Consider the following 134186-nt stretch of genomic DNA (forward strand, 5'->3'; position numbering starts at 1 on the left):
GCCTTTCTGATTGACAGGAGATCTTGCCTCTGAGGTTTCAGATGATCTTGGAGGAGTCTGGAGGGGAACAGTTTTTGCTTTACATGTTTACATATACTTTTTTGCTTTGTAATTATATGAGTATTTGGTAGTCTTTTAGTAGTTTTGGTTTAGGTTAGGTAACACTCAAAACATCACGTGATTTTGGTATTCATTAAAACTGAAATCCAGGTTTGCTTAGTAGGTCAGTAGCAAGCAGTCTTGCTAGTTTGAAATTGTAGTTTGAAATTGCTGTGATTTGCTAAAGGTAACATAAATGAGAGATTTATCATTATTAGTGTTAACAAATGAAGTGTTTGTATGCTTTCACTCCAAGTTAGTACTTTGCAAACACACCTCCAATACCAAGGAGACAAAAACTTTCACGTTTCCTGTTGTTATGAACATTTTCTACCTGAACTGAGCAATACAAGACCAGGTCCATATGGAACAGGAGGAAAGAGGGAGATGCCCAAGAGTGTCTCTTAAACGCGTTAGGTGTGATTTTATGTATTGGGCTGAGGAACTGATGTGAAATGAAATGGCTGCATCCAATAGAGTTCTGTCTGTCTGAAGTTCCTGTCAGCTGCCATCCTGTGCACTGCATGAGGGTGTGCACCCACTAATGTGCCATTTGTACCCCCCCCCCCCCTCTTTGATGCCTCCTGCACTTGCTTGGGGTCACCTGATGATGAGTCCTGTGTCAGAGAGTTCCCCCCACGCCAGCAGGGCCACCTCACTAAGCGTTGGAGAACACTGAGAGACTGATTCTCTTAGGCTGGCATCCCCAGCTTGGGCATGTTGGCCTGGCTAGAGCTAAGCTTGTTCTCTGACTGGTGTGTCCCCATGTCCCCCACCTGGCCTGTCTTTTTTGGGTTTTTGGGAGACAAAAGGAGAAGCAGGTGGGGCTTATGGTGATGCAGAGCTGAGGCTGGACCCTGTGGGCTGTTCTCTGCTGCTGCCTCATGCTCATTCACCACACCTGGCAGTGATTGAGTCCTCCTCCAGCTGCTCCCCTGTTTCTAATTAACAACAGCAGGTTCCAGACCATAACTAACTGCTCCTGCAGGTTTCTGGACCCTTCCATCCTATTGTGGTGGGGTCAGGGCTGCCCTATGGGTCAATCACCAGGATGGAGTAGCTGGTGTTCAGGGACGCTGTGACCTGCTGGCTCGTCTCTGAGGGATGGAATCGCCCATCCCTGGTATGCAGCTGTGCTAGGAAACGTTGCCTTACAGCACCTTTTGTGGTTCATTACATTAGTGAAAAGTCACAGCAGCATGTATAACGGCTGGAAACTTGTGTCTGTGGTAGCAACAGGCAAAAATAGAGGGGATGGCAACAGAAGACAAACCCGTGTGCAGAGGTCACTGTGTGTGTTGTGCGAGACAGAGCTGCAGTCCTGCTCCATGGTCATGGAAACCAGCCCCTGGCCATCTCCTGCCCAAGTCAAATAGCAACTTTGGAGGCAATGTGTATTTTTGCCTTGGGATGACTTGCTGTCTCACAAGTTGCTATTTGACTTTGGTTGAAAAAAATGATCGGGTGCTTTCTGCAAGCACAAACCAAAGCTTGTGGCTTTGGGCAGTTACCAGGACTAAGGCTGCCTGTGTAATTACATTGCCTATATTTAATCTGTGGCAGATCCCTTAAATTTCAGATGTGCAATCAATAGCTTCTGCTGTGAGGCTTTGCCACTGTGTGCATCCCCTCCCCTGCTTGAGATGCACAAAGTCAAGTCAGTACGCTCGGAGGGTGAGTGCACGTTCCCATCCATCCATAACCCACAGAGAGCATAGAGGTCTGTGTGCGTGCATTACATGCAAGACAGCTGCTCTGCCTCTGTTTTGTGAAGGGTTTGCTCTGGTTTCATTGTGGCTCCCTTAAAACAATCCGATAATCACCCCCCCACCCCCCAGGTTCAGGAGCATAAATATGCACGGCTTGTAATTCTGTTGCAGCTCTCGCTCCCAGCTGATAGGGTGACGTGGAGTTCGGAGGCTCGCAGATTGGCTTTTTGATTTGGCTTCTTGCTGCAGTTGTGCAAACCCCGGCGTCTCGCGGCAATCGGGCTGAGCGCCGCTCTGCTGCGCGGTGCGGAGAGCCTGGACGCGCTGGGGAAGCCCGGCACGTTCATTGCCATCTGGGGTACAGCCCATTTTCTTCCCTCCCTCGTCGACCCCCGTCCATCTCCATCCTCCTCCCCCTTCCCTCGCCGTGCCTGAAGCTGAAGACCGAGGCTGGTGGATTTACCGACGTTTCCCGTCCCCCCACCCCTTTTCCAGATGCACCTCCCCGCTCACCCTGACAGCTGCACAAGAGAGCCCAGGTTCCGTAGCGAGCACGGCAACTTGGACTGACATGCGGAGGAGCAGCCCCGCACACACGCACGGCGGTGGTACCCACGAGATGCAGTGAGCTCCGTTAGGAACCGGAAGGATTTATCCCAGTGGAGCCCCCCCACCTCCCAAAAACTCAGGAAAGCCGCCAGCAGGGGTAAGTAAGCGATGCTCCCTGGGGAAGGGAGGCTGGCGGCCGAGCGCCCCGCTGCCGAGGGGTCCGTGCGGACGCCGGGGTGGGGGCTTGGGGACCCTCTGCGGGCTCCGGCCGAGGGGGGAGCGGCGGCGCCTTGTGTACGGGGTGCGGGAGCGCCGTGCCCGCGGCAGCCGCTGCAGCCTTCGTGCCGGGGGGGCCGGGGAGCGGCGGGGCACGGCGGGAGCCTCGGCCGGGATCCTTCCCGGGGGTGTCGCGGCACGGCCCGCAGGGATGCCGGCAGCCGGGTGGGGGGGCTCTGCCTGGAGCTGCGCCTCTCATGCAGTGCTATAAATTTATTTCCTTTGGATTTTTTTGTCCTCGTTTTCATTTCCCCCCCCTTCTTTATTGTTGTTGTTGTTATTATTATTTCTGCCGGGGTGGGGTACTGGGCCATCCTTGCCGCACACCGGGAGCACCAGGGCTGCCGTCCCGGGCAGCTGTCGCGCTCTGTCCGCCGGTGCCGCTTGTTTACCCCCGGTGTCAAATATAGCTGCTGCGCCAGGCGCTGCCCTAAATAGGGCACGGGGCCGCCTGCGGGGCTCCCGCAGCCCCCGGCTCGCACACACACATGCACGCAAACTGGCCTGGATGGTGGGTGATTTCTTGCTCTTTCTCCTGCCCAGCCTCTCTTTAAGCTTTATTGTTCTTACCTGTGTCTGAAGTATTGCCCTAAGTGGGAGATGAAACCATTGCAAGTGGTTTTGGTTTTAATTATATTACAATGTTAGGATATAGCCATTTTCCTCCTCTCTCAAGTGGAAATGTAGAGAAGTAGTTGGTTTTCTTGGCTTCTTCATGCATTCCTGAGCTCATCTGGGGGATTTCACCTGAGAAATATACTGCAAATCCAAGGGGAGACACTGGAAAAATGTGTGTGCCCTATATGCATCCTCCTCTCTACGTGCATGTATACATATTAATTTCTCATGTTACTTCATATAGCAAAAGGGTGATTTTTACTTGAGTTGTTGCCTATCTCTGGAGAAAACAGAGCTGGAGGATGGAAATCCCAGCTCGCAGCCCCATCCTGCCCACAGTGCTCACCCGCTCTCCCTGGTAGCGTGGCAGAAGCTGCTGGGACACATGAGCCTTGAAAGTACTCTGCTTTGGTGCAGCAGGAAGAGCCATTGCTCCCACATGGGCAGACATTCCTAGGGAGTCCCTGGTGCTGCTCCATCCACTGCTGTTGCAAGCAGCTGTGTGCCCTGATGATGGTTTAGCTAGCAAAGTGATTTGCATTTGGTGCTTCTGTGGTCAGCTGGAACGAGACTTGTTTCCTGAGCGGGAGTAGCGATACTGTAAAAGAGCATGTCCTGCTGTTGCCAAGGGCTGACTGGGGCAGAGCAGGAGTAATGTGGGGGTCCTTGGTTCTGCTGCTGGTGCTCAGTGTGATGGCGGCCACTTGAGCCACCCTCCTGCTGTGAACAGAGAGGTGCAATGCCAGCTGGGGTGGGGGCAGAAGGAATGGACACGCATAGCCCTGGGTAATAGGTGCAGTTGAGCTGCCTGTTTTTTTCCCCAAGCCAAGTACTACTTCTATTTTGATAAACCAGTGGTTCAAGAATGTGGAAGGTATGATATTGTGATATTCCTGCTGCGAAGTCCTGTGTGGGCATAGTGGAAGTCCAGGTGGGCTCCCAGCCTCTGTGACAAGACTCTGGCATGCTGCTGGGCATAGGGAGTCCTGTCCGGCCCCATTTCCCCCACCCCTTTCCCCAGAGCTTGTTTGTACAAAGTAGCTAATGGTATTTTCCAGCCTATATTGGTGAGGAAGAGTTTGCTACAGCTAGTGGATGACAGAATGTGAAAGGGGAGGCAGATGTGGAGCCATCCCACAGCACACGTCCCTTGCAGAGAAGTTGCTCCTTTCTCAGTAAACCACTGCCAGAGCGGCCAGCTGTGGGATTCCAGCAGGGATTCCAGGTGTGGTAGCCAGATGGGGACAGTCCTTCCCATCATCAGATCAGTGCAGGAGTAGCTCTGTACTCTGTATAGGGCTGCAGAGGGCATTGCTGAAGCCTGTGCTGACCTAATGCTGCATTACACCTGACCCAACACTTCCCTTGGTCTCAAAGGGTTCCTTCTGCCATAGTATCATCCATCCTTAGGAATGGGAAGAGCCATAACTGAGTGTGTCAGCATTTTCTGATAGAGACCAAGTTAAGATGTATTCTCTCCACAATATCTTGAAGTACTGTACAGATAAATGGCCTGTCTGTCAGGGTTTTGTTTGCTTGTTTTAAACAAACAGCATCCCTCTCCTCCCCTAAGCTTCCCCAATGACCAAACAGTGTTGACAAATAGTTCCTTGTTCTTTGTTGTTGCTGTCTGTTTCTGATGCCTTTCATGTGCTTCAACAGTTAAAAAGATGGCTTTGGTTGTCTGCCAGGTACCTTTTTTTTTTTTTTTTTTTTTTTAATCAGGCAGTAATATCTAATTCTGTATTAAAAAAAAAAAAATCAAACAAGGAAATTAGATTACACAGACAAAAAGTATCTTGATATGGAAAAGGAATCTCTGTCGCCAGGAAATTGATGGCTGTGATACCCTGTCTGCCATCACCCACCGTGCTTAGGTGTTGTGGCGCAGATTAGCACTATTGTTCGTTTAGTGTTTGATAACAGTAACTCCTAGAGGCATCAGCCCAGTTGGGAACCCACGTTTCTGTGTGCTATACAGATGTCTAATAAAAGCTAGGCTCTGTCCTGAGGAGCTCTGTGCACTAAGAGACATGCAAGATCCCAAGCTGCTCTTGGCGTATAACTAAAGTGCTCTGTGCAGCTGAGTTTGTGGTCTGACGTTTGTTGAGGTCGGTGACATGGGGTTTGCAGAAGTGGGTGAGCTTGTTGTCCCTAAGTACATCCAGGATGGAGTCTGGGAATCACCATGAGCCTGCAGCAGGGTGAAGGGGCTGCTGCGGAAGAGGCGAGGCATAGGTGGGAGCTGGCTTCCCTCCTTCCCCTCTGTTTTCTTTGCCTTAATGCTTGAAACTGGAAGCTCTGGGTGGTGATCAACGCATGCATGTACAAAGCTGAGCATGATGACCTCCCAAACTCAGGATTTTGCAGAAATAACAAGGCATCAAGCAGCAGTGATATGTCAGGCTAGGCTGAAAGTACCATCACCTCCACCCCCATCTTCCAGTGATGCAGTGAAGAGATCCAGGTAATGTTGCCCTGTGATACAGCATCATAGTGTAATTAGTTCATCCATAAGAAGCATTTATAAACAGGTGACCGTTGCAGCCCTGGGCTCCTTTGAATCTCAGTTTTCTGGCAATTCTGTCTCTAAATCCGCTTGCTGGAGCCTTTGATCACACAGCTGAGCTGTCACTGATGTCCCTGACAGTTGACATCATGGCAGAGAGGGGAGCTTAGGGCTCTTAACATCTCCTTTATGATAGCTTGTTTTCTAACTAAACACTCCAACGAGGATTTTCCATCATAATAAAACAGTGCTCTTTTCCAGAGCACTCAGATTTAGGAAGAAGCCTCTGTTTCCATTCAGCGTTTCCTTTCACTAGCAGATTATTTCAGAGCTGCAAAGCTGGACTTGCTCTATTTGCTTCTTTCTCATACTCTGCTGTCTTTTTACCTAAGTCTCCTAACTCAGGACAGCAGCAGAGACAGCCAGGTCAAGAGCAATCAGAAATACTAAATATCCTGTGCTGCTGGGCATGTTTTGCAACCAGGGACGTGTCAAAGAGCTTTAGAAACTATAGCATACAAGACCGCATTGCCGCTGCTTTCATCATCACCTCCTCCTAGCCTGGTACTTGGAAGCTGTCTCAAAGTAAACAGCAGCAGTATCCAGCAGCAAAGCAGAAGAGGGTTTTAATCGGAAGAGATGGTAGCGGTGCAGGATGCGTATGTGAGAGGGAACTTCTTAGATCTCACAGGTGTGGTTGTGTTGAAGGTGACACGTGCAGGAGTGAACGTGGGCATCTGGTGCTGATGATGCTGAGTGCCAGCGTGTTTGTATGCTGATGCCACTGGTGGAAGCCAGTTTACTTCCCAGGGCCACATCAGGGGCAACACCAAGGCTAGCATGTGTCCACATCTTGTTCTGCTGTCTGGATGTGCCCTCGCTCCCCTTTGCGGGAGAAGTGATAGAAGGGAATCTGTTGCCAGGTTCTAGGCAGGCTGTGAAACCTACCCCTGGGCTCTGGGTGCCTTCTGCCACAGCTTCCCATGCCCACAGGGATTGCCCAAGTGGTGATGTTCTATGTGGAGAAGCTATTGTCCTTCCCTCTCTGCAGTTTGCTATCAGGCCCCATTTGTTTGAGGGGCCCTAAGGCCTAGATGTCTTGGTTTTCCACCTTGATGTGTCTGCTCCTAGATGAGAAGTAATATTTTATACTGAGTTGAAAGTTTACCTCCATCATCTTTCATGATTTTGATTGAGTTTATGTGGTGACCCTTGGATGTGCATGTTGGCTGAAAAAGATATATGTGGAAGACCTTTATGTAGCAGGACAAGCCTGATAAGTGGTCCAGCAGATGCTGAAGGGGGAGACCTGTCCCTGCCTGTACAGCTGATGCCCCTGCCGTTAGTCATTTTAATCTTGATTTCTACAGCCTTCCCATCTGCTTGTTCCTGCTCCTGTTCCATCCCCTACAGGCAATGGGCACAGCAGTGTGTGAGCAGTTGTTGCGTTCAGCTTCCTTTAGTGCCCGATCAGTTCCTGGTCATTATTCATGGCGTAGCTGTGCAGACTGTTAGGCCAACAAAAAGGCAAGAAATAGTGCAGATAGGAGCAGGTGACTGGACATGGAAAATGTTCAGCTTGGCTTAAGAAGCCCTGCTTCCACCTGTAAAGCTGCTGTCTGTATTGCCTGAAGCAGTAAAGGCTTGGAGTGGGTTCAGCCTTGAAGTCTACTGTTGATGAGATGGATAGTCCTGAATGCAAATCAGTTGCACAGAACCTAAGAGTGATGGGATCTGCAAAGTACTTGATAAGCTATTAAGAGACACAGAGAAAAAAAAAAAAGAAGACAAAGGAATTTTTAATATAAAATCTTCCAAAGAACACGTACAGCGGTTGATCTAGATTGAAAAATAACATCAAATACAAGGAGTGCAGGCCAAGCTATTTCTCAGATGCAACATGCCAAATGGACCTCTTCAAGAAGAGAATAAAATAATAACTTCCCCTCTGCTCTCAATTCTTTCAAGTCCCTTGAAAGCTTTGCACTAGTGCTCAGCACTTCATCAGCAATGATCTCACCACGTTGAAGCTTCCATACTGTATTCCCTGGCAGCACAAATGTGAGCAGCACCGCTTGTTTTATTAGGTTTGCACCCACAAAATCCACTTGTGGGGGAGGACTTGCCCCTCCTCCTCATGAGGCATCAATGGGCTGATTGCCTGCTGCCCTGTGCTCATGGAACATGCCGCGATTGATTAGACAGCATGGCCTGAGAGCCACGGGGGAGCTGCCTGCCACACAGATAACTGAGGGCCCTGGTTTGTGGACCCAAAGACCGGAGTGAGAGGGAGGTCCCAGTGTTGCTGTCTTGAAGGTACAATGCAAGCTGGATCTCTCTGCGTAAACTTTTCATTTGTGTAGGATCCCGATGAGGCATAATGGCATGCTGCTGCATATCCCAGACAGGAATGGGCCTTTCAGAATGTACAGTATAAGAGGTAAGCATAGGGAATGCATCTGGTGTTAGATGTGATGGAGAATTCTCCTGCCTGAGCACCCTAGAAAAGGGTGCAGGAGAAGTTGCCTTCACTTAAATTACCACCTGCCCTGACTATTCAAGCATCATTTTTTTTGCTTCTGTTTTAACCTTGCAGAGTAGTTTCAGGTTCACTTCTTCTAGTAAATGTTTCCTCTTCCCTAACTTCAATAATCTATCTCCCCAAACCTGGCCTGACAGATGTTTCCCCTGCAGTGACCCTGCGCACACAGCGCACTTCATGAAACCCTGGCTTCCATGGGGAAATGCAGCACCAGCAGTGACCCTGCTGCTGTCCCAGCTAAAAATAAGCCTGTCCCTTCTGGCAGTGTTGGGGTTTGCTTTTTAGTAGGTAGGCAGTTTTACCCATTGGCTGCAATGTGCTCTTATACCAGGCAGAAGGCACAGCTTCACCTTCAGAGCATGACAGAGCTGCCTCCCTTTTGGGGAATCACTCCAGGAAACTGAAGGTGAGAAGATGCTCAGCTGCACTTGATGCACTTCTGTCAGCCAAATGGCTGCCAGTGCTTGTTGCTTGCCTAGATCTTCTCCTTGCTGCCTCAATACACCCCAGTGAGTCACAGCCACCTCTCTTTCCCTCAGCTCTGGCCCTTTCCCTCTGCTTTTCCTATTTAAGTATATGGAATTATTCATTATACTACAGTCGTTGTCCCAGCTCACAGAATCAAAAGTGGTTTGGGTTGGAAGGGACCTTAAAGGCCAACTTGCTATAGGCATGGACACTTTTGCACTAGATCAGAGTGCCTGGCCTTGAACTCCTCCAGGGATGGGGCATACACATCACACAACAACTCCATGCCTTCCCCAGGCTTCTAACAGTATCCCTCACACATCCAATCCTTCATTTATGCTATGTGTAGCCTTCTGTCTGTTTCATGGGCACATAGGGACTTGGCTTTCGGGTTGAAGAGAGCATCTGGGCCAGTTAGGACACAGACACTCAGTTAAGAAGGGCCTTCCCAGCTTGTGCTGCATGTGTACATTACTAAGTTTTATGAAAACTCATAAGCAAGCAGTTGGAATATGTTCTGGAGCAGGAGGGTTGCATCCCACCTGGTGAACCTATGGATATTTTGAGTATTTACATGCATATCTAGTTTTCCTTTGAGCCTTCCAGTACTTCTCTATTTATTTGTGAATTCCACAGATTGCACAAGTGCTCATCATAATAAGTATCCAGTGCTTGCTATGTAAAACACCACTGAGTCTGGGAGCTCTCTGGTGGTACCCTGTGGCTTCTTTTGGCCTGGTTCACTGTCCTTCTAGCCAAAGCTCATTTTCCAAGAGATACTGAGGAAGAGGCATGGGTACAATAACAGCTGAGAATGTGGTTGGTCATGCTGGACTCTGGGAACTTATTCTACTTATTGATGCTGAGATCCTGAAGAGGTGGCATGATTGTAATTTTCACATACCTACATGGGAGCCAATGCTTTCATGTTGATCTTTCATTTGAAGGGATAAAGGGGGGACAACTCCTGCAACTGGAAGCTGCAACTTGATGTTCTTAAATTGAGACTAGGATTATGCCTCGTAACGCTGGATATGATGAAGCAGTGGAACAGTTTAACAAGTGCTGCCAATCTTGTAGTGCTGAAGTTGAAATGGGCTGCTTCTTGCTTGGCTGGGTGCTGAGTATTTATAGGTTCAGAGGAAGGGGCATGAAATATCGCTGTGCACCTGCGTGGACAGTGGAGAATGAAGACAACAGGCAGAGGATGGATTACTGATGAGTGGGGATCCTGTTGGGATACAGGGCTCAAATTCATTGGAAAACTGTATTTATTCATTGTCTGCTCACTTTGCTCCCTCAGCGAAATAGATTCATTTCAAGTCTTTGGCTTTAAGAGTGACTGTCTTTTATTTTCTGGAGAGGCTGTCATCAGTGACTACAGGGACAGCTGGGTTCAGGATGCTGCTGGGGAAGTATGATGAGCAGGAGAGGCTTTCTGGCCCGAGGGGCCAGGGGATGGGCTGAGTGTGGAATAATGGGAAAATGCAAGCTGCTAATTTTTGCCTTAGCTGTTGCTCAAGCCAGTTCTCCACACATACTCCCAGTAAGTGAGGTACACTGCCATTTTCTTGCCTTAACCTTGTCTTAGGAGAGATTTGGACTTCAAAGCAAATAGAGCACATCTCTATTCTAATCTCTCTACAGAAATGGATGGAAGGGTAGTACCAATAGAAAAGGCTGTGCTCCTTGGTGGCAAGGCTGAGGCTGACCTCTCTGCCCCAGTGGCTTAAAGGGCCCATGCAGCGGGAGGCTGTGTGTGCTGAACATGCTGTTCAAGCACTAGCAAGTAACTAGCACTAGCGACTGTGTCATTGCACTTTCAGGATGAGGTGCTTCAGGAAGTTGATCCAAAGTGACTCTGAACACGTGTTGGAGAAAAGACCATTGCTGAGACTTGGGACTGTGGAAAGAGGTTTTTCTCCTTCCCTTCTCTCCTTTCAGTGCCTTTGGCTGATGTGGTCATTACTCATGACTCAGCTGCTCCTATTGGCAGGACTAACTGTAGCAAACGTGGGTCCAGTACAGGGGGAAGGCGGGAACCAGGGGGTTGGTGAGAAGAGTGTTTGGTATGGCGAAAGCAGGAAGGTCCCTCCAACTGCTGGGTGTGATGTGAGTGAGTTACAGAGAGGAAGTAGATTAAGCTTTCCTGTTGGGGGATTATGCTGTATGCAGTGATGCCAGAGCTCCTCTGGCAACTGTTCTTGGATTCATGGGAACTATGCTGAGTTGTACCAAAGAAGAGCTGGCCCAAGGACCTCTTTCTCGTCTGTCTTACCAGCCTTCATCTAATTGCTGGTAATCATCTAATCATCAGGTTGACAGGAATAGAAAGACAGTGCTCATCGCACAAAAGTGAGGTGACTTTACACAAAAAGGAGACCATTGGGAAGGAAGCTGGCCAAAGTAGTACTCTGAATACATGACAGTGGTACTTCTCCACTTTGGAGAAGAACAACACTACAACTGTCATGTACTATGCTAGGAAATTCTTCTGATAGACACTGTCATGCATCCAAGTTTCTACGTGTTCCTCGTTAATATCTCAGTTGAGACTTGAGTGCTGGGTATTAGGGTCTTGTCACTACCAGTATGTTTGACGTGGTGAGGGGGGGATCGTCCGTGTCAGACAAGGTGCTTTGTTTTATGCCCCCATCATGACATCTATATTGTATCACCTTTATGACAGCATACATGCAGGAAATCTTGAGATTTTTGGAATCTTCTGGAAGAATCAAGCTACATACATGGCTTAGCTATATACCTTTTAAATGTGAGACCTGCCCAATGCTCTTGTCAGGAACCAAATGAAAAAAAAATTCATGAATTTCTTTGGAGAAAAGAGCAGTGGCCTCTTGCAGTAATCTGTTTGGATTTCTGTGGAAATGTTAAATCACATCTAGGTGGCAAGTGGAAAATTCATTAATTCATGAGGTCAAGGTGTCCAAATAGGTTTAAAGAGATGCTCCATTAGACTTATAACTACCCTGTAAAATCTGGTCTCTTAGGATTCCCTCAGGAAATTTCTGAGGGGTGGCATGCTGCGCTCCTGTTTGGGGCAAAGGAGGAAGGTAGTTCTGTTGCAAAAGTAGAAGGGAAAAAGCAGATATTTAGGGTGACCAGCTCTAGGCTGCAATTCAGTTGCCTACCCTTGACAGAACAGAGTGGGGCAGACAGCCAGGCAGGGCAGACCAGCAGATAAAATGCAGACCAAAAGGTGAATAAACCTGTGCAGTAATGCCATAGCGAAGAACAAGTCTCTGTGCTATAGAGATCAGAATGGCATGTGGGTTTGTACAGCCCGTAAGGAAAAACATCAGAGGGTGAGGGGGAAAGACATGAAGGTGGGGCAGTAGATAGCTTGGAGACTGCTGCCACTTACTGTAATTGCTGTAACAGCTCAGCTTCCACTGTTTGTTGTCCATGTGATCTCTGCAATTACCATATGGTAAATATGACTTGAGTCTCTAGCAAATAACAGAGCTAATATTAAGAGAGAATCTGTAAACAGCTAGAGCATGAATGAACAAAGAGCAGTAAACAGGCTGGACTTGAAAAGAATGAATTAATCATGCTAGATGTGAGGTTATGGGTGGTGTTGTTTTTTTTTTTTTTTTTTTTTTAAGCAGATGCAGAATTAACAGCTAAAAAAAAACACCGAAGGATTAAGATGTCTAAATTGTCAATAAAATATACGTGTCAGTAAAAGCCGAGGGTGCTGTGTGAAATCTTACTTGAGAACTGCATTCAAATGGATGAATTTACAGGTTTTGGCACCTTCCGAGTGAAGTGGGAGGTATTTTGAGGATAACCCGTATCAGTGTATTTTTCACGTCCCCTGCTGCGATCAGATCTGCAGAGATCTGTGCACTGCAGAGGCAGTGAGTGTTACAGTGCATTTCACTCCTCCCAGCTGGAGACCTGACTTTTGGGTTGAAACTCTGGAAATGTCACTGCCCTCCTTTGTGTGCCAGTCAGCACAGCAGTCCTCATGCAAGCACCGGGTGTGCAGAAAGAGATGGTGAGACCCTCAAAGGGGTGGACAAGGAAGGCAGCTTGTATGTATCGCTCTAGATTTAAGCTTCATAACAGTCCAGCTTCTGGACTGACCTGTTGTTTCGGAAACCAGCAGATGATCTGCTGCTGGCTTTGGTGGGAGCAGATATTAGGCTGCTGCTGACCATCTCAAAGGAACCAGGAGCAGAGCAAGATATATATGAAAGGGCTGCCTGAGCTAATTTATAAAGATTAAAATAAATTTGTGTGCTGTGGCCAAAGAATAACTGTGGAGGAGAACAGCTATTTACAAGTATTTGAAGCATGTAAATCTCAGGCAGGGAGGAGAGTGGTTGAGAGTGCTCCAAGGACGTGATAATGAGAACTAGCGGCATAAATTTCCTTAATTTCATCCTAAATGTAAGGAAGACGTCTAAAACCTCTGAGATAAATTACATTGTGGCACAGTGTCTTTGGGGAGCTGTGGAAGTGCCATCACTTGGGTAATTTAAAACTGGGCTGGACAAAGTGCTGGGAAATAGCGTTCACAAGGGGAACAATGCAGCAGTGGCCCCAAAGGAGCAGGCCAGACAACTCTTCTGGTTCTAATTTGACTAATGCTGTGAAGTCTGTAGTAATTGGGCTATGCAGGAGCCTTTCCCATCTACATCATTTCTGTGCCTGTTGCACAGAGGATTGTAGAAGTCTTCAGTTTAAGGTGACAAGCACTGAGCTTCTCATTCTGCTCTGCTTTGGTGAAGATGGTTTCTGAAGCATGGCCTTCTCTCCCTCCCAGCTCCTCGTTAGCTTCTGCCCCTTCTCCCACCACCCTGCTTACACTGCTTCTGCCTCCATTCACTTTTTAACGAATGTTTTCTTCCTCTCTCAGCCAGGAGCTGAGTCCCTTCTGAAAAGAACTGTGGAAGACTCATAATTTCTTTTGTGGAAGACTTATAATTTCTTTTGTGTGTAATTGGAAATTTTGGTTAAAATGTACTTTTGTCTGTGTTCAGACCAAAGGCATTGAGGAAGGAGGGAGGCCATATTAGAAGGGTTGGAGTGGTGCATGGACGAGCACCAATCTGGCTGCCCAGTGCCAGCCCCCAGGTTTCTTCCCTGCTGCTCAGTGCTACAAACCCAGCATATCACCCAGCTTGCTCTGTTTGCCTCAAATGAGTGTTTTCTGCCAGAAAACTTGTTCAGATGTATTTTTCTTAACTAGTTCTGCATCTAAAGAGTGAAATATGACTGTAACAGTTTTTCCCCTTCTTCATTACAAGTTAGCACACCTCTGCTTACAAATAACTACTGGCTCCACAGCACAACTGTGCAGTTGACAACAAATCCTAAGGTCTTTAATTGTAGCTACTGCAGACCTGTCACCAGAATGCTAAACAAATGTCACAAGTTGCCACTGTCATCCTTCCTGTAGGCTGCTGTGAGCCACCAGGTGATAAGTTACACTCCAATGGTGGTGCCTGAACCAGCAGTATAATATGTCCACGGAGCAGGAGCACTAAATAACATGCCATGCTGCCACAGGCACTACATAAAATGTCTTTTACTGATGAGAAGTTTTCCTCACACCTCTAGAATCATTTTTTTTTTTCCCCTTCACCTTCCCCAAATGGTCTTTGCTGCTCTTTGTAACCCAGCAAGGCGGAGCAGTGAAAACTGCCTTCCAACCTGTGGCTCTGAAGAAAGCTGTGCTAGCCCTTGCCATGAATAAGGGCTGGGTCAGCAGTGTGACCCAGTGAAGGGCTTCCTTCAGTGCCTCCTCACGTGCTTTTGCACAGACTGTAACCCACAGCTGGGTGAGTGGCTGCCTGCCTGGCGGTGCTTGGGTGCCTGGCTTCAGGAGCTCAGGGCTTTGCAGTGCGTGTCTCAGCATAGCAAGGCAGCTGTAATTTTTCATCTGGGGTGAAAGTGAGGAAGTAAAATGCCCGGCCAGTCAAGTGCGGAGTGTGCAGTATGGGAAAGGGACAATTAAGTATGGGCATCTTTATGGGCTGGCTATTTATGGCACTGCTTCTCTAGGAGCATCACGGATACTAAAATACAGAAGAAACATCATAGAGCAGTTCCGTAGGGTGAGTTGAGCATTTGGAGATTGCTCTAGCTGTCCATGGACTTGTGATTCATTTAGGCCATCCTCTGGGACCAGCTAATGTAACTGGATCCTGTCACTGCCACATTTCTGTAGGGAAATATTAGGCGTCAGTTGTGTCAATTAACATCCCTTTGGAATGGAAGAAACCACTCAAATTAGTAGAGGCTCCAGCGTGTCCGTATTAAAGACTTGCTACAAAGTCCTGATTTTTTTAAAGTAGCTATGTGCATGATCTTGAGAGGAGAAAAAGGGCTTTGGACATGTATTGAGGGGTTATTCTGTGGGTGGCTAATTCCAGTTTCAGGCATGTTTCCTGTGGAACACAAAGCAACAAGCAGCTACAGCTCCCTGCCATGACTATTCTATAGAGCCAAACTCTGGAGATATGTCATGGCCTAAGCGTGATTTATCATGCTTTTTCCCTTATAAAATGCAGGTGGTGCAGTAGTAGGAAGCTGAGCTACCTGCAGCTGTACAGTATCTAATGTTTGCTGTGTTCCTGTCAGATAGATGCATGCCATCAGTGTGATTACTTAAGGCCTCACATGTGTTTGGAAATTTGCATTTGTCTGACACAGTGGATCTAATTACGCTGCTCTGGCTTTTGGATGGCGGATAAATCTTAATTTACACTTTGGGTCCTATTGTAGTGATGAGCAAAGGACTAGATAGTACTTGAATAATGATGACTGAAAAATATACTGTGTTTTGTATTAAATACTTTTAATGGTTTTATTTTGGTGAACGAAGGAATGTGAATCAGGAACAATACTTATGTGAAAAATTTGTGTTCTTTGGCAGAAAGGCTATAATTTCCTTTTTTGCTGATGCTTATTAAAATCTTATGCTCAGTCAAAAAGCTTTTACGTGCTTTGGACTGAGGAACGTGAGAAAAATTTTGATTTTTCTGCTCATCTGTGTTATTAACATGAACCTCGTTTCTGTCTCCTCCAACCTGGGAGCAGGACTGTAAGATTAGATGGATAGCAGTACCGCATCCGCTCTGCTCTGGGGCAGATGTTTGTCAAGCAGACAAAGCCCTTGATCCTGAGATGTCTGTGTCTGGACTTAGAGCATCGCCCACGCCTGAGTGGGGCTCAGCCAGCACTCCTATCTGATCTGTACCATTTCCTGTCTAGGCTGGAGCCAGGGGGAGAAAGGATGTGTGGCCCCAGATGTGCTCCGTGTGCCTCATATTTGGGGGTGGGAGGGAGGTGCCAGGCAACCTAATATTATTTGCAGGTCAATTTCAAAAGTTTTTATGATAGTTCAGGGAGAGTCTTACCTAAATTAGAAATGAGTAGGAACTTAAAGCTTTGCCTTTGATTTTGTATTTATTGAGCAGTAATCTTGGGACTGTGATGTATGGAGGGTTACTCCCTGTTATCTTGCCTCTTGATTTGATTTCTTGTCATGAATGTTTCCTTTTGAAAATATTTTTGTCTAAAGAGTCGTGTGAGAAGATGTATGCTTAATGGTGAAGTGCAGGGAATCAATCAATACAGCCTTCCCAGCTCCCTGCCTTGCCTTGCCATAGGTCTGCAGCAGAAAAACCACCAGTCTTCTGAAACCTAGCTCTTATAAAAGATGTAAGGAGCTTGATAGTTATCCAAAGTCATTTTCAATTGCAAGCTTAATAGTGACAAGCATGGTCCATGCTTCCTTCTGGACTGTCTCCAGAAGTATTTCAAGAACTGATCTTTTTATTTATGGGTTTTATTTATGGATTTACAGATCACACAGCCGTTGTTAACTCTTGTGGAGGGAGTTTCCCCCACTATAATAACTATTACACGTCTTCCCACAGCCTTCTTATTGAACACTAACTCCTTGTCCTTTCCACTTTTTGTCTCTCTTGGCATCAACAGGATGCTTTCAGAACTTATCCTATCAGATAGGGAACAATTCATTCAGAACCACTGCCCTTATTTGCATGTATTCAGTGCATTAATAATAGCAGGGCTGAGATCTGTGGAAGAAAATGATGTCTGATGGCAAAGAGATAGCAGAAATCAGCAGAATCATGATCTCAGTGGTATAAAGCCAAAGATCAGCTGATGCCAACTGACTTTTCACTGCTGCTGATGCAGCCTCCTGTTTGCAACCTCCAGGGGCTGGCCCATAGTGCAGCTGGAATTTCATCTCTGCGCCAGATGTGGATGGGCTTTGTTGGGCTGGAGCTGAAGGAGTGACACCGTGCCACCTCCTGGGTAGCAAGCTGTGTCTCTGGAGTGTGCTGCCAGCCCACCCCAAGGCTCCATCCTCAGAGGGAGTGGCTCTCATTGCAGCTAGCCCTGCTAAGATCAGTGCTGTTGCAGGGTCAGAGATAGGGAGAGCTGTGTCTTCCTTCTGGGAAGGCTACAGCTACACAGGTCCACGGCTGTGGTTTTGTAGGAGGTACACGTGGGGCAGACTTGCATCTTGTGTAAGCAGCCTTGCTGACCTGGAGCTACAAAGTGAGTTTTGAATCTTCCATCCTCTGACCGCTGAATGGTAAAATTGTTTCCTCAATATTTTATTAACAGCTGTTTTAAAATTTAATAGTTTTATTCTGCACTTTTGCACCAGTTCCCAAGTGTGGAGAGGAGGAGTAAGAATGCTTTCAAATGGGTTAGTTTAACCCTGTTTGTGTTAATGAATGCATATTAAGGTCTTATTAGGCAGTTTGTCCATGGGCAAAGTTTCTGTTGATCTCACTGGGGAGCTTCGTCTGCATCAAAGAATTGCAAGATCAGGTTGTAAGAGTTTCAGAAATTCAGGTTTCAGAAAATGATTGTGACCTCCACTTAATGTTAAAGTGTTTGTCAAGGCAAGTGAAAAACAATGGAAAGACATGCTCCCAAATCCTGAGATTTTAGTTTATAACCAATAGCCTGAGTTTGGATGTCCAAAAGGATGTCCACAGAGGCTGCCCTGACAGAAGTTGTTTTTGAAATAATAATAATTTGAGGAATAATAATAGAATTAGGCTATGCTTAAGATCAAATATAAAATTAAAGGACTAGGAAGCTCCTGAAATGACTAGTGTGACTGGTGACAGGAACCATCCCAGCATTATGTGGGGTTGGCAGACAGTATCAATGACACAAGGTGGCTGTACCACCTCATGGTGGTGGCAGCAATTAGTTTCAGTTTAGTCATTGTACTATTCCTAGACAGGGCTCTGAATTTATGCAATAATTAAACTGTTAAGTCATTTTTGAAACCAAATTTAGGTGCTTGAGTCACGTAGATGGTTCTGAAATGACCCCTGTCTTTCTGTCAGCCGTTCCTACATGGCTGATCCTGGAGGACACTGCGCCTACTGGCTGCTGTTCAGTTAATGAGACACTGGAAGAGTCAAGAGGCTGGTGGATATGTGCCAGCAATTGCAGCACAGAAAGGGATGAGCTGATGTGCCTGGGGTGTAACAGAGCCGTACCTTGAGCCAGAGACACCTGGGACTTGTCATCTTGATGGGGATGTGCATGCATCTTCCTTGCAGCTTAGGGATGGGCTTGTTGCTCATTGTTTCTCTGTCTGTTTCTAAGGGATTCCTCTCGGTCTGGTAAAATACCCTGTGGAGAGGGAGGAAAAACAAAATGGCAGATGGGAGTGTCAAACTGAACCCAAGTTGCACATGCTGACTGAGTAGCTCAGTCTACCCTGCAAGAAGGATGGTGATGAGATAGAGGGGCTGGGGCTGCACCTCCCACCCCAGGCTGTGGTTTCCCCAAACTGTAGGGTCTGGACTGGGATGAAAAGGAAGATAAGTAGGTATTTGAAAGAGAAGATAAGTAGACTAATGTGAGAGAATCTGTCTCTTCTGGATTAGTCCAGGTAACATGAAGAAGTGTATTATTTTTTCGTATCAAGGGTGTCAGATATGGATTTGTGATCCTGATACTGCATAATCAATTCTTTCCCCTCTGCTGTGCTCTGTCAGGGATGGTTTCGCTCATTTGCAGTTCTTGTTCACGCTTTCCTTCCTGTTTTGCTTGTCTTCATAGATTTTTATCTGAAAGTTGAAAAATTTTTGTTGATGCTTGGAAGATTTTGGGAAGATGTGAGTGATACAATGTGATGATAAAAGAGCCATTTGAGATGCATTTCTTAACGTTGATAACGTTAAAATGTTGCCTGGAATCCATACAGTGCAAAGGAGAGGCAGGACCTCAGCAAGGACTCAGGGGCCAGTTAATCCCTTTGAACTCTCTCCATCCCAAGGTCAGGCATTTGCTCTAAACTGACTGTTTGGACACCCTCTCTAGAGCATGGAGAGAGACGGTAAAGGACAAAATCCTTTCTAGAGATGTGCATCTTAAATAGTTCTTTTGGATTAGATCATCCCCTGGAAGTAGCTGTCTTTTTCCTCTAACAACAAAGAGAGCCTAGGCGACTTAATTTAATTTACTGTCCAAGATTTAGATAGTTACAGTAGGGGAAATGAATCCCCATCCTACTGATTTAGCAGTACAAACCTCAATGAATGTTAGTGGGAGTTAAGGCTCTTGAACCTTCCAAGTGCTTTAGATAATGCTGTTATTAAGTTTGATGTTTCCTGTGAGATACTTGGCTGTGGCTGGACTCACAAATGTGATTTTTCAGCTAAGCCTGAGACCAAATTCTTCCTGGCATAAAGGGAATACAGTAGTGTGTGAATGGCTGAAATTCTGCTTGCAACTGATGCGAGTCCTACAGTGATGCAGTCCATAAGACACACTACTGTGCAGTGATTCACCAAATCTACATTAGACACCATTTGGCTTCTTTGTTTCTACCTGGTGTTTCAGGTTAGATATTACTTTCATTTTAGAAGATATTTGAAAATACATTAATTTCTTAGGGACACAGAAGGAATCTTTGTAGGCGCAATTTACTGTATCTTAAGTCTCTTTCTAATAACAGTCTTTTAGTAGGTTTTCTTGCCCTTTCACAAGTGGGATTACTGATGTAAAATGTGACCCTCCAGATCACAGTGGCAAAGTTAGTGAAAAATGGCCTTCAGAGCCTTTGCCAAGCACAGTAGTCTTCTGCCCTATTTTCCTGCTGACATCTTTACCTCCTGATGTGGGGGCCCTGTGCTTCAGAAGCTTAGGGGAGCCCTGGAACCATTCTGAATATTCTGCAGCCTATCAGGAGGTACTGGCCAGGGGGATGTTTGGCCACTAAAGTACTCCATAACTTAATTATGTCCTGCGAATGGACTTAATTTGGAGATTGCTCATTGGCCTTAAATTATGTTCCTTTCGTTCCAGTGATTCCTTGACTTATTTTATCCCCTTGAAGGTGAGACAGGGTTACCTTCAGATTAGGTTTCTTGTGTTGAGCTTAAACACAGCATTCCGGGAAACATGGTGGCATCATTAGGAGAGTGACAGCTGAGCTAGCAGTATTCCTATGGCATATGCTGCAGGTCAATTGTGGGCTGTTGCATAGTTTTCCTCTCAGCTAGTTTTCTAGCAATTCATCCTCATCTGCTGGGCATGTAAATGCTGCAGTTTGTTATAGTCCCTGCTAAATGTCTTCTTCAAAGTGACAGAGAGAGACAACCTTTGCATCTCTACCAGTACTCTTCCATGGTGAGATACTGAAGTGCATTTGGATAAATGTTACATCTTCCTTTTCTCTCATGCTTCCCTCCCCCCTCTCTGTTTTGTTTGTTTCAGGTTCTCGGCCCTTTTGGATCTACACAGTGGAAGTTGCATCTTGTGTATGGCGTGGTTAAGCTTGCAGCCTCTCACCTCGGCCTTCCTCCATTTTGGGCTGGTTACTTTTGTGCTGTTTTTGCATGGTTTGCAGGTGGATGCTGGCCTGACGGGAGACTCAACCAGTTCAGTACAAAACAGCTCGTGTTCAGGATCTTTTGACTGCAAGGAAGGTGTTATCCTGCCAATATGGTACCCAGAAAACCCATCCCTTGGGGACAAAATTGCCCGTGTTATTGTATACTTTGTAGCACTGATCTACATGTTCCTTGGAGTCTCCATCATTGCAGATCGATTCATGGCATCTATAGAGGTCATTACATCACAAGAAAAAGAAATCACGATTAAGAAACCTAATGGAGAGACCACAACAACAACCATTCGGATTTGGAATGAAACTGTTTCCAACTTGACCCTCATGGCTCTGGGCTCCTCTGCTCCTGAGATCCTTCTGTCTCTGATAGAAGTGTGTGGGCATGGATTCATAGCTGGAGACCTGGGGCCATCTACAATTGTTGGCAGTGCTGCCTTCAATATGTTTATCATCATTGCTATCTGTGTCTACGTGATCCCTGATGGGGAAACCAGAAAGATAAAACACCTGAGAGTTTTCTTTGTCACAGCTGCATGGAGCATCTTTGCTTACATCTGGTTGTACATGATCCTTGCTGTCTTCTCTCCAGGTGTGGTTCAGGTCTGGGAAGGTCTGCTCACACTTTTCTTCTTTCCACTTTGTGTTCTTCTGGCTTGGATAGCAGATAGACGCCTGCTTTTCTATAAGTATATGCACAAAAAGTACCGTACTGACAAGCACAGGGGCATCATCATAGAATCAGAAGGTGATCACCCTAAGGGAATTGAGATGGATGGCAAAATGATGAACTCCCATTTTCTGGATGGAAACTTAGTGACTGTGGAGGGGAAAGAGGTAGATGAATCTCGCAAAGAGATGATCCGGATCCTTAAGGATCTGAAGCAAAAACACCCGGAAAAGGATCTGGATCAGCTGGTAGAAATGGCTAACTACTATGCCTTGTCACATCAGCAGAAGAGCAGAGCCTTTTATCGCATTCAGGCTACCAGAATGATGACAGGGGCTGGCAATATTCTGAAGAAGCATGCAGCTGAGCAAGCCAAGAAGAGCACTAGCTTGCATGAGGTGCGGCCGGATGAGCCTGAGGAATTCATCTCCAAAATTTATTTTGACCCGTGTTCCTATCAGTGTCTTGAGAACTGTGGTGCCGTTCTCCTGACTGTGGTTCGGAAAGGAGGGGATGTGTCCAAGACCATCTATGTAGACTACAAAACCGAGGATGGCTCTGCCAATGCTGGTGCTGACTATGAGTTCACAGAGGGGACTGTTGTCTTGAAATCAGGGGAGACCCAGAAGGACTTTGCAGTGGGAATTATTGATGATGACATCTTTGAGGAGGATGAACATTTCTTTGTGCGGCTCAGTAACCTCCGTGTGGTGGACAGTGAAGAACCTCCAGAGCTCGGTAACTCCCCATACCCAAAGGCCATACTGGCTTCTCCTTGTGTGGCCACAGTGACTATCTTGGATGATGACCATGCTGGCATCTTCACATTTGAGTGTGATGTTATACATGTCAGCGAGAGCATTGGTGTGATGGAAGTCAAAGTTCTAAGGACATCAGGTGCTCGGGGTACAGTCATAGTGCCATTTAGGACAGTAGAAGGGACAGCAAAAGGAGGTGGAGAAGACTTTGAAGACACTTACGGGGAGTTGGAGTTCAAGAATGATGAAACTGTGTAAGTACCCTATTCATTCTTGATCCTCAGTCTAGTTTTGGTGTTTAACCTCACACTTTGCCCCCATTACAGGTGAATGCTGACAAGGGACAGGCTCCTTTCTTCAGCTTTTCTTCAATTTCCCTACTTACCTCTTTCAGGCAAGAACCGACAGCAGGATGTAAGGTCTCAAAGTCTTTTGTCCCTTCCCTCTTGGGAATAACAAAGTGAGGCTTAGAAATACTGCAGGGGACAGGGGGAAAATATTTCATTTTATGAGGTCCTATACTCATGCTATGGGTTAATGGTGAGTTGAGGTAGAGGAAAGGGGGAAGCTTTTAACTGGCTGGGCAAATATGGGAAAGCCTCCTTTTGGAAAAAAAAAAAAAAAAAAAAAAAAAAAAAAGTAAAAAAAAGAGGGTAGAAAAAATTCTTGATATCCCCACATGAAAATTTTACAACAGTTATTCCCACGCAATCAAGAGCTACTCAGTAGATATGGGGCTTTATTCTCAAATGAACAACACATCATACCTGCGTCCTTAGGCTTCCTGTGCAACTTGCAGGTCTATGTGGCAGCTAATTCAAAGCATAGCCACAGCTGCAAGCTGTTCTGCTGGACTTGTGCAACTCTTACAGTATTTACGTCCCCTTGGTCTACCTGTATTCCCTATGTCACCTTCTCTATGATCTCCCTATATCTGTTTTTTTGCTACCTGTGGTTTTTCTCCTCGTAAAATACCATGGCAATTGGCAGTAATGGACTAAAGCACTGCACTCACAGCCTGTCCATGTGGTTCTATGACCCAGTGTTTTCATACAGAATTAAGAAAGGAAGCAAAATAGTCTGCACCAGTCCTGTTAATTCAGCTCTTTTATTGCGTACAAAGTAGCTGATACGAAGCTAGGAAGTAATAAAGACCAGAGAGGCGATAATGGCTAATTGCTTTAAGTACCTGCTGTTAACATTAGTGGGGAATGAGAAAAATACTTTAGCTGAGCTGGAAGAGGGAGGAGGTGTGAACCTGGTGCTAAAACTCCCTAGTGTTAAGTGCCTAGGTTGCTCTTGTTAACGCCTAATCACTTGAGCCATCAAAAGAATTGTACAGACTTGCAACTGGCATCAGAGAAAGGAAATCTTTGTACCCAGTCTCCCTGTACAGTATCCGAAAGGATGTTAATGTGTATTAAATGCCGTGGAATAGGGATGCCCTAATTCAAAAGCACCTTCTGCCTTAGCCTGCTAAACCACTTAATCCAGCTAATGTACATTAATGTCCTCATGCTTGATTGTAAGCACATGTTCTTCCCTATTAAAAGAACAGAAGTTCCTGGTTGGCTGAATTCAACCACAAGCAGATAAGGGGAAGGATCAGCTGTGAATCTGGCCTTTTCTCGGAGATGGGCCAGGCAAGTTACTCTCCTAAATTGTCCCTCAAACTAATTTCTCCAGGGAAAGCAAGGAAGAATGTCGACTGCGTGGATGCAGTCTTCTGTGAGACTTCTATCTACAGTGTAATATGTACTACCACGCTTCACCCAGATCTTGAAGAAGGAGGCTTTAAGGACCATCAGTGAGAGGCTAATATATTTGGGGTACCAGAGAATAAGCCCAAGTGCTCCATTTGCCTTCCTGCTGATAGAAAACTTCTGTTTGTCTTAGAAAAGTCAGAGCATACCCACATAGTTGCTCCCTTGCATTAAAACAGATTACATTCGGCAGGACCACGTACATTCCTGTAGAACAGACTGATGATGAGGAAGGTAGTCCAGAAAACAGATGTGCTCTGGGTGCTTAATTTGTAGCCCAGAGAAGATGCCCCGGAGCACAGGTTGGACCTTTGTGTGGTCAAAGCAATGTCCCTACCTAATACACAATGCGTCTTTCACTTCTATGTCAGAAGGCTGCTGGGAACAGTTTCCAATCCACAGGGGATATGGGGCTAAATGGAGAGAAATTTATTTTGAAGTTATATTAGTTTTAACTTCTATGTGTTTGGAGACCCTACCCACAGAGGGGGTTGAAACTAGATGATCATTATGGTCCCTTTCAACCCAGGCCATTCTATGATTCTGTAATTAAATCAAACTAATAAACAAGGAGATGAGTCTTGTCAGCCTAACCATGTAGGCCAGCAAGCTGCCTTTATTCATTGTCAGGTTTCATTTTGACTGTTTAGGTCTTCTGGGAATGGAGTTTTGGACTGGAAACACATGAGGCTAGTTTTGATAATCACCCTTTGGACTTAAGCTCAATGAACACAAGTCAGGTGCTGCACGTTGCCAGTTCTTTGTTGCTGTGCAGGCAGCTACAATATTACTTTTCCAGCAAATGCTATCTAGTTTGGGTCATCCCTAGTTCAGAAGGACAGGTGCATGGGGTGTTTGGGGAAATTTTGCAGGTTTAGAGGATGAAGTTCAAGTGTCTGGTGACTGCATTGTGCAGTACAAGGCTGTATGAAAACACTGGGTCACCAAACAGCTGGAGTTCTGCCTGGCTGGATGCTTTAAAGCCTGCCTCTTAAATGTTTTGCCACTGAGGGGAATCTACCACGAGGTGTCCCTATGTGCTGAAGGGGAAACTGGGGGTCCACAAAACCCTGGGTAAGAGAGAAGAAATAGAAGGGAAACAGTGCTCAGTGTGCAGTGCTAAGGATGCGTAGCCTGAAGGCAACAAAAGATTTTGTGCTTCCCACTTCAGCCTGCTGGTCAGACCCTTACTTAGGAAAGGTGAAACTTGAACCTTCCTCATGGAAGTCACAAAAGCTTTTTGGCTCAAGAAGGAAGCATGTGAATTGGAGCCTCATGCAAACATCTAAGATAGTGTTGAGTTTTACTGTGGCTATGCATGTATGCTACTGCCAAAAAGAAATGCTCATTGGCATATGCCAGAAGAGGGCAAAAGCTGCAGTTTATACTTAGCTCATTCTCTGATGGGAAATAAGAACCCTCAGATTGTATTCTGCTGTAGCAGGCTATCTGTAAGTAGATTTTAGGTCAGCCTCCTTAAGTGTAGCAATGCCTAAATTAATCTGAGGGACACTGGATTACACAGCATCTTTGAGATCAAACTTTTGAAGGACCACCGCTTACCAAATCCGGAGGGCAAGTGGTGGCTACAGTGAGCGCTCTCCCTTAAAATGAAGTGGAGAAGGGGTCTTCCCTTAAGTCTGTCAGGTAAAGTTAACTATTACTGGACTTGTCCTTAAGAGGCTTTCCCTGAGGTATGTGGGACTGAAAGAAGTTGATTAGCTGTATGAATTACAGATAAGAGGGAAATGGATCCTGCCGCCGGCTCTTGCTTTCTGCCTCTGTGATTCTTTCTAGATTAACAAGGTCAAAGTTTCCTTACTTACATTTGGGTGGGAGCACAGAGAAACTGTGCTGAGATGAGGAGATTCAGAACAATGCCATCATTACTGAAACATGCAGTGTGTGCGTATGAATGCGTATGGGTGTTGGATAGCTATAAATCAAACCATAAGGCCTTGAATTCTGTCATCTGGCAAGAGGAGAATTGATCAAGTTTCAAACGCTTGATTCTGCTGCTGCTGCTTTTTCATTACACTTGTGATTTCTGAATTCGTGTTCCAGTGAGGCTCAGATATGACCTAATCAGCTGGAGGACACTCTTAGTTTACTTTTTGACTAAAAAGAGGAAGCAAGCCCAAAACTTAGATTTTTTTACAAGGTGGTCAAATATTTTTTCTATTAAATAATATTGTGTGGAAGCAAGTTGGGTTCTTGGATGTGTGAAAATGTAGAAAGGTGATTGACCATGCTGCTTTATCATGTCCAAGCAATACAGAAATCAAAGATTAAGAGCCAGCAGCAAAAAGTGAATTGGATTTTAAAGGATTTTCTTTCTGTATAATAAAGGGAACTCCAAGCAAGTAAGGAAAGAAAATTAAAGTTAAGTTTTATTGCTTTGAATTGGTTCCTCTGTTTAAAACTGTTTAAATTCATGTGAAAAATTATCTATGTCTTGCTTTAGAAATTTTCAGAAAATGCACAAGTTACCAGGAGCTGATATGCCAGCTGGAAGGCAAATTCTGCCATGGCCATGTCATTTGCTGCAGTTAAGGTTTAGGCCAAGAGATCTTCTTTGTTGCTTGCCCATGTTACTGGTTGCTTAATTATGTGTAGGATTTGTAGTCTAGAGGAAGTGTAGCCATCAGCCCTGAGGCAGTTTTCTCTGAGTGTTGCCTGTGGCTCAAGTTGTGCAGGAGATACTGTGGTTGAATTGGTATTAAATGTCTTGTGAAGTCAATCTGCACAGTCAGCATGGCCGGTCTTTGGTACAGTCATTTATGTGTCATTTATGTATTAGGCAGAACTCACATTAATAAAAGGCAGATAGTGCTAGAGATAAATGCACTTAGGACATCCTGATAGCCAGTGAAATTTTGTTTGATTTTGGCCTTTATGATTTGGAGATGAAGTTGTGAGTTTATATATATCCTTTCCTTGCCTGCTTCCTCCCAGTAAACCTTGGGCCACCTCTGAGTGCATTCTCAGCTTGGTGGTCCTCCAGAGCAGGAGGCAATGGAAAACCACATGCACTTCCTCCTATTTGGAGGCATTTGCTATCAGGGGCGTTCATGGGGTGTGTTTGTGTTTATATACATGAGAGCCAGAGCTGTGCTAGAGACGGACCTGTTTCAGGTTGTACTGTGTCCTAGGAATGGTGGCTAATAACTGCCCCAAGCAGCCACCATGTGCTGCTGCTGCCTTCTGTTCTCCATGCTGTGCCACCATGTTTGGTGGGAAGGTCAGTAGTCACTCCTTTGCCTCCTTTCCCTCTCCTGTCCAGCCATGCTTGGACTCAGGGCTACCTAGGCCATCACCTCTTGCTCGTAGCCCTGATGTGGTGGATGTTAGCTTCCCCCTGTGGATCTGGTGGAAATAATAGTAGGGAAAGGTGAATAGCAGTTTTCTGTGTGAAGGATGTCATACTGAGGTTGGGTGCAATTAATTATCCTTCCTTCTTTCCTGCCCCTTGGTGCTTGAAGAAACTGTCAACTTAATTTGTTAATCTGATCACCTACGCAGTCATGGTTGTGGCATTTTGAGGAGAATGCTATTAACAACACTTAGCTCTTTTGCATGGTGCTTCCTCAGTAGATGTAAAGGCATTTTGCAAAGGAGATCAAGGGTTGTTATTTCCATTTTGTAGCTGGGGGAACAAAGCAGAGAAAGTCATTTCTCTTCCCTCTGGATTATCCAACAAAGGCAGAGGCAGGAATAAAACTGATTCCCTGAACTGCTGGCCTATGCTCTATGCAGAGAAGGGCCTGCGTACACTAAGCTTGTAATTTTGTGTCACTGAAAACCACAGTGAATTTATGCAAATTCACTGACCTCTCCCCAACTATCAGGAAGCAGACTGGTACAGTCCCTCTTCCCCCCAGGCTGTCAACAGTAACTGCAATTTTGGGTGCTCATTTTCCTAAATTGAATTTTGTATATGGTATGGAGGTGTATGGGAATCTGAAGCCCTTGGTTTATCTGTGTCAGTGGTAATGACTCAAATTAATGACCTAGGTCATGATGAAATTATTGTGATAATCTAGTCTGAACTCTTGTCCAGCAGCTCTCGTGTACTCAGTGCTGCTCCTAATACTCTGGACTTGAAGTAGGACAGCTCTCAACAAATTAAGACAGCAGTGGGAATTTAGGAAATGAGAATTTGCTGTATGAATCTGATAGTTCCCTTCTCTAAGGACACTGTTCCTTCCCATTTCAATTCTCTTGAGATTTATCTTCTAATGAATCCTCCAGACTCTTCTTCAGTCTGTTTCCATCAGAGGATGAGCTCCTTCTGGCTTTCTCTTCCTACATTTTCACAGAAATTGCAAGTTCTTGATTCCTATTTTAATCCAGATTAATGAAAAGCAGTGACAGCTGTCTTTGAGAAGATATAATGGTCTTGCAAGAAACAGTCAGAGGAGAAGCTCCAAAGTCGCACTGTGGCCTCATTTAATGACTTCCTGAAAGGGAAAGAGAAGGGCAACTTTGTTTCTCGTGGCTAGTTATCTCACCTGTACATCTGAACTTTTACTTGCTACAGGCAACATGTTCCTTGTCCACCCCAATTTGGTCACTTATACTGACAGTGTTGCATATGGTCCCAGTAAAGAAACAAACGAACAAACAAAACAAAACCCCAAGCAAACAAAAAAAAAAAAACCCCAAACTACTCTAGTGGCTTCCCCATTATGTTGCTGGTAGTGAAAGGCTATTGTATTTGTTTTTTGCAGTGAAATTATTATGTTAGAGTTTCTAAAAGTAGCGGTTTCTGATCTAACTGAAGTCATTTACACATGTACCTGCTGTGAGCGTCTGCATTAGTCCTGCCATGAGGTCTAAGTGGTGTGACCTGCAGGAATTAGTGTAAGGTGTCAAGGGACTGCTCCTGGAGTGTTTGTGAAGTCGTTCTGCAGAAATGTGAGACAGTGACACCATTCTGGGAAGAAGAGAAACCCTGAGCTGACCTTTCCCTTCCCAGATAGCGTTGTTGGCAGGTGTCGAATGGACATGCCATCCATTCATGAAGAAGGACAAATGCCATGCTGTCTCAGGGTCTGTGACTTCTTGCCTATCAAAGGAGCCATTTGTATGGATTAATGTAACAGTGTTAAACAAGGGGGTCTGGGACCTCAGCTAAAAGAGAAGCATGGACTAGGGAGTGGCTTTTCCAAGTTGATGGATGCTCCAGACAAGTCCCTGTGAGCCTGATGGGTTCCTAAGGTAAGAGGCCCTGAGAGGGGCAGCTCTGAGGTATCAGGGTGAGTAGTGATGTTCAGAGTTCAGAGCAAACACAGGGAAATTAATTGTGCCAAACAACACAGCCAAATTCTGGATTTAAAAACAATCCAAGCAGAACTGATCCAAGACAAAAACAAGCTTACTGTGTGTTGAGTTGAGTTTTGCCTCCTCCTGAGTCATGCAGTTCTGCAGAAATCACCTTTGGATGAGTGGCCAATAGATGTGCATTTTACATGTGGGATTGCAGAGCACAAATCACATTTTTTTGCCCACTTACAAAAAGGAGGATAAGGCACAGTTTGAGTAGTGCTGCCTCAGGGCTGAGAGCAGATGCTAGGGCAAGGTTTGGCAGACTTTACATTGCTCAGTACAGGTATGGGTTTTTTGTGTGTTTTTTGTTTGTTTTGTTTTAAATCTACAGTGGGATCATTAATTACAGCATCACTTCAATGCCTCTCTAACTTTTAACAGTTAGATCAGAGTATGAACAAAGTTTCCAAGTAAAATATGGGCTTATCCTTTTCTATAGGAGATAAGGAGGCAGAATCTAGAATATCCTTGACAAGCGGTCCTTCAGCACATTTCTGTTGTGTCTGAATAGAAGCAGCTGGCCCTGTCCATAGAGGTGTTCAAGGCCAGATTGGATGGGGCCCTGGGCAGCCTGGTCTAGTATTAAATGTGGAGGTTGATGGCCCTACATGTGGCAGGGGGGTTGGAGATTCATGATCCTTGAGGTTCCTTCCAACCCTGGCCATTCTGTGATTCTGTGAAAGAGGGGGCAGCTTTTTCAAATAAAAGGGAACTTGTCTGTTGCTAGCAACATGGCTTGTTTCTTATTTACCTCATGTCAGAATAAACGATGATGGTAAAAGAACTTGCTGCTCTAGCTGTTGTGAGCACTGTGAACCAAGTTCACCCTCTGTTTACCTTCAGTGAAAACAGCAGATTTAAAGCTGGGAGGAATCTGGACTGGTATGTGCTTACAGCTGTCCTGGCAGATGGACTGCTGACAGATGAGGCCCTCAGGCCTATGCCTGGATGCCAGCATTTAGTGCTGCTAGCTTTTCACCTGGAGCCAGCTCTGCTGCTGAGCAGGCACTGGTGCTCCCAGCGTGGGGCCTTTTGAGTGGACTGTGCTGCTCTCAGGAGTAGATGCACACCAGCTAACTGGGAGCGATGGCTGTCCTTTCCACTTGCTAGCTCCTCCCAAGTGGTGGTGTTGAGCTCTTCTGGTTATTCAAGGAGCCTGGGGCTTGGCGCTGCATCTCACATGAATAAGAGCTGTTGCTCTGATCTCCTGGTTTTTCTGTTAGGCCGTGGAAGATTTCCTCTAGCTCTTAGAATTTAGTGGGTTTTTTTGCTTGTTTGTTTATTTTTGTCTCTTTATTGTTCATCTCACCAAACAGAGCTTCCAGGGGTGGCTGCCTTTGCAGCTCTGGTGTGTTGTGCGTGTCCAAGTGGTTTGCCTACTGCTGTACCTCTTTAGTGCTCCATGTAAAGGTGTGTTGTTAAAGTGAAAAGTACGAGGAATTACCTTTTGTGCCTCTGTGTTTCTTTCCATGAGATAAGCAAGGCAACCAGTCGTACCTTCATAAAAGCTACCACCTGAGCACCGTGCTGCTCAGCTTTTATCCTAACGCAATAAAGCCATCAATATTTAATGCAGAAATTCTGCTCCCGTTATCTTTGCTGTTTCTGTCTTCCCCCCTGAGTTAGTCTCTCCTTTTTTTCATCTGCTTGATCGTGTTGGCTTCGTGCTTCTATCTCTTCCTTCTTTAGTAAAGATAACTGGCCTACAGCGCTGGTGAGGAAGAATATACCAGGAGCAGTGTACTGACTCTGCAGGAGTAAATAAGCACACAGCTGTCTGCATCTAAGATATCAGAAGTACTTCTTGAAGATGCCCGAAGTATTTTTGGGTTGACTGTGGTTACTTTTGATAGCTCGTAGTACTTTTTCTGTAGCGTGGTTGTGGAGGGAAAATGTGTGATTTGGCAGGTTTTCACAGATGTGTCCTATTAGCTGACACCACCAGAGGTGGGCAGAGCTCTGAATAATGCAGAAATGCAGCAAATGGACTACATATGAGCAATAACTGCCTGCCTGGCAGCCAGGCTTCTAGGGCTGGGTGGGCTGGACGCTGCAGAGCAGGGCTGCATGCAGGATGGTGCAGCACGTCAGATTCCCGCCTGCTGCTTGGCACCATGGCAGCGTCAGCAGCTGCATGCCTTATCTCGGCACTGACTCTGGTGCCTTTCCTGCAGGGACGTCTTCATTTTCTATAATTAGCAAGTCCTTGGCATAACTATCTTCCTTGCTCTTTTTGTGGCCTGACAAGTGGAGCGGTGCTAGACACAGGAGTGAGCACAGTCTGTAGGAGTCAAAGCTGGTGACAGCTTCAGTAGGTCATTCCATCTTGTGGTGGGCAGCTGGTGCTGGCTTTCCCTTGAGGTGATGGAAAAAATAATAGGCTCAGGGGCCTGATTATCCCATCCTTTGTATGGTACAGAGCAGCAAAAAAAGGCATTGCAGATGTGACATCTCTGCTGGCTGTCAGTAAGTTCTAGGCAGAGGTCTTGGAGTAGAAGAGAAGCAGTTTCCCTGATGCACAGCAACCAGAGGAGAGGTTGGGGGATGACCCTGTTCCAGGGCTGCACCATTGCTTCTGAGTCACTGTGACAGTTGCTTGCAGCTCCTTGTGTTGTAGGACAGGCAGACAGGTAGGCTGTGTGTCCAATAGTCCCTGCTGTCTTTGAGGACTCCTCCTCGTGGGGTCCTCAGCTTTCCTAAAGATGCTGAGACCTCCCTTGTATGTCTACCCTGGCATTGATGCCTTGTGCAGCACTGTATCTGCTGAGTCTTGTGCTGGGAGTTGACCCAGAAAGGGTCACTACCCATCCTGGAAATGGGCCATGACTGCCCTCAATGGGGTATTTCTCCCTTGGGATGCAGGGCAGGGAGTTTGATGTAGTGGCAAGTCTGCAGAAGTGTCCCAAGGAAAAAAATACATAGCAACAATAAAACTTTTGCTAAAGACAACTCCCTTCCAATTTTGTTTGGGGAGGGAGAAGGTTTTTAAGTGAATTGCCGCATGGTATAGCAGCCCACTCCCTGGAGGGTGCATCTAATGGAATTAAAGGGTATCTCTATCTTGTTCTGGGCAGTGAGAGCTTCCTCGAACCACTGCCCAGAATACTTGTGAGACACCCTATAATTCAATTAGAAGTACCCTCCAGGGAACATATAATTATATCATATCTATGAAACGTAATGACAGCCCCCTCATATCACATGGTGAGCAACTCTCTGCTGCTGCCCAGAACCTTTCACCGGTAAGGAACTAATCTGCTTAGCGCAGATTGAGCTCACTGGTCTGCAGAGCTCACCCGTCTGCCGCTTAAGGGAATCCCTGCCAGCGGAATAAACCTGTTAGCAGCACGCCTGCTCCACCACCCTGTATCCTCCTTCTACCCTCCAGCTGGGTCTGCTGTCCTCTGCCTTGCTGTCTGCTCTGACCAGCTTGCTCTCTGAAGTTTGCTGGGGAATCTGACGGATGGGGAAGGTTCCCTTAACCTCTTCTTTTCGCACTTTGTTGAGCAGTAACAGCCTGTGATAGCAAGTATGCTGAAGGAATTCAGCTGCAGAACAGGCAAGGTGTCCTACCTTCCTGCCCCAGCATGTGAATTTTGATAGGGGTTGGTATGCTTTGGGTAAAGGAGTAGTTATTATTCATAGTTACAAACTCACCCAGTTCTTTCCAGCATTTGAGATAGTTTAAGGCCGGAACTGAGGAACACCAAGCATGACAAACGTGGAGGGGATTTCCATGAGATACTGCAAGTTCAATTTACTTATGCTAGCTTAAATCAGTCTGCAGAAAACTAGAGAGGGACGGTGAGGAGGGGCCACGGAGTGACTTTGTGTAGCCTAAAGAAAAATCACATGGTGGAATTTCCTGTTGGAAAGTCCTCTGGGAAACAGCACCAGCTGCCTTCCAGGTGCCTCATGATCAAGAGACACCCCTAGTCTATTCAGGTCTGGTGGATGTATTGTATCAGGTCTACTGGCAAGGCTGTATTGCTCCAGCCCTCTGTGGTTCAGCTGCTCCAGACAGCTCTCACAGGTTTGCCCACTCACGCAATTAATTAGTTCTGTCTACCTGCCATGAGATTGTACTTGCTGTCAATGCTGTCACAGCACTGGCTGTCAATCCCAAAGTGTCTTTTTGCCCTCGAATGCTGGAGCTGTGAGTAAGCTGGACACTCTGGAATATGAGATAAAAGCAGTGAAGAGGGTAGAGAAGGCACTGTTGGGAAGTGATGAAGGAAGTGAGTGACATTTGCTTCTGTTTGAGGCAGGAGAACGTTGTGCTGACCTTGAAGGATTCTGATCTGAATCTCAGTATGTGTCCTTGCCTGGTGTTTTCTGGGTGCGTCATCAACTGTGGAGCACAGGTGTGTTTAACCGGAGTTTTTCTCTCCTTGGGGATAATTATACAGGTAATCATTGGCCAGCAGGGCCGCTGTGGGGGTATGTTCAGGGTTTGAGAAGCTTAGGGGTAGATTGCCGAGTACTCTGGAAAAGGGCAGATGGAGAATAAGATGGTCAGAATGGTAAAGGTAACGAATTGGGGTCGCTTGCGCATGGCCTTGCTCTTCTCTCCAAATGTGGAACTAGGGTTCAGTCTCTTGTCGAGAGGCCAGTACTTCAGTTTGAACTTCTCAGTCAGTGGGGATGTCTTGGATGTGGATTCTGATTGGTCTCTGAGCTCCCATGCCATTAATTGGTAAGAGACGAAACTTCCAGCCTGTTGAGGCAAGCTAAGAAAGGAAGGGCTATTTTCTGCTTCCTTCTTTTTCCTGCTGCTTTCTCTGCTCAGACCCCCAAAAACTATTGCATCTTGGAGCCTACTTTCTCCCACTGCCTATTCCTTATGAACACTTCAGATCACACTGGGAAGCCATCTGCTCTTTTTCAGGCATCAATGCCTTTAACTTAGCATAGTGCAGACTGAAGAAAGAAGCAGTTTTCCTGCCAGTGCACATCTTCTCCTCCCCTCTTGGCATCCAAGTGCCTATAATAATGGTCCCTAGTTCTGAAGGTTGCTACAAAGTGAGATATAGCACAGAAGGAAAACTTGAACCATTATGTAGCCGCTGATGGCTCTCAAGCACCATGTCTTTGTTTAGAACTGGAGTGGGAGGTAGGCAAGCCGTTATGGCAGGACCTTCCCTGCCTGTTAGGGGTTATGTTTTCACTAAAGCTCTGGAGTAACTCTCACTGCTGACCTGCATTTGCATAAAGAAACTGTGAAACAACACTTTGGTTATGCTTAACTTACATAGAATCGTTTCAGTTGGAAGAGACCCTGAGTGGCCATTTAGCCCAATTCCCTTACAGTGAACAGGGACACCCACAGCTAGTTCAGGGTGCTCAAAGCCCAGTCTGGCCTGACCTTGAGTGTGTCCAGGGGTGCGGCATCCACCAGCTCTCTGGGCAGTCAGAGAAACAGTGCCTCACCACCCTTATTGTAAAAATCTTCTTCATTATATCCAATCTATATCTCCCCTCTTTTTGTTCGAAACCATTTCCCCTTGTCCTATCACAATAGACTCTGCTAAAGAGTCTGTCCCCTTCTTTCTTACAGCCCCATTTAGATACTGAAAGGCCGCTTTCAGGTCTCCCTGGAGCCTTCTTTTCTCCAGGCTGTATGGCCCCAGCTCTCTCAGCCTGTCCTTGTAGATGAGGGGGTTCCATCCCTTGGAGCATTTTTGTGGCCCTCCTCTGGATGCACTCCAACAGGACTATGTCTCTCTCATATGGGGGACTCCACAGCTGGAGTCCAGATTTGGCCTCACCAACACAGAGGAGCAGATCACCTCCCTTGATGTGCCCAGGCAGCCTCAAGACTAGCAGCACTGGATGCAGTGCCTGGCCTGTGACGAGTCACGCGTTGCTCTCAAGACGTGCAGTGACTGCCAGAAGGGTGTTCAGGGAATGGTGGTCATGTGGCGCTCAGCACAGGTGGGGCTGTCAGCAGGGATGTTGGTAGCCCTCACGTCATGCTGTGCCCCACTGGCCTGGGCTGCGACAACGTGCTGCAGGCTATCTCCCCTGAGGAGACCGCTGGGAGCTGAATGTCAGCTGCTGCTGGAGGGCTGCTCTGGGGCTTACTGGAGCCCCGCCATTTATAGTACCTAACCCTGTAGCAGCTGCAGAAATATTTATTTGTCTGGTGTGTTTGCAGCCATTGGGCACACTGATCTCTCTGTCACACACACACACACACACACACCACATATGTTGTGTCCAAGGTAAGGGGAGATAGGGCTGCTGTCGTCTTTGCTTGTGCTGCCTATCCAGAGAGCACTAGGATCCTTAAAAACTTGATCAGTCTAAGCATCCTTGTGCAAGGAGCCCAGGTGGGGCCCGGGGAGCCATCAGCGGTTGCAGGGTGCAGGCTGGGGGCCATCTGGCTGCCAGCAGCTCTGCATGCAGGAACTGTGCTGCAGGGAAGCTGCTCGCTTCAGGCAGCTCCAACCAAATCAGGATTGAAGTGGTGTATTGACTTATAAGCAGTGTGTAATTAACCATCAATCAGTGAACTCTATAAGGAGGATCAATATCAGCAATGCAGTGGATAAACCACAATAGTAGGCACCTACGCATTGCTGTTGTTCAATTGTGGATTACTTAACAGCCTTCTATAAATGATCTCTTCACGGTGGTCTTACCTCAATGGTTGTTTTGCCCAGGATGGGCTCTGTATACCCCCACCAGACCTGCTAGTCTCCTTGGACATGAGTCAGCATCCTCAGTATTAGCACTGTACATCTGCACTGCTGACCTGGGATCCCTATAAAAAGAGAAGCACCTGCATCCCTCTTGGGGAGTGGGGGGGCGCGGGGAGCAGGAAGGGCCCCAGGGAAGATCTCCCTGGGCTGGCTGCCTTCTGCCCTGCTTCTGGGGAGAGAGATATCTGTGTTGAGCTGGAATTTTCCAGCAGAAGTCCATTTTGTGCCTTTTTTTTCGTTTCTGCATCTGGAACAGGTGAGATGTTAAGCATCTCAGCTGTTGGTTGTTAGACATATAGCAGAGTTCCCTGGAAGAGCACAGCCAGCACTGTAGCATATAATGTTTGGCAAAAAGGGGGAAAAAGCAGAATTATATTGGAGTAGTAGTTTGTGAGTTTTTCTTTTTCTTTTTTTTTTTTTTTTTTTTTTTTTTTTTTTCAATGCTAATGGTAAAAATGATATCTTTTTGAGATCTCAAATACTGTGTATTTCATGCAGAGTAACAAAACAGCCAGCCTGGATGTCTTTCAACCCTAATGCCTGGTTGAATTTCTTCTTCTTTTTTCTGTTAGTGTTCAATTTTAAATAGAGTAGTCCTCTGAGGGCCTGAGCTGAAGCCTGTTACGTGTGATAGAAAGGCTCCTGCCTTTGTAGCAGGAAGAGGGATTGCATTAACCATGTCACTGCTGGCATTTGCTGTTCTCTTGACAAGGACAGTGTTCACCCAGCACAGAACATTTTGATGTCATTTTGATGTGATGGGATGGAAGAACAGAAGCCATGCAGTCATGGCAGCTTATATAAAGCACCCCTGCTCGGGCATCCATGTGCCATGAGGGCACATCAGTAAATAGACTTGAAACTGGGACAATTTTAACCAAGATCTGCCAAGACAGGAGTGCATGCAAGCATTGAAAATATTTAAGTCCAATGCTGGGTGGAAGAGCTTTCTTTTTCATAGCTGAGAGGGTATGGAAATTTCACAGGCCCAGAGGATGAACAAGTGAAATTATCCTTGGGAACTCCAATTTTTCTGGTGGCATTTCTTAGTGAAAAAAAGGAATAAAAAGGCAGTTTAAACACCTTCAGCTGCATATTTTTGTTTCTTCCAGTAACTTGAAAGTACAAGAAGTGATAAGAAGATGCAGTAACCAGTAATAGCTGCAATTAGGGGCTTTTCCTGCAATTGTCCCTACTTCCCCTGGGTTTCAGTGAGAGTAGGAAATTTGTGTCTCTTCCATACGCTTTCTTTACCTCTGTGAGCATTAGGAAGTTTCCTCTGAAGTCTGTTGCATCAGTCGTTGGGAGGGTTAAATCTCCATGATCAGGGTAGGAAATGTGACATAGGAGATTAGATCTAGAATCCCATTTTGCTGCTGCACTGATGACAGGATCTTATCAGCCTGCCACTCTTATTTGATTACTAACACTGCTACTGCAGAAACTGAAAGGGAGAGATGGGAAGTGGCTATTGATTGGCAATCAATAGGATCTGAGGTACTTTCATCAACCCCAGAAGACAGCACATTCACCTGCTAATTGCAGCCTGAAAATCCCAGAGGGGATGCTCTGGGCGCTGGTATTGGCATGGCTGCTTGTCATGCTATCAGACCTACGCGGAAGAGATCAGTCTTGAAATTAGTGCTTTTGGCACTGGCCCCATGAGCTGTGCCATTCTGTGACAGCCACCCACACTCCAGCCTAAGGTTAGCTGCATTGACTGAATTCATCTAACGTACTCTGGGAGGAGGAAGAACAACTCAGTATTGTATGGTGGGGCAGACTGTGCTTACTGTTTGAATACTGATTCTTCATTAAACAATAGAGGCTTGTGCAGTTGGGAATAGGAGCAAGCGTCTGTGATCTTGAAAGAAGCTGGATGGAAATTTATTTTTTTCGCTTTTTTTTTTTTTCTTATGTATAGTTCTCTATTATCTTTCATCTCCTCTCCTTCTCCTTCATTTCTTGATTCACTTGTGATTTCATCTCCAAGTGCATCTTTGCTTCATATGCTTTAAAGTACCTTGGAGAAAGGAGCCAGGATTGGCAAGCAATGCAAATACAAGGAAAGCTGAGGGGTGCCATACATAATGTCAGCATCACCTTCACAACGGGAATATTACGAGGTTGCAAAGGACAGTCTCTTCTGCAGTCCCCTGCATTCAGCATGCTGTTGTGGATACAGGCTCAGGTGCAGGTGGCCCCTAAGCGACTAGTGACTGGAAGCTGGGTGCCAGTGGAGACCCTCTGCCCTTTCTTGACTAGAGGTGATGCTGGGTAGGACCAAGATCCCTCCTGCTATGCCTGGTTATCCTTGCAGAGCTGATATGCTGTGGCCTAGTACAGGGCCATCAATGGCAAAGTGGGACATCACTGGGCCCAGCTAAATGGTCTTTGATGCTCAGTACGTATCAGTGTGACAGACATGTGATGGTTTTTAGCATCAGGCAGGGAATGTAGCTTTGTTCTGCACTAGCAGTTGCTGAACTGTGTTCAGCAATGGGATTGGCATGAAATGGAGACTTTGGACACAACTGAGTTTCTGATGTGGATGTTCACGAATGCTATGTGTTCCAACCAAACCTGCTCTTCTTCTACTTATTCCTTTTTACTGTTAGGATTCCCCCACACCTGTGCAGGCTGTTTGAAGCAGGAACTGGGATAGGATGCTTAATGTAGTTGAGACCCCGTCTGAAATACTAAGGTGGGGTGTGATCATCTCTAAGGTTGATCCTCTGACCCACAGATTACTGGCTGGAGCTGCCTGGGGCAAATGTGATGTTTTTGCACTAAATCCAGTCCTGGGATGGAGAGCCTTCTTTCTTGTGTTCTCCATTTAAGCTCATGAGAGGCTATTTTAAAAAATCTCGTTAAGCGAATGCTCCATTTGCATGATTAAGTCCTAGAAGTCAATAATGCCAAGCAGAACATTAATTTTGCCTCCAGTGTGTATAGTTATAAAGTGATATTTAATTACACAATTACAAACTGTTTATCTGATAATCAAATGTACTCTTAGTGTCTTCCACACACAGAGCTTCATATGTGAAACATCTTGTCATATTTTTGCAGTCTGTTGTACTTCCACCAATTTAATTACCCTGATCCTGCCGCATGACCTGTGCTTAATTCTCTCTTAATTTTTACTGAGCCACTGGCGTTCATTAGAAGATATTCTCTTTGCATTGATTGAGTTATGCTGGTGTAAACCAGGCAAAATAAGATAAGGACCTTGTCCTTATGCAGGAGTTGCCGGCCTCCCTCAGTTTGTGAGCCCTTCGAAATATACTAGAGGGATACATAAGCCCCTTTGAAAAAGCTTCACTTAGTTTGCTTTATGGTGTGTAATGATCTTGTTTTTTTTTGCAGTAGCCTTTCATGAATCCCTTAGGAGCAGCCTGCAGTCTGCCATCAAAACGGCAGGCTGAAAGCCACCACTCTAGACTTTTTAGGCTAAACGCTCCTTTCCAAGTCAGTGAGTGTGTGCTGTACCATTCACTGTCCATTAGCACTCCATTTTAGAGGATGAAGTGTTTAACTTCAGAGCTATTCTAGCTGCAAAACTTAGGTGGCCTAAATATGCCTGCAGTGTTTCTCTCTTATTATGCACTATTATATTTAATTTCTAGTAGGTTGCATAACAGCAGTCTACTACACTCTTCTCTTATGAATGACTCTAAGAAGTTCTGTCTGTAATATCTGAAGCAATTCTTTCTACTGAGAGGTATTGCACTTTGGGAAATAATATAGCTTTGTAATATTTAAATAACAAGTTGTGGTTGTGTTGGTAATATCCGTACCATGTGTAAAGAGAGAACTGTGGGTAAGCATCTCTTTTGTGCCATGGAACAAAATTAATTGCCATCATCATGTTCTCCGTGACATTGCCATTCAATTTTATCTATGTAGTACATGTGCCAGAGCACTAAGCTAAAATGCAGATTCAAGCACTGCTTTCCTTACCAATATCAAGTCATGCTTTTTAGGTTTTTTTTTTGTTGTTTTTTTTTTTAGTTCGCTTCATACAAACATATTTGTATTGTTTTACTCTTGCCATCAAGAAATATGTACCTTTTTATAGTGCATAAAAGATTCTGAGTTGGAAGGTATTGACAAGGACCATCAAGTCCAACTTCTGGCTACTTACAGCACCATCCAAAATGGTGCCCTATGTCTCAGAGTGTTGTTCAAATGCTTCTTGAACTCTGTGCTGCTCTTCAGGAAGCTCATGGTGGCTTTGGCTTCTGCAATCACAGTGGAAGAAGTCTGTGGTCAATGTTACAACGTAGTCTTTTTAATTGAGATAAAGATATGCCTGGAAGCTGTGGAAAACTTGGAACAAAACTGGAGGGCAGTGCTGCCGGTGTTTAGGTTTGTGGCCATGCACTGAGCATACACAGGCTGCTCTCTCTCAAAACCAGGCCAGGCCACTTGTATTTTTATTGACTAAGGGATTGTCTGCAGACATTAGTTAAAGTCTGTTAAATCCTTGTGTGGCTGATCTCATTCCCTTGGCCTTATGCTAGCCTAATTGCCTCTGCAGGAAGATTAAGCTGAACTGAACTGAGGTCGTGTTCCTTCAGAGTGAGAGCGTTCACATGGGGTTTTCTCACGCCTGAACTCCACACTCCTAATTAACGCAGCTAGTCTTTCAGGAGCATCTCCAGGCAGGTGAATGCTTCCCAGTATTGCTGGGCTGCAGCTTCCTTATGTGACATCTGGAGCATGTGCTCTTCTTCGTGCTGAATCTGGAAGACAAGGGGAGCAGAAGTAATCTAAAAGTCCTCAAAGAAACAGCAACTGGTCCTGAGGCTTTATCCTGGGGCACCTGCAAACACCTCTGAGATTTGGCATCAGTGGAAATGACTGGCCATGTGAAATATGGGGGACCAGAGCAAGTGCAGCTTAGAGTTAGTTCATCCTGATGTGGGTCTGTCTTGTTGTGATGAGCAGCTGCTAGAGCAGCGTGCACCTTCACTGACAAAAACTGAAATCCCCCCCTTTTGTTATGTCTTCATTTGCTGTAACTGAGTAAGCTGGTTGTTAGATTGTGTTTTATACTGTGGTTTTGGTACATACTTTCTGTTGGGATTTTTTTTCCAACAGTGATAGAATTGTGCTTCTTTTCCAGTTTTGGCCATATATGATGAACTAGGATTTGTACCCATAGAATGAACTGTTACAGTTCTTAGCGAAGTAGCACATGTAGTGGGGAGAAGCTGCCTTCCTCTCCCAGACCTGCCTCTGATTTGCTATACAGACATGGGGAATTCACATCACTGCTCCTCGCACAATGATGGTAATGTAGCAGTTATTACACTTTATAATCCTACATTGCTGTGGAGGGTTTCTTGCCCTTGATCTGGCCCCAGAATTCATGTTCCTACTCAAGATGGAGTATCTTGAGTGTTGTGGGCCGCACAAGGGCTGAGCATCTTTTCTTTCTAGGGACCAAGTAGATTTTTCAAATACATTCATTGAGCTACACCTGAATAAAATGACCTGCTGCATTACACTTCTGGGTCTAATGTATTTATTTGTATGTTAGAAGCATAGAAGAACATTTGCTTTCAGATGGAAGGAAAGGTCTTTTAAATTTTACTTCCAGAGCACTGCCAGCTTAACAATTCCTGTCCTCTATTTTTTAAAAACATTTGAACCAACAGGTGGACTTGGTGGCTTTGGGAGAACGATCATCATGATGTTAGCTACATGGCAGGGAAAGCTACAATGTGCAATACACAGAACCATGGAGGATGTGGCATGTGCAGGACTTTTCCCTTTCTCCACCAGCTTCACAGCCTTAGTGTTATCCAAGACCTGGTTTCTCTGCGAATCACCTCTGTTCACTTAGCCTGTGTGGGTAAGCTGCTCTGTCTTCCAGAAACAAGACAGTCAAAGGAAAATAGACTGGGCTGCCTTTTGGTTTGTGTAGTAGTGCCAGACTTCGCTGTGTAATTATAGGACCTTTATTATGGGGGAAAGCAGAAAATGCCTTGTCTGACTCTCATATCCTTGGCTGAGCTTGCAGAGGTGGTAGTTAAAATAAAAAAAGGGATCTTTTGACTTGAAAACTGAGCCTGTTCCATATGGAGGGAAACAAAAGGACAGAAAAGCAACAAAAGCCACCATCACCAATAAAACAACTGAAAAACAAATGACAGAGTTCTTCTAGTGCTAACTACACTCTGGGGAGCTAAATATGTCTTCCTCAAACACTAAAAGCATCTAATTAACAAAGCCAGGCAGTCACTAAGGACACCACCAACAATCTCCAAGCAAGACGTGCATCTCACTGGCATTGCTTGCAAGGTCACCCTTTTCTATTTTCCCTGCTCCCCACCCCCAAAACTGACATAGCAGGGAGCATCTGCCATCCATTTCCCCCTGCCAAGCAATGACAGGAAAGGTGCGCTGAGAAGATGAGAAGCATGACTGATGGCAGCAAAGCCTTGCTGAATTATTGCCTCTTGTGTGGGGAGCAGAGATTTGCTTTTGGGATGCTGGACTGTAATTCATCTATCTCTTTCTTTTAAAGGTGAACTGAAGAGCTTTGCACGTGGAAGAGAATTAACCGTTTTTTTTTTTTTTTTTCAGAGGGCAAGACAGTGTTTGTAAGCTTTAAGCTCGGATACATTTACTTATTGAAAAGGAGGACTGGAAATCACTTTCTTCTTTATTTCTTCCCTTCCAAAGCCATTGATTTTTGTTAGTTGCTTTTGTCTGGTCAACAGCAGCCACTGACACTGTAGGTGTCAGAAGGAGTTGCTAGTGTTGTTCTGCCCTAATACCATGTGTTCGCTCCTACTCTCGAGATGTAGCCACCCTGCTGCTGTCACATCTTGCTTGAGAGACATTTGAGAGTCTAGTGGGCATGGTGGTGATGGGTCAGCTGTTGGACTAGGTAATTTTAGTGGTGTTTTCCAACCTTAATGATTCTATGATTCATTGAGATGGGATAGGGGTTGGTCTTCACAACCCCAAATTGTGTAGATCTTTAGATCTGTTTTATCTGGAGACATTATGGAAGTACTGGAATGTTACGTGCATACAGAAAATCTGTTTCTGTGTTATCACAAAATGAATATATATCTATCTATAGCAAGATTTGGGGTAAATAGTAGCATTTTTATTGAAATCTAGGCTTGTGTTAAGAGCAATTCTAGGGTAACTGTTTAACATAAGGGAACATCTAATGTCAGCATGAAAAATCCCAAGCGGCGACAGAGTTCTTTGAGTATCTCAGCCCCAGTGTGATGCCCCTTCACATAGTCACCCCAACAGCTCTGGAGACTGCAGGGCAGGGATCCGCCTTGGATTCAGTCTTGAGCCCTAGAAGGGAGCCTTTTAGGCACCCTAGACAGAGGGGAGAGCATGAAATCCTGGCATAGATAAGGAGTTAGGCAGCAAGTGAGAAGCATCTTTTAAAAACAAAGGCTGCATTTGAAAAGCAGCTTCCTGGTGGTCATAGTGGAGTTTGGTGTTAACCTCCCTTGGAGAATGCTCAGAGCAGTCAGTCTCACCATGGTTGACTTTGGGTTTTAAATTTCTGTTTGACAGGAAGATAATTTTTGCTCTCTGTAAGACAGACTGTGGTGCCTCCTGGCTGCTTATAGGGACACTAGCTCCATATGGAGGGAATGGCAGTGCTGATTCCATTTCTGAATTCTGATTGGGTCTTCTGTGGTTTGTTCTAGGGCTTGTGGGTCATGGTGACCATTGGTACATTGCTCACCCTAGGAGATGACTGCAGGGAGAATAAGCGGAGTATAAAGCAGACTGTGAGGAAGCAGATATGAGTAGCCAGAAGTTGTGCTTATGCAAATCAGCATTGCTTGATTGGCTTTACTGGGCCTTGTGGCCCCAGCCACAGTGAGGGAGCCTAACTTGGAATCTGTGCTATAGCAGCACCTCTGCACTTTAGCAGCATCTTTTAGTGTCCTTACTGACCTAACACTCTGTTTTGTAGATGAAACTCTAAGGCAAGGTATCAGTTTTATGAGGTTAAGCCATGATGCCCTGCAGAGGAGAGAATGGGACTGAAACTTCCAGGGGCTTTTCTCAGCTACAAACCCTTCTCTCCATTTTCAAGCATTAGGAGGAAGGAGGAAAGGTTTCTCTCTCTTCTTAGGTGAAAAAACTGCAGTGTCTTTATACTATATGTGCCATTTGTCCAGGGAGAAAGTTGGTGAGTGAACACAAGGGGCTCACCTGGGTACTGCTGGTGGTAGGGAGTGTGGAATTTCAGTGTCTGGGTGAGTTTTGGAGTGATTTCTGCTTGTAAACAGTGCTGCATAAATTCCAGCGCAAGAGGAATAGTGTGGACCTGCAAGTGCTTTGTGAAGGATGGAAAGAAACCACAAATTCTGTGGAGTGCCAGCCCTCAGGCAGGGAGATCTAATCTCATGTTCTTTTTCTGAACATAGTCTCTGGATCACAGGGACTGGTGTTCAGCTCTGCTGAACCCAAGCAAAAGGCTCCCACAGAGAATTTGCAAGTTACCTATGCTTGCAGAGCACACTTATGTGGTGGCATGGGGACTGTTCATTCTCTCTCCAAGCTGTCCTTAGCAGAGCAGGCAGTGAAGTGAAGTGTCTAGGCAGGAGTGAGGGAACTGTAGTTTATTGGCTATTGCCCTGACTTGAGGTGTGGAGATGTGGGTCAGGTGGTAGAAGTGCTCAGGCACTGCTGTGTCTTCACTCCTTGTCTTGAGCATCTTGTTACCCATGCAGGTGCCCTTCCACTCGAGTGTTTTACAAACTCAGAGCCCAGTGCTCCCTCTGTTTGACTTTTCTGTCCTGTGTTGTGTGAGCGTGGGCTGACATTTCCCCTTCCAGGGAATGCATTGCTCACTGCCATTTGGGGTGATCTGTCCCAGAGAACAGTGTCCCCTTATGTCTGCCTGCGCTTTATTGAAGTACAGCCTGGCTCCAAGGCTCCCCCAGATCTTTCTGTCTCTTTTCTTTTTATTGCAGTAATAAATCTCCCAGGATCTCTCTAGCTGGAAGGGTGGGAGGGATGGAGAGAGGAGATTTCCCGTCTAGTGCATTGCAGGCTTTTATTGACTGTCAGAAGCAGCAGTAAATCTGCAGCAGGAGGTGTGCCCGGCATTGGTGAGCAGAGCATCGCCAGCAGCTGAGGCTGAATAGGAGATGTGAGGGAGCTGTAATGGCTCTGTCCTGTGGCTGCAGTCAATCTTGAGGGTGGGACTACCATAAAGATTTCTACCTCTGCTTTGCTTGACCTGCTTGCTGGTTCATGCTACTTGTGAGGTCCTTTGCAAACTTCTCTGTACAATCCATATTCTCCAGGGCTTTCCAACTGCAGATCACTCTGGGATTTGCCAGCCTAGTGTTCAGGTCTGTCTCTGTTTTGCTTGCCCCTGCAGAACTGATGTGTTTCAAGACACAGCTGGGTATATAGCTTCAGTGCAGCTGAGCAAGATGGGTCATCTGCTTCTCCAGGGCTAGGGTTAGTGTGTCTTTGATGGAAGAAAAACCAACCCTGACACGTTCTGACCAGCATCAATGCAATGTGTGGATGCCTGGCTTCTGGGATGCAGATAGCCGTGTTGCTATAGCCAATATTCTTCATGTCTAATCCCCAAACCCAAACTATCTTTGTGTTTAAGCTTACTCATTTTTGCCTGCTACAAATTTCTTAGCTGTGTTTCTCACCAGCAATGTGTGTGGCAGAGGGGCTGATGGGTGGGTGGCACATTCCCTGCACAGCACAGCAGGGTCACCCAAGAGCCCTGCTCTGCATCTGGGGCAGCTCAGGCTGCAGCTGTCAGAAGAGCTGGGGCTCTGGGGCGGCCATGAAATCACAGCTCTAGTCCTGCTCTGGAGGGGGGAATTAAATGCCAGAATTGATAGCCTGCAGCACTCATACAATCTCTGTCACTGGAGGATTTAAACAATGGATTGGATGACTGTCAGGAGTGGCAAAGGTAAAATAAAAATCACAGACAAAATAAATAAGCTCTGAGCATATGCATCAACAGTCCTTCCCAGCAGGTTTCAGAGGGAGCACATTGTATGGTTTTGTAGTAAGTAAGTACTTAATACTCACCAAAACACTGCAAATACTATTTGAAATACTTACAAATAGCTTTTTTCCACAAAAGCTGTTAAGCAGTTAATCTAGTAGGGTTCTTTTTGCTTATCTGCCCCATTCATCATATTTAAATGCAGGGCTGCAGTGTAACACTTGCACTTCTTAACTTCAGTATGCACATGCATAGCTACATCCTCCTCTGATTTTAATTTCAGAGAAGCTTTCTCAGACTCCTCAGTAAGAGTTGTGATACAGGATGTATGTCACCTGGATTCCTCTAGCCTGGGAAGAATGACAATGCCTCTTCTTTTTTGTGTTTCCCTCAGCACAGCACAACTGTGTCAACAAGCTCAAGTGCAGGGATCCTTACAGCTGTCAGCATCCTGCTGTTAGAGAAAGGCTAGGGTGTTGTCCTCAGATGCTGGTAATTCACAAAACCTCTAGCCTGCAGTCCAGGTCAGACAGAGGTCTGTCTCTTTCTTGGATCTCTGAATGATGTCACTTTTCCCCTCCGTTATTCCAGCAACCTAGATATGAGTTTCCATTTCTTCCCTGCTCTGTTTTAAAGGAAGAGCAAATGTCGGCTCAGCATGTAGCCTCTTCAGTATTGACAACCAATTTTTCCCCTGTTATTCAAATGAGTAGTGAAAGCAAAATGTTGCTCTGGCAAAGGGGCTCTCTGTCACTTAAGCTGGGATACCCAGCTTTTATAACTTGTGGCATGAAAGATATTGATGTGGCTTGTCTCTCATCTTTCTGTCTCTAACTACTCTCAATAGCCACCTTAAGGAACCCTTCAGGACATGGTTCTGCAGCCATAATGAATCATCCTTGTCGTCTGGCTCCCCAACCTTGAACACGAGAGACAAACATGGAGGTCCGTGTCCCGTCTCTTGTTTCTTCTGCCGCATAGACAAATCCTTGACCAGGAAGCCTTTTTGCAGCCTCCACACCCGGAGGGGACATTTCTGCATCTCTTGTGAAGTTTAGATACTTACATGAATTCAGCTAGAAGCAGGAGTATCTTTTCACATTAGATTTCAGCACACTGACTGTGTTCTTGGCCAGAATCTGGCAGTTTATTGGCAAGAAAAAGTGAAAAGAAGTAGGGGGGAATATGTAAAAAAATGTCAGATTTTAAACAATGTTCTAAAAGTGGTGATGCTACAAAAATGGCCATGGATCTCAGCTCTGTGAAAACAGTTCTCACATCCTTAATTCATAGCCTGTCTCATGTGAACACTGGGGCCAAATGGTTTGGCAGGAGAGGTGATTGAAAGCGTTTATACTACAGCACACATAGTGTAGTTCTCTACAGTTGTGAGGTCAAGTCGGGTAAGAAAAGGGTTTTTCTTCTCCTAACTAGCCTGCTCTCAAATTAGCCTTGCTGCTCATCCTCTGTTGGCTCTGATGTTTATGGAGGAGAATACCACTGCTCTGCTGTGGTAGCTGACCATCAACAGTCCCCATTATTGCCTGCTTTTACTTGGAAGAGATTTTTCTTTTTTCTGGCACTGTCCTGCCTTCCACTAGCTGCAGTCAATGCAGTGTGCTGTGTTACAGGAGAGGGCAGACAGGCAAGGTGATGGGTAAGCTCAGTTTATGGAGTGTGGTAAGGATGGCCAACATCTACAACTCTCAAGAGGATGATATATCTGGAAAGGAGAATCCTCCTTTTGCTGTCCCAAGATAAGCACAATGACTCTTGCTTGTACAGCTAAGAAACCTGGGCATAACATGATCTAAAAAATGCTCTATGCAACGTCATCTCAGCCTAAGGCAGAGCCACTTGCATCCATGTCATTTCTGACAGATATTTTCCCAGCCTATTCTTACAGGTCTCTTGGTGCAGAGATATCTACAATATCCCTAGGCAATGTCATGTAGGCCTTCACTGTCCTGACCCCCTAAAAAGATGATCCTAATTCTTAAAATAAATTGACCTTGGTCCAACTCTAGCTTCATATCTGAGGACGTGGAAAATACATTTTCCCCACATCTCTTTTTCTCTCTTTCTTTCTAGATAGACCTTTTGCATCCTCAAATGCTATGCCTGACAGTTGCACTTTCCATCCTATATTCTCTTAGTCTCTAGGGTAATCCCAGTTTCTTTAACCTTTCCTTGAGTAAACCAGCTGTCCAGTGGTTCTCTCTGCTCTTCTGTGAACTCTTTTCATTTGCTACATGCAGAAGCCTGAGCTGGACTCCATACTCCAGCTGGGGTCTTTTCAGTATAAGGTGGTATGAAAAACCCAAGACAGCTGGTCTAGGTCCCGTCAGCCCACACTGGTCCAGGCACTGGAGAAGATCATTCTTTCCAACCCTTATTTCTGCTTCTTTTCCTAGTCAATTAAAAGTAGGTCTTGTCTATCTCTGCAGTAATCAGTGCAGTCAGCAAAACTTTCCATTCGAATCTAAAGGCATGCTCTCTGTGTCTGTTTTTCCTGCTCTCATGCCTTCCTCTCAGCTTTGTGCTGCTGTAAGTCCTCTGTGTCCTCTCTTCTGGCCTCATGATGCTCTGCAGGATATGCGCTTTCATGCCAGGGTGCACTGGTGCTGCGTGTGTCTAAAGACCATTCATATCCCACGTCCTGCCTGAGACCATATATTATACTTTGTATGTACTTTGTAGTATGCACTCTACTTGAATTCAGCCTGAATTGAGCTGCCCTGACTCACTGCTGGGCTGGGCAAGGGACATTTTGAACAACTCCCCAGAAATCCTATGAGGAAAGCAGCAGGAGTTGAGTCTTTTCTCCTTTGGTCACCTAGCAAGGTGCTGGGCTGGCTGTTTCTTGAAGGAGCCTCTACTGGTGCTAGGTCTGGCTCTGGTATTATGCAATATGGATGAGCAGATGGCTGAAGAGACTGGAAAGAGAGTAAGGACTGTTAGGAGAGGAGCTGGGGAGAAGAGGTTTTCTTTCTTAAAACAAATGTGTTAGATCTACCTGTGGTCTGAAGGTAACTGGAGGAAAGAGAATGTTGAAAAGGGATGGGGAGGACAGGTAAGGTGGTTACTGTCAGATAATGGCACCAGGATAGCAAAGTAGTGTGAATGGGACTGCAGCAGTGCAAGCTGGAGCTGCTGGGAGCTTCTCCAGTGCACAAGGTCTTTGCTTCTATTTGCAGACAGTATTTGTATGAATTAAATTTTCGTGGAATAAAAATAGAATCAGCAGTTGTACAAATAAAGATGGAAGGATTCCACAGGCTTCAAGATATGAACTGCATGCTGTTCAGGGCCAGGAGGAAGCGAAGACCATTTGAGACCTCTAATGCAGATAGGCACACTGCAGACGCCATTCCAAAAGCAGCTGGAGGCCTTGACTGCCTAGATGTAGAGTAGGGCAACAAGTTGTCTTCTTGATGTGGCCAATGTCCATTACACTGTTGTGGGATGCAGGGTGAGGACAGGGTCAGTCCCCCGCTTTCTGGGAGTTAAATCCTTGCTGGCTTTTCCTCTTGGAAATGCAGTTCAACTGAGAGTGACGACGGTTGATGAAGAGGTAGACTGCCTACAGTGCCTTTTCTCTCTGCCCTTTTGAAGATCTCAGGGGGGACTTCAAGGAGATGTTACTTTAACAACATCTGAGATCTGAGATCTCAAAATTGTTTCCACTTTCTGAGACATAGGAAAGCATACAAAGCATCATTGTGGCTATATACAGGGCTGCTTCCATGAATATCTTCTAAAATGTCACTCTTAGAGATTGGTTTAATGTTTGCCTTACACAGCAGTTTAAGAATTACTTATTTTTACCAACATGTCTTTGTTATGCTCAGCATGTCTATAGCCTCTTCAAAGCTTGCTCTTTTTCCTGGGATGTCACAGTTGTTTATTGTATATGAGATGGACCCTACGCTGGCCATCAGCTATCATCTGCCTCCATAATGGTTGTGAGTAGGAGCCAGCAACTTTAAGATGAAAATTTCCCAAGTCTGCAGTCAACTCTCTGTATTACCCAGGTCCTGGAAGTTCTGAACACATTCCATTAGCCCTAGTTTTTGTGGTGAGTTCTTATGTGGTGAATGCCTGAAGTCTGATGGAAATGATAAGCCTTCTTGTATGGCAGCAGTGATGGCACTGTCTTTGGGTCCAGGACAGACCATGCATTTCTGAGGTTTGGATGCACCCACTCAAACTGTTGTTCTGTGTGAAAGAGCGACACAGATGCTACTGAAACAGTTTGTTTGCACCTAGCTGAGCCCTGAGGATGCTTTTTCTCCCTTGGGAAATCAGGTTTGGCCCACAAAAGTTTTGTGGCACCATTCAAGTGTACGCATTGCTCCTAGCTGCTGCTGCAAACCTGAGAGCTTCCCAGCCGCCTGGAAGTGTGTTAATCACAGCACAGATACATGCGTGGCCACCAACACTGTGGAGAATGCAGTGGGAAAGGGATTTCAGTCACTGGCAGGTAGCTGCACAGCTAGACACAGCCTTTTTAGTTTTAATCTTCTATGTAACTTGAAATGGAACCTTTCATTCCCCTCTGAAATATCTTCACTGGCCATTGAGCTCCTTCCCCTCTCCACATCCATTGCTTTTTTGTGTAGAGCAGTTTTTGTACAGAGACATCTCCTTTGCCTGCTTTCCTCAATGGACACTGATGTGACACGCAGAGCTGAGCTGTGAGAGCTCTGGGGTGTTTTTTTTCTTCTCCCTGTGATGAGCTGCGACACTCAGCTTCCCAGCTCCACAGGCCACTTCTCGATGCTTTTGTTAACATCACATTGTGAATGCAGCAGGAGGCCAGGAGCAATGCACGGTGGCTAGAGGTTTGCCCAGGGCAGTGGGCATTGTGCACCATCGCATTTTTCAGCTAGGTAGCACTGCAGAATATTCTTGTTCCCTTTTGCTCTTTCTTCTCCACTTCTGGAATTTTTTCCTGTTATTCTACATCATCCCAGCCATTTTCTTTTCCCTCTGCTCTTCTTCTGTCTGGCTCAGGAGAGCATTTTGTGGGTGGATCGTGGGCTCTTTGGGGCAGATTTACATCCCTTGGTGATGCAAATGAGGCACCACATTACTGGCGAACAGCATAAATGAAATTATCCCAGCAGGCTTATTTCCATGGAACAGAATAACACTGGAAATGATAAAGGAGCCAAAGAGATATGAGTGGAGCTTCTTTGTTAAATCTTGTTCAACAAATGCTCACCTGTGCCCCGCGTGAGGGCCCGCTGTGTCCTCAGCAGTTATACTAAAGGGGTGTTAGTGTGGCTTTGGCCGTGTGTGGATTTTGCTCCACATTAAAGATGAAGCAATTTATGCTCTGTATGTACAGTTCTGCAGACTACCCCCAGACTCCTTTGTGGAGTGGCAGCTGTGCACTGGCATGATTGGTCCAGAAGGCAAAACATGTAATCTCGTAGGGGAGACATTGCTGGAGGTGAGGTGAGGTCTGGAAGGGAGATCTTGAGCCTCTTGGTCCCGGCGATCCCAGTCATGCATCATCTGGAGCTGCAGTGAGCAAGAGGCAGCATCATGTTTTGCACTCATTAGAAGTCCAGCATCTGCGTTTTGCTTTCCTTGGGCTGCAGGCATGATCAGAAGGTGCTGGTGGTACCCTGGTTGGTGGGAGGCATGGGAAGAGTGGTCCTTGGGAACATACTGGCTTCAGCAGAGCAGGAGGGAGAGAGAGATGTGAAACCAGGGGTGGGAACAGGTGGAGGAGCAGGCTGTGGTGCCAGCTCCCCTGTGCTGTCTTGGCCCGATTCCAGAGAAAACAGATCTCCTTTTTTTAAAAAAAATTATTATTTTTTTGCTTGAATAAAAGGCCGATTCCTACATTTTCCAAAACTCCGTGCATTTTAACTGTGCTCCAGATGCAGTAATATTGAACATGCATTGCAAAATATCAGTTCTCATCTGGCACATGCCCAAGCAGGAAATCCTCAGAGAGATTACCCTGATCTCACAAACAGTGGAGCATGGAATAGAATAACTTTAAACATTAATGCAAATTTAACCTTAACTGTGTCTTTGTTGCTGGTGGGAGGTGCTGCTGCGACACTGCCAACAAGTTGAAATCTTCTCAGACTTCCTAGTCCTATAAAACAGAGATGGAAAGGACAAAGCAGATGCTTTGTGCTGCTTTTGTGCAGACTGGTGGGAGATCTGTAGCCATGAGGCAGCCAGCCTGTGCTGGTGATTCTTTGAATAGTATGACAGATTTGGGGGGGAAAGAAAACAACAAAGGAAAACCCACCTTGTAGTGGTTGCTGCTTTTTTTTCACATTAAAGGAAAAAAATAGCTATAGACATTCCAGAGGGAAGATTTTAATTTGTTGGAACAGCATTTGAGGGTTTTCTTCAGGTCTAGGTTTCCGGAGCAGGTAAAATCCTCTGCTGGCAAACACGCTCTGCATAAATGCAGAGCTGGATTCACTTTCCACAGTGGCAGTGCTAACAGTAAACATACACAGATATTAGCGTGCTTGGAGATCTCCAAAGACACTTGGCCTTACAGTGCTGCAATTATGTTGAAAATATTGCTGAATCTGGAAAAAAGTCATCTCTAAATTAGATTTGTTGCTGCAGCCCCACTGCCAGCTATGGGACTTGTGCTGTGTCTGCAGAAGAGAAAGCTAACTTTGGCTTTAGCCTCAGTGCACCTTGGACTGTGATCTGTGATCACTCTGAGACTTTCTGGTGGGTGTTTGTTGATAAAACAGGACTGCAATGCTGTGGCCAGGTGTTGGGAATGGCCAGCCTTTCTGCTCAGCACCAATGTGTGCTGGTGGAGATCACTGCTGGTTTTTCAGGGCCACTCCAGGGCTGGGCCATTAGAGCTCTGCGCAGGTTTTCCGAGCAGCAGAGCAGGGACATGCTCAGTTCTTGGCTGAAGAGCATTGGCAGATCAGCATGTCAAAGTGCACAAGAGCCTGCCTGTGCTGTTGTAACAACACATCATAGCCTTTGTGTATCCATATGAATTTCATGAGACTTAGAAATATTTCCCCCCGTGTACTCTAACTGTGCTAGAAATCCAACCAGGTATGCAGTTATGTGAAAGTATTATGCAATGAGTGCTACAGAAAAGCACAGCATGCTCTGTTTTGCAGCAGTTGAGAGGCTTTTCCAAAGCACTTAGCAGCAGAGCTGGTACAGTCATGCCCACAGCCATGGATGTACGATTTCTACATCTCTTCTGGATGCAACAACCTCAGTTGGCCACTGTGAATATGCCTTATGATCCTTTTTGTCCCAGTTTAAAGAATTTTATGGATTTGCTGATAGTGTTGGTTGAAATATAGCCAAACCCGTATTTATTGGGATATTTCCTCAGCAGTATCAAAATGTCTGCTACCTTTGTGTCTTGCCTTTGTGGGTAAAAGACAGTGAAAAAAAAAGCCCCTACCTCCCTTGAGCTTTGGATGCGTGTGTATATGCATGTTTTTATGGACTCTTTTTTCCTGTGCTGTTTATCTCTAAGGTTTAATTCAACTGATGGGCTTTAAGCAGCAGATCTGTAGATTGCGCATTGTAAACTCGAAAGTGGCAATACCATTCTATGATTCAATACAGCCTTTGGGAATGAGACCCTACCCTTGCTGCTGTGAAAGATGAAGGCAGAGCTGAGTGTGGTACGTGCAGAGCACTGAGAGCTGTCTTTCAACATGAGACACTTCAGATTGTTCAGTGAAAGAAGTGAAAAGCCAAAGAAAAACAGAAGGTGACTGCAAGGGGCTTCTTTTCTGTGTTCAACCAAACTGACCCTGGGGTTTTTAAGCTTGAGGCTCTTAGAGATACTGGAAAAATAACTCCTCTTCCCTCAGCATGGTTATCGTGGTTTGGGGATGAGTGCTGATGACCCTGTTCTGCTTTGACAGGGATGAATCATGTCTGTGCACATGTCATGCTGCAAGAAACAGGAAAGGAAGGAAAGGTCCCCTCATTGATGGTCCTAATTCCTCCTTTCCGTTCAAAAACAAGCGAGGAACCTGCTGCAGGTCCCCTTTGTTTGGACACTTCATCCTGAGTAAAAGAAACACAGTGCAATGCCTCTTCAAAGGACATTGTGTCTCCCATTATTCATGAATTGCAAGGGTTAAGGAGATTAGCTGTTTCAGTGGATTAGTAAGGGGCTGTGGATCTGTTCATCTCAGTGTAGCTAGCTGTCTTGTGAGTGGATGTGTAGAGAATCTAAAAATAATTCAATTATTTGCGCAAAATATCTGTCAGGCTGGTTTCCCTCAGGCAGATGTTCACTCCCATGGCATTGCTCTCACAGCGCAAGGTCCCACCCAAGGAGAGATGGGAACTTCTGATGGATGTAGAGCATCAGGATACCAACTCCCCACTCCTCCTTCCCCCATGCACTGTTTCCAGGGGTGGGTTTCTCTTTTCCTAAGACCTTGGCTGCCCAACTACTGTCTGTCCCCTGATGTTGGTGGCTGGAGGTGGGTGTGGAGCCTGGCCAAGGCCTCCAATGGCAGTCCCTCCTGTGGGGCCTGGTGCTGGCCCCGCACCAGCAGGGCTCCCAGGGGGACGAAGCAGGTGGGTTAGTAAAGAACCCTGTTTATACGTTGTTGTGTCTCTGCTTGCTGCTGGGGTCATTTGTCTTTGGAAATAACTGTGCCCAGACACTCAGTATTAGTCTTCTCCACCGCCAGTGCAATAAAAATCAGTGGCCCTGGGCAGCGTGAAATGAACTTTAGAAGCCTTGGCTGTACATTCTCCACCTGTTTCAATATATGAAAAATAATAAAATTTTTATAGAACCCTAAAGCATCTCTGAGGTATGGGAGAGCACTTCAGCATTCTGTGCTGGCGTTACTTCTGCCCACGCACAGCTGCTTGAGCTGGAGGTCCCCAGGGTAGCTGCTCAGGGTTAAAGTCACTCCATGCCAAGGGGAAGGGAGCAGCACATAGGGAAAGGGCTGGAAAAGCAGGAGCTTGGATTCTTTCCCATTTTTTTCACTGAGCGCACTGGCAGGTCACTTACCTCACTGTGTCTCATTTCTGCTGTTTGTAAAATGGGAACACGTTTCACCTCACAGGGCTGTTGCAAAGCTTAATTAAGATTTGCAAAGTGCTTTGGTGCTGTATAAATGCCAGTCACTTTAATTAATAAAATGAAACGGCTGTGCACTCTTGGCTTCTTTGTTTACCTGCAGCTAGCAGGATGATGTTCAGTAGGGCTGATATTCCACACAGCTGTGTTTTATAAATGTCCTATTTTCCTGAAAGCATCTTGAGATGCCTTACTGATCTGCTCCAAACTGGACATGGACTTGCAAACCAGGAATGGGCCAAACCTGTCTTACAAGTCTTATGAGGAGTGGCTAAAGGAACTGGGATTGTTTAGTCTGGAGAAGAGGAGGCTCAGGGGAGACCTCATCGTCCTCTACAGTGACCTGAAAGGAGGTTGTGGTGAGGTGGGGGTCAGCCTCTTCTCTCAGATAACAGCAATAGAATGAGAGGTAATGGCCTTAAGTTGCACCAGGGAGAGATTCAGGTTGGATGTTAGGAAAAACAACTTCTCCAAAAGAGTGGTTGGGCAGTGGAACGGGCTGCCCAGGGAGGTAGTGGAGTCACCATTTCTGGAGGTGTTCAATAAATGTGTAGATGTGGCACTGAGATACGATTGGCAGGCAAGGTGGGGATGGGCTGACAGTGAGGCTAGATGACCTTAGTAGTCTTTTCCAACCTTAATGATTCTACAGTTCTAAGTCACAAGGACTGTCTGTGGAGTTGGTCAGGACTCCCTCATGCAGAGGGACCCAGTTGAGGCTCTGCTGCGGGTAACTCTCAGCTTGCTCCTTCATAGCAGGCCTCAGTGGAGCACAGGGAGCTGCGTAGTCCCACACCTTGAGCTGCAGGATGTGAAAACAACAGAAGCATCCATGGAAATGGCTTTTCTTTCTCTTTTGATAGTTTTCCCTGACTATATTCAAGGGAGGATTTTAGCAGCCATGTCATCTGCGTCTTTATAGAAAAAGCTTATTTCACATTCATGAGAGCTAAAAACGTCCAGGAGGGAGAAGCCAACAAAAGGATTGTGGAGGGATTCTTGTTGCAGATTTCCAGATGCTGCATGCTCCAGAGAGCACTCTCAGCTCTGTCCCTCGCTGCCAGGTCCAGGCCTCAGCAGTCCTTGTGCCCAGTGCTGTGCGAGCCAGAGGTGCTTCATGATGCAGTGACCAAATGTCACATGGTGATCCAACGTGAGCAACCCAACAGCTCTGCATTTCCAGCTGTTCCGTTCCCACATCTAAGCATCTATAGTCTGAAATAAAGAATCAAAGGATAAGATCAATGTTCTCTTGAGTTTTCAGTATGCTGGACTCTACATCTAGAGAATGCACCTTGGCGGTCTCTGTGGTGCTCTGTTGTCCAGGAGACTGAGGACAGGTCATTCGAGTGGAGACCTCTTCTCCCAGTGCCTCTCTGCTTCTCAGGCACGAGATGATCATCAGGACAGAGGACACACTTTAGTCCTCTCTTCCTCACAGTGCAAGACTTTTTTGTCGCTTTCAAATTAGAAGATTCTGTGCAGGAGGAGACATGGTTTGATTATATGTGATCTTTTTAAAAGCTCCCAAATGAACAACAGCAGGAGGGAGGAAGAATCTGTAAGAGTACATCCTTCCTTCACCAGTGCATGACCCTACAGCCAAAGGCACTGCAGGTTGGCACAGCAGCACGTCTTCCTATGGAGGAGACCACTTGGACAGGCAGGAAATCCTGTGCCTCCCGCTGAGGATAGTGTTTCAGCACGTAGGTAGCAGTGTTGGTACACTCTGCTAGCTGTATAGCTGTGTGTATCCCCACACCTATCATTTGTAGTATAGAGAAGCACTACCTGTTATCTGGGAGTCGGCACCACAGGGCAGAGTGGGCGTATGTATAAATGACTGCTTTATTGAGCTGCCAAAGGTGCGTACGTGCAGCACGTTGGGGTGCTGGTACTTGAATACCACGTGTAGCTCTCTCTTTTCCCACTCAACCCTCTAGGCAGGACCATAGGAGTTTGCTGGTGATTTCTCAGCACTTACCTCTTTGCTGGACTATAACTAACCTTTGGTGTCTGATTATCATTCCGTGGTACATGCTTTTAAGCAGAAATCCATATCATCTTTCTGCCTTGCAGAATGTGAATAACTCAAAGCATGCAGAATGTGAATAACTCAAAGCACAGGCAACAGTGAAGGATCAGGCTGCTCACGGGCTCTCGTATTGCTTCTTACTCATCCCGGTGTGACTCTGATATTATATCACAGCTTAATGTGTTGTCCAGAATGTAATGTGTTAGCATAGTAGCAAATACCAGAGAGAGTCACAGGATCATATTAAGCTCCCTGCCTCTGACAGATTTGATTTCAGGAGTGAATTTACAGCAGAGGATGGAAATTTACAATCTAATTGCTAGCCCAGTATGAATTTCCAAATATAATTGGGTCTTTAAAGAGTGATAGTGCTGGGATCAGGAATATGTTACTTTTTGTTTTATTTAGCCATTTCCACTGAATGTGATCATGAAGTGCTGTTATTTAAATTTAAAAGGGCAATTAGCAGTCACATCTGGCACAGTTAGCCCTTAAACAGCTTGCTGCTTTTATCAAGTTTAGATGCCAATGTTAGATAAGTTTTGTAGCTTCTTCATACATCAAGGAACAATTTGTTCATTAAATGTGTTGTTTCATTAAACATGTATGTACACCAAGGGTCTAGTGTCTCTACCATGGTTTGCACTAGCTTAAGGCTATCAAATTTAACCCTATTAGATGAAACCACTACGATTTCTTGTATGGACAGAAGTAAAGAACAGAGCACTTGTTTGGCTGTCTGTGAGCATCACTTTATAACCAAGAAGTAGCACCTGTGATTCTGGTGAACGTTTCCTTGTGTCTATGTTATGAGACTCTCCAGTGCATAGTAAGAAAGAATATGCTTTTCTGGTGACATGTCCATCAGTGAGAAGGTGATGGCTGGTATTGGACACTGGCTGCCAGCCTGTGAAACCACAGGAGCCTGTCTGGGGGTTTAACTTATTTTAGAAGCATCCAGACCTTACAGAAGAAGTCGAGAGAGTTGGGCAAAAAGCCACACCACCATCAGTGATGAGGCAGAGTGCAGCCTGCATTCTCTCAGAAATTTCTGTTTTTTGACATGAAGTGCCAGCATCCTCATTAGAGGACCAGTGGTGTGTAATGGCTCAGCTGTGATGGAAATGCAGAAGAAGCTTTATTATTGCAAGACAAGCTGGTACCATGCAATGCAAATAAAGAGGTACTGGGTTTGGTACTTACTGGGTAGTGCTGCTTGTGCTGAAAAGAGCCGCTAGCTATGGCTAAAGTCACAGCTGTCGTAAAGGCATGGGGACATGATTCTGGCTGTAGAACTGACAGTGAGTCCTGAGGGTGACTTCAAGGATTTGATAAAAGTGTAGCTGGAATTTTGAGTGTTTAAATGTGTTCAGACCTCTTTAGACAGTCTGAGACTGGAACTCCGCTTCAAGAGCCCTGGCATTGCTGGTGTGATGCTGGACATGACACACACACTGTGAAAACAGCACTAGTCTGCTTGGTCTTTTTATCATCCAGAAGTGGAAATGCAAAGAGCAGGGAAAAGTTACAAAGCTAAAGAAGCTCCTTTGAAATCTCATGGGTGGGGTTCAGTTCAGATGCTCGCAACAAAAGCTCCGAGAGAATTTCTTTCTTTTTTACTCTCCAGAGCATTAGCTGGGAAACTAGAATGAAAAAAAAAAGAAAAAAGGAAAAACAAACAAAAAATAATACAAACCACCCCGAAACCATTCACTCACTGTGGCTGGCTTCAGCTTTTCAGCAATACTGTGTGACCATTCCTGGTGAGAGCAAGAGGAAGGGATGCTCACTTCCTCCTGCATGTGCTCTGACCCAAAATGAGCAGCATGCCTGGTGTGCTGGCTGCATAAGAAGACCTGGCTCCTTGTGGGGCCCTTCTTTGTCAAAGGTGGGGTGCCCTGTTTTACTTGCAAAGTCGAGAGCAGCACAGCCCTGGGAATGGGAGTATTTCCATGATGCAGAAGTTGCTGGGATGCTGACTCACTGTGCATGCCAGAGGCACTGCTCTGCAATCCCGAGCATGGAGGGGGAGGGAAAACAAGCCACTGCGAAGATTGGTGGAGAGATAAGGTCACCTACTGCCTCCAGCCACCAAATCAAAAGAGCTGGGACTTTCAGTGCATAGTTTCCCCACATGGAGAAGAAAGCAGCAAAAATCTTTCTGCATTACCCACAGAGAGATCGTGGATTTAGCAACCCTGGCTTCATTCTGATGCATGCTTTTTAACTACATATATCAGGAAAGAGATCAATGAATTACTTGATGTTTAGCCAGCCTGTCTTGATATGCTGAGTGTTGTACTGAGCAAGATTAGCCCACCATAGTCTGTGCTCAGGCATATGCAAGGTGTGTGGCACAGCATCCTGGCACATCTCTGCTTTGTTAGGCATTGGTGTCCTCCTTTCCAGTAAGAACCACCTTCAGCTCTAATCCCATGCTCAGAATCAATAACACTTTGTTGTGATACTTGTTAATTCTCCCCAGGCTGGAGCCATAAATGCCGAGGCACTGGGACATCTCTGCCAGGCACAGCCAGTGCAGGGCACTGGAATGACTTCCCACAGGAGCAAGGGACATCTGCAGACATCACGCCTCCCTCTCTAAATACAAGGTACCTCTTCGCAGCTTGCTGTGCCTAACGTACCCTCACAGCAGCCAGTACCTTGGAAAAGGAAAAATACTAAACCCTACTGAGGCCAAACTGTGCTGCACACAGAGCCTGCCTTCTGTGTGCAAAGCCTGCGGGGAGAATGAGTGATAACAAAGCACACGTGACAAGCATTAGTCACGTTGCTTAATGAACAGCTAGAAGGCACTCGGAGACTGCGGACTCAGGGTAGATGAAGGCTGTTCATGTGGATTTTCAGGCCCTGAAGTTAAAGAAACATAGAAGATCTTGTTCTTACAAGATTTCAGGGTAGGTTTTTCTATCAGGGAGTTGCATCTATTCAAGATAACCATGTAAGGGAGATACTCAAAGGAAGCTGAAAATGTAGGGGCTTTGTGAATTCTTCTTTTGCCTTTGAAAATCATCCACCAGGACGGTAACAAGGGATTTCTCTGAGTGAATCCTGTTGACATTTTAACTTGCCCATTGTCTTCCTCTCTTCTTCCAGCCTCAGTTCTTGACATCATTCCCTCCCTGAGGCAATTACAATACCAGAGCTAATTATTTTTTAAAAATATATACCAAACATCATAGGAAAAGCAGGTGGTAAACATCTTTCCAGTGCGGTGGGCACAGATGTTTGGTTAGACCACCCTGCCCAACATGGTGTTTGTTGCAGCTTACTTATTTTCCTTACAGACCCTTCTGTAGATCAGTTGCAGTGCTCTTTGTGTGGTTTGTGGTGCTCTGCCTGGCATTTTTCATGGCTCCCTTTAAAAAAATCAGTCATCAAAAGGAACTGTGGGAGAGCCCAGTGCCTGGCACAGACAGACAGGCTTAAGTTCTTTGTCAGCCCAGTGGCAAAAATAGTCTCAGGGAACTCTGTGAGGCTTGCACAGGAGAAGAAAGAGCAGGGCAGGTCACTGCTTGAAAAGTGACAGATGCTTTGCTGTTGTGACAGCAGCCCTTCTGCTGACCACACAGGAATGCTCTGCAGGCCACTGGTGCCCCACAGACCGTGGTCTAAGAACTGCTGTCTGCCATATGGGTTTTTAATTACTTACCCCTTGTGTTCTTTCAATCACTGAAATATTTAGCATCCTCTTGCCACTCTGTGGTGGCTGTTCTAGTTCAAGATCCCAGGAGTGAATGGTTTGACTTTTCTCTCAGTGATTTTCAGACTTCATAATGAGTAGGTCATATTTTCCTTTCAGAACAGAGGGACAGGAAGTCATTTTCCTTAATCTGGTGGTGAAAGTCCAGCCAGTTGTTTAATCTCTCTCAGAGCAGGGGTCACCAATCCTCTTTCCCCTGTGGACATGTCATGGAATCAGGTGAGTGGGGGGAAGGCGTTCACTGTGTTTATCCAGAGAGGCACAGCAAGAACATTTAAGACAGAAGGAGATATGTACCAATGTGCTGATTAAATGCATGCAGGTCAGTGAAGTGAAGTTCTCAGCCTGAAATATTACTGCTATAATCAGCTTGAACCTTGTAGGCTGTTGCATGAGTCCCAGGCACATCACATCAGCTCATGCACACTGACTGTATCAGTATTCTCACAGTCTTCTCATCACATGCTGCCATCACTATTTTTTGTGCTCTTTAGGGAATGGTTATTCCTTTGTAGAGCAGCACATCATGATGCTCATTTCTAGAGTGTTTGACATCTTAGCATCCAGGTTATTCACGAGTTTCACAGAATCATAGAATTACAGAATAGTCTGAGTTGGAAGGAACCTTAAACATCATCTAGTTCCAACCCCTCTGCCATGGGAAGGAACACCTGCTAGACGAGGTTGCAGCCCCATCCAAGCAGGTCTTGAGTACCTTAGGCATCCACAACTTCTCTGGGCAGCTTGTGCCAGTACCTCATCATCCTCTGAGTAAAGAATTTATTCCTAAATTATAATCTAAACTCCTCTTTTAGTTTAAAGCTATAATCCCTTGTCCTGTCATTATACTCTCTTATAAAGAATCCCTCTCCAGCTTTCTTGCAGGCTTCCTTTTGGTACTGGTAGGAGTGGCTGAGGTTGGCAGTGACCTCTGAAGCCATCTGGTTCAGCCCCTACTTGAACCAGGCCACTCAGAGTTCTCAGTACTGTGTCCAGGTGGTTTCTGAATACAGACATTGACAAGATCCCCCAAGTCTTCTCCAGGCTGAACTATCTCAGCAGCCTCCTTATACAGCCTGGGACACCACTAGCCATTTGCTAAGATCACATGTTGAGTATGTCTGAGCTCCCTTGCTTTGTTTTTCTCCAAGTCAGCTCAGCCCTTTTCCTACGAATCCATGAATGTATCCACCCTCCACATAGCCAAGTGCCCCCTGAGCTTTTTCTCTTCCCTTACTTTTTCCTTTTCTGTTTTATTACTGTCCATAAAAAAAGTCAGACCTAGCCTGCAATCGTGACACTCTGTATTTAGAACCATGACAGAGCTCCACGAAGGAAGAATTTTATACCCAGCTAGGAAATGAAAATACCAATTTGAAAAACACCCACTGGGAGTTCAAGAACAGCCTGATGTGGAGAGGCTGAAGAACAGCACTTCTACTGCTTTCTTGAAGGCTGTTTTTCACCCTATAGCCCAGGGGGAAGTGAATGGGGCTTCCTTAACTAACTGGTGCCAGCTGGGAGGGATAAAGTGCTGTTGGCCCCAGGTGTCTCTTTCACTGATCTCTAGTGAGCAGCCTAGAGGAGCTACCGCCACAGCACTTGTCCTAAAGGTAAGAAACCTGTGGTTGTTAAGAGCAAACACGAGCTGTGTCTGCACAGCATCTTTGGGGGGCAGTTAGGGTGTCAAAAAGATAAACCTTCTATTTTACTTTTCTAGTTCTGGGTGTCTGTGTTGTGACAATAGCTTGTAAAAGGAGACATGAAATGATTTTGTTGTGGCTTGGAAAGCAATGCGGTCCATGATTTTTTACTCCGATTTGCAGGTAGCTTGTAGCCTGTGAGGGGCTCTGTGCTGCCCTGGCCATATTGGCGGCCACCTCCCATCTAGCTGCTGACAACCAGCAGGGTAGCTCAGCATTACCCATTGTACTACAGATGCAGCCCCCAGCATGCAAACCTGAGAAAATCCTACCCGTATGTAAATCTCAGTGCATATGTTTATTTGTGTCAAGAGCTAAATTAAATAGAAATGGATGGCTTGCCAGGACTATAAAAATGTCAGGCCTTCAGAAGAGCCACATCTCTGCAAGAGCATTTGAAATACTGCATATATATTGGAGGAGATTAGAGCCAAATGAGAAGATACCAGACAGAGCAATAAACTGAGCTTTGCAGCCTGTTGTTTTCAGGGCTGATGAGAAAAGGGACTGCAGGTTCACCTTGCAACAAGCAAGTTAATTGTGAGGAATGTAGCAGGCTACTCATGTATGCAGGAACGGGCACAACTTCACCATGCCAATGTGAGATTTGAGCTAAGTGGACGGGGGTGTGTTCTGTGAGTTTGTGGTCAGCTTTTTCAGAAATCAACCTCGAAGTGAGGGGCAGATTTCTGATATGGAGAGAAATAACCATGGCTCACTAGTAGTAAAGTGGGAGACAGAGCAAGCTCTCAAGAACGTATTCTTCCAGGCTTCAAGCTAATGATCTTTCCTTTGAAGGTTTACAAGGTGCCCCTTTAACCTGAGCTGTTAAAAAACAAAACCCAAAAGAACAAAAGCAAACTTTCCCCTTGCCTCCTGACCCCAAGGTTTAGCAGGCTGCCATCAGCAAATGTGACAAGAGCCAGGTATTTGCCTAGGCTAAATCCTGTTTCCCATGCAGCCTGTAGATTTTCTGCTGTTGCTCTTTTAGTCTTTGTCTGATATTTCTTCCTCTTCCATCACAGAGGAATTTTTCATTTCTTTGCACAAAGCAATACTTAACAGGGCTTTTCTGCCTAAGTATGGCATCATTTTGGGTAATAAGGCGAGACTCAGTTTAGACATCTGCTCTTAGCTACCTTATGCAGAATGTAGGATTTTATCCAAGACATGCACTGCAAATCTGTCACCTCTGGTACCTCTGGCAGGCTGCTCTCCAGAGATGATCAAGACTCAGATGAGGGAATCACTTACGCGTGAGATGCAGGCCAGAGGTGCTTGTTAAGCGTGCTTTAACAGAAGCTTTGTCTCTATTTCATTCTCTAAAATCCAGAGTATTAACAAATAAGTAAAAGTGAAGTGCAATGATTTTATTATCCTTCTTTTCTCTCCTGTTGCCTGACCCGAATGTAACAACAGCCTGTTAGGAGGGTGTAATCTACTACAGACTTCTCTTTGCAGCCAGCATGCCAGATTGTGTGCGCCTATTCATAAGATAACAAAACCCCTTCACTCTATTTTTGGGTGTAGTTTTATTTTAAGAGCTCTTGTAAAGCAAGCCAAATACAAGGCAAAGCTTTGACTCTTCCTCTCCCACATGCTGTGGTATTTCTTAAGAGCAGGGAAGTAGTAGAGATGTATCTGTAAGTGGTTCAAAACCATAGCACATTCTCCAGGTTTGTGTGCTGTAGTGCCTTGTTCTTTGTGAGTAGGTTTGAAGATGCTCATGTTATATACTTACAGCTCTGATGGACCTGGCTACACTGGGTTTCTTTACAGCAGACAATGTGTCCCTGCTCAGAGGTTTTTATTCCTTTCTGTTGGAGTGATACAGTCATGGGGAGCTATGAACCTGTGTGCTTTGCAGGGTGGGAGTTTGACCAGCAAAATTTCTTGACTCTCCATTTGGAGACATCAGACCTTTGCAGCATTCAGATATAACCTTTTCCATCCCTTAGCTATCATCTACAGGAATCCTTGTGTAGGGGAGGGTCTTCTCCCCACTTGAAAACTGGTGGCCAGGAGCTGTGCAGTGCCCAAACTGACGGGTGCTGTGGATGGGGACATCAACTGCTGCCTGAACTCCTTCTTGGGCCTCTGTCTCCAATAGCGGATGTGTGAAAGTGTGCAAGGGATTAGGACATGAAGGGGTTCTGTAAGAGACCATATTGCTAGAAATGGCTGTGGCCGTTCTAATCACAGCTTTTATGCTCTGCCAACAAGACTCATAATTTGTAACAAGCAGAGGTCTCTGGGTCTGTAGCTAGGTTTTCTTGACAGATCTGCTGATTGCTGGTTTGTGAGAGCTGGGGGTGCAGTAGGGGTGCTGAAAAGACTCAGGAGCTAAGCCAGCCCCAGCCTTCGCTTGGTTATGTGCCATGTGTCCCTGCTGTGGTGTCACACTGTGGATACCCTCCTGGCAACAGAAAAAGAAGGTCCATGGCAGTTGAGCTTTCCCCTCTTGGCAGTTTCATCACCCTTGCAGCCAACTCCCCATCTGCCTCAGTGCTGTTGGTCCTGCGCTGGTTCTTCTAGGGAGCCAGGGAGCTTGCATAGAAATTGAGGGGAATGAGACTGGTGTTTAGAAGCTTTCCCAGCTGAGAGCATCCCTAAGGAAAAATCCTGGAAAGGGAGAGAGCATGAAGTGGGCAGGTTGTCTGAGGCCAGGTGTCTGATCTGCTTGGTGAGGTGGAAACCTGCCAGAATTATGTGCCTCACTGTGAAGCGTGAAAACAACCCACATACAAAGCCTGTGAGAGTAGCTTTGGGGCTAAAAAAGGACTTACTGCATTTTTACACATGCATACAGTATATATAGTAAAGCAAGATTTCCAATCTGTCTGGAAACGAGTGCTCAGCAGTGTGGCTGAAGGAGGGCAGGCAGAGAGGTGATGCTTTGGGGTACATGGTACTTGGGCAGCTTGTTCTAGGTGTCCCTGCTGGAGCTGGGAGCTGGATCAGTTGGCCTCCAGAGTCGCTTCCAAACTCAGCCATTCTGTGACTGAGCGCTCTGTGGCATCTTCCCCATGCTCCAGGATATGGCCTTTGGCTCTGCAGTGGAGCCTGCTCTGACAGCTTACATGCTTTCAGTTCCTAAGTGTAATCTGCAGTTTATAAACTCACTATGTTATTTTCCTTGGTAGACCTAAATGAGCTATTGCTCTTTCAAAGAGAACTGGGGCACCATTGTATTTGCTGGAAGGAACTAGTGCCTACCTGGTGGAACTCCAGCTGGTGTTGTTGAGAACTGAACAGGCATTCAAGAGTATTCTTGAGAGTTTTGCCTCTTACTATTATGCTCCATATCTTCTTTCTTTCTAGTTTTTTTTCTCAATATTTTTTTGTCTTACCATTTCCAGGTTGTATGATACTGTATAGCTATTTGGGTGATTGGAGGTAAACTATCTCTCTGTATCGGTAACTGGAACCTTACTGCTTTTGGTCTTGTTGCAGCAGATGTTTCAGGCTGCATCTCATCTGAGTTGTCTAAAGTCAGAGTGGTAGAAAGCTGAAGGATTTCTAGAAGCTGATGAGGATGCTGACTTGATTGCTTTCTTACTTTTAAGTAAGAAGTTAATTAGCTATTTATGTTGCTGTAAACTGTGATGGCCTAAGGATATGAGAGTGGCAAAGTCTCTGGGGAGAGAAAATGTGAGCCCAGCTGATTGGTGTGAGTTCCCAGGAAAAGGCAGTTTGAGTAATGCAAATGTTTTTACAGGCTTGAAAAGAAATCCCAGTTTTCAAACTGAGTACATCTTGGGCATAAATCCCTTATGCTCAGAACTCATACAGAAATATTAGTTGAGCTAGTAAAGCCTATTACCTCTCCTTAAAAACCTTGCTTCTATTTATTTACACATTTCAAGCATTCTCTCTTCCATAATATTGAAGCATCTTGAAACGTTAATGCATTTGTGCTTCAGATGTACTTCAGGGGTAAAGGAGTGTTTTTTCCCATTTTACAAGTGGGGCAAAGAAGTGGCTTTCTTGGAGCTATAAAGGAGGATGTTGTTAGAGACAGAACAAGGAGCATGTGGGGGCATCTCCTTAAGCCTTCATCTAAGTGAAGGTGTGCTCACAGACTGACCTGCCCATTTCCCCCATTTAGAGCTGAGGTCCAGCAGCCCAGGCACCTCCTCTGGTCAAGGAGGCTTCCGTAGCGCCTCTCTTGCGTCTTCAGCCCCCTTCCCAGAGAAGGGCATACAGAGCACGGCCAGCGTTCTGTGTGGGCAATGGTATTTCATGTCCCTAAAATTCCAGAATGATTTCAGCATCTTAATTTGCACCACTGGTTTTTGTGCCGCGTGTTGTTTAATATGTACCGTGTTTCATCCTAGCATAATGCACTTTCCATGGGGTGGAGAGATGATTTTCTACTATAGCTTGTGAAATACTTCATGTTGTGTTTCAGTAGGTTTGTAACAGGACACAAACTTGTTTTAGCAGGAAAGGTGTCACGGGTGGGAACTAACATATACAAAATCAGCTTGTGCAGGAGTAGATGCCTCCAGATGATGGCTTCTCGCATCAGTTGGAGTGCATCTTTATGCTGGGCAAGTTTCTCTGAATTGGAGGGCGTCTGAACTGAATCACAAATAAAAACAGTGTTTTTGTTTTTAACATTCAGAAATATGGGCTTTCTGCCACGCTAGAGGAGCCTACCTAGGGCGCTTTTTGGGGAGTGCTTGATTTTGGCCGGGATTTTCAATAACAAGCCGCGATTAATTCTGAGAGCCTTGTTTTTTGTTTCCAGTGCCAAATACTTAGATCTGGAGGGAGACTGGGTATTCCCTTTTCCCATGCCTCAGTTTCTCATCCAGAAAGTGCAAATGTTAATATTTACCTTTTATTTTCTTTTGAGTTGCTGCAGTTTATTTTTTGTCCTTTGATATGAAGTAGTGTTTGAGTACAAGGTGGTATATCACTCTATAAATGAAATAAGCAGAAAATCTCCAAAGACATCTGTATCATGGAGAAGTACTGTATGTTTCTAATGGAAGCAGGGGCTTTGATTTGTGACCTGATGATCGTTTTCAAGCAATGAGTAGCAATGAATTGTCTGGGAAGAGGCTAGCTATTTCTGAAGTTCTTTCCATGTTTTGCAGAAATAATCTATGGATCCCTAAACACCCGTCAGGCAAGAGACAGCCCCTGCTGATGTAATGCACAGAGCTGTGCACATCAAAGTGGGATTTTAGCCAGCACGTATCCATACCCTCATACGCAATGTAGGAGGATCAGTATGGAGAACAAGAGGCAATACTCAGTTTTATTCTTATTCGAAAGCCAGGCTTACAACGTTTTTTATCCCAGATTTTCATCACCTGTGATGGTTGTTTTTGGGGGGGTTTTGTTTTTCTGTCATTATTGGTTTTTGCTTTGTGTTCCTTTTCCTTCCCTGCACTGGCACAGAAGACATCATCCATGAAATGCTAACCAATGCCACTTCCCTCATGACCTTAGTTGTCCTCAGGGCTCTGGCTCGGCCAGTCTCAGTGCTGTGTTTTATGAGCTATGGCAGGAGCCAGACTTTACCGAAAAGGATTTTTGTAGCATTGGTAGGCTGAAATGGGCTCTTTGATTTATCCCTATTTTAATATTTCTGCCTGTGGGTGATTGAGTTTAATTAAGGCCGACTAGTAAATATTTATCCTCATGCCAGAAATAGATGCAGGTTTGTCTGTTAAAAATACTACACAGCCTGCCTCCTTGGCTGCAGCTAACTGAACTGAACACTCAAAAATGTTATTAATAACGGCAAGGAAAAAAACCTGAAGCCTGACTGCCGCAAGCTTTCCCCATGCAGCCGAGGAGCATCATGTCCCCCCCTCCCTAGCAGCCCCTCCATGAAGCTTGTTGCCATGGAAGCCTCATTAAATTTGCATCTTGCCAGGCCTGGGCTGCAGGGGCTGCAGCTGTATTTTTAGCCAGTGGTGGTTGTGTATAATGGGATGGCTCCTCAGAGCCTGGCCAGCAGGTAGCTGACGTGCCTTCCAGCCTGCCTTGGTGCTCACCTGGTGGGAGCAGCACACTGCTTGGAGCCACTGCCGGCCAAAAGATGTGTCTCTGCCGAGGGGTTGGGCAGCCTTTTGCAGTCCCTGTTGCTGATAGAGCTGAGTGTGGGGCAGATGCAATGCCCAGGGCTGTTTCATGGCCAAGTATGTCTTTTGGACCATGGCATGGTTCTGTGTAGTGCTGGCAGCTTCCAGTGATGGGGTCTGGTTAGATTAGGCTGCGCATATCAAATCTCGCTTGACTTGAGCTAAACCTTAGTGCCTTGGGGGGAGCAGGAAGAAACTCATCTGAGCTCAGCTGAAGAACAGTACTACACTTCTAGCTGTGAATATTTTGGGAAGTAGAATGCAGCTAAAAGGAGGAAACAGCTAGGTGGTACCATAGATGCTCAGTGCTAACGTAGTCCTGCCCACATCTGTTTCAGAAACTGAATTTGACCCTATATCCCTACTTGCGGAACTGTAGTCTGCACTTACTACACAAAAGAATTCAACAAATTCCCTCTCAGTCATTCCAAATTGGATTTGTTGGCACTGGAAGGAAAAGGAGGGGGGGAAAAAAGGGTTTTGGTATCTGTCAGTACTGGGAGGATTTCTTAGCTCGAAACATGGGCCCCTTTCTCTCAGCACTGAATCTCAGCAATGCTAAATGCTCCATAAAACAGATTTTATCCTGAATTACACCTGGGCAATCTTTCAGTCTTCAGCGGGCTTCACAGATGGCCAGGAGAGCCTTGTTTAGCCTGGAAAGCTGCTCTCATTTGTGCTGAGGCATGAGAAGGGAAGAGATCAACTTGATTGTAAACCAATAACTTGTCTCTAATAAAAGTCATCTCTACGAGAATTTGATCTGGAGCAGTTGGGCTAAAAATTAAAGCAGAGACCAACTCTGCTGTCCTTCACAGTCACCCTCTGTCAGGGCAGAGTTGTGTTTGATGCTCCCAGGGCTGATGGAGGCTGCTACTATCATTGCTTTTTAAAGAGGTGGCAATGCCATTAGGAGTGGAGGCTTTTTTCCTTTTTCCACAGATGCAGATTTCCAAAGTTCTGCTTCTGTGGGAGGCACCAATTGGTAACTAAACATATTAAAAAAAAAAAAAAAAAAAAAAGATTATTTCTAATTTGCAGAAAATGGGGTATGCCCTGGATCTCTCTGAGCCTGACACAGCCAGCTTTTGCAGCTGCAGGCTGATTCTGCTGTAGGCTGTCTCTAAGGCCTCAGTAGGGAGTTATTTTCAAGGCCAGCTCTGCAGACCCTGCTCAACATTAGGGCCACGAAAAAGCCAGAGCCTGTGGCTGGCAGGGCCGAGAGGTTCTGCTCTACCACTGCTGTGCATCCAGGAAGCACAACTCTCCTTCAACCCTATGTCAGATTAGGGCAAGATACATTTTGCCCAGACAGCCTCATTTCTCCTGCTCCTGATCACGACTTTGAGTCTTGCACAGCCTGAGTGGAATGGGAGTATGCTGCTCAAGCTGCTTCAGAAAGCCCTCAGTATCCCCTTCCAGCTCTTGCTTTGCTTCCATTTCTGAATTAAAGCACCCGAGGCAGTGAGTTCCCACCAAGGAGAGGCAAGGACCCAGAGCACCCACAGCACTTCTCCTCCTGTGTGCCAGTGGCACACAGAGGCTGCAGCAAACAGGCCAGAGGATGGATGTAGGCTGCAGGCGCAAGATCCTGCCCTGCTCTGAGGAGGCACGCCCATCACAGGGCTCTCTCCCTTGTGTCATTCTGGCTGTTCCAGCCAACTGTTGTGTATAGAGCCAAGCACTTTTGATACCTTCTCTGCTTCAGTTCTGCTTCTGGAGAGCAGAGATAAATGCAGCTGAACCACGCAAAGCCATGGGAGAACCTCAGCCTAACAGAGCATGTGTTCAGATCTGGTCTATGGCTGATCAGGATCAGCTGCTCGGGGGCCTTGAGCATTTAGAATTGATTTTTCAGCATACATTTTACTATAGCACCTCTTGGGTTGACAGAGGAAGCAGAGAGGAAGTGTGATAGCAGGGAGCTGGGAGAGTCAGAAACATCGTGAGCAGCTGATAAACACTAACAGACACCCAGGTTCTCAGACAGACCAAGCAGAAGGCTTCCACTCCTGACAACCTTCCCAACATACAGCAGCATCCTGGTTAGGAGCGCTGGCAGTGCAGGGCATGTGTGAATCAGCTAGAAGAGAGCAGGGGCTGAGGATGGTGCAGGCACCAGCGGCATTGCTGCCTGAATGAGTTCTCTCTGGAAAGGGAGCTGGCTGGTACCTTCTGTCTGATGGAGAAAACATCAAAATCAACTCAGAAAACATCAAATGCACCTTTTTGTTTGTCTTCAGGAGCTCTTTATATTAGGGTTTTAAGTCCTAAAAAGTCTCCTAGGTCCCACAGCGGGAAAGGCACTTAACAGAATGGGTAGTATGGTTAACTTGTGGTTGGACTTGATGGTCTTTAAGGTCTTTTCCAACCTGTGTAATTCTATGATCCTATCAGGGATTTATATTTTTAAGATGAGAGGGCTTGGAAGGCAAATGCTAATTAGGCAACATTGGAGGCACAAGGGATTCCTTGTTAGAGGTCTGTGAGAGGTTTTGTCCTTCAGAGCTCCAGCCAAAGGCAGTTGTGCCATGTCACTAAACCACTGGGGGTGTGTTTGCTGATGCTGAAGTGAAGGGTGCTATGCTCATCACTGAGCTGGGTGGAACACCAGAGTTGGGGGAATTGTTATTGTTTCATTATTAGGTTATGATTCTGCTCAGGCTGTGAGAAGTATGGGACATCAGCTTGCAAACCTCAAATTCAGTGGAAGCTTGATGGAATGTACAACAAAGTGGATGAGGAGTGTGGCTGGGGCTGTAGTGTGAACAGGAGGCTCCTGCCTGTCAGCCAGGGACCCCAGGAGGAATTCAAGCTGTCTCTGATGTGGGTTGGTCGGATAGATGAGTTTGAGAAAAGTGCTTCCCATAAAACAAGATCCATATTTGAAGGCTGAGATGAGATGAAGTTTTATGGTGGAAATTACAGCAGTAAAGTGGTTGATGGTTGATTAAATGTGGGCTGTGGTCAGTTAGGTTTGGCGTGAAGCACTTGTTCCCTTACTCTGCTGAATGAGGCTGTCCTGTGAGTGGACTGGCTGAGGGGAGGCAGGGAGGCTGGCATCCCAGCTCTGGGAGTGAAAGCAGAGTCATCTGCAAAATATGGCAAAGCTTGAAGGGTGTCAAAGAATCATAGAATGGCTTGAGTTGAAAAGGACCGGAATGATCAGTAGTTTCAACCCCTCTGCTATGTGTCCTTCTGAAACACTCTTGCTCACTGCAAAGACAACTGATGATGTTATTTTTGGATGAGGAATGGTCTTTTTATGGTCTAAAGCTTTGGGTTCTGGAGACACAAGCTTGTGGCTACAAGCCCAACAGAACTGGCCTCCTTCTAGGAACCTGTGTTAGCTCCTGGGAGCTAGCAAGTCACCCCATTTTTAGTTTGTTTTTCCAGTGTGTTTTTAACTAGGTAAGAAATGAAATGGGAAAACAACCCCAAAGAATGAAATGGTGTAACTGGGTATCCTCTACTCTATATTCATTGCTATAGAAGAGAAAAAAGAAAACAGTGAGCCTGGCCAAATGCACATTGCCTTGGATAAATATACACTATATTGGCTCTGTGTAAATGTTTGGATGTTTAACTGTGATGTTGCTGTGAAAATTCGGCATGATGTCCCTTATCTTGGTCGCAAGAAGCCTGTGACCAGAGCCAAAGCATCCAGGATCCGGCTCCAGTTCCTTTTGTTCATATATAATAATTCTATCTGCAGCATGCAGAGCAGGCTCATTGCAGGCTGGCAGCTGAACAATGTTGTTTGCAGCTCATTAATTTCATACAGATTGCTGCCTTGCTGCTCTGTTGAATGTAGAGCAACTCAAATGTCTGGGCTGAGTGCTGCCCTGCTGGGTTGAAAGCATTGTGTGCGTGGGGAGGGAGGGGAAGGAGGGCCATACAAGGTTCGTGTCCGCAGGTTTCCCTGTAGCAGCAGCAGCTTGTAAAGGGATGGAAGGGAGGAGACTTTCTCTTCCCAAGTTCCAGAGCGCAGTCACCTGGTCTCTTCCCAGCTTGGGACTGTGTACCTTCATGATGTTTTCTCCAGTGTCATCTTTGAGGAAGAGCTGTGCTTGTTGACACACAGCTTTTGTCAGCTATACATCACACCTGATATTCATGTGTCTCTACGACCCATAAATCCAGTCAGTTTTTGCTTTGCTCCTCACTGTTTTTGATGTGCTTTGAGCACTGAAAGCTGGAGATGCTATTAGGTGCTGAGGATCTAGAAGGTATGAGAGCTGAGATATGCCAGCTCCCATGTGAGGAACTGAGGGTCTATTCTGACCTTTACTGGAAAGCAAAAATTTTATTGTAAATGCAGTATGTGTAGGTCAGGGAGTCTTGGAAACATCCATTCCCATGGAGTGGAGTCCTTGTCCTCTTGTGCTGGGAAGAGTAGCGTGTGCTTTTGGAGGGATCTCCTTACAGCTGCTCATTTGGTCTGTGCTGCAACTGTTGCCAGCAAGGGGCATGTGGATGTGTCAAGGAGGGAGACCAAAGGCTGTAATTCCTGTTAGCAGTGGCCACCTTTTCTGCTGCTACAGTTGGCCACCTGTGATGGTGGGATCAGCAAGCTCAGATCTTCATGGTCACCAGCCTCCCTTGTTCTACTGAGTGGCTTGTCCCTGGTGTTCCCACTCTGCCAGGGAGCTTTGACCAGCTCTGTCCCCAGCTGGGGCTTCCTGTCTGCCTCCTCAGTTGGAGGCAAAGCCATCCCAAGTATGCCAGCAGCTGGCCAAGACCATCAGCAGCCTTTGAGGGGATCACGGTGGCCATCTTCTTTTTCTTCCTTCCTTTTCCTCTTCTCTTCTTTGAAATTTATGCATACATGACAGCTGGAACCCGAGTCCTTGGCATCGTCTCCTTTGAGTCAAGGCATGCTGGGGCTGACCCACTGCTGCCAGCCTAGCCATCAGAAATAGATGCTGCGGCATTTTCACATGGCTCTGCTCTCTGTTCTTCAGTTCCTGAGCAGGATCATGTTACGTGGTGGTGTTCCTTCATCAGAGCTTTATAAATCAGTTTTCCTGCCTCTCATTCCCACCTGAGCCCCTGGTACAGAATCGATATGAGCTTGTACTGCATTATGGGAGTAGTAGGGCTCAAGTGGAGCTTGCAGAGGACTGGCTTTGGCTCTTAGGCAGCAGCAGCTAGCGGGTGAGCTGGGATGCCACATGGCATTACAAGCTTGTTTTGGGCACCCCATAGCTGAAAGTTTTTTGCATATCTGTTGATAGTTCAAAGAACTGAATTCTGAAAGGAGATTAAAGAAGTTCCTCAGAGCTCAGCTGGGCAGCAGCCAGCAGTGGGTGGCACGCAGCCCTCTGAGCTGTGCCCAGACAGGAGGACATGGCTGGTTATCCTAAGGAGGTGCAGAGTAGATTTCCTGGGGATGTGTGTGGCTGTCAGTGCCCAGAGGGTCCCTTCAAACCTGCCACAGCAGCACGGAGCAATGCAGGGCAATGCCAGGAGACTCTTTCAGCTAGCAGGTTTCAGTGACTTTTGCCCTTCAGGGAATTTCAAGTGGTACGTTTGAACCTGGCACTTCTCATTCCAACTTCCTTTCCCCCTTCATCCCCACCTTCCCATCCTTGCCAGCATCTCCATGGTAACCCTGTTGCTGAAGAATAGAGAAGATGTCTAAATATAGCTTCCAAATCTCCATGCCTTCAGCTGAAAGACTAAAACCAGGGGGGCTGCTCGAAGCCCTGGACTGCTGATATATCAGACAGTAAAGGGCATTTGCAGGTGGGAAAGCACTTTGGTAGGACAGGGTCCTTCCAGCTGAATTGTTTGTGGCAAACTTGAGGTACTTTGAAGTGACCAGCCTGCCTTCTGCTGCCCAATGGCCCAATGGCCCACCTCTGCTCCTGCACAACATCAGGTTTTGGAGCTGTTCTAAAGAGCAGACAGCAGAATCTTGGTACTTCATTTGGCCGTCAGTACTCATGAGGGGTTTGACATCACAGTCTTTTGTTGCAATGTATCAGAAGAGCTGGAAGCAGAGAAATTCAAAATAATCTGATAAGGAGTGAATTGTCTCCTTTCCTTCTTTCTCCACCATCTAATTTTTTTCTAAAATTCTCCCAGAGTTGTGTCTGAGGCTTTGTTCTTCGTAAAGAACAAAATCGTAAAGAATTTCTTTCTAAGAGAAAAAGGGCACAGCATCATCATAGAAAAGCTGCTCAAGCAGCCCAAGTTAATGGGGGAAGAAACATTTATGCCCAGGGTCCTGGCACTGCTCTGCAGCCACAGCGGGATGATACCCACCAGAACAGTCTGGTTCTATGGACTGCCGAGCTGCATTACTGCTTGTGTAAGACGAGTGCTTATTGTACAGACCTCAGCACATAGCTCCATAGGCTGCTGAGGCTGTCTGCTCTCTGCTGCCCTGAAGCACCAAGCCTCAGGGTCAGCAGGAAGAAGCTGTCCTGCAGCTGGCCAGGTGAGGCCTGTGTGTGTGCACAGCAATTCAGTAGGCAGTGCTAGCAGTCTGGAAGGGGATGCACAAAGCAGCCCAGAGTGTGTTTGGTTTTGTGTGTGTGCTTTGTTGGGTGGGATTTTTATTTATTTATTTATTTATTATTATTATTATTTTTAAGAGAATTTAAAAACTATGTAGCTGAGCCTTCAAAATGCTAAATGTAAAAATAGCTTTATTAAACCAAATAAAGAGAAAATATCTGTGGAGTTGGGCTATTATGTTTGCGTAACCAAATTTAACTCAGCTGATCAGCAGTGTGTAGGGGAGTTTAACAAACCATGCTACCATGTTCTTCTCATTTTTGCAGTAATTCTTAAAAACAAATTGTGGTGTTTCCTTGAGGAACTCCTCTGTACTGGAGAATTTTATCATGCTTGTACAAAGTGAAATGTAGAACACTTTGGAAATCTGCTTATCTGGCAGAGCTGGCTGCGCTAAGAAGGCTCCCAGGGTGTTTTGCTGTGCCTGCCCAGCATGCCTTCTGCTCTTCCAAGGCTTCAGAGCTGAGCTTGAAATGTCTGCCATTTAATAGCTCCAGCGCTGATCCCTGTGCTGACATGAGTAGATGTGCTGTATCTCTTGAGTTGTCCTGAATACCATACCAGGTACTTAAGGATTTGTTTGCAAGGAATGACTGTGTTTAATGGGTTCACCTGCCTGTGACTTAGCAGTTCTGATTTCTTATTGCTTGCATAGTTGTTTGCACCCATGTAAAGTAGCTGTGAAACAGTCATGTGGATTTGGCTGCACTTTCTATCTCTTTGCATGGAGCAGGTCCAGAGGAGGGCCATGACGATGATCTTAGGGCTGGATCACCTCTCCTATGTAGAAAGGATGAGGGACTTGGCTTGTTTAGGTGGAAGAAGAGAAGGATCTGATGAGGTATCATCATGGCCTTCCAGTACTTGAAGGGAGCTTACAAGCAGTCAGGGAGCTGACTTTATGCAGTCTGATAGTGATAGGACAAGGGGGAATGGCTTTAAACTGAGAGAGTGGTGATTTAGGTTAGATGTTGGGAAAAAAATCTTTACTCAGAGTAAAGATTTACTCAGATGTATGGTGCTGGCATAGCTGCTCAGAGATGCTGTGGATGCCCCCTTCCTGGAGGCATTCAAGTGCAGGTTGGATGGAACCTTGGGCAGCCTGAGTTGGTGGGTAGCAGCCTTGCTCATGGCAGGGAGTTGGAACTGGATGATCTTTCTCCAATGTAAGCCATTCTGTGATTGCATGGCAGTGGAAAGTGAGGGCTGTGCTGCTGTGGCAGGAAATGAATGCAGGCTGAGAGGTGAAGCTGACCACGAAGTGCCCACCAGCTTTTCCATTCAGGATGCGGGAAAGATAACAGATATCTTATACTTCTTTTTGACTTTATTTTACCAGGTATTGCTATACATCTTTCACTGGTAGCACTTTGGACTTTTCTAGTGCAAGTAAAGATTTTAAAAAAGAGGCTTTAGTCTTGGCTATGTCCCTTTAATTATCATGTGTCAGCTACTAAGGCATTTCCAATAGTCCTAATTGAAACATGAGCCAATTTACTAATTAGCCAAGACTACAGGAGGAATACACAAAGGGAAATCACCTTTTTGTGTCAATATTTCCTCTTTTATCCTTGAAAGACATGGTGCAATGTGAGCGAACTCTACACCACAGCAGCCAGATGGATAGGGCTCCTGGACAGTCCCCAGTACAGTGCCACTGGGACAGACAAGGAAAGGCACACAGAGTTTGGTCTGAGCAGCCTGATCTCCATCTCAGGCTATGGCCACTTCTTGCATAGCATTTTCTTCACTGGAAGTTTCCTCCTCCCTGCAATCTGCCTTGGTGTAAGATGGTGTTCCTGGCCTTGGTCCTTGCAGGAGTGGCCATGTGCTACTCTTGGGGGGGGGGGGGGGGCCCGGTCTAGGGCAGGGGAGCAGCATGCTGTAGGTTGCCTGCACAGGTCTAAGCTGTGGGAAGCTTCTCAGCAGCTTCTGTGCTGGCTTCTTTCTCTATCCTTGTGAAAGGAAGGACAGCAAAGACATTGGTGCTGTATAAGGAACAATCCCTGAAGTCTCTGCCTTCCTCTCTCAAGGAAGTTTGCACCTTGTGAGTCAGGGTAGACATTAGGAGGAAGGCTACAGGGATGAAATATGATGGAAGAATGTACAGAATATTGCCTGTATTGTGAAGCTTTCAGAAACCAGCTGGACAACCACTGACCTGTCAGGAATGGCTTGATGGGCCTGGCTCTGCCTGAAGGCAGTGATGATAGCAGTTGCTTCCAGTTCTATTTTCTGGGACATTTTTGTCTAATGGCACAGAGGGACTCATGTGAGGGAGTGCCCTAGAGAAAGGCACAGCTCCGCTCAAATGAGAACCAAGGCAGAGTATGTTCATACTGATACGTACCACTTCTACCACTGCTCAAAGCTCTCTTGCTTCCTTCCTTCACCCTCCCTTAGCTTGCATCACTGTAACATCTTCCAAGTGAAGAACTCAAAAGTTCTGCAAATTGCAACTGTCCACTATCAAATCTCTGTAAGAAATAAGAATCACAGCCATTACACGGATATGGAAACTGAAGCACAGACATATCAAGTGATTTGGATAGCCTCGGGATTGCCTGGAGAAATAACAGGTCATATAATGATTAGCACTGCAGATAACCCTGTTGTAACGATAACTAGTTATCGCTGGTTATCCCACAGGCTAACTTGAAGACAAAAGAAAAAAATGCCATTTTAGAGGACTTCTGTCTATGATGCTTTACAGCAGACTGGTCTGGTTGTGAAACAGTCCGAGCTGTTCCCTGTGTGCTTGTCCCACATGGTGGGACGACTCCTGTACAGCTGCTTTTCCAAGGTCCTCATGAATGACACAGCCAGTTCCTGGAAATTGGCCCGCAATGGCTCATCTCCAGTTTCTGCACTAGCACCGATTCTTCTGTAACTCTTACATCAGCAACTTATACATCAATGATCTGCCTGAAACTCTATCCTGACAGTTCATCTATCCTGTGGACATCTGCTTAGATAATTGGTACCAAGGTCGACTCTGACCTTAGAGGCAACTTCATTTCTGACCTGGCTGCTAGAGGAAACTGAGGCCACCCTTAGTGGCTGCAGCTGTGTGCTTCTAAACCTGCTCACCCCTCCATAATTATTCTGGGAGCCAAAACATCTCCTTTCATGGGCATAGGCTGAAGACCAAAGTGCATCCTGTCTGTCTTGGTCTTAACACTGGATAGTTGCCTAAATTACTATGATTTCCAATTGACAGTAAGATCACTTGTTTCCTTTGTGACCTTGAATTGAACCTGCTTTGGGGTTGAACACTATTCCCTCTCAAAAACCTCCTGTCTTATGTAAGTGACAGTGTAATTCTTTGCTTCAAAATGGTTCAGCTTGTCCCAGCTGAATTACTCAATGTGCAGCTCTGTGACCATGTGCATCATATCAGGGTTTCTCTTGCTGTCTTTTTCACCTTCCCTGCCAGCACCGTGTCACATTGCTCTGTTAAATATGTGCCTCCCAATGAGCTGGGCAAAGACAGCTCCCCACTATACCTAGCCTTATTTAATCCTTTCTTGTTTGCCTCACATTCTGACATCTTACTTAGTCAGCATTTCTGCCACAGAACTTCTCAATGAGATCTTCTGGCAGAGAGAATAGGTCCTACCCATAGTTCTGGGTTGAAAAGCCATCCTGGGGCCAGCAGGTGCTGAGATCTGGGCAAGTCAGACAGTAGTGCTAAAACTTTGAAACTCATGCTGCTACCTGCGCCCACAGCAAATCAGGTGAGAGTCTGGGTGTATCATGGTGCATTCAGGATGTCACGGCTTGATCCAAAATGTGTGCTCCAATGATTCCCATTAATGAGTTACTAAAGATTTCCTGGTTCTTCTCACTGTCCTAGGGACATTTACCTTGCTGTCCTGGCTGCTTTCCATCCTGGCTAACAGCATCCCACCGGGGACTGTAAATTCTGCCCTTGCACAACCCTGCCTGTTTCAATGGTATACCGTATGTGACATTTCCTGACTTACGCTGTTTTTAGAGCTGAGCCTTATTTCACATTCCAAAGTCATGCAGGCACATCCTCTTAACCTCCTTTGCAATAATTCCTGCAAATGAGAGTCTCCACACAGAGAGATACTCAATATTTTCTAGCACATTAATCAAATAACCATCCAGTTGTTGCCTTATGTGTTAGAAGTGGACGTGTTGTCAAATAAAATGATTTTATAGATTATCCTCTGTACTTCCCAGACGGGGAATTTAGCAACATCATGCGCTCGAAGTCCTTTAGGAGAAGATCGATGTCTATTCATTTCATCTTCTGTTGCTTACTCAGGGAAATCTTGTTCTTAATGTTGCTCCCCAGGAGGGGAGCTTTCTCATCTCTAACTTTTGAAAATGGTGATTGTTTTTAAATGCATGTTTAGAGGAGAGCCCGGACTGGCACCATGAGGGCTCTTGGTGGCAGGAGAGCATGGTTCAGTGCTCTTGGAGATGGTTCCTGCCAGGCCCTGTCTGACCTATAGGCAGGCATGCAGAAGGATGCTACCTGTGCTTGTCCAAACTAAAAGAATTGCTCAGTCCTCTGAAAGCATCACTGAGGACTGAGTGAGAGTGCTTTCATATATTTAGCCATCTAGGGGCTGGGATTGAGCTATGCTGTGGCTTGGTGCTGGTACTGGAGCTTTGGGCTTTGCAGAATGATTTCTTGCTGCTAGTTCCTGGAGGCATTTAATGAAGGTGGTTGACTTCTAGGACAGGCTTTTGGATGTTGTTCTGTTGTTATCTGCTTTAGAGCTGTCTGAGGTGTGCCTGGACCATGATGCAGCTGTCAGAAAGGGGAAAGATAGCAAATATCCTCCTTTCCCATTGCAGAGCAATCAGAGTGGGGTGCAAAAGTTGCAAAGCTGAGTGAAATACGGCGCAGATCTCATCAGGGAGAGGAACTGGAATACTCTCAGTAGCCAGAGTTGTCACAGAGCTTGGGAATCCTTAACTGCCCTCCATCAGTGGTGACATTTCTGCAGTGAGAGTCACTGGCCCAGTGATCTGCTGAGAAAAGAGCACTTCTCCACAAGGAAGCAAGCGTGGCCCAGCTCCTTGCAGGCTGCATAGGAAACAACCTGGCTCAGGAGCAGGCAGTGTCTGTACCATCCACCCACATGTGGTATCAGGGTTCCAAGCCACAGAAGTGTCCCTAGCACACACCCACACCCCTGGGCTCCTGTGCTGGGTCCTGGAGTTTTCAGTGCCATAGTCTTGCTGTGCAGGTCAGGTGTACTGCTACCCTGGGGCACCTTCTCCTGAGGGCCTGAGGTTGGCTGAGGGCTGCAGTGTTTTCCCTGTGCTCGTGTTTGGCTCCTTCACCTTCATTTTAGGGAAATGAGTGAGATTAAGCTGATGGAGGTAACTGTGGCCAGATGGAGTTTGTGGACAGGGAGCATACAAGTGTTCCATCACCAAGCTAGAACACATGGTATGTCCCCAGCTCTTGGACAGACAAGCTGATGGCCCTTGAATTGGTTGCCAAATCAACACCATTTTTTGAAAATCCATGAGTGCAGAGATGATCCAGTTTGCCTCTGAGCTGGTGTAGGAGTTCAGATGATTAGTGCTTATATAGAGGTCTTACTAGATATTGAGGAGTTTCTGCCTTTGAGTTGGACAGGACAAAGCTTGAGCATCTGTTTCTCTTCACACAGAAGAGAAAATCTGAATGTTTTTCTTGTTTCCTTTGGCCTTCCCTAGTACAGCTAAGGTATTCTAGCAAAGGTATAGGTTGTTTGGTTTTTTTTTTTATTTCTTTTCCTTCCTGGACTTTCCCTTGTGACAAGCTTACTTTCAACCAAGTCTGAGTGATGCTATCATTGCTCAAACCTCAGTAATTTCCATGAGAACCACCCGTCATCAGGCAGGGGATGCTGTCACAAATGAGATTTTTTCTTGTACAGATTTTCTCCTCTGAACAGCCCTTACTTTGGATCATGGTTGAACTTCACTGCCTTGCAGGTGGAAAAGGGACTGGGAGAGGACTGGACTTTGAAAGATACAGTGCTGATGTCCTGAGTTAATTATGCCTGTGGCATGCAAGGGAGGTAAGGGAGGCTGTTTGTGCAGTCAGACTGAACATGAGTTGGTGTTCTTTTGCTCCTGTGGGATGGAGAGCTAGGGCAAGGCAGGCTGGAAAGAGGGCAGCAGGTACTGACTGGGAATTGGTAGCAAGCAGGCATCAGTATGTATGAACCCAGAGGAAGGAGGGGGGAAAAAAAAGAAGAGGGTGAGTTATAGGTAGTGGCCCTCTACTTGATTTTATTTTTGAGTAATTATGTGTGGTCCTAGCTTTCTGTGTCCCTGCAAAGCAAGGAAGCTCAAGGAGACAGCCATATGACAAGCGGAATTCTTGTAGGGAGACATTGCCTGGCTGACAGAGGAAAGCATGCAATGTCTCAACCCCAGGAGACTTCTTTTTGCAGAGTCAGCACTTTACCATGCATCCTTTCTATGGTCCTCACTGTGTTTTATTTCTCATTCTTGGATTTTAATAAAAAACAAATAAACAAAAAACATTTTAAAAGATCGCTATAAGGAATTCTCATCACTTAAGGAATTCGCATCACATAAGTGATGTGATAAGGACTTCTTAGCATACCATATAGAGCTCTGGTTAACAAAATGGGCACACAATGAGTCATTATTCCTTAAGTCCATAGCTCTGTGTGTGCATTGTGCAGGCAGGTAGATTGTGGGAAGTCAGGATTTCCACACACAGCACAACCGTAGAGATATCTGCCATGCACACTTTCTCATTAAGTAAGCGTTTCTCCTCTGCTCTGCTATGTGCATGTACTACTGATGAAATGGGACAGTCACCTCATTTAAAAAAAAAAAAAAAAAGGTAAAAGAAAGTTACTGTGTGATACCCAAATTATGTATGCACTTAATAAGCATAATTACATAAAGCTTTAGAATGACTTTAATTCTGGAGATAAGTTTTGTTGCAGTTACTGAGTAATATGGGGCTCTTGGAGTGGAAAGCAGTAAGCAATAATTATGAATGGGATTTTAAGAAGCAACCCTTATTCAGGAAGTGCTGGCTGCTTTTGAAAATCCCACCTTCTGTTTTGTAGCATGAGAGCAAGAAAGAGATCAGAGCTATGAATCAGATGTGTATTTAATTCAGCAAATTGAAAAAGCTTTGCAAAGTACCAGGGGCCCAGACAACATCTGGTTCAAAGGCAATATTCCATCAACCTCTCCAAAAAAAACACAATGAAATCATTGTGATGAAGTCTTAGCAAAGCACCGATATTAACAACAGACCTCTCATTTAAAATCCTACATACTTCGGGCTGGATTACAGGAGTTTGAAGGGGTCTAGAGAAGGGAAAATAGGCTTGCTGGCATTAGTGCAGCATATTGGTAGAGCAAGCACTGGCAAAAATAAAGCTGACTTAGCTTAGAAGAATTAGAGGTTAAGTTTTTTTTTTTTTTTTTGCATATTCATACACTGATGGATATAGCAGGTGTTGTTCGAACTCTTCCCTCTATCCAATATGCCATCATCTGAAAGACATCTCAGAGCAAGAGCCAAGCACAGGGAGTGAAAGTTCCCATCAGAGCACAGAAGCTGTTGCGATGTAGATGAGTCAAACTGGAGAGAGACTGGATAGCTTTGTGGTTGTTAGTGTTAGCAGTAGGAATGCAAGCTGCAGCAATGGAAGGCAATCAACCTGCCCATTTTCCACTGTGAAATGGTGATTTTCAGGGGGATGCTGGCAGAAGTGTGGGTTGCAGCATCCCCAGGATTCAGGAGTGGATCGCTTAGTCTCTGAAACACTATGGGACCAAAGACGCCACTTGTGTTTAATATCTCTGCTTAAGGGAGCAAGGCTGTAGGGCAGTGGTCCTTTTCGTAATCAGGCACAGAGAATGGTACTTTCTGTCTTATCTGTGAGCACGTGAGCAGAAGCAGCAGCTCAGCTTGGGGGAACTGAGGCATGCTGTCAATTGAAGCCTGGGGCTATTTCTCCAGGTTCTTCAGTTGCCAGTACTGCTGTTCTCATCCTTGCCATCCACAGCCAAGACCAGTTATGCATGAAAGGCAGCAGGAGCCAAGCTAGTGGTGTGCGCGTGCTCTGGTGTGTGTGTGCAGCAGCAGTGGTGTGGGTGAAGTGTGCTCCTCTCCTGCATGGTGCAGCCCAGCCCTGGCTCCTGAGTCAGAGCTGTTTGGGTCTCTCTTCATTCTGCACAGCATGCCCTGCCCTTGGGCCTGCTTGTTAAACAGAAATTGGTCAGTGTTGCTGGCAGCAGTGCGCTTTAGCCCTCTTCAGAGCCACACTGAACTCATTCTAGTGGGTGAGAAAACTTTGACTCTCTAATGTTTCTGTTCAGCTCCCAACCTTACTTCGCTTTGCTCCTCTGTTCCCTTCTTCCCTTTATGATGCTTACTATTATTTTTCCATCCACAGCAAAACAATTCACATCAAAGTAATTGATGATGAGGAGTATGAAAAAAACAAGAGTTTCTTCATTGAGCTGATGAGCCCCCGCATGGTGGATATGAGTTTACAGAAAGGTGTAGTACTGGCCCTCCAGACTAACGTTAACGTTCTTCTTTCTTCTTCTCTCTTCTCCTTCCTCCACTTTTCCTCCTCTTCCTCTGACTTCTCTTTGTTTCCAACTGCTCTGTCCTAAGCACTGCTGTGCACGCACTGTGTCACATGGTATCCATGGAGTGGGGGAAACGGGGGCGGTAGGGGAGCCTGGGGCAGACGTCGTAGGAGAGAAAGAAAGAAGAATGGTCCTCAGTGGGTATGTTTTTCAGTGAATGTTTCCACTGATGAGAAGGGCCAAGGCAAATTCTGTAGTGCTGGGGGAAGATGCTCACTAGAAACATGGAGCATATCTGGAGCTCATCACCCAGCTGTGCTCCAAGAGCTATGTCCCTTAGTCACAGAAGAAGCTGGGGGAGGAGGCAGGCAGCATTAGGGAGGAGAAGCAATGAGATGTGCTGCTTTGAAACTGTGGATTAGGAACGCTAGCCTGCTGCAGCTAGCAGTGCTGTAACCCCACAGAGGAACATGGCTGTGAGTATGCGGCTCTTTTTTCTCAAGCTCTGAGCCAACAGTCCCTTTGTTAATTGTGAAAGTAGCAGAAACAATCAATCTTCCAGCTAAAATGCAATTGGTACCCCAGATATCAACTCCTGTTGATAACCAGGCAGCTGATACCCTTTCCAATTACCATGTGACACCGAAAAATGTGCTGCAGAAGTCGCCTCCCACTAACCATCAGCAAGGTCCGACCCCACCTTTCCCCTCCCTCCTCACCTCCCCGCCAGCCCTGTCTCCCCCTAACACCCTCCTGCTCCCCAAGGAGCTGCAACCGATGCGCCATGTCCAAGAGGCCGGCCAAGGTGCGCTGCCCTGCGGGAAGGGGCCGCACGCCAGGAGCCTGCACTGCTGCCGTCGCCGCGTCACCTGCGGCCTACCAACCCACTGTACACGGTTGTCTCTCTTGTTGTCCCTACAGGAAGACCGTAAGGGTTAAGATAGTAGATGAGGAGGAATACGAAAGGCAGGAGAATTTCTTCATTGCCCTTGGTGAGCCGAAATGGATGGAACGAGGAATATCAGGTGTGAGATCCTTTATGAAAAAAACTCAAAACAAATAGAATCAAGTCTCCAAACCCAGAAAATATAACCCTCTCTCTCCTCCTTCCCCCCCCCTTCCTTTTCTCCTCCTCATGTGGATGGATGGACTTTGACTCTCTGCCCTTCCGTATCCTCACTCTCACACTGTCCCGGCGTCACCTCTCCTTTTAGCGCCCAGCTTACTTCTGATCCTCCTTTTGTGCAATGCTTGAGCCTCAGAGACTGTACTATTTTGACGGGATTTCTTTGTCTTGGTCTGTTTTTGTTCTGAGCACACCTCTGCTGTTCTCCCCTCTCCTGCTCCTTTGCCAGGACCTTGGGGAATGTGAGAGACAAGGGACGGGCATAGTGCATGGCTGCCTCTTCGGCTCGTCCCGTACACCCCCCTGTCCTTTCCTCTGTTGTTGCCTGCCAGTGGCATTGCCTTGGTGCTCTTGGGTCCCTATGAGACGTGGTGAAAAGCCCACAGAAGAGGGAAGGTATGAGGTATCCTGTTCTGTGTTTATTTTGCAAAATGGTTCTCCGTGTCTTTCATCTGAAAAGCACCTTACTGTGTCTCAGACAACCCCAGCCTGTTATGCACAGAGTGTGGAGCTCTGTTAATGTCCAATGTGAGCATTGGTACAGTGAGACCTGGGATCTCCTAGCAGATCAGGATTGTAGTTGGTATAAACTCGGAGTTTCTGTCATGCCTTGCCTGCATGTATCTTTGTCCTTGTATATGTGTTTGACTTCTTTCTCATTGAACAAGTCTTGCCATTGGCGTCACCAGCTTAGGGGTAGCCTGGGAGAGCTGATCTTTAAATAGAGAAGCACTTTACATGCTTTTGTAAAGGAATCCTAACTCACCTTTTGGAGTCTGAAATGAAATAAAACCAGATGTGCATGCCTGTGGGCTTATTTCTGATCCCTTGTACTGCTGATGGTGATAGAAACATCTGGCAATTTCCTGTGCATCACACAGCTTTCCCTTGTTGAAACATTTCCGTCTTTCTTATCTCATAAGTACAGGAACTATCCTCTAGTCAGTCTGAGCCCTCCTGCATGGTTCTCCAGGACATTTAGGATAGACACAGCTTGCATTAGCATGACAATGGCACATAGTGTCTGTGGATTTGTAAAATGTAAACCCCCAAACCATTAGTAGTTTAGTGCCATTAGACCATCCCATGCCTCCCCTGGGTGGTGACCGACTTGAGGTTTCTCTGCATGCTGAGCTCAGCCCTTTAGGTTTCACCAAAGTCCAAAGCTTTAGTGAGCATTCACTCTTAATCAGAAGCTGTGATAAGCCTGCCATATCCCATGGAGGTGTGTTCACTCCCCTCCACTGTAAAGATGTGGGCATGGCTCCTGACTAGAAGTTGCCTGGCTTCAGCTTGTAGCCACTAGTTATTTTCCTGCTTTTCTCCATCAGATTTAAGAACTATGTAGTGTGCTGCATCTTCTGGGTAGGTGCTCACTATATCTATATTACACTTAAATTTCTTCTTGGAAGGAGATTCAATCTTTGAATCTAAGACTGCAAAAATGTTTTCTTGTGCTCTAGAAGACCTCCAGGGTCTTCTCTCCACACATGCCCCTTCCTGTCTATGGGGCTCATGCCTCTGTGTCACTGGGTACACGAGGGAAAGCACTGCTTCTGACTCCCTCCTGCACATGCAGGAGCATCTCAGTGAAGTTCCTGCTCAGTTGTTTGCCCTCTGTGAACCCTGGATCCTTTTCTAAAGCAGTGAGACACAGATTTTAGCTAGGGTAGAGCTGGCTTTTGTTAAATCCTATGTTTCTGTTTCCTGCCTAGGCTACCATCCTCATGGTTAACAGGACAGTGATGCTAGTTTGCTGTACTGTGCATGTCTCATTTACACTAGCATCGCTGATAGTCAGTGGGATTGCCAGATCTGTCACAGGCAGAGAGATCTGTCGGATTACTTGTTCACCACACAGCCTGCACAAGGCAGCCACTTCCACCTGAGGTGAAGGTGCAGCCTCAGCTGGACTCTGCCTGTCAGAAGGAAGTGCTGGACCATGAAGAGGAGGCATGGAGCCCTGGTTGGCCTCAGTAGAGAAAAGTCAGAGCAAGAGCTGTGTGTTAGTAAAATCTAGGAGACAGATTAAAGCACATCTGTAAATATTCCTGGCACAAGGTGGCACAGTCGCTACACTGATTCTAGGGCACTTGGAAGGATTCTGCGCTCTGCAGAGCTGCACAACACAGCCTCTCTGGTGAGCTTATCTGGAGCCTGAGATGATGGAATGAGGAGCTCAGCAGCACTGGGAGGGACAGCCAGCCACTGTCATCACCAGCAGCGTCATGGATGGCTCCCAGTGGAGAAGGCTGTGCAGAGCGTGGACTCTCAGCACTCATGAAGTCATGTGCCCGTGTTGCTGTACTGCATCACGCATGCTTCTACCTTGAAGGATGCCCAAAGCAAGGCCGTGGCAGCCTCTTCTGTGCAAAGAGGTCTGTACAAAGCTGGAAGGATGCAACTACAGGCTGGGAAAAAAGTCTCCGCACACTGCCATGTAGCTGGGACTTGGTTTCAATGCAGTGATGGATGGGACCCACAAGACAAGGGCAAAGTGTGGCTCCTGGCTCTCCTGGGAGGTTCAGGCTAGTTGCTTTTGGTGAAGTCTCTCTGGGTTTCAGCTACTCACACTTCTTTCTACCACTGCAAAAGACGTGGCTTTCTTGACTGTGTGGCCTCATTTTGTTATTACTCCTCACTTGGCTCTGCCTCACTGTGCCTGCGCCTAGAGTGCTGTAGAAGCGTTTCATGTTTTCAGACTGCCCTTCGTGGTGTCTTCAAAACAACTCTTCTGGCCCCCTTGGGAGCAGGATTGTGTTGCATGGCTCGGCTGGCTGCCAGCCATGCTGGGAAGCAGCCTGCCGCCCAGCTGTGCTGAGGCAGCTTCTCCATCCCTGTAGTGCCTGCAGGAGGGCTGTGTCATGTGAGTACCACACCTGCTCTGAGCCTGCGGACATGCTGCTGTTAAACTGTGCCGTAAGAGTTGCTGACCGCATACTCCATTCCGTGCTCTTCTTTCTATATAGATGTTGTGTGTGCAGTACCAAACCCTGTCTGGCAGCCCATTTCTTCTTTTTCATCAGTTGCTTTCTGCAGCTACAATTTCTTGAAGACTTTCTGGTCATCCAAAAAGTGCAAGTTGGCGTTAGCAGCTTTTTTATTGATGTACTCAAATAATTCAGAGATCAGATAGATCCCTTTCCCGCCTCCTTTCTGGCTATACTTTTCTCAGCACCTTTTGAAAGTGTTCCTTCTGTGAAATGAGTTCTTTGCTTTATGACAAGATGCAGTATTTTGGTTTCACTGTTACTCCCATGGCAGCTCTGGTATGGTGTCCCTGCTCAGGTCAGAGATAAGTTTTTACTACTGCCAGCCCTGCAGGATGTTAGAGAAATCCAGCCTGTTTTTACTTTCTTCACACATCAGCTTTCACGGTTTGTCCATAGCCCTGGATTGTGGGAGCAAAACTTGCTTTGCTTTTCCTGGAAGTAATCAGTCTTTCACCTAAATTGTGGTTAACCTTAGGGTTGATAAAGCCCAAATGGCTGCTTTGGAAGATTTCACTTGATAACGGATAATGGTGAAAATCACTTCTGGAAAATTGTTTCATGAGGGTGATTGGGAATCTGCTCATGAGAATCCAACTAGCGGTACAGTGGCAGAAAATTCAACCCCAGGGATGGAGTGCTGATTCTACAGCATTATACTCTGTAAAAGGGACCAACATCCTTCATGCAAGATTTTGCTTCAGAAACCATGATGTGACTACGAGATATGCCTTCACTGGAAGTGGGAGCACAGGTGGTTTTTGAGCACTGTTAAATAAGTAGCTGGCTTGGGAAGATTTTGTCTGAAATCCCCTTCAGCCTTTCCAGCACAGCATGATGTGGTGTGGATGGATGTCCTGAGACATCTCTGTCACCTCCCTGTACAGGAAAGCTTCATTGCTAAGAGGGCAGATATGGCTGGAAGTCAGAGTGAGGATTAAACTGCAAAGAAAGATGGATTCCTAGATTGGATAGATCCAAACAAGTTATCTGTTTCCAAATGTTGATGATGGCACAACTGGGTATAAAGGTCTGTGCTGGACAGATAAGCCACATCGATACGGGAGGATTTGTGTGGCAGCTTTCTGTGGTATGGGCAGGTTCTGAAAAACTCCTTCTTCCATTAGCTGCTAATGGGAATATCAAATAAATGTTAGATTGCTGCTGCCTTTTTCCCCAAAGGTTTAATAATTTGTTGCAGTTCTGTGATTAAGCTGACTGCTGCTGATTCTCTTGATGGACAGAATGGATCATGGTCTGTTTCTTGGAGTTTCTGCCATTAACTTCAATAATAACAGGATTAAGGCTAAAGCTTCAGAATCTCTGCCTTGTTTATCTAATGAAAAATACACGTTCATAGCTCTTCACAGTCCTTTAGGAAAGCAGTTCACTCACTTCAGTGCAAGCTAGAGCCGGAGCCCATGGGCAGTGCAGTGAGCCCTGCTTTGGGCTAGTGGGCAGGTAGTTTGTAGCGTGGTGTTTCCTTTGTATGCCCCAAGGATCCAGGCCGTGCTCTTTATCAGTGACATCAACAGTGGAACCGAGTGCATCCTCAGTAAGTTTGCAGAGCTGTTTACACTAAGGGTGGTGAGGCACAGGCACAGATTGCCCAGAGATGCGGTGGATGCCCCATCCTGGGAGTTGCTCAAGGTCAGGCTGGATGGGGCCCTGAGCACCCTGACCTAGCTGTGGGTGTCCCTGTTCATTGTAGGGGAGTTGGACTAAATGGCCTTTAAGGGTCCCTTCTAACTCAAATGATTCTATGATGGTTTGTATTCACCTTTTCTCTTGTGCTGTAGATGGGGCTCTCCTCCAAATCCTCAGCCTACCTCATTTCCATTTGCTCTGCAAGCAACATGCATTTAACCACCTATGTGGATCCTTTTAGCTATGTAGCAGCTTTTTGGAATTGTTAGGTACATTGATTAGAGAAGATTTATGTAAATGAGCAATAAGGCCAGAATAAAGCATGCAATGTGGTGAACCCTTTTTGTGACGTAGAAAGAGCAGAAGAAGGTATCTTATTATTCAGAAAACATCTGAGCTTTTGTGGTTTTATTTGTGCAGCACTCCCTGTGCTTGTTCCTTTCGGTATGTGCCGCTATACTCTTTCCCTGTGGAAATCAAGGCTTTGAGTCTCCTGAGAGTCCAGGGGAAGGCAGTATTAGTGCCTATGGCCTTGTCTGCAGGCGCAGGTATTTGTCTGCACACCTGCTGTGCATGGTTTAGGCAAGGGATTTTCAAGACTACTCATCTGGATTTGGCTGCTGAGCTAATTTTAGCAGCTGCCTGTAAGGAGATGCTTGCCAGGCCTCTGAGGCTACCTGATATGCCGACAGCAGTGCTGAGATGATCTGGCTTGGGCTTGGGGTGGGACAGAAGAGCAGGGGTGGAGGAGAAGAGGTGTGGGGAGAGGCCTGCAGGAGCAGCACAGGGGTTGCGGGAAGCTGGTATAGGTACAGCATCCACAGACAGACTGTCAGTAAGCTGTACGGGTCAGGACTGAGGGCACATTAGTTGATGCATGTGTGGGAAGGAAGCTTTAGTCTGTGAAATCATTTTCTTGCTTGCATGCACAACGTTCACTCAGAAATATACAGACAAAATAATCCTTTGGCTTTCTGCTTGCTGTATTCTTAATGTTTCATTCATAGCTTTATAGGCTTCTTCAAATATTCATGTATCATATCATAAGTGAAAGGGAGAAAAATACTTCTCTTGCAGGCTCAAAGCAAATGGGAAAAAAATAAACTCAAATCCCAGAGTGCTAGGATAACATTTTTAAAAAACAGGAGGAACCAATGATTTTTATTATTATTTTTTTAATAAGCACGGTAGCTCAGGGGCCCAGTAATACTTCATTATATTAAATTTGAACAGTGAGCCGACCCATTGTACTAATACTTGTAATTGCAAAAGGAAAATTAAATTACCTCCCATTGTCTGAAGGACCAGTAGACTGTGGAAGAGGAAGGAGGCCATAGTATGGAGCTAGGACAGAGCTACGAAGTCTCGGGGGCGATGGCCAGGGCCATTGATGGTGCCGAGCAGTGGGACTGGTGTTGTACGGTCAGTGTCTCTTTGCAGCCTTCAGGGCAGGGTTTCTGATGGCACGCAGGTGAGCCAGGACACAGCAACGCTCCCCCGGCTATGCAACCTTAGATAAATTGCTTAGGAAATCACTTTCAAACAAGCATAGATAAAATTAGGTACCTCTGTGCAAAGGTGCCTGCTTCTCTGAGGCCTGAGCTGGCAAGCCTGGGTAAATTAGCGCTTTTGGACTCCTGCCCATTTCTGAGTTTGCAAAATGTTCCCTTTAGCCTCTCTTTGCTGGTTTCACCATCTGTCAAATGGGGATGTTAATACTGACTCAGTCTTTGTACAGAGTTTTAAGCTTCTGAGACTCAAAGTGCGTGATAATAAGTGTTAGTAATTACAGTACCGTCATAGCATGCAACTGAATCTCTGGAGACAGCTTGCTGCTTGAAGGACAAGCAAAAGTCATAGCTAAGGCACAGTGCTCACTACTTTTGGAGAGGATTTGGTATATTTTGCTGTGTGATCTCTCTTACAGGCTTCACTATGGTTATTCTGAAAGCTGGGCCTAGACTGTGGCTTTCTAGGGGGACCCCCATTGTATCCAGACCTCCCCTGGCGAGGCTCTCGCTGAGCTGCAGCTTGGGTCATGCCAGGCCCTGATGGCAAGCGTGGCTGTCCCCTGCTCCTTTCCCTTCCCTTCCCCACCTGCATCTCATTCCTCTGCCTTTGCTTGGGGGGTGATTTTTGGGAGCCCTGATGCGGTGCTCACCAGCATCACTTCCATGTTGCTGCCATGTCCCTAGCCTCTGCCTGGCATGTAGCCCTAAGCAGCTCACACATCGCATTGGGCCATGGCCATTGCTCACTGAATGTTGTCTTCTGCTAAACAGCTTCTCCTGCTTTTCCCAGTGCGACATTAACTTTCTCCCTGTTTTCTTCTTTCTCTCTGTCTGTCTCTTGTTGTTCTTCTCTCCCCACAGCTCTGCTGCTCACCCAAGGTAAGACTGCTTCTTCTCCTTTCCTCATCCTGCTCTGCCTGTTTTTGTCCTCTTTAGTCAGCCCTGTCTGTCTGTATTTGCTGCGTGCAGGAGCAAGGTACCACCCCAGCTCCAAGTGCTCCTGTCCAGCAGGGGCTGGGTCAGAATTGTGCATTAAGACCATAACATTACTGATGCCTGAGAGCCTTCCTCCCCATTCCGGAAATTTCCCTGCAGTTTCAGCAAATGGCCCAGCCAGGGCCTGCAGCTTTGACCCCAACTCTTCTTCCTGAGGCAGCTCCGGGGGTTTTGCTCCTCATACATCGGGTTTTCCTGCAATCACAGAACCCTTTGGCCAGAGCAGGCACATGAGAGGTCCCCACTGCTATGCCGGGGGCCACTCAGTGCCAGCAGCACAGCTGAGATGTGATGGGCTCTTGATCTTCACCTCCCCATAGCAGCATTTACCTTTATTAGTAATTTCATTGCCTGAAATCCCCATTATGCTGGTCTATCTCAATCACACATAGTGGTGATTTATGTCTCCTGTATTTTCTCAGTCCTTCAATCCCAGGTATGATTACAGTTCAATTTGCACTAAAGAAACATTTATCAAAAGCTCAAAGCCAGGTGAGCAGGGTGCAGGGAAAAGCTGGCAGCTTGGCATGCCAAGTTGAAAACCAACAGCCTTGTGTGTAGCAGTAGAAGCTGCGAGTCCTGCAGTGGCTGCAGTAATGTGGGGGCTGTTTGCAGGCTTCAGAACCCCCAAGAAGAGCTCTGTGCTCCTTTGGCTCACCATGGACCGTGGGTTTTAGTAGGCTTTGTTGCAGGTGAAGTCAAAGTGCTGATTGCATTTATTCATAACACCCAAGCTATGCTGCAAACTGACAGTATCTCTGCCATGAAAGCTTCTGTCTCTGCAGTTTTTAGGAGGATGCCAAATGTGCTGTGCAGGGATGGCCTGAGCCTACGGGAGATGGGGCTAATTAGGAAATTGCTAGTGGCAGGCAGAAATCCCTAGCTCCCCAAGTATCAGCTTGGGGTGTTTATGGAAAACTCCTCTGAGTAGTTTGGATGGCTTCCTTTGTTACTCTTTCAACTCCAGGATGACTAGGAATAAGTTGAGCACAGCCTCCTTCCCAGTAATTTCATTGCTTTAATTCAGTAGCTGCCTAATTTGATCAGAAACTCGGGAACCAAATAATCTGTGTTAAAATAATATAACTTTCTCCCTCTGTTGCAATCCAGCTTGATTGCTTTTGGCAGCTGTTAGTGGATACTGTGGTCACCAGCTCTAAGAAGCTGATCTCCAACTAACGGTGAGGTTTGTGGGGCACAGCCTCCTGCTGTCCCCTGTGCTGGGATGCCCCATGCCCCTGGGGCACACAGTGAGTACTTGGCCGTGTTCTGGTCTGGCAACACTCGCTCCTGGAGTATATTGCTGGAATGTCACTCAGCAGCCATCATGGCTAATAAGGAGAGAAGTGATGTTCTCATTTAGTCCATGTCATGTTAGATTTAGGTTACACAGAAGTGCAGGAATCTTTGTAAAAACAGCTTTGTTGAGAGTTCTGGGGGAGTCTTCCAGTCCTCTCCCTCACAGACCATTTCCCATGTTCCCCTTCCCTTGCATGGCACAGCCCCTGCTTGCCATCTTTTTGCAGAAGTTCCCTGCATGCATGAAGAAGAACCTGCATGCAACACAGATGGGGAGATGAGCCCAAGCGCGAACACGTTTTGTGTCCAGGTGGCCTTTAGTTGGAGAATATTGGAGAGCCTGAGTGTGCCAACCCCTGCAGACCTATTCCTGGGAAAACAGGGCTGTGAGTTTCACACGAGGCAGCACTGCTGGGCTGGGAAAGCCTTTGGCTCAGGTTCTGCTGTGCTATTTGCGTTCACCAAACTCCAAGGCAGACTTCTGAGCTTTTCTTGGGCTTAGGATGTTTGGATTCTTAGCTGTATGAGGAATTACCAAACTTTAGCTACTTGTCTACCCTCATTTCCACATATTCATCCAGATCAAAGAAATAGTAGTTCTAAAAATGTTTCTTTGTGCACTGAAATTCATGGGCCCGCTTTCTGCATGTGTTGCTGCCCGCTTTGTGGTAAGAAGGCTGAGGAGCAGGGCCACCAGCAAGGGCCTGAGAGCAGGGCAGCAGGGAACTCATAGAATCATAGAATAGCCCAAGTTGGATCCTTGGGTCCCCGTAAGGAGTATTAAGTCCAACTATAAAATCTGTGCATTGGCTGTGTTAGCACTCCTCTCATGGATGCACAGTTTCCCAGTTAGCACTAAGGACACTGGAGCGTGTATGTCGGATGCATCACGCCTCAAAAATAGCTTTCAGAGCTAAGTAAGCAGATTCCTCCCATTTTAGAGAGTGGCACAGGCTGTGCGTGCATGTGTGTGTGCATGTGTTTCTTTAAAGGGCATATCAATATGCCAGCCTCCACTGCCAGTGCATCTCTTAGCCAGCAGCCTTCCCAAGTTGTGACTGATAGATTGACAGTCCTCTGGAGAGCAGAGCTCATTCACACGCTGTGTTTATTTTGTGTAGCTAGGATTATATTTTATTGAGCCGCAACAAAAATCCCACTTTAATTGTCGCTTTAATTTCTTCCTTAGCAGCACAGTCCCCAGAAGGGGTGACCTTCATGCAGATCTGTGCCCACTCTAGAAATGGATGGATATGAGATAGCTGGAGGGGTGTGAAATGGCCTTCGTAGCAGTCTTTCATGAATGCATTGCTAGTTTTAATCCAATTTATTCAGAAAGTGACAGGGAATGGAGACTGGCCCGTGGCTGTTTGGTAGTCTTGCAGCATTTCCTAGGTGATAGGCATCTACCTCTCCAGCAGTGTTGCTGGGCCTTGCCATTGCTTGTTTCAGCGCAAAGCTGGCAGTGGACTTTATCTAACTGATTTACAATGTACCCAGACAATGTCCAATTCCCACTTTTTCCCAGTGCTCTGAAGGGCAAGTGAGCATTCAGGTGCAGTGCATGCTGTGGGAATGCTGCTCTGCTTTCCCCTTTCCTAGGGGAAAAAAACAGAAGGAGCTGCCACCCAGCCTTTGCTCTTGCAGACTGGCAGGTCTCCCTTGCCTGTAACAGCCCACGAGCAACCTGGCATGAGGAGCTGATGATGAGTACCTGGTGCATAAGACTCAGCTTGTGTAGCCTGAGCAGTCTGCTCACCTCCTGTAGCCCAGATGGGCTGTTATTCCTTGGTGGTCACAGACCTACATCCCAGTGCAAACAGGGTTTTGGGGACGGCTCTGTCCCCACCTTCCTCTTCCTGGGGAGGAGGTGACAGCTGTCCTGGAGGCCCTGGTGAGCTCCTGTTCTTGCCAGGCATATCCAGACCTTATCAGGCTTAATTGGGGTTGACAGCTGGGAGTCCAGGGTACAATCCGCATTGAGGAGTAGGTGCAGATGCTGATACAAACAGAAATCAGGCTAGTTAATAATTAAGCTGCAGTTTGGCAGAGTTCACCTTGTCAGGTTTGACCTTCCAAATTAAAAAAGTCTGTCTCTCTCATCCAGCTCAGCTGCTGGGCCTCTGCTTATGGGGCTCCACTCAGCATCCAGTGGGAACAAACAGAATCGGCAAGCTCAGTTTGGTTTGTGTCTTAAGTTAGGATGAAAGACTTAGGTTTAACATTTTCAAATTTACCTCTGAAATTTGTTAGGTTTCTGTACTTTGCGTAACAGGTTCTCTTTCCTGTTGCATATTTGGAAATATTCCAGATGTATTTCTGCTTTTTGCAGCCCTGGGGCATGTCCAGAGAAGGGCAGCAAAGCTGGCGAGGGGTCTGGAGCATAGACCTTATGAGGAGCAGCTGAAGGAGCTGTGAATGTTCAGTCTGGAGAAGAGGAGGCTCAGGGGAAACTTTATCGCACTCCACAATGAACTGAAGGGAGGCTGTAGAGGGCTGGGGGTCAGCCTCTTCTCTTGTGTAGTGATAGAACCAGAGGGAATGGCCTCAAGTTGTGCCATTCAGTTGGATGTTAGGAAATATTTTTTCTCCAAAAGAGTGGTCAGGCGCTGGAATGGGCTGCCCAGGGAGGTGTTGGAGTCACCAACCCTGGAGATGTTCGAGAAATGTTTAGATGTTGTGCTGAGGGATGTAGTTTAGTGGGAAATATTGGTGATAGGGAGACAGTTGGACTGGATGATCTTGAAGGTCTTTTCCAACCTTGATGATTCTATGATACACGAGTCGTGCAGGAATCATCTCCTTTTGCAGCTGAAGTAAGCTTCCTCTGTGAACGTTTCTGTGAGATACCCTATCAGGCATGCTACATGTCAGTTGACACCTACTTGCAGCTCATATCTGAGGGTTTTAGCACGGGAGTGGTATTCAACAACCTGCCTGCAGTGGACACCCTTGACATGGCTTCTTGGGTGACCACATTTCTTCCTCAGTGCTACAGTTCACTGTATTCACTACAGAGGAGCTGGGTGGGGGCAGCTGGACCTCCCTTACTCAAGTCTTGGGACATGCTGTCAGCAGGCTGCAGCTCTCCAGCTCTGGCCATCACCTGGCAAGGCCTCGGTCATGAAGGTGCCACTTCTACTGACACTTCACAGTACTGCACATTCCACAGACACCTGCCAGCAGTCAGAGGTCCTGGGCACAGCGTTCTGTGTAGCCCTGGATTGGCCTGCTCCTCAGAGTGCTGCTGCAGCTCTCGCACTGCCCTGCCTGGCGTAGGCACATCAAACAGCATGAGCAAGGAAGCAGGGGTTGAGATAAGTCTGTGTCAGATGCTGCTTCCCGCAGGGAGGAGAGCATGTTCTGTGGTGCGTGCATTTAGGGACCTGTCTGAAGATGGCTAAGATTTGCATGAGACTCTGTTGTCTTGCCATATCAGAAGCTTTTGTCAAATCAGTTAAAGCAGGGACTGAGATGTTTGTGTGTTGTTTTTTTTTTTGTTGTTGTTGATTTTTTTTTTTTAGCACTTCTCCTGTCGTTGTTAAGCTGGGGAAATTTAATCCAAGATTCCCAGCCTTCTGGGAGGACACTTGCTTTCTTTCTCTGCTACATGACAGGAGCTGGTGGGCAAGAGCCTGGTGCTGCTAGCTGCAGCCCATGTCTGCTCTGATGGTATTACTTTCCAGGGAAGGTCATAGTGAGCCAGATTGCCAGCAAATCTGGGTTGTGCAGCCCTGCTGGGATGGCTAGCTGTTGTGCTTCATCCTCAGCTCCCTGCTGTGGGTACACACCAGCACCATCTGCTATGCTGGGCCCCTGAAGAGCTGTGGGTGCTTCCTCCTGTGAGCTTTTAATTGTGGGGGGGTGAGCCACACTTGGAACAACTGATGTGTAAGCACCCGAATCTTTGATGTTAGATACAGCTTGTCATCCTCATACACTTCTGGATAGAGGCAGAGACTAGATTTTCTAGGTCTCTGTCTTGGAGAAAGAGATTAAGGCTGCACAAACTCCTTGTTCGTGTGAATATAAGTAGCTTGAATCTTGCCTCCAAATGTAGCATACAACATAAGGTTTCTCAAAGTATCCCCTCTGGAGCCACTTGGCCTTTGCCTGCCATCATCCTCTATCCTTCCACCACCCTGAGTAGCTCCAGCTGCTCTGCTCTTCTGTTTCTGTCAGTACTTGTAAACTTCTGGGGATTCCAAATCCACAGGACATGTGTTGGAGTTAGGCAGTGATGGTTTTGATGTACTTCATTGATTTCGAGTGATGGATGTGGTTGTTTGTGCTTCTGTGATGGGCTATAGGAATACCACTTGACGTAGGAGTTCTCGTACATCTTATAAACCCTGCAGTCAGTCTCACAAGGCTTACAGTCTCTGCAGTCAGTCTAGCAGGGCTGACAAAGGGAAGGCAGAGTTTACAATTGGATTCCACTGGGAGTTTATCACTTCTGTGCAGTTTTGGTGAGGAGTAAGAGATCTGCTGGAGTCCAAGTGGGATTGGTCACATCTGAGGCATTACCTGGGGTGTCTGTAAACTCAACAGGAAGCCTTGGTAATACCTGACCCACTACTTGGCCAGAATGGGATGCTGTTCCTTTGTGGTACCTCCCCAGATTCTGCTGAGCTCCCACAACTCAGCATTTATCATCCAAGAGCACCAATGCAGGCTGAAGAATTTTTTTTCTTTTTAGAGACAGCCATGCTTTATATGCTCTCAGTGACTGATAGGCAAAAATCTTGGTCCTTTTTTCCCATGGCCCAGCACTCCACCCCTGCCCCAGGTCTCTGTGTTACTGCAGGGAGCTGCAAGGGAGCTGCTGCCTGCAGCTCAGTGTTGGTCTTGCTTTTGCAGAAGTGGCTGAAAGGAAGCTGACAGTTGAAGAAGAGGAAGCCAAGAGGATTGCAGAGATGGGCAAACCAATACTTGGCGAACACCCCAAACTAGAAGTCATCATTGAGGAGTCATATGAGTTCAAGGTCAGTGGTTGTCCCAGGAGTCCACCAGGGGGGGAAGCTGTGTGGCAGTGAAGAGCTGCCATGGAAAGCAGGGTTGAGGAGGCCAGGTATGGCTGCATCTACAGGGGGAGGAAAAAGAGTGTGTGATACAATAGAGGGTAGGGAAAGACTAAATAAATGCCAGGAGATGTAGCTGCTGGTAGGCAGAGGTTAAGAGAGAAAGACAGGGGAGTCCTGCTAGAAGCAGATGCCACCATGCCAGAAAAGCAAACTGTGCAAGGCAGGATTGACAGAAAGGAGCTGAGCTTTGGAGAAAGGAGTACCAAAAAAGCAAACTCTGGAAGTACAGCTCATGATATACTGGGCTGGGAGTTACCAGTGGGTTCAGCATGGGGCTTCTGATAGGAGCATTTTTGTGGCACCACCACAGTTTGACAAGGGGCAGAAGGGAAGGTCAGCTTTGCCTGCTAGCAAAGGGTCTAATTGCTGTGCATCTTTATTCCCACAACAGAGCACTGTGGACAAGCTCATTAAGAAGACAAACCTAGCTTTGGTTGTAGGGACACATTCCTGGAGGGACCAGTTTTTGGAGGCCATCACCGTCAGTGCAGGTGAGAGGGAGATCAGCAACTCCATACCAGCATCCCCTGGGCATGTGCAGCCAGGGATGAGATGTGTCGGAGCTTATGAGGCAGATTCTTCCAGTCTCTGAGTTAATCTTTCCCCTCCAAGAGGTCACTTATACCCTCACACAGGTGTGACACTTCTTGCTGGGAAGGGTCCATCAGCCCATGATTTGGAGCAGGTGGACCAAGACAGCCCTCTAGTTTCCCTCAGTGGCACTCATTTCTATAACTTTCTGCTGTGTGATTTCGTGGTGTCTCTCAGCAGTGATTTCCACAGGGTAACTAGGTACTCTATGATGGTCTGTGGCTGGGGATGAGAACAGGACAGCCCCTGAAAGTATTGCTCAATGTCTCACAGCCACACAGGGTGGATGTGTGCTCCTGAGGTGTCCTAGGAGTCCTTCCATCTTGCTGAGCCCCACCACTGCCACTGAGGGCTCCGGCAGCTGCTAAGTCCCACCAGCTCATTCCCATGGTGGTGGCTGGCACCAATGTGGTACACCTCCATGCTGCTTTGTGTGGGGAGGGAGGCAGCCCCCCAGTCTTGCACCCAGTGGCCAGGCTGGAGAAGTGCAGCAGAAGGTGGGTGGCCATGAGGCTCAATCATATGAGCTGGACCTCTTATTCCATGTTTGCAGCAGGTGATGAAGATGAGGATGAGTCTGGTGAAGAGCGCCTGCCATCCTGCTTTGACTACGTGATGCACTTCCTGACCGTCTTCTGGAAGGTGCTGTTTGCCTGCGTGCCCCCCACCGAGTACTGCAATGGCTGGGCCTGCTTTGTTGTCTCCATCCTCATCATTGGCATGCTCACAGCTGTCATCGGTGACCTCGCCTCCCACTTCGGCTGCACCATCGGCCTCAAGGACTCGGTGACCGCCGTTGTGTTTGTAGCCTTCGGCACCTCCGTACCAGGTGGGGAGGCTATGGGGAGGGGATGGGGGGGTCCAGAGGAGATTGGGGTCCATGTCCCAGCTGTCTGGTAGCACAACTGAGCCTCCCTCATCCCCCAGCATGAAGGGTTGCCCGTTTCTCCTGCTGGACCCTGATGATCCCTCCTTCCCCCGCAGACACATTTGCCAGCAAAGCTGCAGCCATCCAGGACGTGTACGCCGATGCCTCAATCAGCAATGTCACAGGCAGCAACGCCGTCAACGTCTTCCTGGGCATTGGGCTGGCATGGTCGGTGGCGGCGATCTACTGGGCGTCACAGGGGCAGGAGTTCCAGGTGTCAGCCGGTACCCTGGCCTTCTCTGTCACCCTCTTCACCATCTTCGCCTTCATCTGCATCAGCGTTCTCCTCTACCGCCGGCGGCCCCACCTCGGGGGAGAGCTGGGCGGTCCCCGGGGTTGCAAACTGGCCACGACGTTGCTCTTTGTCAGCCTGTGGCTGCTGTACATCCTTTTTGCCACCCTGGAAGCCTATTGCTACATCAAGGGGTTTTAGGCGGCAGAGAGACGGTGCCGCCGAGGGAGGGACCCCCTCCTCCATTACCTCACCGGACACCGGCCCTGGATGAGTGGTTTCACCAGGATGGATGGCTGTCAGCTCGCCACCCTGACAGGTGCCAGGATGGGCAGATCCATCATGGGACGATAAAGAAATCCACGAAAACCACCCCAAAAAATGATGCAAAAGAAAAGAAAGCAACAATGGCAAGCATTTAAAGGGACAAAATGAAGTAAACCCAGCCACTGACTCCAATCCATGTGACTAAGAAGTCTCAGCCATCTCCCAAGGCCACCTCTCCCACAGGTTCGTTTCCTCTTCTCCAGAGCACCCCTCCGCTGTAAGGAGATGCTTTCTTGTTTTTACTCTTTAGGAATTGCAGAAGTCTGATAGGAAATTTTTTGGATTTTTTTTTTTTTTTTTTTGCCTATTGCTTTATAGTTTGGGGGGGAGTGCACATGGCTTGATTTTTTTTATTATTATCATTTTTTATTTTTTTTTATTTTTACTACTTAGACAGAAAAATGTTAGAAGTTTAAAATCTAAAGCTTCAAGCTGCCGTCAGTGCTGGAATCGAAGGTGTACTTTTTGAAGCCACAACAGACTCTGACACTGTCAAAGAACTTTTTCAATCTCACAAGTTTCCTCCCCCGCCTCCATCCATTTCTTTCTTTTTTAAGAGCATCACAGGACTGATATATTTTTAATACAGACACACACATACATACACACAGCACACCAGTTCAGTGATGAAGGCTGAAGCATGTAGCATCTCAATCACCTGCCTGGGCTAAGAAAAAAAAAAAAAAAAGGAGGAAAAAAAAAAAACCAAAACAACCAACCTTCTAATATAATATGTATAATGTATATTTTGACTATGGCATTTCTCTTTGTGTAATTAACTTTGAGCTTGTGGTACTGCAGGAAGAGAAAATGATGTTAATGGGCGAGAGGTAGTGAAATGAACAGCGGCACAGTCACAGCTGGCTGAGGGGTCCGTGAGATTGCATAGGCTGCTCAAGATGGGGGCCTGGCACAGCCCTGTCCTGTAGGCCTCAGTGGATGTGGGAGTGAATCCCAGTAACACACTGCTCTGTTGTACCGAAGTGAGCAGGAAGCCTCCGTGTGTCTCCCACAGCTCTCTCAGCGCTGGCCTTTCAGGTTGAGGTTAGGTCTAAACACGCAGGTTGGTGAACAGGAATGGGGTCCTTGTCCCACCCATCACCCCCTCATGCTCCATGGAAAGGACCAGGCTTCAAACTGCTGTCCACCCACAGTCCTGTGCAACCCCAGCACACCCCCGGAGAGCAGACAGGCAGACAGGCACACCCTTTTCATCTCAAGTGCTTTTCTTTTTCAGGAAAAAAAAACAAAAGCAAGAATATGAATTACATGAATTACATCAACGGCTGCAAATCAAAATGTTGGGTTGGTAATAAAATTAAATAAAACTTATACCTATATCTATATAAACAGTTCTATCTATAAACACATTTCTTAACTGAGAGACCTGGAAGACGTTGTTAAAAACCTTGCTTTTTTAAAAGTGTTTCCAAGAGGAAGATAATTTCTTCTATCAAGAAACAGGTGCTGTACAGAAAAATCCGTGACTTCGCTAGCATCAGCCAAACCCAGGCAGTCAGCACAGCACAGACTGAGGGGCTGTCAGCATACTGGAGTGCTTCCTGCTGCCCTTGGAGATGGTGGCTGCAGGTGAGGGCAAAGCAGCAGGAATTAGGCTGTCATGGATGGAACACGCATATCATTATAGCAGGTAAAAAGATGTGTGACATTGGTCCTTAAAACACAGAGGAAAATATTTATTTTCGTACAAAAGGTTTATTGAATATCTCGCTGTATAAATGTGTGTAAGCATGAGGCAGAGAAGAAGGATCCATCTTGCAGGAGCTTTGCAGGTGAAGTGCCCTTCATGGAGGCTAAAGGGAAGACGGTCTACTGCCTCTTCTCCTCCCTCTGTGGTGGCTTTTGGGGGAGGGCACAAGAAAGAGGGGGATCCTGCCAAGTGAGTTGGTCTCTCTGATATCTGGCCATGCCACCACCCATCGAGCAGCTCCTGCCGGCATTGGGCACCACTTCTGCTGCCATCCAGGCTGGGACCCCATAGCACAGATGTGTGACTGGTGAGGAAAAAGGAAAGAAGTCCCGACAAATGATCTCTGGATGTGTGTGTAGGGGTGTTTAAGGTGCAACGGGATTATGTTATCATTGCAGTTTTTAATTTGGACATGTCAAGTCTGTTGTTATTTTAATTATATCAGTTCCCCCATTCCTGGCTAAAACTCAGGCGTGGGGAGCTCACTGTTATGCAGTGCTGTTATTCTGTTGCTTGTGCTGTATCGGTCATGTGCTTTTCATCTGCAGCTTTCTTAGGCTCACTCTGTGGGAGGGGGTGCAGGGGGATGAGCATCTGTGACTGCCAATTGCATGGTGACTTTGGTGCCCTCGATGCACTGTGGAGACCTGTGCCAAGCTGACAACTTCAGTGGAGTGTTTATTTTATTTTTCCTTTTTTACTTCATTAAAAAATATGCAAGCTTAAAAAAAAAAAAAAAAAAGCAAATGTTGTGCCTTGGGGATTTGTTTTTGCTGAGGCTTTTATGTTTTATTTTTGGTTTGTGTGCTTGCATCTGGGCAGGTGTGTGGACACCATCGCTCACCCTGCCTGCTTCACTCTCTGCCAGCATCAGGTTTTGCTGGGAGGATCCAGCAGCAGCTTTACCTTTGATGCTTTGCAGAGGGGAACTTTTGCTGCTCTGTTTTCCTTGCTGCTGCAAAAAAGGCAAAGCCATTGCCTTTAGTGTCAGTGACTGGGTTTGGGGTGCAGGGTGCTGGAACCCCCAGCCTGCCTGGCTCACTGTCACCACTGCACAGAGGCAGGCCAGCACCCAGAGGACTAGGTCCGGAACCTAAGGATGCTACCCCAGAGAAAGTTGGGCTGAATGGGAGCAGACTGCAGGCATTGGGAATCAGCTGCAGTACACAGTTAAGAACTGAGTGGCTGTTAAAGCTGTTGAGCAAAGTTTTTAAACCAGGGAGGAGAGCATTTGCAGCTCTTAGCTCAGAGTTTCTTACCTTTTTGGTAGTTACTGTTGTGTTAGTGTCATCAGAACTTTTCTGGACAAGCACAAATTAAAGACAAAAACATTCTGTGATTACGTTTTCTCTGATCTCACAGCTGTGGCTGCTGGACTCATTTATAAGCCACTTGTCCCTGGTACCAGAGGACTTCTCCACTCTCCATCTTAAAGCAGCAATAATGCCTCAACCCACAGCATCATCTGCAAGGAGAAGCCACCATCAATCTGCATGTGCCACCACCATGGGCTTCAGTCGCCTTGGCCCATTGCTGTGGTAGGATGACGCCAACTCACATGCCTTCCCCAGCAGAGCGCTTTGCTCTGGGAAGGCATTTGTAAGGCTGCTGTGGTACCTCTAAGTGGTGAGAAACAGAATAATAAAGGTTAAAAAAACCCACTAAAGTCATCAAGTCCAACCGTTGGCCCATCCCCACCATGGCCACTAACCATGTCCCTCAGTGCCACATGTACACATTTCTTGAACACCCCCAAGGACGCTGACTCTACCACCTCCCTGGACAGACCATCTTCAGTCACTTTTTGAACGTGTGGTGTTGCACAGCTACAGGTAATCCTCGTATCATTCACCTGATATTGCTTTGGGGTTGGGCATGGCAATATTTCTGGGTTTATTCAGCTGGGGAATTGTCATGGCCACGACCTTGGTGTACGAACAAGCCCACATGAAAGGGAGCAGCAGTTGCTGAGCCCTGGCCACAAGCTGAAAAGCACTGTCACCAAGAATAACCTCTGGAATATTGTATGGAAAAAAATGTTTTTAATGACTGTTGTCATAATGTGTGTGTGTGTGCCAGAGGCAGCCTGCTTGTTAATAGTGTTATTTGTGACTTGCCTCCACAGGGGGGTGGGGACGAACGTCCTCTCGGTATTTAAGTGAGCTATTTACAATATAATGTCTAGATAATTAAAACCATGAGTAAATGACTCACCGATATTAACGCCCTGAGGAGTTTACCCAAAACACACACCCCTCTGCCTCCCCTTCCCTGGGAGTCCATGCTTTGCCTCAAGTGGTGGCTGGATTGGGTTAGTTTTCCTCAGGAAAACCAAGATGTGCCTCCAAGAAACGATGGCTTGAGCTTAGACACGGAACCAGCAGGTATGACATGATGCTGATGAGCTCATCACCTATAACTAAGGATGCACCGATGTCTCACAGTGCCATTGTTAATGCCACTTACATGGTGAGCTGAGTGTTGTAGCTAAAGGAAAAATCATTACCTACCCACCTCATCATTGCTGAGGGTATACTCAGAGACTGGCCCAATTTAAACAATGCAATAAAGAAATAACACAGGTCTAGAAAGTTAAATTTAGTCTGACATTTAGGTAAATTAAAGAACTAAACCCTTTAAGCAAGATTGTATTCTTTTAGAGTGTGAATTTATAATTCATATAATATAATTGTGAAGTTATAAATAAATTCTTAGGATGACCTCTCTGGTGTCTCAGGAAATAGGCTTCATTACAGGAACACTGGTCGTGTTTTCTGAAAACGACATGCATACAACTTGGGTGCACAGAAAAGATGTAGGAAAGAAACTCAACATTAAAGCTGAAAAGGGGCCTTCTTCTCTCAAGGACACCTCAGTAGGGCATGCTGTAGAGACTACTCCCATGGTTGTTCAATAAGCTTTTAAAAATGTAGCAAAAGAGGTTGCATAACCTCCTTTCCTTCAATAGCATTTTGCATAGAAAATAACAGCAAAACTAAATGGTTTTCTTTTGCCCTGATGACTTTTTCCTTCTTGTTTTATTCACAGTGGCACGGAAAACCACTGATTACCATCACTCAGAGGAGTATGCTGGATGTTAGAAAGACCTTCAGGTTCTCTCCTTTCTCCTCTCTCAGCTTCTAAGCAGTATTTGCTACTGGATTACATTTTGTTTGTACATTTTCCTCAGTAATCCCATGGCAGGTCATTGCATACTCCTTTGCTGGAACTCATCCTGCTGACTTGGATGGTTTCTCCAATTTATCAAGCTTTCTGGTTCTACCCTTCCTAAGTGCTCACTGCCCCACGCAGTTGGATGCCACCAGGACATTGTATAGCAAAGCAGATTCCTAAAGCTGCTGATGAAAATACTGAATAGACCTGGACCCTGGACAGACACTCAAAAGACTTGCCCAGAAAGCTCTCTGACTTTGACACTGAGCTCAATGTATTGTGAGTCTAGGTTGCATTTCCTCAGCTTGCTTATGAGAATGTCTTCTGGGATAGTGCCAGAAGCCTTCCCAAAGTCAAGATATATCACATCTCATACCGACCCCAAAGCAATGAAGCCAGTTATCCTGTCAAAGAGGGAAATTCCATTGGTTTGATACGATTTGTCCTGAACAAAACATCAACAAATCCATTCCAGCCATTTTCCACACACTTATACATGTATTAGGTAATTAAGGGAGTAACTGTTCAGCACCTCACTCTTAGAAGTTTTCACACAGAGACACCATTAAAATATCAGGTCTGTAACTCCCTGATTTGATTCATCTCTAGTTAGGTGACCTTGTCTTACCATCCTTAAGTCCTCTGGGAGCTCACATGTATTCTACAATGCTCCAAAACCCATCCCATGTGAGTCAGAAGCACTTGGGCCAGTACTCTGAATTTTCCACAGTGAGCTTCACCTGATCCTGCTGCCATTCTCCTTAATGATCCAAGTATCACTTACCTTGCTCTTTCTCCTCATCAGGGGGGTTGGTGTGGTGTTATGCTCTTTTCTCCTTAATAAAATTAATTCTGCTAAGAATAGGGTCACATTATATTTTTTTTTTTTTAAATGAAGTGAATAAAATAAGCTTTAAAAATTCTGCTTTCTTTAAGTGAGTGTTTCACATCAGCTTTCATGCTATAACAGAATTTACCTTCTCCCTCTACCTCTTTTAGATCACGTGCTACTTAAAGGTATTTTTAGGCTTCAGCCCTTCTGATCTTACACCAGCCTTCTCGTGCCATTGCTGTATTCAGAGCCTTAGGTAAATGCTCTTGCTTCAGGTTCTGTGTTTTTTCTTTTCAAGCTTCAGGATGCTAAAGCTCTTCACAAGTGAAGGCCTTGGTCTCTATGTTCCCTCAATTTCCTGTACAGCAAGATAGTTTCTTATTAGGACTTTGACACCAGCCCTTATATCAGTTCTCAGATCTCTTTTATCCTTTTGGACAGCTATTCAGAGATCCTGCCCCCACCAGTTTCCTGAATTCATTGATATTTGCTATTCTGTCTTTTTGAAGTTGAAGTACTTTAACTCATTTTACAAAGGGCTGATATTTGGCAGCATTCCAAGGAGAAAAAGCCTGTAACAAACACCTGACCACTTCAAAAAAATCATAACAGGTCAAGAGATGCAATAATTTGCATTCATATTGGACTACAGGAGCCCAGATCCAACTTTAGCCACCTCCATGCAGCTTTATCTGTTACAACTGCCAGTTCACAGTGAGAACATCCAAGTCACTTCAGAAACAGCTGCATTTCTTCAGCCAAATATTGTGTCAGTCTTTTCTGGTGTAGAGAAGTCAGAAGGCATCACTTGAGTAGTCCCAGCCAAAATCATGTGATAACATTGGCACTGCATGCAATGCAAAGCCAGAGTGCTACTCTATAGTGGGACAACGGACATTCAGTCACTGCAGTTTTTATTGCCTAAAGCACAACTCTGAGATGCTACAGAACTCATTTCAGCAAACCAAGGATGAAGGTCACACACACAGCTGAGTCCTTCATCCACGTATCAACAATTCATGCATCCTCACAGCTAAGTACACAGAGAGGCTGTAGTCCTTCTACCTGGGCTGAGTGCCACAGACCTCCAGTCCAGACCCAGTGTAGTGAAAGAACAACACAACACGGATTAAACACTCACTCTTGCTTTTAAAGGAGGTGGGGATGTAGTTTGCATTGCAGCATGTAGCTGGTGCTGTTTTCCAAACGAAAGCTAGACATCTCCTGGTGTGCACAGGCAAGGCGCTTCTAAAAAGCAAAAACAGCTGTTAAAATTGCTAAGTGGGGCAGCCCACAGATAGAGAATAGGAAAAAGCATCATTACTTGTGGCCCAGTCAGCCTCAGGCTTTCTAGCAAACACTCCTTAGAAAATACTTGCTTGCCGTACTCCTCGTTTCTGAGGCGCTGTTTTTGAAAACCCAGGCATTCTCCAAGTCAAGCAGCACCACTTATGCAGATCCTGCTGCCTGATTTAACAGCAGCTTTGGAGAGCTGCCAAGTTATTTTGCCCAAAATGGCTTGTAAGGGCTAGAAGTCAGGAGGTTGGCCTTCTGCATAGAGATTTTGTTCCTTATGTCAAAGATAATGGGAAAGGGGAGGAAGAAAAGACTTCTGCTGGAGGCAGAGGCAGAAACAATCTCTCTGTCGTTCTTCTGACTTGCTTACAGAATCACTGCAAGGCCAGAGAAGGATGAAGGCTCCTCAGAGTGCCATAAAGAATGGCCAAAGAATTACTTAGTAAAAAAAAAAGAAGAAGAAGAAAAAAAAGTCCTTTCCTACTTTTAATTCTTTAAGTCTTGTAGGACTCCAGAGATGACATCTACTGCTTCTTCTTGAGCCCTCAAATTTGTCACCTTGGTAATACAACAAAATCTGCTTAGGTTGCCAGTTTAGTCCAGAAAGTCCACATTGGCTTCACTCCTCTCTTTTTCAAGTTTGCAATACTTTCATCATTTAACTTGTATCTGAGGACAGCAGCTTTAACAGTTCTTCCTCATTCAGCGATGTACAAAGTCTCCAACATGAGAACTGATCAGAAGATCCAGTGAGACTCAATGGCTGTCTTCTGTCCCTGGTTTAGGAGAGGGTGCTTTGAGATCACATTCTGCTGTAGCTGCCACCTTTGGAGGTCACCTCTGCTCTGCCACCGAATCTTCAGTCTTTTGAAGTAGATTGAGCAGAATCTGTCATTAAACCCCAGAGGACAGCACATGGGTGCATGTTTTAGTTCATCCTGGAGGCTTACACACAAGAAAGAAGCATCCTCAGATCCAATCAATGACTGAGACCTGATTCTGGGAGAAGGAAAGTCTCCTTTCCTCATTTGGCAATATAATTAAAAAAACATAATGTGAAAGAAAGATGAGCTCTGAAAATCAATATTCAACAAGAAACAACCAAAAGACTTTAGAGCAAAAGTTATCTATTTTATTACAAAACTAAAATCAAACAGATGCCTTTCAGTCTAACAAACAATGCCATAGGCAGAAATGTGCTGGGGCAGGATAAGTTCAATACAAACTTAGGCCATGGAAAGCAGTGCCTTCATAGGAGTGAATCCCACCATAATGCAACTCCCTCCAAGACACTACGTCCTTGGAGGATCAGCAAAAAAGGATACGGTTTTGCTTCAGGCAGAAGAGCAGATGATTTGCTCTGTAGACCCCTGGTCCTCCTCTGTCATGAGTGTTTTCACCTGTCATTTAAAGTAGAGCTGGAGAGGCCCAGGAGGACTTGTAGGATGAGGAGAGATACCCACGGTCTGCTTCCAGGCACAACTGTGACACACCCTCTGCCCCAGCTTCAGTAGGATGCTACTGATGCAAGGCAAAGCAGAACATGCTTGTCACTGCCAGATAAGGACATTTGGCCTGGCAGCCCGGTGACTGGCAAGAAAAACAACAAGGGATGAGGGAAGCTGAAGCATTGCTCTGTTCTGATGACTGTTTGGACACTCAATGGGTGGATTATATGAGTCAGGACCAGTACAGCCTTCTGTGAGCTTCCAACACACAAATCCTGAACAAGTAATCTAACCTGTGCCCAGACTTTATGCAGTCATAGTGGTTGGGTCATGCATGTCAATGTACAAATGCTGCCATAAGCTGCTCTGAGGCCTGTGCAAATCCGAAGTTGTGATGCTGGGAGTTGGACTCCTCCCATGAAACTAAAGAAACATAATGCTTGGACCCCCATCCATCCATTAAGTCAGCACTAATACAGCAACATGAATATCCACCAATACCAAAGCCAACCTTGTTTGATCTCCTCGAACAACTGACTCAATTTTAATTGCAAACTACATGTGAGCGCAGGCCTTTTAGACCTGAAAGATGCAAAAAGGAGAAAAAGGTCTGCAGAAGGATATTGTGACAGGCAGCAGTGCTGGCTGTCTACTTTACTGACATTCCCAGCATTTCCAGATGAAAAGATGCAATGATTTCTAGCAGCTCTGCACACCCCTGCAATTCTGTGGGGCACTGCCTGTCCCAGTGGCTGGATGACAGAGCTCCTATTGAGATCCAACTGTCTGGATTTGCTGGATGTAACTATGCAATTAAAAAAAAATAAGAAAAAAGAAACAAACAAGAAAACACCCAGCAGCCAGAGCTTTCACTTTCTAAGGCTAGCATATAAAGACAGGGAAAAGTGTTTTTTTTTTTTATACTGTTGGGTTCGTTCTTTGCTCCTACAATAGGAATAACAAGAGATAGGAACATTTCTAACTATACACTAAACCAAATCATTCCAACACACAAAAGATGAGTGCTGGGCATTTTAAAAAGAGAAGATGCAATTGAGAAGTTGGCAGCTTGCAGTCCAGAAAAACACATACATTGTATGTGAGGAACCATAAAGGATCGAGCTGCAGGATCTGCTCTTGCTAAAGAGAGCTTTTCTATACATTACAGTGGTGTAATGTACACTTCAGAGACTACCAGAGGTGTTTTCAACCATATAAAACGCTTCAATCAGCTCCAATGTACTTCTCAGGGAAGAGTTGTCATTGCTACTATATGGCTATTTCAAAAATGCTTGTTATTTTTTCTAATTTTCCATTTTGGCAACAAGGCACTAGCTTACTGCATCAGGACACTCTTGCTGTGATGTGTCTGCCATCAGGTGACGTGCCACAGAGTGGCTGTGTTGTAACATTTATATGAAAGCAGCAAAGCCTCAGGGGACAAGTTCACCTTCTGCAGTATCACAACACTTTTACAAACAATTGTTGGTATGATCTCATATCAGCATGGCACAAAGTCATTTCTTACTACTGGTTCCGGATCCAAAAATGAGCGGCACAAGGATTGCCAAATCTGAAATGGGAAGTTGCTCAGAATTCCTCTAGGAATAGGCAAGTGCCGCTGGAGGTTGAAAACGAGCAAAGCAAATCACAGCACGGCGTGTCCCATCACACTCTGTCCAAACCCAGGATAGCTGATCTGCTGACTTTACAGCTGCATCTGACTGAAGTTAAGCAGGCAACAAGTTTGGAAAAACTGCAGGTGGTTGAAACAGCTCTTGTGGCCTCCAGGAGCACCAAGCTCTTCAAGCCTTTGCTGTTACTAAGCACAAAAGCACGGGAGATACTGATACCAATGAATCAGGTGAAGTAGGTAATCGAAGCTAGACAGGCTGTCCCCTGTGCAGGAGAGGAGCCACCAAAGACAAGATCAGTCATTGCACGCAATCCTTTACCAGCAAGCATGGCCCAAGCTGCAGAGTTGAAGCATAAGTAAAAGCAGACTCTTGGGAACCAGCAGAACGTGTCCTTCTGCACTGACAAATTTGTTCCTTGCTCTCCAGCAAAGTAACAGGCAGTCTGATGCTGCTTTTAGATGGTTCCTCAGTATTTTTATTGCTTGCATCATATAGATGAACACTGTGTCAGAGAAGAAGATGCGTGACATCACTCCGCTGATTCTACTAGTGTCTATGGTTTCCATGCCCTTCCAGTAGCATTAGATTCTCAGGACATGGCACATATTTGCTAAGCATGTCTTCTGAGCCTGAATAGCGATGCATTTGCAATTCATTTTTCACCATTTTGCAACAGGTGCAGAAACTATTTCTACATTTCCTTAATACAATCCTTTCCTACCCCTACTCCAAGTAGCTTTGCAGTGCCCAACTGCTGAGGAGAAATCCTTGCTCTCTCAGAAGTCCTGATGCCTGTGACTTGAACAGAGCTGCACAGTAATCAAAGAGGAGGTTCTCAAGAAGCATTTAGTATGTGGGGCACTGTTTGCTCAGGTCATGCTGATATGCTTACTCCTTCGTGCGTGGGGACAGTAAGAGATCAGTTTGCAACTGAATGATGGATCAGTTGGCAGAAATGAATGCATTACTGTAATCCATTAAATGCAAAGTGTCCCTCTAACCCTAACAGCCTTCAGAAGCAAAGGGAGGAACAGAACAGTGACTCCAACCCCTGTACAAGACAACTGTACAATTTACATACATATTTATATACAGTATATAAAATTCTCTTTCTTCGAGTCCCAGTGAACTCAATTTTAAGTCATCAGTAGCTGTTCCAATTTTAAAAAGTCATGATCCTGTTTCCCCCTGCTCTCCAAAGTATTAGATAATGGCATTGAAAAGAAATTAAAAACAAACCCAAACCAATTATTAGAAAGTGCAAACGTTCTGGGTGCCACTTCTGCTACGTTGGATGTTTCTGATGCTGTATGCTTGCTCTTAAGAAGCAAGGTGTCCATCTGTCGCTGTATCTTTCCTTCCTTTGGGTTGGCTCCTGCCTTCCCTTCTGTCTTCTGTTGCTGCTACACCAAGCGGCCTACTGAAATGGGTGGGGTGGGCAAAAAAAGAGGAACAAAACAGAAGCAGAGAAAGTGAGTAAAGAAGGCAAATTAAAACCAAAATGTCTTCCAAATGAAGTAAGATACAGTATACAGCTTCTGCTGCAAACACGGCCCTGTAAGGCTGAGATCTCAAGTAAGCTGTGAGGCTGAAAACAACACGGGGCTAATGAGACAGCCTTGCTGAAAAAGTGTTGACTGAGTCACACACAGCCCTAGGGATTGATATATTTTTAAACGTAAACCACCACTTCCCTCTCCCTCCCCCCTCTTGGAAATCGGCAGGCAGACTGGGCAAAATGCTGGCCTCTCCCTCTGCTGCTCTGCCTGTGATGGCTGATGCAGAACCCCGCTGCTGCATGGCTGCCCTGTCATCAGCAGCCCCAGAGCCAGCTGCTTCCATCCCTCAGCAGACAAGCAGGAGGCAGACATTCAAGATCTCTCCCAGTCACTGTGAAGGCAAAACACAGCAGTTTCCCTTCAAGACCTGCCTGCATCACACCCTCTGAAGTCTTAACAGGCCTATGAATCTGCCCTGCCGAGCTCCAGCTGTCCCAGGGGATGGTGCAAGTGTGCTACTCAGTGAGTCAGGTGGACGTGCACACTCCCATGCCCCTCTCTTCAAAAAGCATTTTTTAAGTCCCTCATCAAAGGTTCTCCAAGAATTTACAGGATTAGAACAAGCGCTCGCTGAGGATTAATTACAGGGAAAACATGGCAAAGAGAAGGCAGCAGTATGGATCTGATTTTCAAAAGGAGGAAAGTTAATAGACAGGCCTCACTGGAACCAGTGTCAATCAACATACCCTCTGAAGTGGGGGCAAATATTGTTAAATGCAAAACTACTCCGGGCTGTCATAACTGAACCTCATTACACAGCTTTGCAAAAGGCTCTCACAGTGCTCAGTGAATAACAACAGCAGACTGACCTCAGTGTCTAGATGATCTGTCCTACACTAAAGACTATGAGTGACTAGGAAAAAGCTTGAAGCCACAGGATGTGATTTTTGCAACACCTCTTCTCAGCTTTTAGTGGCAACAAAACTCAAATATATGCTCAGAACTGAGGACACACCAGGAAACATCACTGTTTCTCACAAGACAAACTGAGACACACCCAAGGAAACCATGAGGCAGCAGGTCTGAAAGGAAAGCAAACAAAAGTTGTTCTTCGCACCCGATGAAAGGGTGCAATTCACTGCCACAAAGTACAGAGGAGAGCAGACATTAACTGGGACACAGAAGAATATCCATGGGAACATGGCCGTGAAGCAATTAAACATAAATGCAACTAATCACTTAAATTGTTGCTCGCCAGAAAGAGGAAGAGTAAAGCAAGAAGAGTATTCTTGCTCTATCCTATTCCAATTCCTTAGCTACATGCTGTCTGCATAGCTGAAGACACGGTACTGGACTTTGAGCTGATGCTGTAGACCAGCATGTTATAATCTTCACACCTCTTAGGAACAACCCTGGCTTCTAGTTATTTATGGATCGCTATTTGTGAACGTAGAAGAGCAGGGAGCACAAATTTTGGGACACATGGGTATCACAGACAAAAGAAAAAGTAACAAATATTTTGACAAGATACTCACTGAAAGGGTTAAGGCCTTGTCTTTTTCCACTGGGGAAACTGCTCAGGCTACCTGTAAAATCCAAGAACCATGTTAAACGCAATAAATGTCACGGCATGACCAAGGAGCATCCCCATCATCTGCTGGCAGCAGGCAGACTCCAGGGAGCTCTTCCTTTCTGGATGTGCACACAGCAAGTCCTGCCTCTGGAAGACTCATGTGCAAGAGTCAGACCTACAAGCTTGATGCTAATCATCTGATATTCTAGTACCCAAACATCAGGAGAACTGGAGGTTTGGTGTGGGCAAAAAGCGACTATTACAAGGTTAAAATAAAGTCTGGAAGGAAGAAAAGGAAAGGAAAGATGCAAGTAGCGAACATGAAGTTTCCCAAAACAGTCTTTGCTATGAAATGAAAGATCTGAACTCATATCTGGCAGAAGGGCAGGAACAGACTGCACAGCAATGACTGTCACAAGATAAAGGCACAGGCACCCCACACCAGATGGAGCTAACAGCAAGCACTTTTGCCTCTACAATAAACCAGTTCCCACCACCTGCTGGGTACTGACAACATAGGGACTATAGGAGCTGAGCACTTCCAAAAGTATGTTTCAGTCCCTGCTGGCTGCTAAGTAGGGATTTCAGGCAAGGGCCTTGTTAGAAGGGGGACCTCCTGCTTGTTGCCACCCCCAGTTCTGGTCAGGATGAAATCTTTGATGTGTGTGTGCAGCTGACTTAAGGTGCAAAGTAAGGCATGATTTAACTTGCACCAGTAATACAGGAACTCACACCTAAAGAACATTTTGCTGTGGGAAAGAAGATGAGCAGAAATGTAGCAACAAGGTGGAAGAGCAAGGAAACTGCAGGAAGACAGATGCTGCACCCTGACAAGGAAAAGGGAGGAAGAGAAAGGCGGCAGTTGCATTTGAAATGGATCACAAAGCAAAATATTTTAGCTTTAAAAAACGTTAATAAGAGGAACTGCATAAACACAGCGAGTGAGTGATTTCAAGGTCCCTGAATGCCAGCCTCGTCTCAGCCATCTGCCCTGGCAAGATCAGAGAGACCGCCGTTAGCTTATTCCTATGCCTGCACATAAAAAGCAGGGCTCCGTAGCCAAGAGGCAGATTCTTCCAGAGCTAATTGGGACTCACCGAGGGGCCTGGCAATAAAAGCACAGTCCGCTTATGAACTGCTGCATCCTCGGGCGGCTGTTCCCCTAGAGGGTGCTGCTCAGCCGCACACAGCTCCGCTCCGTCATCGCCCTTTGCCCTCAGCCTACCTGCAGCTAAGGGCCGCGCTGCCAAGGGTCTGCACTCACCCCCTCGAGTAGTGAAGCTAGGACTAGTGTGCATTGCTGTGACTGAAACTGCTCGTCTTCAAAAAGATTCGGAAAACAACAGATAAGTTGATCCAAAAGGCCAGCAATGGCAGGGGGTCCCAAGACCAGGCATGGCAGACCTTTGCAGCACGCTGGTAGGGCTCTGTGCTTTCTGTGGGTTTACTCCCAGACGCATTAGTGCAGGGAAACTAACAACTGCCATAAAACTGACTATCTTTCACTCCAAAGGCAGAGAATACGATCTTCAGTCAGCTACTTTCAATATAAAAACAGGCCAGCACGCGTAGAGAAGACAAAACCCTATCAGAGTAACACTGTAATGAGCATAAAGTTGAAATGAAAGAGAGGAAGGGGTATGGCAGATGGGGACGGTGGGTAAATAGAGCATACCTGTGAAGCATTTGGGTACTGCAGGGTGATATCCCATCACTCACTAAATTTCATAATTCAAAGTATTTGCTCAGGTATGCTATTCTGGGTAATAATTCTAGCTACAGTATATTTGGCCAGATGTCCTCCAAAAGAAAAAGCTCAAGGAAACCCCAGCAGTTTTTTATAGGTAGAAGTAATTCCTCTGATTCACTGAGCAAACCTATCACTTTTGATGGGGAAGAAACATGCTTTCAGGAATCCTATCTCATGTCAAGACTGTACAAATGTTCCAACTAGTACTTATCCTCAGGATTAAAGGAGACAAACTATAGCATCCCAACTGAACCCCAAAGGGGAATATCTGAGCAAAGCAAACAAAACCAAGCAGTGAATCAGCAGAGCTTGTTTACATCTCAATCTACATCTAATTTCAATTAAATATACTCTGAATTTCAGTTCAATTAACTCAGTCACTACCTAAAAGCGTTCAGCAAATAGTACCTTACAGTTTCCTCACAGCCTCTCAGACTGTCATCAGCTTCCTATTGTCATCAATTCAGAGGCCTTTCTGAGATGACCACTCCCTGCTACCTGTTCCCACACAACTGCTTGCTTAAGTAATGGAGTTTTTCACTCCCAGAATTCTCCCAAGCGCAAAGAAAATCAGTCACTTCTGCAGGTACTGATTAGAAGGGTCTCAAACACCACTAATTAATCAGCCATTTAGATTGTCTATTATTTTTCCTTCTTTCTTTAGTAGCAGCATCCACATAATGGGTGACCACAAAGATGAAGAACCTACTGAGGAGGGGAGGACAGATATAACTCTGCATCTCAGACAGATTTGATCCTAACTGGAAAGAGCTCAAATTCATGCTTGTCATTATGAACACTGCAGATGAATCCTCCCACATAAAGCTTCCTTTTATCCATGAGACATGTAACATTACTGATTTGTTTATGCCCTGTCCTCCCACCAAGGAACATTATTTCCATGTTTGGATGGAACTGATTCCAAAAAAAAAAAAAAAAAAAAACCCCAAAAAAACCAACCAAAACACTAACAAAAATGCAGAAGCCTTAACACTTGTTTTTCTTACCATTTCAGACTGTACAAAATTTGTATTTAAGGTTTATTTTCAAAATCAGTGCAAGTGTTCAATTTGCTTAACAGGAGGCACACTCACCTGGAATGATGACCCACCTCATTCTAGTCCTTATGCTGCGGGATTCCAACCACAATTTGGAATATTTGAGGCAAGTTCACTAGTAAAGAGGTATATCAAGGGGAAGAATGACTTTCCTTGCCTTCCTCAAGCCCTTTCTCATCCAAATCCAGATCAGAAAAACCTTCCTAACAAAGATTTTGTTGAAACAAGCATTTCCATAAAAAGTTTTAGATTCATTTGACTGGCAGCTTACAACAGAAACTTCCCAACCAGTGTTTGGTTTGGACCAACAGTGACCTCAGCCGCAGCAAATGTGCAGAGACCATGGTATGGAGTAAGAAACACAGAGAAGGAATACATGGACTAGCTGGCCGATTGCATGAACTCATGCTTTGAGATACGATGACATGTAAAAAAGGGCATTACTGGCTGTTTCTTAATGTAGAGGTTCTTGTAAATAGAAGGCAGAGCAAACATTAGCTACTGCCTCACAGATTCGTTACTCCTTTAGGGAAGTCCATCACAAACTTGCATATTGTGTACTCCAAGTATTCTCATTTGTTTTTTCCTATATGCTGGTGGGCTGCTCCCTGCACTGGCTCCCTCTACTGCTTGTTAGCCCTCATCATTCTGTAGCCATCCCTAGGTCCTTTCTTAAGAGTTCTCCTTCCACATAACTTACCTCTTTAACTTTGATCCTCAAGACCTATCAAACCTCTAGTAGGCATGTGGAGCTATGTGACAAAACAAGGTTGGAGCTCTTTTTGCACACAATCTTGTCCTCGTATAATGGGACAATCAGGAAAGGTCAGACTGTGTTCTCAACATTTGGGGAATCAGGGACTCACGGCAACATATCTCCCTTGCTGCTTGCTTTCCCCTTCACTTGAGCTCAAAAATTCTCTTTTTCTTCTTTCTCTCCTTTTTTCTCCCCCTTCCATAAAAATTCTGAACAGTCAGTGGGCCAAGGCAGCAGATTCCAGAGAGTCTTATTCCAGGCCAAATAGCAATAAAACTCATTTGGCATATTCATCTAGTGGGAAGGTAATAAAATTAAGGAACAGGGCTGCTATTTTGGTATGTAATTTCTCAGTAAAGTACAAATGACTAAGAAAAAAACTTCCACTGAGCTAGGAAATCTTAAAATTTCTTACAGTTGACAAATAATCCAATGGTCTTATTATGATAATCAAGATACACGCAAAAAAAAATACCCAGAAAAAGAAACTTCTCAACACTCAACGGTACTCATTCCCTTCTCATGCATGCTAAACCTGAAGAAAGCACTAAGGAAAAGCTAGGACTGGAAAAAGAAAGCTAGCCATCCTTCCCAACCAGCATGACAGTTATAACAACAGCTGTCCACACAACCAAAACACCTGCACAGGAAATTCATCCCTTGGAATCTCCTTGTTTACCTTCTCCTGCCAAGCAAATCTGCCCATAGTCAAGAATGACTGATAATTATTGAGTATGGGTTGAAAGGTTTCAATTCATAGAATCTCCAGAAATATCAGTTTGGTCCAGGTTTCGATAGAAGGTGAGGTGAGAATGAAAGAGGAATAAAAGGAAGGGAGGTGGGCCGATTGCTCAGCCACTAAACAGGAAGAACAGCTATTCCTATGCCCTAATTCTCCCCCAATGTTAAAATGTAATTTAACTCTGAAAAAGTCCAACAGTACAGTCCTGCACTTTCCTTCTGAGTTGTTCTCTCTGTGTCATCCCCTCTCCTGCATGCCGGATTTAGCAATGAAAATAAATATTATTTCTGTTAGTCAACAGGGCCTCCGGAGAAGGACTGGGTTTGTGCTGCCTCATACATCATCCAACCTACATGGTTGAGGCAACAGAATATTGTTAGCAGTGTATTACTCAGAGAGGTCCTGAACTGAACTGCAGTTTCTAAGGACTTCTACAGTACAAGCAGGGTTCTGAGCAAGGCTCATCTTTTTGCCCTGTATCCATTTAGTTCTTAGCACAAAGGTCTGTGATAAGGACTTTAAGACAGAGCCATAAAGATAATGAACTACAGCTGCATGGCAGAATATTAATCACTCATTTTCTCATGCAAAATGCGGCATTTTTTAATTACCTGGGATAAAACCGATTCCTGAGTTTATTCTCACAGAATGGAGAAAGAAATCCACTTACTTCCTTCCTTGCTGACTCCCAAGCACCCCTTCAGCTCCTGAAGTGAGATAGACTTGTCCTTGTTGAGGTCACAGTAGTCAGTGAAACGTCGGGCACATTTCTTGGGCTTGGCTTTCTTCTTCACATAACGCTTGAAAGGCTTCAGCTCTCGCTTGTTGATGTCATTGCTGCTGTTGTTGTCCAGCTGGCTGAAGTACCAATGCACCACTCGCTCCTCCAGCGTGTGGCTGGGGTCTGGCTCAGAGAACCTGCTGGGGAGAAAGCAGAGGCCCCCAGCAAGTGGGTGCTCTTACCAACGTTGTCATGTGCATGGAAGAGCCACAGAGTGTGACTTGTGTAAAGCAGGACAAATACACAAATCTGACAATCTTCTCCTTTTAGCTGAGATCTTTAGAGAGAGAGAGAGGAACTTTATCTAGAAATGCCTTTTAGCATTAACAAGTGGTGACAAGGGATTCTGGGAGTCTGATACCCTTAGCTCTGTCTCTCCTTACACCAGTTGCTGAAACTGCCTAATCCCAAAGGATTCCCCCTCTGGAGGGCAAAAAGCAGTCTTCATGCTCCTTTTGACTCTTGAGCTACCAATGTGAGAGCTGTGCATGCCAGCTGCCATGGTAGTTTCTGTGATAGCAGCATCTAGGCTTCGGAAAGGGAACAAATTTATTTAACGCAAGACGCATTCATTATTTGAAAATGTCCTTGGCAAGACGAAACATTCTTGCTGTATCTATTTATATGATCTGAACACCCGTGCTGTATTTGCAGCATATTTAATGCTCTTCACGTGGATGATTTATACGCAAGAATTCCACAGCAGACAAGCACCACAAATCCATTAAAAACAGTACTATGGAACTGGTAACTTCAGAGTGCTCCATTTCTTACTCATTCTCATCTTACAGCTTTGACATTATTTGGCTCACATTTCCTTTCTGTGGACAACAACAAAAAATATCAGAGAGGAGGACAGGAGGAGGGACAGCCTCAGCTGAAGACATGTGAATAGAGAACACTGCCTCTCAATCTCAGGTCTTTACTGAAGAGGCAGTAGGTCATACTGTTTATATGGCATGAGGTGCTCTCCCAGCAGTAGGAAGGGGGTTATTCCTTGTGATACAAAGAATCAGGGAAGAAATCCTTTCTAGAGAAGACTTTTTCTTTTTCTTCTTCTCTTTTTTAAGTTCACTAAGGTAGCCTGTTCTTTCTCCAAATGATGAATGCATCATTAAAAAAATTAAAATGATGCTGAGACTTGAGCCTTTTTCCTCCTAAGCATAAAGCTTTTTAGGGCACGGAAATTAGTGGACAGGCAGTCAGACATGCTACACTGGCACTGGTTGCTCTGACTTATTCCAGGAGACACATGCAGCTGCTGCCTAATTCCTTCCCCAGCGATGAGAGAGGGACAGTTGTGTGCTGCAGGCAGCCAGGTTCTGGTGTGAGTTTTGGGCACTCAAGCTAGGGAAATATGAACCCAGGTTCAGTTTTACTAAGGTGTACCTTATAAAATGCATTTTAAGACCATCATCAACCTTAATTAAGAAACTGGTGGGTTATATATTTAAATGGCAACTGAAAAATTCTTTTTTGGGGAACTAGAAGGGTAAAAACCCTTTTGACCTTCTCATATGACCCCTTCTGCCTCTACAATGCAGCTACAAAGCCTGAAAAAGAAAATCACAACCTACAGTCATGGCACATCAGTAATGTGAAACGTAGTCGCTATCTGGGAACATCTGCACCCCCGCACCCTCCAAAGTAAATTCACACACTGGAAAGAGGTAAATAACCTACAGCAACATATTTCACAAGGTTTTACTTGAGAATGTCTCCTCATCATTTAATTCTTAGCTGAGAAGCATCCTGGCATTCAGACACAGTGTCTGGTCAATGTACAGTGGGATAAACACTGCGTGGGAGGAAGAGGAGGTTGGGAATAAATTTGATTTAGTTTTGGGAGCCAAAACACAAGGCAAACCCCTGGAGCTACCTATGGACAAGTAGAAACTGCAAAAATCTCCCCAGGAAGCTAAGGGAGTGCCTGGATTTTTTAGAGCCCTGAAACTCAACATGAAGAACAGGATGACAGGAGAGAATAAAAACACATCCTGTGGCTTGTTTTTATGACATTTATAAACACAGTCATTGGCCTCTCTCCCTTTTGGAAGTGAGCTGGCTATCATTTGAAGACTTGAATGTTTCCAACAGCCACAGGGAAGAACCAGAAGTTCTGTATTGCAAGAGAGAAGCTTCTGCTTTTGCTGAGATAGAGGAATACAACCCCAATTTTTGCATGTGAGATTCCCTTGGTCCACACCTTGGCCTGCCCTTGGCTCTGACCTTTGCTTTCTGAAGACCCAGATCTCAAGCCGCAGAAATGGAGAAAAGGGAAAGAGCACCTCTAGCACTGACAGTAAGCACTGTCAGAAAGACAGGAGCACTTGCTTCTCTCTACCTGCTGAAGAGACACTCCAAAGCAGGATTTAGAAGGGTCTTTTTTTTTTTTTCTTTTTTCAGAAACACATCAATGAGGAGCTCTCCTAGTTACTAGAAGAGGCAACATGGTTTTCTCCAGCACTTCCAAAAAGAAAACCAAGGCAATCCACAGGCTAATACAAATACATTGACTCATGAGGTGATGATGTATCAGTCTTAGCCACTACAAACAAGCTGAGCATTTATACTGAAAACAGCAGCACGCTAATGGAACTAAAGGGAATTAGTTTAACTTCTGTGACTGTATGAGGAAGGAAGATAGAGCCATTACTAAGTTTTTACCACTTCCTGCTGGCTGGCCTAAAAGTACTGCAGTTCCTGAGCTGGTTGCCTGCCCTTTCTGATGATAATCCAGAATCCCAGAACAGGGAGGACTTTGAATATCCACATCATCTCAGTGCAGCCATACCTTCCCTGTGCATCGTGCAATTATATGATAGACTGAGAATGCTGAGGTTACAACATTCATCTAAATATCTTGACTTTCATGACTGTCCATGCAAGACACTTACTTTCCATCTATGAAACATGAGTCGAAGCAACTTCACAGCATTGCTAAACCACTTAGTTTTGATGATGTGCCATGACAACAGCCATACATGCTGGGTCAGCTGAAATGTATCTGAGGTCTCTAACTGTTCTGCCAGTGCAGAGTTTGAAGTAGTGTTCTTGGGGAATTTTATTCTATTGCCTCTCCTTTGTTGTTGCAAGAGAAGTGCATCAGTCCTCAGATGCTAAGTTAATTTGCTGAGCTGCTTCTCCACTGCACATTTTCAACTTACAATAAAACATCTCTTACTCCAACACCAGTCACGTGAAAAATCCACTGAACCTGTCTCTTGCTGCTGTATGATAACAATTTCTCAGGCTTCTCGTGCAAACTACATAAAAGCCAGCAAGTTTAGCTCCGTTATGCAGCATAAGTCCACCAAGAGCCCAACAGAGAAGAGAAGAATAGTTTTGTCTAAGTAATCTTTTGCTCCTCTTCATGTATAATGTTCTGTCAGTTCCCTCATGGGAAGCTCTTTACTTATCTCTTCACTGGCTAATGCCTGAAGACACCTGGGTTAATGCTCCATTACTTTTAACAAGGCTATTTTTCCAGCTGAGACACACTTCCAGGGAACATCATCATATCATCTGGTCTAACTGGGCTATGGAGAGAAAGCAAAGAGTCTATAAATAAATATGGACACGTGCTTCTTGCAGCTGCACTAAATTCTGGAGCAGAGAGGGAAGAATATGCCAAAATACCACCTAGACAGTTTGAACACGCTCTTTGCAAGCAGCCTATAATGCCTTCCAGCCCTAGCAAGAAAGAAGGAATTAACTGCACAGGAAAGAAGAGGAGGTATCTAGCTTAAAATACAGGAGAGCAAGGTCAGACAGTGCACACATACCGAAACACGTACAGTGTGCAATCACATTCTCCTCCACTGGGCTGTACTCTCAAAGGGTAATAGGCTCAACTACATTTTACTGAGTAAAACGAAGTCCCTTCACAGAATCACAGAATCACAGAATCACAAGGTTGGAAACGACCTGCAAGATCATCCAGTCCAACCACCCTCCCATTCCTATCAGTGCCACAAGCTACTAAACCATCTCTCGTAGCTCCTCATCAAGGCGCCTCTTGAACACTGCCAGGGACGGCGACTCCACCACCTCCCTGGGCAGCCATTCCAGTGCCTGACCACCCTTTGAGAGAAAAAGTTTCTCCTAATATCCAACCTAAACCTCTTCTGGTATAACTTCTTGCCATTTCCTCGGGTCCTACTATTTGCCTGGGAGAAGAGGCCAGACCCTTTTGCACCACAACCTCCCTTCAGGAAGTTGTAGAGTGCAATGAGGTCTCCCCTGAGCCTCCTCTTCTCCAGACTGAACAATCCCAGCTCCCTCAGCCGCTCCTCATAAGACTTGTGCTCCAGACCCCTCAACAGTTTTGTTGCCCTTCTCTGGACACGCTCCAGGGCCTCAATGTCTTTCTTGTAGTGAGGGGCCCAAAACTGAACACAGTACTCGAGGTGCGGCCTCACCAGCGCTGAGTACAGGGGGATGATCACCTCCCTGCTCCTGCTGGCCACACTATTTCTAATGCAGGCCAGGATGCTGTTGGCCCTCTTGGCCACCTGGGCACACTGTCGGCTCATGTTCAGCCGAGCATCAACCAACACTCCCAGGTCCCTTTCCTCTTCACAGTCATCCAACCACTCATCCCCAAGCCTTCCTTTCAAAGTCAATCCTTTGCTTCCTGCACACTTGCAGCCCCACTGCATCCCACTGCACAGACTCTCTATACTACTGCAGTGACAGAAAATCTGCGAACACAAAATATTTCTCTGGGAGAAAGCAAGGTTGCAAGCTCTGAAGTACCCAGCAGATGATCACCTGTTTGAAGGTTTTTCCAAAATCTGTTACTTTCTGATACAAACTTTAATTGGCAACAATAGCAGCTGAGGCAGGAGGAGGGAAGGGGATTAAGACCAGGTTAACATCCCTAACTCCAGACTGAAAATGGGGGCTATAAACCAGTGGGAGCTAATTCCAGGATGGAAGTGCACTGATGAACAAGAAACTACTAGCAGAAGCAACAGAGCAGAAAAAAAGCCCAGCTTCCACTCCCACTCGCTTGTAGTCAGGTTATCTACAGTATTTAAATCTGCAAGTTTCTAAGTCTCAACGTTATTTTGCAAGCATTTAAGCCTTGCTTGGTTGTTGCTGAATGAAGGAGGGATGCAAAGAAATATCAGGACTGACCTTGCCAGTCAATGCCCAGGGGAGCACTAATGATGCCCACCAAGGTGCCCAGGGGAAGTGATGATGGAAAGTGGCAACAGTTTTAACAGACCAAGTAAAATTCATGATTCTTCTTGCCTGCTCTGCTTCCACTTAGTCTCCTTTTGTCATTCCTTGAGGTTGTCTATTGTAAAGCTAAAAGCACTAACTGTGGAACATGGCTCGAATCAAAGAGGATTACTCTAATGAAATTGTAAAAAGGATTGTGTATTTGTTTTCTTATTCTCCCTTTCCCATAGGGAAAGAGTCAAGAAGCTAACAAAAAAAAAAAAAAAAAAAGCTGTGTTCAGACTAAACAAAAGGTTACTGCGCAGTCCAAATCCATTACAAGGAATGCATAATTCCTCTACAGCTAAAACTGAAGCTATCTTCTCATTACAGACCCAGTTTCTTTCTCTCCTCCCTCCGGCTAAGTTGTGTATGAAACATTATTCTGAACACAACTTTTCTGAAGACTGAGGGATAAATCATTTAGGAGGTTTAAAAATCAACTCCCTTCATTCCTCATTGACTTTTTAAAAGATCCTCCTATTACACGATCTCTTTCATATCTTTAATTAGGCTAGAATTTCCATAGAAGCATAAAGAGAGTTCAGTATCCAACTTCAATTGAATTGCAATAGGAGCTGGGCATTAACTTCCCCATACTGTTTGAAAGTGTCAATCTTTATTAAAACATGGCTCAACTTCAGAACACCCTGGAGATGTGCTGAGCTTTACTTGCCTGCTTCCAACTGCTCAACTACAGCATGAAAGGGAACCTTGGGGGCAATTTTCTGAAGTACCTTTTAGGGCTATTACATGGGAAATAATTGGCAGCTTACAATGAAGGCACACAACTGCTGAGTTACATGATAAGGATAGCTGTCAGAAGCTGCTCTTTTAACCCAAAACTCCACAGGGCATTCATATTTTTCCTGATGGTGTAACAACCTACAGTGAGAACATTTTGGCAATTAAAATTTATTCCCAAATTGGCAAAGACTAAAGATAGTTTCTTAGATTGGGTAGAGAGAAGCTGGGATCTCCTTTGACCTATTCTAGTTTAGGCCCCCATGTGATAGGAATATGTCTGACTTACAAAATAGAATACAATGTACTAAAGTGAACTCGTTTGTTTTGTTTGTTTTGTTTTTGTTTTTTAACAAAAAATGCTGCTTCTATTATATAGGATTTATGCAGGATACAAAACACTGTTTAATAAACCTATTTCCTACAAGAGTTCCCTTAATTAATTTGAAAACATACAGTAACAAGATGTGCCTTGGAGTTTATGTAATAAACTTAAGAATGAATTTTACCAGAGATTTTCTGTTTCAAAAGTTTAAATGAAGTCTATTTGGCTATTTTGCTGTAATACAAACCAGGGCCATGACGAAGGGAAGTTCTCTTCTCATTTACATTATTGTAAAGCAAGAGTAACTCAATTAAAATCAATAGCTTTGAACTTGCTTAAACGAGACAAGACCTATAAGGGATTACAAGGTTGTTTTAAGCATGCCCAATTAAAAAAAAAAAAAAAAAAAAAAAGTCTTATCAGGTTTTACTTACGTTGCCTGAAGCAACAAACAAGTTGTACTGCATCACTTTGCTGCTACTAGATGTTTTGGTGTGTGTCAAGTGTAAAGCAAGCAGATCAGCACAGCCTTATGTAGACTTTAAATGCAGATCTCCAGCATTTTTTCTCCTTACATTTTTCCTTTCCTTCCAAAGAAAAATTAATAACACATTCATTGCAAAGCCATAGAGAACTTTGCAGCATACAAAGGCAAAGTCTTGAAGACACTCAGCAAATGCAGGCAGTTTTCACTCCACATATTCAGGCTCAGGCTGAAAGCTGCAAAGTCAGCTAATCCAACCTCCTGTACATCACACGCACAGACTGTGAATCAATTTACTTTTAAGACCAGAACTTTGATTTGACTAAAGTATTTCTGAAAGGTATCAAGCCCAAAAAGAAAGCCTTACAGAGTGGGAATCCATCACCACCCTCATTAGCTCGTTCTGCCTTACAAACAGCTTTGCTTTAAAGAAATGTTGATCACAAGTTGGTTTATATTCAGCTGATCATGTTCTTCCCTGTTAGACTAAAGAGCCTGCAGAGTTTGTGTCCCTATGGACTCACTCAGATTATAAGTAATCGTCTTTCAATCCTTTTTTCTTTCTTCTAATATCCCATGGAAGCCTGAACTCCTTAAGACTCTCACTCTTAGGTCTTTTTCAGCCCTTAAAAACTTTGGCGAGGCTCTTCTCTCTGTTGTTCCCTGTTTTAATGTTTGATACCAAAGGTGTACATTGTGACAGCTCCATCTCCCTGCTGTCACAGAGAAATGGAAATAACTCCTCTTCGCTAAAACTGCCTCTTGTTGATAAATACTCGCGTTTTGCCACAGTCCCACACTGAAATCTTGTATCCACAGCTCAGTCCATTTCAGTAACTTTCTGTTTTGGGTACTGCTCCCTTTCTGTCCCTGCTCTGGAAGCAAGGCCTTACATCCAGTCCACATACACCCAGAATGCTCACATTTAGAACTCACTGGACAATACATGGGGCCAAATGACGAGGGGAAAACAGCTTGCGTGTATCGAGTTTGCCTGTCCTCTGTGACTTCTAAGCTTACAATAAACTATTTTCATTATTGGCTTCATTTGTTCAGCCTCTAAAAGGGTCCAAAAATGGTGAACACTTCAAAGAAAGAGGTAGGTTACAGAGGAAGCCAGTGTGTGTTTAAGTGCAGCACTCCCCTTCCACTGAGAACAGAGAAGAGCCTGCAATAAGAGAAACTTGCCTCACAAACGTAAGTGTCTCTGCTGACATTAAGCTAAACCAGATCTCGAGCTTTCCTTTCCAATATCACCTTCTCAACAAACCTGGGTGAAGGAGGTACAGGATAAGCACTGTTGTAAATTAAGTATAATGTCAGTTGTTAAGGCTGGAAAAGAGTTCATTAGCCCCATAAATAAAATATTCATGAAAAAGAGCTTTCACTTCTAATGCCAGAGTGAAGTCAGGTCACCCAGCAGAATTTCAGATGTTCCTGAAGAGAGGACTCTAGGCATTTTCCCCTCTGGGAAACTTGGAAAGCAGAACTCATTGCACAGAGACTGCTTCCTGGCTTCTCAGCTCTGCAAACTCATACCAAATGAAAGCTGTACTGGTTGAATTGCTAAATTCCTTGAAATTGTTTTTTGTTTTTTTCTTTTCTTTTCCAAAATAAATGGTTCCATAGTGGCACATGGATGGAAAAGCTTGATGTAGGCTCTTTGGGGTATGCACTTACCTTAACTGATCCATGCGGAAGTTTATGCCAGAGCAATTTCCTGAATTTAATCACAGCTGTGAGCAGGCAGAATATTTGGGTGGCAGCAGCCTTTCGCCTTACAAAGGACAGACTGCTAAAAGATTTTTTTTTCCCCCTTTCAACTGGGCTGCTGACACTGCAGCTGAAAATAAATCAATGTGGCGACTGTGAAGAGCTGGGCAGTGAAAAATTCTGCCAGAAAGGCTTCTATTCAAAGCTGAGAAATACACAAAACTTGGGGAACGTTAGGAAGAAAGCCTGCTGGGTTTATGGAAGAGCAGTGGGGACATATATGTCTCTGGTCTCTACAATATTGGTTTATATTAAGTTTTATTTTAAGAGTGATGATTACACTGGCTGGGTTTCGGCTTCTGTGCCAAAGATGCCAAATAAATATCAAATACTCTCCAGGGCTTCCTGCCACCCCCATCCACAGCATTTGAACCATGCAAATTACACAGAATTGACACTGGAATGCTTATGGCTGGGAGAGAACAACGTATTTCCCATCCTTGGGGCATTTTTCATCCTGTTTATATGAGTACAGACATGCTAGGCATATACTGCTAATTCGAAGGGTTACAGACTATCCCATGTGCAGGCATTCAGCAACCGGCCTCATTTGCAAGGTCCAAACATAAAGTTAAAAACATATGGACTCACAAGCAATCCATCCAGCAACCAAGAGGCACAAAGGTGCCACCCAGGAAGTTTTTGTCTTTAGAATTTAAAGATGGTATTGCTTCCTCATGCATTTTGAAAGAGGGAAGCAGGGTATCAACATTACATGCTGGAAGCAACATGCACAAAGGTACCTCCATCTCTACATCTGCATTAACGCGAGCACATTATTTGCTGTGGCATCCCTGCCTGGTAGGCTAGCACTGTCCCCTTTTATAGTCAGAGCCATAGAAGCCTTGCCTAGTCATGGCCACACAGTAATTTTTTAAAACTCAACCAAGTCCATCCCCAGTGGCCTGTTCTGCCTGGCACTTTGCAGCACCGCAGCTGCTGCACTAAGGAGATTTCCTATCATCAAACAGGAGGGGGAGACAAGATCTCAGCTTTTCCCCAGCTCCCCAGAAAAGCACACTTCTGCCCACCTCTTTCAAACAGGCCTGACCTGCTGCTCCTTCCAAGAGGGATGAGGAGGCAGCTGGTCAGAGGGGAGGGTCATGAAAAACAGCTTCTCTCCTCATCCACAGGCTGGCTTCAGCCCCACAGCAAAACCACAGCACTTGTGCTGCCAAGAATTCCGTTCACATTCTTCACTCCCTGTGGTAGCCACTAGGCCACACGGTCTCCTTCAATCCATTTGCATTTTATTAGGTCTTTTCATAGACAGGGGACAAAAGAACAAGACACTTCCTCCCACTGAGCTCTCATTTCACACTTCAAATGGGCTATACTAACCTTTATGGTGGAACAGCTGCCAGGGAGGAGGGGTGGGAGCAGGCATGCCAGACTACAATGACAAGACAGAGCAGCCTCTGATGGTGCAGCACTAGCTCCTCTCCCAGCAATCCACATGAATGGGAATCAGCTCAGAGCACCACTCTTCCTCCCACCCCCACCTCACAGGCATCCAGAGCAATCACCTTGGTGGGTTCAGCTCAAGTGCTTTCCAGACTCACCTCCCACCTCCAGTAGGTGCTGCTGAGTTAATAGCCTGTACCATGTCTGTAGTGAGAGCATCGAGTAAGCTGGTGATAAATTCAACTTTCTTCCCATCTGGGCAACCTGCAAAAAGAAAAGAGGAGGTTTAATGTAAGAACACACAAGACTGATCTCCCAGCCCAACGCAGCAAGGACCAGTCAGAACCTCCTTTGTTTGTAACATTGTAGACATCATTGCAGGAAAGGCAGAAGAATTCCTCAGTGGGTTCCTCCGCATGGCAATTTGTCCTGCAGCTTTGTCCAGCACACACACAGTCACCAACAATATCTGGCAGGAAGATCATGTGGTTGGTTTTACAGCCTCTCCTCCCAGTTCCCTACCAGCATAACCACAGGGATGTGCTGGAAGTGCCTGGCAGACAGAGTTCCCATGGTAACACTTGTACAGGAGTTTAAAAAATAATTCGTTACCTCCCGGGTCATCTTCCTCCAAAAATACGGCTGTTCTGAGGCTCTAGCTGACAGCTTAAAGCTTCTTAAAGCAAGGGCCAAAGTGAGCGCTGCTGTTCTTACCTCCCTCTCCAGGCACAGAGTACTGCCTGCCAGGAGCTACCACAATAGTTCAGTTCTTTGCCTGTCCAGACTGCACTGGAAATATGTCTGACCAAGTGATCACATGGCAAGAGCCTCCAGTCACTGCTGATTTGGGCAGGAATTGGACGAAATGGACTGTAGACAAGCTTGGTAACTATTTCCATGACTTAGTCCTGAGACCATTCAGTTACTCACCATTATAACTACAGAACGATGGAGTCTCTGTCAGTCTTAAAACAGAACTGAATCTCTGCCTCCTTACCTTTATGAGGCAAACTATGCAGCCACTGTCCAAAACCTACCACCTGCCATTCCACTGTTTTCTACAACATGACACTGAAGCCATCACCACCTTCCTTACTCTTCCCCAAAACCTCTGTTCACTACCAATTATCCACGTAGAAGAGCAGTACCAGAAAACAGTATTGCCTCAGTAGCAAGTAACAGTGTCAACACTTTCTGCTTCTCCTAGTCAAGCAGAGAAGCATGTGTACCCCAAACATAGCAGCAGAAACCTAATGTAATCTCTCGACAACTGAAAGCAGCTTGCAAATTGATCTGACAAAACTCCCTCCTTTGCAGCATTACTGGCTCTGTTTTCTGCAATAGCGAACCAACAGTCCCTAGCCTGTCTCTATATTACGCATATTACACACACACACACCCCTCAGCACTTGTTTGGCACACGGTCCAGAAAATGTCAGCATTGTAATGGGTAAGCTGCTATGGCAGTCAGAGGAGACCACTCACTTAAAGGAGCTTTTTGTTGCAGTAATGAGAAGGTTGAAAAACCATTTGCTAGAAGTCATCTCCCTGGGGCCTCAGCATCTCACCGTCTGCAGGAATTAGCAGCTTGCCATTTGCTATGTGCAAGCAACACGTTCCTTCCTTCTTTCTTCTGGCTCTCGTGGGAGCAGCATGACACAGTTTGTGAAGAGGGTATGCGTAGGTATGCACAGATTCATACTCTTGTCTCTCCCAGCTTGGCCTGTGCAGGATCACACAGGAGAAGGATGCTACTGCCTGAAGCACTGAAGGTCTGGAGGACAGGCAAGACTCTAGAAAAGGGGTAAGTAAGGGACCTTCATTGGAGAGGTGAAGGCAAATGGAAAGATGTCTCAAATAAAAGTAGAGATTTTTCTAAAAGCTCAGTTCCAGTAAGAAAGATGAAAGGTAAGAGAAAACATCTTTTCTCATTCCCTGTAGTTCTGACTCACCAGTGAATTTTTATATACAAGAGTAGCTAATCAAACAAACCTCAAGTCTGCATCAAAAGACCATGGAGCAGACAAATCAGGATATGTGACTCCCCTGCTCCATCTCCTGCTCTCTTCATAGACAAGGGTATTTCTAGCAACAGGAACCATCACAGACAGAAACCACACATCCAAACAGAGCTGAAAGTTCACTAAGGTACAAAGAAGTGGCCTGAGCTGAGAGGATAACTCTCCTGGAGTCTGATACTACAGAGCATCCTACATACGTCCTCTTGGGCCTCATGAAGTTCCCATCCCCTCATCTACTTGAAGCTGTAGTGCAGAAGAAGGAAGAAGAAACCATTCTGTCTTCCTGAGAGATCAGAAAGAAACTCTAAGGAGTCCAAAGGCAAAGGGTTTTCTCTGAGTTCTGCAGAGACAGAGAATAAATGCAAGAAGCAGCAGAAAAGCAAACGGAAAATAGCAGGGAGAAGAAAGGAAGTCAGGTTGTTCTGTTTTACAATGATTTCCCAAGGAAATGAGCCTTAATGCAATCATTTAGCTGATTCACTAAATGGGGTGATCTCTCACCCCTCAAAGTAATACTTAAACCAATTGGCCAATTTCATTCAAATGTAAGAGGAAGGCAGATAAGAAGTTTTTACATGTCTTGTAAAAATGAGCAGCTGCGTAGTAGAGAGCTGTGCTGGGGGCAGAGCTGCTAAGAAGAGAGCTATGGAGCCCAAGGTCAGGAGCTGGCAGGAGAATCAAGAGATGCAAAAGGCAAATCTCATTTTCTTTGCTAACTTGTTCACAGAAAACTCACTTCATGTTAGCCCTAGGAAGGGCCACAAAAAGTGAAGCAGATTCATTGCTACCAGCTTTTTCTGTGGAGTTTCTGGTCTCTACTTCTCCCTCACTGTAGAAAGGACTGGCTGTAGCTTCTGTTTTTGGGAGTCTTTCCCCTCTCAGAAGAGCAATGACTGATCTCTCAGTGAAGGCCCTTCCCTCTGCACCTTACAAAGGCAGAGGGAAGTTAAAAACAGAGCATGTGTGTATAATATTTTTTAACAGTTGCTCAGACACCTGTTCCCAGCATCTCTTCCTAGCAGTAACAAAGCAAACAAATAGGAAATTATGGCTTGTCATGTTGTTAAGAGGGGAAAGGAACAGAAAACAACCAGCAATGGGAGATAAAGTGGGTCTCAGGTAGAAAGTGAGGAATCCAGTCCAGCCAAGTAAGCAGCATGAGATAAGTGACCTTAGTGCACCAGGAATACAGTCCTGCAGTGCCAGGGAGCCAGTTGATCCACTGACAATTATCATCATTGCTCATCAGACCATCAAGCTACTAAAAAGCCCTGCTATATGGGAAGGATCCTGTCCTGGCCAAGCTTTGAAGAAAGGTTTTGAATGCTGAGCCCATTCTTCAGCTAGGGTACATGCAGGCACCCAGTTTTTTTTTTCCCAGCAATTCTATCTCAGCCATGTTTCCAAAGAAAGGCAGACAGGCAATAAAGCAGCCTCCCAGGCTCTTCCAGTTACCCAAAATAACAGAATAAAACCCTCGGTAAAATAAGCATAGTTGAGGAAAATCCCCTCAACAACACTGTAGGCCTCTTGAGAGTCCCAAGGTGAGATAAGCAAAGATGGTCTCTCTTTACCAACCTGGAAGTTCTCTGTCCTTGAACGGATCATCAATCTCTGTACTCTTCGATCTGGCATCACTTTCACATACTGGAGTCTCATAGCTGGAAAAGAATAGAAGATGCTAAACTATGTGATATGGCTTCAGTGTCATCAGATAGTTGCTAAGGGGTCATCTTATCTGCTCACAACAGGGGAAAAAATAAACCTGCAGCAGAAACACTATTCTTAGTCATGTGTCTGCTTATGGACAGCCAGCAGCAGCAGTAGCAAGTAGAGAGAGGAGTGGGAACATGCTGTGAAACCCAGGAGCAGCTTAAACCCACAGACAGCAAAAGGCCCTCTTCCAACTCTTGTGGGTGCAGATTGAGCTTTTTTTCAAAACTGCCCATGTTCTGCAGGATCACTGTGCTGTGCAGAGTTTTAAATTCCTGACCCTACTGGACTGTTTTTGTAGCTTTCCAGAACCACAATTTGTTTCCGGTTCCCAAATGATAAAATATTCCAAAGGTAATTTTAAGATCCAAGGCAGCTGAAAAGCTAAATTTACCTTTTGCTTAAAATCTATCAATGTGCAACTGGGAAATGCTCTAAGTCTGTTCTGGCCAGAATCTAAGTGGCTGCAGGATGGAAACATAAAGCAGAGGATAACTCAACACAGACACTTCTGTTTCTACCCCTCATAACACAGGCCTGTATTTTGAGCAAAGGACTGGTGCCTGCTACCACCAGAAATCTGCATGCCAGAAAAAAAAAAAAAAAAAAAAAAAGAAAAAAAAAGGCAGTTTTATATAATAGTTCTTTGAGAGAAAAGCAGTTAGTGTGTATCAACTCCTACAGAGGACACTCAGTATGGTACATCACATCGCTGGCTCTAGGGAAGGTAGCTCAGAGCACGCTGCCCAAGAAGTACTAACTTATCTGGTACAGCAATACTATTTTTCATGGCTCATCTCCCCCAGGCAGGGATCCCACCAGGCTTACAGCTCTTACCGAGTGGAAGTACCGGGCAGGGGGCGTCCAGTGTCCACCAGGACGCACCAGCAGTACCCGGTGGACTGATGACATTGCACTGGTTTGTAGAGCCCCCCTGGAGCACACTCGGGGATGACGATGCCCTCACGAGGGTTCTGCCTGGCCTCCTCCAGGGCACTCTGTCTTTCCTGGTCGCAGGAGTGAACTTTCTCTAGAAGACAGGAAGGAGATGGAGGTGTATAGTGAAAAAAGGCCAAATAAAGATCAGCTTCCTCAGCTCAGCAGGTCAGGAGTATCCTCCACAGCAGACCTTAGTGTGCTTTCTGCCCAATAAACACCAGTATGCCTACACCGTCGATAATGAGAGATTTCAGGGCTGAGAACTTCATACAATCAGAGACTATGTTACAAGATTATGGATTCTAGAGGCTGTTTGATGCATGTCCAGCAAACCAGGAAGAGCAAGAAATTGCAGCCCCTGGGTAAGGTTTTTGCAGGTGATATTTTTGCATACTTGGAGGTCCTCACTTATGACTCATGGCTTTCAGTTACACAAAGGTGCCAATAGCCAAGCTCTGCTCCCACCACCTATTTATCCAAAATGCAGTGCATTCTTCTGTCTCATTTAGCATCCTTGAAGGCTGTTAAATGACATAGGGCTGCATGTGCCCAAGAGAAGAAGGAAGTTATATTTTAACATCACTTTATCAAGTACATGGGATAATATTTCACAGAACATTACAATCTGTTCATCTCAGCAGCCAGAAGCTCTTAATAAGAAATCTGCAAACATTCTGGTCTTTTAAGGAGAAGGAAAAGAACTTCACCTTTGGAAAGCAGGGAAGATATCAGAGAGAGGAAAAAAACATGCATATAGGAGAAAGAAGTCAATGCTTACGACCACAAGATTAAAACACATGAAATCTAGGGTAAAAAAAGAAAAGGGCAAAGGACAAAGGGCGAAGGGAAAAGAAGAAGAAGAAGAAGAAGAAGAAGAAGAAGAAAAAGAAGAAGAAAAAGAAGAAGAAAAAGAAGAAGAAGAAGAAGAAGAAGAAAAAGAAGAAGAAAAAGAAAAAGAA

The 134186-nt window shown here is 45.6% G+C and overlaps 2 protein-coding genes across 5 annotated transcripts in view; one reads left to right on the forward strand and one right to left on the reverse strand.

The window, feature by feature from the left end:
• Positions 1-2092: 2092 nt before the first annotated feature.
• SLC8A3 (solute carrier family 8 member A3) lies at positions 2093-101057 on the forward strand. Of its 4 annotated transcripts, none has more exons than XM_042870970.1 (8): positions 2093-2514; positions 20525-22336; positions 84528-84631; positions 91742-91759; positions 98036-98160; positions 98651-98750; positions 99404-99679; positions 99835-101057. In XM_042870970.1, the coding sequence occupies exons 2-8, from the start codon at positions 20571-20573 to the stop codon at positions 100209-100211; spliced, it is 2766 nt and encodes a 921-aa protein (XP_042726904.1). In that variant the 5' UTR covers positions 2093-2514; positions 20525-20570; the 3' UTR covers positions 100212-101057. The 4 variants fall into 4 exon arrangements, with proteins under 4 accessions (XP_042726904.1, XP_042726914.1, XP_042726922.1 ...); XM_042870980.1 differs by having other exon boundaries at positions 99407-99679; XM_042870998.1 differs by lacking the exon at positions 84528-84631 and adding an exon at positions 83465-83571 and having other exon boundaries at positions 2439-2514; positions 20658-22336.
• A 7403-nt stretch (positions 101058-108460) lies between these two features.
• SMOC1 (SPARC related modular calcium binding 1) overlaps positions 108461-134186 on the reverse strand; it is a 124728-nt gene continuing 99002 nt past the window's right edge. The window contains exons 8-13 of the mRNA XM_042862577.1: positions 133126-133318; positions 132154-132236; positions 128713-128818; positions 118485-118732; positions 113470-113520; positions 108461-111855 (exon numbers count right to left, since the gene is read on the reverse strand). Coding sequence (XP_042718511.1) covers positions 111839-111855; positions 113470-113520; positions 118485-118732; positions 128713-128818; positions 132154-132236; positions 133126-133318 — 698 coding nt within the window. The 3' untranslated portion in view covers positions 108461-111838. The remainder of the gene's footprint in view (positions 111856-113469; positions 113521-118484; positions 118733-128712; positions 128819-132153; positions 132237-133125; positions 133319-134186) is intronic.

The sequence above is a fragment of the Lagopus leucura genome, unplaced genomic scaffold (assembly GCF_019238085.1).
Source record: "Lagopus leucura isolate 7727_CA_CO unplaced genomic scaffold, USGS_WTPT01 Super-Scaffold_1, whole genome shotgun sequence".
In the NCBI taxonomy this organism is placed as follows: domain Eukaryota; kingdom Metazoa; phylum Chordata; class Aves; order Galliformes; family Phasianidae; genus Lagopus; species Lagopus leucura.

Bases quoted from the DNA above. Each gene is read 5' to 3' on its own strand.
- SLC8A3 (XM_042870970.1), top strand. From the start codon at position 20,571: ATGGCGTGGTTAAGCTTGCAGCCTCTCACCTCGGCCTTCCTCCATTTT. The intron at 22,337-84,527 runs GTAAGTACCCTA...TTGTCCCTACAG, and splicing joins TTCAAGAATGATGAAACTGT to GAAGACCGTAAGGGTTAAGA. The intron at 99,680-99,834 runs GTGGGGAGGCTA...CTTCCCCCGCAG, and splicing joins CTTCGGCACCTCCGTACCAG to ACACATTTGCCAGCAAAGCT.